The sequence below is a fragment of the Martes martes genome (assembly GCF_963455335.1).
Source record: "Martes martes genome assembly, chromosome: 14".
NCBI classification, from domain to species: domain Eukaryota; kingdom Metazoa; phylum Chordata; class Mammalia; order Carnivora; family Mustelidae; genus Martes; species Martes martes.
Window position 1 is genome coordinate 36861006 of NC_137902.1, and position 144179 is coordinate 37005184.

Sequence of the window (144179 nt, forward strand, 5' to 3'; positions counted from 1 at the left end):
TCTATTACAATATGTAGATGATATCCTGTTGGCAGCAGAGGACCAGGAAACACGCCTACAAGGCACCAAGGATTTGCACCAACTGATAGCAACTCCGGGATACCGGGCTTCAGCTAAGAAGGCCCAGATCTGCAGAACAGAGGTGAGCTACCTGGGGTACGAATTAAAAGATGGACAAAGATGGTTAATGGATGCACGGAAGGAGACCATCATGAGAATCCCACAGCCTCGAAACGTCTGCCAGGTACGTGAATTCCTAGGGTTGGCTGGGTTCTGCCAATTGTGGATCCCTGGTTTCGCTGACATGGCTAGGCCCCTCTACGAGGCCACAAAACAAAAACAGGACCTTGTATGGACTGGGGCCACGAACAAAGCCTTCAATGACCTTAAGCAAGCCTCGCTTTCGGCCCCGGCACTCAGGCTGCCTGATCTGACTAAGCCCTTCCACCTTTACGTGGATGAAAAGGAAGGGGGTGGCGAAGGGAGTCCTAATTCAATACATAGGCCGCTGGAAGAGACCGGTGGCATACCTCTCAAAGAAATTAGATGCTGTGGCCACTGGATGGCCTCCATGCTTAAAAATTATTGCTGCAGTGGCCACCATGGTCAAGGATGCAGCTAAGCTGGCTATGGGGCAGGAACAATATGTCACTACCCCGCATGCCATTGAAGGGGTGCTCAAACAACCCCCAGACCGAGGGGTCAGCAATGCCTGCTTGACCCATCACCAGGGCTTGCTTTTGTACCCTACCAGAATTTTGTTCCAGGCACCAACAATCCTAAACCCAGTGACACTGCTCCCTAACCCTGACTGGGAACTCCCCCTACATGACTGTCAAGAAATCCTGGCTCAGGTGCATGGAGTCAGAGCCGATCTCCAGGACCGACCACTGCCGAACGCGGATGACACCTGGTATACAGATGGCAGCAGCTTTGTCCAGGAAGGAATGAGGTATGCCGGGGCAGCTGTGACCACAGAGACAGAGACTGTCTGGGCGGAACCATTAGCGGCTGGGACATCTGCCCAACGTGCAGAACTGATTGCGCTAACCAAGGCACTGACAGTGGGAGCAGGCAAGTGGATAAACATCTATACTGATAGCAGGTACGCCTTCGCCACAGCCCACATCCACGGAGCCATTTATAGAGAAAGGGGGCTCTTAACAGCAGAAGGAAAGACTACTAAAAATAAGGCAGAGGGGCGCCTGGGTGGCTCAGTGGGTTAAAGCCTCTGCCTTTGGCTCAGGTCATGATCCCGTGGTCCTGGAATCGAGCCCTGCATCAGGGGCTCTGCTCAGCAGGGAGCCTGCTTCCTCCTCTCTCTCTGCCTGCCTCTCTGCCTGCTTGTGATCTCTGTCTGCCAAATAAATAAATAAAATCTTTAAAACAAAAAACAAAAAACAAGGCAGAAATCCTTGAGCTCCTAAGGGCCCTCTGGCTGCCTAAGGCACTGGCCATTATCCATTGTCTGGGACACCAGAAAGCAGACACGCCAGTGGCCAGGGGAAACCGGCTGGCCGACTTAAAGGCAAAAGAGGCAGCTCTTTCGGTGAACCATGTCTCAGTGACCACACTGCCTGATCCAGGAGCACCGAGCTTGCCAGACAACCCCAACTACACTGATGCAGACTTACAATGGATTAGTCATCTGCCCATGACACAATGCTTACCTGGCTGGTGGAGAGCTGCAGATTCCAGCATAATCCTACCAGAGGAATTGGGATGGTGAGTCCTATCCAAAATGCATAAGAGTACCCACATGGGAACAAAAAAATTGGAAGACTTGGTGCGACATGCAAGGATCACCATCAAAGACTCCCGATCAAAGATCGAACAGATTGTGGCAAGCTGTCACGCATGTCAATTAACTAATGCCACTGTCCATGGATCTAACCCGGGCACCTGGCTCCGGGCGGGACCACCCAGGAGCCTACTGGGAAGTGGACTTCACTGAGATAAAACCTGGAAAATACGGATACAAGTATTTGCTAGTGTTTGTAGATACTTTTTCAGGATGGACAGAGACATTTCCCACCAAACATGAAACAGCACAGACCGTGACCAAGAAGCTGCTGGAAGACATCTTACCGAGGTATGGTTTTCCTGTTAAGTTTGGACCAGACAACGGACCAGGATTCATCTCTAAGGTAACACAGGGAGTAGCACTAGTACTTGGGGCAGATTGGAAATTACATTGTGCATATAGGTCCCAGAGCTCAGGACGGGTAGAGAGGATGAACAGAACATTAAGAGACCTTAACTAAATTAGCCCTGGAGACTGGCGGGGACTGGGTGACTCTCCTCCCTTTCACCCTATATAGGGTATGAAACTCCCCATATAAAATGGGACTTACTCCCTATGAGATCATGTTCGGTATTCCTCCACCTATCATTCCCAATTTAAAACCTGAGGTGCTTGCTGAGTTTGATGATCACCAACTCCTTTTCTCCCTCCAAATGTTGCAACGAACCCGTGAACAGGTGTGGCCTAAGCTGAGGGCCCTCTACGAGACTGGGCCACCCCTGGACCCCCATTGATATTGGCCGGGTGATTGGGTATACGTCCGGAGACACCAACATCAGACACTTCAACCCCGCTGGAAGGGACCCTACATCGTGCTCCTGACCACTCCCATCACTCTCAAGGTCGACGGGATTACTCCCTGGGTCCACTACACCCACGTCCGGCCAGCTGACCCACACGCTGTTCTCAAGGACTTTGTCCCAGAATGGAAAAGTCAACCAAACAAGGACAATTCCCTGAAGCTAAAACTGCTGCGGTGGTAATAATACTCTTAACCTTGTTTACCCAATGCCTTTCCAACCCCCATTCGCCACAAAATCTGACATGGGTAGTTTACAACGCAGCCACTGGAGACACTTTGAGTACCACCACTGGCTCGCACCCACCCGGGACATGGTTTCCCTCTTTAACTTTTGACTTGGCTAAACTCCTTCACCTAACCTGGGATGAAACCTTCATTAGTAAACATCATTTCTATGTCTGCCCAGGGCACACCAAAGAAAAGGCACAACAGTGTGGAGGCGCCAGCAGTTATTACTGCTCTTCATGGAGCTGCGTCTCCACTGGCCACATCTGGTGGAACCCTCCTGTAAAAAAGGACCTTATATCTGTTAGCCGAACTGGTACTACGGGCCAGTGCTCTAAATCTACTAAATCTATAGAGGGCACTTGCAATCCAGTAAGCATTACTTTTACTCCTGAAGGATGGGCAGAGACGAGATGGAGTACTGGACTCTGGTGGGGAGTAAGACTTTATGAAAAAAAAATCAGAGTTTTCCCCAGAGACCCAGGTGCTGTATTCGGAATCAAACTCCTCCAGCAACCCTTAACTAACCCAGTTGCCTTAGGCCCAAGCCCTGTGCTAGCACCTCCTCTGCCCAAACCTCAGACAACTCCTACCTACCCCCTGCCCTCCTCTGTACCTACCACGCCGTCTGCGTCCAATAACACCCCTGATGCAGACACAGTCACTCCCGCCCCAACCTAAACCAGCCTGGACCCATGATTGTGTCCTTCCTTAGGTACCTCTGAGAAGGGGGAATGTGGAGGCCAAGAAAATTAAGGACACCCCACCTCAAGTTTAATCTTAGCAAGAGTATAGCCATCTTAGCTTCAGCAGCCATCTCAGGCCCCAGTGACCGGGGGCTGAACTTTAGTTCCAGGAAAAACCGCTGAGCTTTAGTAACAGGAAAAACCGCTATACCCAACCCTGCAACACCCTGGCAACAGCTAATCAGCTTACTGCTTGAGAGTCTGAAATTCCCCTCTTCCACCTCCAAGCCTCTTGTAATGACACATAAATACCCCTGCCTTAACTAGGACTCGGGGTCCAAGTCCCTACTCCCCTGTGTCGGGTATACTTGGGCCCAAGCTTAAGCTTGTCAGATAAACCCTTGTGTGATTGCATCGGTGTTGGCTCCTTGGTGGTATCTCGGACACGAAAACTTGGGCATTACACTTGGTTGCCTTGTTAGTATAGAAGAAGCAATGTTTATCTCTTTCTTGGGTATAGGAAAAATCCTTCTTTAGTTAACTCTTGAGCTTTTAGCTGAAGCATTTGGCAGAATCATAGTCATGCTGGCTCTCCACCCAGAGAATATTCCCAAGAACATATGCTCTGACCAGGCCTGGCTCTGCTAAGGGAAGTTTTGAAGCTACTCATGAAATGTACAATGATGCTGGCTGCACATGCTAAGGTTCCAGAAGGCTCTGGCCTGGGATGACCAGACCAGATCTATGTCAAGTCACAGTAATCCTGCAAAAGCAGATGAGAGGGAATATGTGTCTGTGAAAATGCCAGCTGACCACCAGTCTGATATTCTAGAAGTGGGAAGTTTTATTTGGTATATGTCCTTAGTGTCCACTCAAGTATGAGTTTGCTTCAGGTGTTTTGGTAGTTGTACCTTCTGAAGGTAATCAGTTGTTCAATGGCCTGTAGGTGAGATCTAGTCCCTGACTTTTCCAAAGCGAGGCAAATACCATCTGGAGACAGACTAGACTCAGAGAGCCAGAGGTGCAGAGATAGATCATACCCATTTCCTCTCAGGGGGTTGGCAGATCGGGTACCCTATTTGGTGCCAAAACTGGAAGCAAAACTGGATGTTCTTCTGATGAAGAATTCTTTACATTCTACCTGGGCCCATCACATTCATCACTTCAGCATGTGAAGGGGTATATAAATGGTGGTACGTCCACTCAATGGAGTATTAGTCAACAGTTGAAACAAATGAGCTACCAGCCCATAAGGACATGAAGGAACATTAAATGCATATTGCTACATGAAAGACATACTTAAAAAGACTACATATTATATAATTCCAAGTATATGACATTCTGGAGAAGGCCAAATTATAGAAATAATAAACAGATCATTCCTTGGCAATGGTTTAGGGTAAATGGTACAGGTGGAACTCAAAATACTTTTAGGACAGTGAGACTCTTCTTATGATGCAATAATGGTAGCTACCTAATATTATGTATAATACAAAGAATGAACTATACTGTAAACTCTGGGCTTTAATTAGGAATAACATATCAATACTGGTTCATCAGTTGTGACTAATATACCATACAAATGCAAGATGTTAGTGTAACAGCATAGCAGCTGGCCTTAAAGGTTGACTTGCTTCAAGTTAACACTCCTTACTTGCTGACCTAAGTCCCTTGATCTGCAGCAGACTAATTTACTTTCTTTGAGGTTTACAGACCACTGACCTTGAGGAGTGAAGGACCAGAACTTTCCCAGGCCACAGAAGCCAGCAAGTCTGTTTGAAACAGTCTTGGCTCTCTGATTAGCCCAGCAATTTTTTTAGCAAAATGTTTTTCTTTTTCTTTTTTTTTTTTTTTGGTCACACAAGTGATTTTACCGACTTCCCTTTGTATATCTGTAGGTGTTGCCTTCCTTTGCAGAAAGAACAGAATACTCCTGCACATCGCGGAACAAGAACCAGACCACACCCCCCACACACACACACAAAATTCCCCAGCACTAAGATAACTTTTGTAGCTGGTATTGTGAAATCTGCACATAACCAAGAATCCTTGCACACCACTGCACTCCCTTTGCTGATTAACTACCCTACACTGTACCCTACACCCCTTAAGAAACCCCTAAGCCAGGCAGAATCCTTGGAGTTGTCTTTTGAACACGAGTCCGCCTTCTCAGGTTGCCAGCCTCCTGACTAAAGCTCACATTCCTTTCCAGTCAAACACTTGTCTCTTGAGTAATGGCCTTTTGAGGGACTGGTAACCGAACTTGGATTCAGTAATCTTAGTAACAGGGAAACTGTAGGAGGGGTGAGGGTGTAAAGGAGGCAAGTATAGTAGAACTTTGGACTTTATGTGCATTTTTTCTATAAGCCTACAAGTGCTCTAAAAATAAAGTTTATTGAGTGAAAAAGGAAAAAAAAAAAAAACTCTTGCAGTAAGGGAGCTAACTACTGCAATGGGGGAGGGCGACTATAGCCACAGGGAAACAGCTCCCATCTTAAGATCTGCAAATGTCTGAAAGAGTAGTCACAGAAGTGCATGTGTGTGTGTGTGTGTGTGTGTTTACAAATAGGAAAGAGCTCACAGAGTAGGCAGTTAGACAGGAGCCAGTGATAAATAGGTGACACGCTAGAAGCCTGAGGGTACAACATCCTGACTCCAGTGGCTTTAACAAGCTGCCCTTAGGGCTTCCAACACTCCAGGGCTGACAGACCCAGAGCCACAGGTGCAGAACATGCCTCTTCTCTTTAATCTCTGCCCCAGGGTAACCTATAGCTTCATTACAGTATATTTACACTGTGGTTTCAAGGACCCTCCCACCCTATAGGGGAAGGTGGCCAGGAAAGTTGCATCAAGAACCTTGTAGGGCCAAAACTCCCCCTCCCAAGTGGTAGGAGGAGTCCCTTGTGTAATTAGAAACAGTCTCTGTTAGAGAGGGTCCTAAACAATGTGTTTTGGGAATATAGTGATGTCCGGTGGGGTGAGGTCCAGAGCTAACAACCAAGAAAGAATTCTTGACACGCCTTTGGTGCAAAATGGTGGTTCATTAAAGCACAGAGACAGGACCCTTGGGCGGGCAGAAAGAGCTGCTGCACTGGGGTTGTGAGGGGTGGCTGATTTTACACTTGGGAGTTGGAGGAGGTAAGGACAAGGGAGGTTCTGGAAAGAACTTTATATGCTAAAGAGGATCTACAAGATACTGGAGGCCTGCCACTGTCAAGCTAAGGTTGTTTTTCCCTCTAACATTAACATTAAGATAGTTGGGAGCTTCCTGGAAGAATGTCACACAAATCCCACCGAGGAGTCGAGGGTGGGGGGAGTGGGTTGTAGGGTGTCCGCTTGTTCTTTGTCCTCAGCTAGACCTTTGTTCCCTCATCACTAACTATGACCCATAACCTCTGCAAACATAAAAAGTAAATACACCTTCAACCCCTGTGCAGTGGCCACTTTCCAGCCTGCCCACTCTCCCTTCTCCAAAGTGTACTGTCCTTAATGAACTGCTTTGGGCTTGCTACTTTCTTTCCGGCTGTATTTATTGGAGCGTGGATCCTCAGGTAAATCTTTTGTGGGTAATCCAAGAATCAATACCTCCATTCACACGATGTAGACTCTCCCACTGGTAACACAACAATGGAAACTAAAGAGAGAAACTCATTCTTTTAATGGAGCTGTAACAAGGCAAGAAAGAACTGGGTGTCAGGAGCAGGGGATTGGGTGGCAAGATCAAGGGGAGGTGAACCATGAGAGACTATGGACTCTGAAAAACAACCTGAGGGTTTTGAAGGGGCAGGGGGGTGGGAGGTCGGGGGAGCCAGGTGGTGGGTATTGGGGAGGGCACATATTGCATGGAGCACTGGGTGTGGTGCAAAAACAATGAATTCTGTTATGCTGAAAAGAAATTAAAAAAAAAAAAAGAAATATCTTTCTTGTCAGCCAAGTTTTGGGAGGGACTGTCTGGCATTCCTATACTTGATTAAGCTTAGGGGTAAGTCAAATTTCAGGGTCGTGTGGGGGAGAAAAAAAGCTTGGTCAAGTTAAGTTTACAGGTATTTTATTCTGATTGGTCACGGGGGCAAATGGTTTGGCTGATTATTTATGAGACATAGAATGGGAATTTGGTGGGTTTGTGTCTGGTTTTGTCATAGGTAAACAAGGGGCCTGTGGCGAGTCTTATCTAAGTAACATGGAAAAAGGTAGTTCTTTGCGGTTTAACAAAAGACCACAAAAGAAATTGAAATAGACAAGTTTATTATTCGAGGCCTTGGAGACACGTGGGTAGGTCAAGGAAGGCTGCAGGCAGAGAGAGGGAGGCATCACTTGGGGCACAAGCCTTATTGTATTCTTTGAATAAAATGCTCTGGGGCTCCCGGAGTAAGGCTGGATCTGTCGATTCAAACCAAAAAGAGCTGGGTTGGGGGGAGAGGGAGGTGGTTTTTAAATACCCCAAAGATATGGGAGCAAAGACTTATGGGAAATGTAGTTTTCACTCTGGTGTTGGACTTCCCGGCTGCTTTTGCGCGCTCTCCCTTTCACTCGGCGTCTGTAAACTGTCTTTCCCCAGGGTACACCTTTGCGTGGGTGGCGCTTTCGGGGTCACGGAGTCTTTGCACTCCCTAGGGACCAGTGCGACAGAATAGGGGAGTAGCGGGTGAGTCCCGGAGTCCAGGAGGGTCCGTGCGTCTCAGGGGCGGCGGGGGTGAAGGGGTGGGCAGTAGAAGGGACCGCGCAGCGGGACCTCTGGCACTTGGGAGGGTGGGGGCGGCCTTAGCCTAAAGGAGGAAGGGGCGGGCGTCCAGCGTGGGGACGCGGGGGCGCAGGTCCCGGGAAGTGGCAGAGTCCCTGCGCAGTTTCGCGGCTGCCGGGACGGGGCCCGCACTGGGCCGGAGCTCGGTTCAAGTTACTGAGCAATTCTGGGAATGACATTCAGTTTTGGGTTGTGCAGAATGAGAATATTTTAATACCTGACCTGCGGTTGTTGGTTTAATACCAACCTCTGGTGGTTCTGCGCTGTTAACGTATATGTTATATGCATTTAGGTTTTTGTCATCACGAGATCTTATTTCCATACTTGAGATAAGTTAGCTGTTTCCGTGTTAAGAAAATGGGAAAACTGAGGCTCAAAGGTGAAGTGATTTACCCAGGATCACACAGCCAGCAGCAGAGGGAATCTAGTTTTCCACCTGTTTTTCGGCCCATCTCATGTTCTTTCTAATAAACCGCCCTGCCTAAAACCCATCATTGTTATTCATAGCATTGAGCACTGATACTGCCTTTACGGGTTCCAGGAAAATAATTGATGCAGGAAGTATATGGGGACTGAATAATTTCTTGGCCCTTGTGTTTATGGGATTTTTATTTTTCTTCTCAGCCCTTGAGTCGGGCAGCACAGTTTCTGGGCCAGGTCTGCCCTATCTAGCCTTTGTCTTTGGAGGCCTTCATTTGAATTTGTAGATGGCCGAGCCCCTGATTTTGGGGGAAAGTATGCCCTGCAAGTCAGATTGGGAGCCCTGTTTGAAAGTTCCAATCGTGTTTAATTTGTCCCCATGGCTCAGGTGCCAGCTCTTTTAGAGCAAAACAGCTCTTGAGGTAAGAAAGAGTAGTCCCCAGGAACCTTATCTGGAAGATCAACCCTTGACCTGAGTGAGACCTCTCACCAGAGTGTCACACAAAGAGAAAAGAGGCCCAGGAAAGACTATATCCTAAAACTGCCAGGACAGAAGTAATTCTTGGTCCTCTGACAGAATGAGCAATGCTTGGGTGATGTCACCTTAACCAGAAATCACTGTAGGCTGTCCACTGATCAGCTTTAAGAACTGAAAAAAGGCTGCCAGCATGAGCAAAGCATAGGCAGCACAGCTGAGGGTACCTCACAGGAGACATGGTGAGGACACAGTTCAGGAAAAGGAATCACCAGCCACAGAAGGAGAAATTGCCCTCCTTGTTCACTCCCATCAGCCACACTCCCTTCACTCTGTGCTCGCTCTACCACCTAGAGCCATGCATCACTGCTCCTTCTAGTCTGACAGTAAAAAAAAAATCAAATAACTAATGTGTAAAGACTTCAAAGATTTCAAAATTTTGCCTTTATTTAAGAGGTGCAAAAGAAAGTGGACCAAAAGGTAAATGACTTGTTTAGAGTCACATGATTTATTGTGGCATGCCTAGAGAACTCCTTGCTGTGCCCCCTTAACAATGACATCACCTTCTTTAAACAACAACAACAACAAAAAACAAATAAACAAAAAACAATGACATCACCTGAAATTTTCTATTAAAAGATCTTTTTGAGAAACCATAACCAAGTTAGAATGAACAGAGTACCCCATCCCTTTGCAGGGGATGCTGATGAGGATTTTCTAACTCAAAGACCAAACAGTGTTACTAGGCATGCAGAGAAATAAAAGCAATGTCTTCCCTATATTCTTTGTTTAATTAGTTCTCAGTGATTTTTACCTTGGTTTTTTGTATTATTTTGTTTTTTACTTTTTTTGGTCATTAGAGGGGAAAACAAATTCTTCTTAATAGGAATTTAGTCAGGAATGTTTACATTCATTTAACTAAAAATCGCATTCTAAGTTCTCTATGACCAGAGTCAGCATAGACACTGGGTGCTCCTCCACAGGCTCTGTCCTGTCCCTAGGGTTGGAGGGCCTGGCCCACAAGGGCTTTGTGCGTAGCTTCCCTAGTGTGAAGCTCACTAGGCAGATAATTCCAAGAGCTGCACCTGGTTGCGCAGGACCTCATTTTCTTTCCTTCTTTTCCAGCTGTACATTTACAGTTCTCTTCAGTTTTCCAAGAGCAACAGGAAATGAACAAATCACAGGTGAGTTTATTCCTGCCCTGTTTTACAGTGGATTTTGTGAGGTTTGAAAGGGAACTGAAATTAAAATAGAAAATTAGAAATGGATGAAAAATCAAAATCAGAGACACTATAGACTGTCAGGTCAAGAGCTGAGCAAAGGCAGCGTATAGATAAATGCTGGTCAAAATCCCAGAGTTAACAAAGTTGAACTGCAAGTTTGCCTCTGATCTTTCTAACAGCAAAGGAGAACCAGAGAAAAGAGTCTTTTAGGGCATTAAAACACTGGCACTGCTGTAACACATTGTCAGAGACTGATAGCTTAAACAACAAACACTTATTTCTTATAGTTCTGGAGTCTGGGAACTCCAAGATCAAAATGCCAACATATTTGGTTCTTCGTGAGGACCCTCATCCAGTTTGCACCTGGATCTCTTCTCATTGACATGATGGGGAGAGAGAGTAGGCAGCAAGCTCTCTTGTGTCTTTTCTTCTCAGGGTACTAATCTCAGGGCTCTATACTAATGACCCAATTACCTCCCAAAGTTCCCATTGTCAAATACCATCACACTAGGGATTAGGGCTTCAACATAGGAATTTTGGTGTGGGGACCCTAGTGTTGGTTCATAACAGAGTTCGAGGACGTAGTTTTCTAATGGTCTTGCATGGTTCAGCGGTATAGAATATCTGGAAGAAGACCGAATGGCCCACTTGTCCTTTAAATGGCTCTGCATAAATATTTTCCTCACCTACACTGTGGCATTATATGTGTGACTGTTACTTAACCCTGCTTACTTGTCAGCACTTGATATTGTCAGACTTTAGACTTTAGACTAACTTCTGAGAAAAACTCATCATTTTAATTTGCATTGCTGAGATAACTAATGAGCTTATACATCATATATTTATGGGGTTTTCATTGCTTTTGTGAATGACTTCATTTTTAATCTTTCTATATTAATTTTTAAGAATACTTCATATATTTTGGACAGTAATTCTCTTTTATATTTGTTGTGAACATTTTCTCCAAGTCTGTCCTTTGACCTTTACCTCTACAGTGTCTTTGGCCTTATTAGAGTTTTATATTTTTATGTAGACCAATCTTTGGATCTTTTCTTTCTCTCTCTCTCTCTTTTTTTTTTTTTTAAACATTTATTTATTTGACAGACAGAGATCACAAGTAGGCAGAGAGGTAGGCAGGGGTGGGGGTGGGGGGAAGCAGGCTCCCCGCCAAGCAGAGAGTCCAATGTGGAGCTTGATCCCAGGACTCTGGGATCAGGACCCAAGCCGAAGACAGAGGCTTTAACCCACTGAGCCACCCAGGAGCCCCATGGATCTTTTCCATTTTCTTTTTCAATTTTAAAATTCTTCCCTAACTTAAGATAATTTGATATTTAAAATTTTTGTTTAATTAATATTAATACTATTAAAAATATTTAAGCCTTGAATCAATATGGAAATCGTTATTGTAGATAATATGAGGAGGGAATCTAGTTTTACCTTTTAACACATAAAAAAACAATTCTTTACTAATGTTTTTCTCAATGAATTATAATAATACAACTATCAGTATATTACCATTTCTGCACACATCTGTTCCTGGGCATTCTAATTCATTCCATTAGTTCTTAATTCATTTCTCTTTAGGTTCGTCTTGTCCTTTCTCACCTTTTTTCCAGTCTTATTGCACGAAACCAGGCATCCTTACCTTGTGCCTGATTTTCAGAGGTTACTCAGGAAGTGTTAGCAAACACTGGGATAGTCTCTGTGGGTTTTGGTACACACCAATTACCCCATTAAGTAAGTTTCTTCCTACACCTTAAGTTGTAAAGGTTCATTACACCTAATGGTTTTTCTATATCCTTAAGGATAGATTTGATTACTAATTTGATTTCTTAGATGGTATATGTTTTTTTTCAGGTTTTCTGAACTTCTTGGTTCAATTAGGGACACATTTATTTAAAAAATTCTACATTTTTTTAAGTTTTCCAATTTCTTTGCATAAGTATGTTTAAAAGACTTGACTTAAAATCTTTAGTGAGGGGTGCCTGGATGGCTCAGTTGTTGAGTGTCTGTCTTCGGCTCAGGTCATGACCCTAGGGTCTTGGGATTGAGTCCCACATCGGGCTCCCTGCTCAGCAGGAATCCTGCTTCTCCCCTCTCCCACTCCCCCTGCTTGTGTTCCCTCTCTCACTCTCTCTCTCTCTATCAAATAAACAAATAAAATATTTTAAAAAATCTTTAGTGAATGCAAATTTTTTATTTCAATTTTTGTCAGTTATTAAATTGCACTTTAATGTAGAAGATGCTGATTAGAAATGGAAAAACTATGGTCTGGCTAGTCATATATCTAAAAGCCTAAAACTATAGCATGTGGATATATGATTGATATTTTCAGATGGTGATAGCATTCTCGAAATGCTTTGCAGGAGATGACACATAGAGTTGCCATAGTGATGCCAACCATTAATGTATACCAACTATCATGGTTTTATTTATTTTTTTTATCTGTGTGTATGTACTGGGTAATGTATTCACATTGGAAAAATCAGTATAATATGAACATATAAATAGAAGTGAATTCTAACTTCCATGTCTGTCGTTCACTGCAACCTCCTCTTGTAATTATAGGGAACAAATTTTGTGTATGTGTATTTTCTCCTTATTTTAATGCAGAGACAGATAAATATGGATTTTATAGCTATCTATCTGGGTAGATAGATGTAAGCATGTATATAAACTATATACACATAAATATGCATTTCTACCTTTTTCTTACATGTATCTATATGTATATATGTGTGAATATATACACATGTGTATTCATGCTTATATATGTATGTGTGTGTATATGTATGTACTTATTTTTAATCCTTTTTTCCCCAAAAGATAAAAGCATACTATGTAGTAACCTGTTCTTCACCTTAATTTTTGCATTTAAGAATATATACTGGAGATATTTTGAAACCGGTACATAGTAAAATTTATGTAGTTTATTTTTTTAAAAGATTTTTATTTATTCATTTGACAGAGATCACAAATAGGCAGAGAGGCAGGCGGAGAGAGAGGGGGAAGCAGGCTCCCCGCCGAGCAGAGAGCCCGACGTGGGACTCAATCCCAGGACCCCGAAATCATGACCCAAGCCGAAGGCAGAAGCTCAACCCACTGAGCCACTTGGGCGTCCCTATGTAGTTTATTTTAAAACTTTTTTTTATAGAGATAGAATTCACATATCATAAAATTCACCTTTTTAAAGTGTTCTGTTCAGTGATGCCTGGCTGGCTCAGTCTGTAGAATATGGAGCATGCAGCTCTTGATCTCAGGATTATGAGTTTGAGCCCCACAGTGGGTGTAGAGATTACCTGAAAATAAAACTTAAAGAAAGAGAGAGGAAGAAAGAAGAAAGAGAGAGAAAGGAAGAAAAGAAAGAGAAAAAGGAAAGAAAAGGGGAAAGAAAGGGAAGGAAGAAGAAAAGAAAGGAAAGGAAAGGAAGGAAAGAAGGAAGAGAAAGAAAGGGAGAAAGAGAGGGAGGAAGGGAGGGAGGAAGGAAAATCAAGAGTTCAATTCAGTGTTTTTCAGTATTTTTGCATAGTGGTGCAACCATCACCAGTATCTATTTTCAAAACATTTTCATTTTTTTAAAAAGATTTTATTTATTCATTTGACAGACAGAGATCACAAGTAGGCAGAGAGGCAGGCAAGAGAGAGGAAGGGAAGCAGGCTCCCTGCTGAGCAGAGAGCCTGACGCGGGGCTCGATCCCAAGACCCTGACCGAGATCATGACCGAGATCATGACCTGAGTCGAAGGCAGAGGCTTTAACCCACTGAGCCACCCAGGTGCTCCCAAAACATTTTCATCATCCCAAAACAAAACACTGCATCCATTAGTAGTTACTCTCCTATTTTGCCTCAACTCCAGGCAACCACTGATTGACTTTTTGTCTGTAAAGATTTGCCCATCGTGGATATTTCATATAAGTGAAATCATAAAATCTGAGGTCTTTGTGTCTGGTGTTTTTGACTTAGCATAATGTTTTCAGTGTTTGCCCTTACTGTAGCTTATATTAGTACTTCTTCTTTTTTTTTAATGGCTCTGTTATGTTATACAAATACGTCACATTTGGTTTATCCATTATTATGTACAACACCTGGCTCACCCATCCCCCCTCCTCCCTCCCCTCTAAACCCCTCAGTTTGTTTCCCAGAGTCCACAGTCTCTCATGGTTTGTCTCCCCCTCTGATTTCCCCCATTTCACTTTTCCTTTCCTTCTCTTAATGTCCTCCATGTTATTCCAATGACTCTTGGAATACTGCATCAAAAACTAATGATGCATTTTACGGTGAGTAACATAACACAATTAAAAAAAAAAAAGAAAATCGCCAGACAAAAAATTGACAAGGCAATAAACAACAACCACAACAAGCACAACAACACAATCCATTATTATGGGCATCTGTGTTTTTCCCACCTTTTGTCTATTAAGAATAAAGCTGCTTTGACAAGCTTTTGCATGAACATACGATTTTACTGCTCTGGGTTTGTACTTCAGAGTGGGAGTGGAGTTGCTGAGTCATATGGTAACTTCATATTTAACTTTTGGAGGAACTACCAAACTGTCCATTAGATGGGCTGCATAATTCTGCACTCTAACCAGCAATATATAAGCGTTCCAATTTCTCTATGTCCTCAACTCACTTGTTATTGTTCATCTTCTTTATTACAGCCATTCTAGTGGGTATGGAATGGAAATATCATTGTGGTTTTGATTTGATTTTCCTGAATTATTAAAATTGTTGAACATCGTTACATGCACCTGTTGGCCATTAGTGTATCTTCTTGTGAGGAATGTCTATTCAAATTCTTTGCCCATGGTTTATTTTTTATCATTGAGTAATGAGAGTTCTTTATATAAACTGGATACAGACTGTTGTCAGATATATAATTTGTAAATATTTTTTCCCATTTCATGGATTGTCTTTTCACCTTCCTGGTAATGTTTTTGTTTTTTAAGATTTTTACTTCCCCATTTGAGAGCTCAAGAGAGAGAACACAAGCAGTGGGGAGGGACAGAGGGAGAAAGAGACTCTCTGCCAAGCAGGCAGTGTGTCATGGGGCTTGATCCCAGGAGCCTAAGATCATGACCTGAGCTGAAGGCAGACACTTAACCAATGGAGCCACCTAGGTGCCTCTTGGTAATGTTTTCTGAGGCACAAAATTATAATTTTATTATAATTTTAGTTTTCTAGTTTAATGTAAAGATAAATTTTCCAATTTATCTTTTCTTAGTTGCTCATGCTTTAAGTGTCATACCTATGAAACAATTGCCTAATCCAAAATCTTGAAGATTCAACCCTGTGTTTTCTTCAAAGTAACAATTTCTGTCTTAAAGTCTCTTTTACTTGATACTAATATAGGCCTTTCTAGCTGTTTTTGGTGACATGTCGAGCAGAACACTAGGCACAAGCTACCAATGCTGGGGAAGACTGACCATGCTGGAGGTAGCAAACACCATCACTAGATCAGCCTGCAGGAATAGAAGTTTAAATACTTTTGCCCATTGTATCTTCTTATGAATCACCAAGGAAAACACAACAGAGTCAAGCACTGGATGGAACAGTGCTTTTTATATACTTAGAGAAGAGATAGAGCAAGATTAGTTCTGATAATATGCCATTGGTCCCCCAAAGCTAGTTGGTGCCCCAGCAGCTGATGCAGGGCAGTTGGCCTATGCATTCCTCTTATGCTATAGCAGGAATCCAACCCCACTCTTGTGGAGTCCAGAATACTGAAAGCGGAGGTCCTACTGGAGGAGCATTTATTACATGCTTAATCAGAAAGAAGGAACACTTAAATAAAAGATATTTCCTTAAGGTAAATGGCTTATACAGGCTGTGTGGTCTCTCTGTCTCTTTGTATGGAAGTGTTCCAGGCCCAAGGCTCATTCTTATGTAGGTGAGTGGGGGTGAAAGACTGCATGCATGAGACTGTCTTTCTCATCAGTTTGCGTGGGTGTATCTTTGTTTATCCTTTTATTTTTTGTTTATGTCCTTGGATCTCAAGTATCTGTCAGACACTGTTTACTAGGATCACATTTTTGTTTTGCTTTTATCCAGTATGATATCCACTATCTATGCCTTTTAATTAGACTGTTTAATCAATTTATATTTAGTGTAATGGCTGATAGAGTAGGATTTACTCATTTCCTTCTTTGTGTTCTAGATCTTTTTTGTTTCTCTCTTCCTCTATTGCCTTTTCTGTTCAGTAGATATTTTTTAATGTACCATTTTATTCCCTTGTCATTTCTTTTGCTATGTTTAGTTATTTTCTTGATGGTTGCCCTGGGTCTACAATTAACATCTTAATTTTTAACAGTCAAGTTTGGAATCAACTTAATTTCAATAGCATATAAAAATTTTACTCCTATATAGTTCTATTCATTCCCTTACCCTTCCTTTGTGTTTTTATTGTCATACAGATTATATCATCATGTATTGTATGCCCTTAATACTTTTATATTTTTTCTTTACAAAGTGTCTTTCAAATCGGGTAGGAGAAAAAAAGAATTACAGGCAAAAAATACATTTATACTATCTTTTACTTAGATAAGATTACCTTTACCAGTGCTCTTTGTTTCTTTGTGTGGATTTCTGGTACTGTCTAATGTCCTTTCATTTTAGCCTGAACAACTCCCTTTAGTATTTTTTTGTGAGATGAATGTGGTAGCAATGAATTCTTTCCGTTTTTGTTCATCTGTGGATGCTTTAATTTCTCCTCCATTTTTTAAGGATAGTTTGGGCTGATAGTTTTTTCAGCACTTTAAATATGTCCTCCCTACTGCCTTCTTGCCTCTGTGGTCTCTAATGCAAACTGACTTGTTAATCTTACTGAAAATCCATTACACACAATGAGTTGCTTTGTTCTTGTTGCTTCCAAGACCCTGTCTTTAACCATTAGCAGTTTATGATGTGTGTAGTTAACTGATTTTAGGGGGGGGTTATTTGTAGTTTGTTCAGCTTTGTGGATGTGGATCTTACATCAAGTTTGGGAAGGTTTTGGCCATTGTTTCTTCAGCTGCTCCTTCCTCTTTTCTCTTTCTGGGTCTCCCATTATGCATGTGTTCATACACTCGATGTCCCACAGATCTCTAAGGCTCTGTTCAGCTCTTCATTTTTTCTTTCTGTTCTTCAGACTAGATAAATTCAGTTGACCTGTCTGTTTCCCATCAGTTGACCTGTCTGTCTGGTTATTTATTCTGCCACCTCAAATCTGTTGTTGGGCCCCTCTAATGAATTTCTAATTTCCAATTACTGTATTTTTTAAACTCTAGAGTATCTTTATGGGTTTTTAAAAAATAATTTTTATCTCTTTATTGGTATTGTCTACATAGAAGGACGTTGTTCTCATACTTTCCTGTAGTTCTTTAGATGTGGTTACCTGTAGTTGTTTGAACATTTTTAAAATAGCTGATTTAAAAGTCTTTGTCTAGTGAGTCCAGTATCTGTGTGTCCTTAGGGACAGTTTGTATCAATTGGGTTTTTACCCCCCTTTTGTATCAGACATAATTTCTTGTTTCTTCATTTGTCTTGTAATTTTTTAAAAAAATTTTATTCATTTTACTTGTCACAGAGAGAGAGAGAGAAAGAAAGCACAAACAGCAGGCAGAAGGAGAAGCAGGTTCCGCGCCGAGCAGGGAGCCTGATGTGGGACTCGATCCCAGGACTCTGGGATCATGACTTGATCAGAAGGCAGACGCTTAAATGACTGAGCCATCCAGGCATCCCTGTCTTGTAATTTTTGTTGAAAACCAGACATTTTAAATAATATTATTTGACGGCTTTCAGAGTCTCTTCTCCCTAGTGTTCATGGTTATTGCTGTCATTATTATGTTGCTTGGTGAGTTTTCTACACTGATTGTGTAAAGTCTGTATTCTTTATCATGTGCAGCCACTGAAATCTCTACTCAGTAGGTTAGTCAGCTAATGATTTATCAGATTTTCTTAAATGCCTGGGGTTAATAAGTCTCCTTGTCTATGCCCAGGGGCTCTCTGTGCATTGTTGGCACCCACCTTCAATACTCAGACATGCTGTGAACAACTCTGCCATAGTCTTTGCTTCCTACATGCACATAGCTTCAAGGTCAGCTGAGGATAAGAACTTAGAATCTTCTTAGATCTTTCCTGAGCGTGTGCACTCTCCTGGACATGCATATGGCTTTCTAGATTCCCAGGAATATGTTGAAGCTTTCAAAGCTCCTGTGGGCATCTAATTACTTGCTTTTCCCTTTTCAGCTTTTAAATTAGCCTCTTGCTTGCTCCAACTGTTATTTACCACTGCAGGCAGCTGTAAAGTTAATAATTTTTCTTTAATTCTTTTCCAAGCATGTCGTCTGAGGAAAAGGCTGTTTGTACTGTAGAAGCTCCAAGTTAGCTTCAAGACAGTAGAGTCGTCCAGGAAACCATCAGACATGTAAATAATGACATTTCTCTGGGATTGAGGCTTTGAAAGAACTCCATCCCTTGTTGCTCTTTCTGGTGGCCGCCTGGTTGCTGCTTTTCACTGAAATTACAAGCTGCTTATTTTCAAGCATCCTGTGGAGCTGGATTGTAAAGGATAGGAATGAAGCATGTAAAAATGCCACAAATCTCCCTTCAGCAGTGTTTCATGAAACTAACAGTGTTTATTGAATAAAAATGCTCCCTGGATTTCTGTAAGCATTTGATAAGTTTCAAACTTTTAAAAAAGTTGATTCTTAAAATTTTTGCTGGTTTTCCTAATCATTTTATGGAGGAATTTTTGGAAATCTTTACTTTACTTCTTATTACTTTTGTTCCTCATTGTGTATAGCTGCCTGGTTTCTGTTGTATGCATTTGTCCTTCATTATTTAACCAATCATCCCTTGAATGACACTTGTTTACAGTCTTTTCTGTTACTAACAATGTTTCATTGAATAACCTTATGTAAACCTAATTTCATATGTATCAATCTAAAGGAAAAATTTTCCAGAATTTGAATAACTGAGTCATAGGTCAAAACTAGGCCATTTCTTAATTTTCATAGGTACTACAAAACTGCCCCAAACAGTAATATATCATTTTGTGCTTTTGATGGAAATTAGTTTGTATCCCTTAGTTCTTTAACTGTTAATTGAGCATTGCTTTTTGCCAGACAGTATTTTATGTGTTCAGGATACTGTCAGTGGTATGCTGGTAAATGTTTAACAATTAGTTCTCTTAGGAGAATACTACCGTCTGATTTATAGTGTTTTCTGATTTCTGGAGTATTAATGCACCCACCATAGCCAGTTTTAGGCTACCAACCTGACAGTACTGAGCATGGAGTTGGGGAGAGATATACACATGAACCCTTTTAAGCTGGTATGAGCTAATTCCAGCAACCACTGGACCTAGCCGTGAATAATGTTGACTCAAAATAACCCTGTTCGGGGCACCTGGGTGGCTAGTCAGTTAAGCGTATGCCTTTGGCTCAGGTCATGATCCCAGGGTGCTAGGATCGAGCCTGGTATCAGGCTCTTTGCTCAGCAGGGAGTCTACTTCTCCCTCTGCCTCTCCCCACCATGCTCATGCTCTGTCTCTCTCAAATAAATAAATAAGATCTTAAAAAAAAAAGTAAAAATAACCCTGTTTTCCTAGAGGAGAGAGCAAAAGGCAATAAACATCATAAGTAAGTTAATTATATAGTATTAGTAGAAAATAAATAGTGAAAATATCAAGTAGGATAAGGTACATGGGAAGTTACAGGGTTATTAAATATGGTAGTCTGGCTGGAATTAACAAGGAGATGACATTTAAACAATAACAATAAGTTATGGTGTACAGCAGTGGTTCTCAAACTTTAGCAGGCATTGGAATTACCTGGAGGGCTTGTTAAAACACTGATTGTGGGTCCCACACTTAGATTGCCTGACTAAGTATGTATGGAGTGCGGCCCCAGAACTTCCTTGTCTTTGAAGTTCCCATGTGGTGCTGATGCTTCTAGTCTAGGGACCATCCTTGCAGAACCACTAGAGTAATGCATCCTGGAGGGTTGCTTCAGTCCCAACCTATTGATAGTGATGCTATTGGCTAGGAACACCTGAGGCACTCGCCTGGCCTGTGTTCCTTGAAGTGAGAACCCAAAGACATTTCCCTGACCAAAGCCAGCATTGTGGCTAGACCAGCCCTCTTGGTTATGATTGCAGATGCATTTTAAAAAACCATCAGGGAACTTTGAGGAATAGATTTATTACTCTCAAATCTTAGAAGGTACACTGCATACCCAGGGGTTACATAGTAGTGAGGTCACTGGTAGAGAAGAGAGTGGACCTGGGGCTCTGCCTTTATTACAGTCCAAGGGTAAAGTGTCTAAGGTCTTGTGGGTTTACTCCTTATTAGCTAATTTAAATCATAAGAGCAGAAACTAGGGCACAGGAGGGAGAAGCTGAGTCCCTAAGACTGCCAGTTGTAATATGTTACCCAGGGCTTTCTGAAAGAGGGTACTTCACAGGTGGAGGTAGCCTAATTCCTTATTTGATTGTTTTGTTAATAGCTGTGTCATACAGGTAGCAATAGGTTTATTCAAGGTGGATATTATTTTGAAATGGGTGTCTCAACAATCAAAAGCTTTGTGTCAGGCACTTATACAACACAGAGGGAACACATGGAAGTGGGAGTATTTTACAGTAATTTTGGCACAAGTGGTTAATTACACATGTATTTTGAATGTAGCACATATATGTGCATATACATACATACATTCATATATTCACATATACACATATGCATATGGATAGAGAGATACAGAAATAAATAGAGATGTCTGTGCATGCATGGGTTAGTATTCATACAGTATTTCGAAGCTCTGTCTAGAGAGGACCTAGAAGTGCTAATATCCCTATAACAGTGAACACATTTCATACTAATATCTTGGTTTGTAAATACTATTCCCTGATAAAAAGAACAAGGATTTCTTGGAGAAATGATGGGTTGCAGGACTGAGACAGAAAGGTACTAGATAATCCTAGTCCACCTTGTGGTATCAGAAGGTAAGGAAGTACTCCAAAAAAGGGTAAGTACATGTTGAAAAGGTACAGGAGGCAACCTGAAAAAACTAAAAAGAAATGGCCAAAGCTTGAATGATTTGAGCAAGAAGATAAATAACAATTGTATTTAATTATAGCCCACAGAAAAAATAAATATCCTTAAGTCCATACAGATGTTTATTATTCAATTATTTCTTTTTTTTAGTTTAAATTCAGTTGGCCAACATATAGCACATCATTAATTTTTTATATAGTATTCAGTGATTCATTAGTTTCATATAACACCCAGGGCTCATCATATCACATGCCCTCCTTAATGCCCATCACCCAATTACTCCATCTCCCCACTCATCTCCCTTTCCACGATCCTCAGTTTGTTTCCCAGAGTCAAGAATCTCTCATAGTTTGTCTCCTTCTCATTTCTTCCCATTTGGTTTTCCCTTCCTTCTGCTATGCTCTTCTGTGCTATTCCTTATTTTCCACATATGAGTGAAACCACATGGTAATTGTCTTTCTCTGCTTGTCTTATTTCACTTAACATAATACCCTCCAGTTCCATCCATGTCAGTGTAAATGGTAGGTAGTCATTCTTTCTGATGGCTGAGTAATATTCCATTGTATATATGAACCACATCTTCTTTCTCCATTCATTTGTTGAAGGACATCTTGACTCCTTCCAGAGTTTGGCTATTGTGGATATTGCTGCTATGAACATTGGGGTGCAAGTACCCCTTCTTTTCACTACATCTGTATCTTTGGGGTAAATACCTAGTAGTGCAATTTCTGGGTCATAGGGTCAGAGGGTAGCTGTATTTTTAACTTCTTGAGGAACCTCCATACTGTTTTCCAGAGTGGCTATACCAGTTTGCATTCCCACCAAAAGGTGTAGAAGGGTTCCCCTTTCTCTGCATCATTGTCAGTATTTGTTGTTCCCTGTCTTGTTAATTTTAGCCATTCTAACTGGTGTAAGATGGTATCTCATTATGGTTTTGATTTGTATTTGCCTGATGGGAAGTGATGTAGAGCATATTTTCATGTGTCTGTTGGACATTTGTATGGCTTCTGTGGAGAAGTGACTGTTCCTTTCTTCTGCCCATTTCTTGGCTGGATTATTTTTTTGGGGGGAGGTGTTGAGTGTGAGAAGTTCTTTATAGATCTTGGATACCAATCCTTTATCTGTAATGTCATTTGCAAATATCTTCTCCCATTCCATGGGTTGCCTCTTAGTTTTGTTGACTGTTTCCCTTTGCCATGCAGAAGATTTTATCTTGATGAAGTCAGAAAAGTTCATTTTTGACTTTGTTTCCCTTGCTTTTAGAGACATGTCTTGAAAGAAATTGTTGTGGCCAATGTCGAAGAGGTTACTGCTTATGCTCTTCTCTAGGATTTTAATGGATTCCTGTCTCACATCAAGGTCTTTCATCCCTTTTGAGTTTATCTTTGTGTGTGGTGTAAGAGAATGGTCCAATTTTATTCTTCTGCATATGGCTGTCCAATTTTCCCAGCACCATTTATTGAAGAGACTCCTTTTTCTATTGGATATTCTTTCCTGCTTTGTTGAAGATGAGTTGACCATAGAGTTGAGGGTCCATATCTGAGCTCTCTATTCTGTTCCATTGATCTATGTGTCTGTTTTCATGCCAGTACCATACCGTCTTGATGATCACAGCTTTCTAATGTAACTTGAAGTCCCCAGTGATACCCCAGGTTTGGTTTTCTTTTTCAACATGCCCCTGGCTATTCAGGGTCTTTTCTGGGTCCATACAATTTTAGGATTGTTTGTTTCAGCTCTGTGAATAATGTTGATGGTATTTTGATAGGAATTGCATTGAAAGTGGAGATTGTTCTGGGCAGGACAGACATTTTAACAATGTTTGTTCTTCCAATCCATGAGAATGGAATGTTTTTCCATTTCTTTGTGTCTTCCTCAATTTCTTTCATAAGTGTTCTGTAGTTTCTAGAGTATAGACCTTTTATCTCTTTGGTTAGGTTTATTCCTAGGTATCTTACAGTTTTTGGTGCAATTATAAATGGGAGCAATTCTTTAATTTCTCTTTCTTCAGTTACATTGTTAGTGTATAGAAATACAGCTGATTTCTGTGCATTGATTTTGTATCCTGCCACATTGCTGTGTTGCTGTATGAGTTTTAGTTATTTGAGGGTGGAGTCTTCTGGGTTTTCCACATAAAGTATGTCATCTGCGAAGAGAGAGAGTTTGACTACTTCTTTGCCAGTTTGAATGCCTTTTATTTCTTTTTATTATCTGATTGCTGAGACTAGCACTTCTTGTACTCTGTTGAACAATAGTGGTGAGAGTGGGCATCCCTGTTATGTTCCTGACCTTAAGGGAAAGGCTCTCAGTTTTTCCCCATTGAGAATGATATTCGCTGTGGGCTTTTCATAGATGGCTTCTATGATATTGAGGTATGTTCCCTCAAGAGTTCCCTCAACTCTTCAACTCTTTCATAGATGGCTTCTATGATATTGAGGTATGTTCCCTCAAGAGTTCCCTCAACTCTTCAAAGTTCCCTATACTTTGAAGAGTTTTAATCAAGAAAGAGTGCTGTATTTTATCAAATGCTTTTTCTGCATCAATTGAGAGGATCGCATGGTTCTTGTCTTTTATTAATGTGTTCTATCATGTTGATTGATTTCCAAATGTTGACCCACCCTTGCATCCCAGGAATAAATCCTACCTGGTTATGGTGAATAATCCTTTTAATGTACTGTTGGATCCTATTGGCTAGGATCTTGTTGAGTATTTTGGCATCCATGTTCATCAGGGATATTGGTCTGTAATTCCCCATTTTGGTGGGGTCTTTGTCTGGTTTTGGGATCAGGGTAATGCTGGCCTCATAGAACAAGTTTGGAAGTTTTCCTTCCATTTCTTTTTTGAATAGAATTTTTAATTCTAGAACTTTAAATGTTCTTTTTTATTTTATTTTTTAATCATTATTATTTTTGATGTTCTTTTTGAAATGTTTGATAGAATTCCTCTGGGAAGCCATCTGGCCCTGGACTCTTGTTTTTTTGGGAGGTTTTTGATTACCTCTTTAGTTTCCTTACTGGTTATTGGTCTGTTCAGATTGTCTATTTCTTCCTGTTTCAGTCTTGGTAGTTTATAAGTTTGCAGGAATGCATCGATTTCTTCCAGATTGCTCAATTTGTTGGATATAGTTGTTGGTGATAATTTATAATAATTGTTTCTATTTCCTGGATATTAGTCATGATCTCTCCCCTTTCATTCATGATTTTACTGATTTGGGTCCTTCCCCTTTTCTTTTGAGTAAGTCTAGCCGGAGGTTTATCGATCTTATTAATTATTTCAAAGAACCAGCTTCTAGTTTCATTAATCCATTCTACTATTCTTCTGGTTCTGTTTCATTGATTTCTGCTCTAATCTTTATTATTTCTCTTCTCCTGCTTAGTTTAGGCTTTATTTGATGTTCTTTCTCCAGGTCCTTTAGGGATAAGATTAGCTTGTGCATTTGGGATTTTTCTAATTTTTTTGAGAGAATCTTGGATGACTGTGTCTTTCCCTCTTAAGACCATATCCCACAGGTTTTGAACCTATGTATTTTCATTCTCATTAGTTTCCATGAATTTTTTAAGTTCTTCTTTAATTTCCTGGTTGATCCAATCATTCTTTAGCAGGATGCTCTTTAAGTTCCAAGTGTTTGAGTTCCTTCCAAATTTCTTCTTGTGGTTGAGTTCCAATTTCAAAGCATTGTGGTCTGAAGATATGCAGGGAATAATCTCAATCTTTTGGTATTGATTGAGACCTGATTTGTGACCCAGTATGTGTTCTATTCTAGAGAAAGTTCCATGTACAGTCGAGAAGAATGAGTATTCTATTGTTTTAGGATGGAATGTTCTGTATATATCTACAAAGTCCATTTGGCCTAATGTGTCATTCAAAGCTCTTGTTTCTTTGGTGATCTTCTGCTTAGATGATGTGTCCATTGCTGTGAGTGGAGTACTGAGGTCTGCTACTATTAATGTATTATTATCAATGTTTCTTTATTTTGGTTATTAATTGGTTTATATAATTTTGGTTATTAATTGGTTTATATAATTGGCTGCTCCCATATAATATAATACATTAATTGGTTTATATCATTGGTTTATATATTGGGGCATAGATATTTAAAATTGTCAAATCTTCTTATTGGATAGACCCTTTGAAGTATGATATAGTGACTCTCTACATCTCTTATAGTCTTTGGTTTAAAATCTAATTTGTCTGATATGGATTGCTACCCCAGCTTTCTTTGGAGGTCCATTAGCATGGTAAATGGTTCTCCATTCCCTCACTTTCAATCTGGAGGTATCTTTATGTTCAAAATGAGTCTTGTAGACAGCATATGGATGAGTCCTGCTTTTTTCTCCAATCTGAAACCCCATGTCTTTTCATGGGAGCATTTAGCCCATTTACGTTCAGAGTAACTATTGGAAGACATGAATTTAGTGCCATTGTATTGCCTAGTCCCCGTTTCTACAGATTTCCTTTGTTTCTTTCTGGTCTATGTGACTCTTGGGGTCTTTCATCACTTACAAAATCCCCCTTAATATTTCTTGCAGGGCTGGCTTGGTGGTCACATATTCTTTCAGTTTCTGCCTGTCCTGGAAGCTCTTTATCTCTCCATCCATTCTCAATGACAGCCTTGCTGGATAAAGTATTCTTGGCTGCATGTTCTTCTCATTTAGTACCCTGAATATATCTTGCCAGCCCTTTCTGGTCTTCCAGGTTTCTATGAATAGGTCTGATGTTATTCTGATGTTCTTCCCTCCATATGTAAGGAACCTCCTCTTCCTGGCTATTCTCAGTGTAGTTTCTTTAGCTGTAAAATTTTCAAACTTCGCTATTATATGTAGGGTTGTTGATCTATTTTTATTGATTTTGGGGAGGGGTCCTTTCTGCCTCTTGGACTCTAATGCTTTTTTCCCTTCCCAGATTAGAGACATTCTGAGCTGTGATTTGCTCAAATATACTTTCTGTCTCTCTCTCTCCACCCCCTTGGGGATCCCAAGAATGTTTGCAACATTAGAATGTTTCATGGCATCATTAATCTCTCCAATCCTTTTTTCATGTGCTACTAGCAGCCTACCTCTGTTTTCTTCAACTTCCTTCCTTTCTGTCAGCTTATCTTCTAGATCACTAATTCTTTCTTCTGCCTTATTTACCCTGGCTGCTAGAGTATCCAGTTTAGACTATATCTCATTCATAGCATTTTTTAGTTCAGCCTGATTAGATTTCATTTCTGCTCTTAGAGGTTGTATATTGTCACTGTTTTTTTTTCAAGCCTAGCTATTGACTTTATGATTGCTATCCTGAATTCTAACTCTGACATATTGCTTATATCCATATCCATTAGTTCTGTGGCAGAAGACATTTTCTCTGATGCTTTTCTTTGTTGAGAGTTCCTCCTCCTTGTTCTGTTGGGGGATGGTTGAGTGAATGAGCAGCATCCAAAATATCAACCACGACCCAAGCAAGATGCACCCCAGTAAAATTCAGAGTAGTCAGAAACCACCACTGAAAAAAGAAAGCCAAATGTGACACAAGAAGAAAATTAAAAAAATTTTTAAAGGTGGTGGAGGGGAAGAGATGCTGTAATCTCTCACTGTTGACAAAGCAAGATGTTTCAGTTGTTCCTGGGTGTATTTTGGTCTATGTGTTACAGAGCACTATGTCCCAAAATTACAAGGAAAGTAAAACTTTTATATATATAAATGTAATATTGAATAGAGTGAAAAAAGGCCTAGAATAAAGTATATATCTATAAAAAATATAGGTGTGAAAAAATACAATTTATACAGTGACTATGAAAAGTAAGTTGATACAATAAACATGTAGTTGAAATGAAAAGGTAAAAAGTTAAAAACAAAACAAAACAGAAAAAGCCTATGAAAAAGAAAAAAAAAAGAATTTTTTTTGAGAAATAAACAAGTTGTGATGCCACACCTGGAGTACAATATACAGTTTTCCCCTGGCATTGGGTTTTTACAGCCTTAAGAGATCCATAGGATTGTCGTTCACCTGTTCTTCCAGCCTGTCTGGGCTACTATTGCTTTTGCAGGCCAGGTTCCAGATTTTTTCAGGCTATTCAAGAGAAAAGCGGTTATCGACCAGCCCAGCGCATTGTTTATGGTGATCCAAGCTGAGAGTCCCTTCTTGGGCTTGCTGACCATAACCTGTTTCCTGGCTCCACTGCCTGGGCACTGTGCTGGTTCAGCACCCCCAGCCCCTTCTGCTCTGCAGCTCATTGTATCCCAAGACCACAGTGCCCTACCTAGAATTCTGCCATTTCATTTCCAGAGCCCCTTTCAGGAGGAATGTCTCTCACTGGATTAGATTTCTAAGGGTTCCAATTTTGCATTCCAGTGTTATATCACTTGCCAGGAGACAGCTTGTGGAGGCTCCCTCCCCCTTCTGTTTATCTTCTGATATCTCCCCCCAGATTCACGACTCTACATGTCCTGCCTTGCAAAAAGCAGTCGTTTTTCTGCTTGTAGAGATCCAGATATATATTCTTTTTGTGTGTGTGTGATAAATTACCCTTTATTTTTTTCATTTTTTAAAAACGTTCAATTGGACAACATATAACAATACATCTTTGGTTTTTGATGTAGTGTTACTCTTTTTTTTTTAATTTTTTATTTATTTTCAGTGTAACAGTATTCATTGTTTTTTCACCACACCCAGTGCTCCATGCAATCTATGCCCTCCCTAATACCCACCACCTGGTTCCCCCAACCTCCCACCCCCCCGCCCCTTCAAAACCCTCAGGTTGTTTTTCAGAGTCCATAGTTTCTCATGGTTCTATCAGGCTGATTTCGTGGGTGTTCAAATGGTTTGATAGATATCCAGCTAAATTCATAGGACCAGTTGAACCAGGGTCCCCTACTCCTTCACCATCTTGCCTCCTCCCCTGTCTCATTCATAGCGTTTTTAACTTACCCTGATTAGATCTCATTTCCACCCTTAGAGATTCTGTGTTGTCATTTATGCTTTTTTTCAAGCCTAGCTATTAACTTGATAATTGCTATCTTTAGTTCTATCTCTGGCATCTACTTATATGCATATCGATTAGCTCTGTGGCAGAGAACATTGCCTCTGGTTCTTCCTTTTGTTGTGAATTCCTCCTAGTCATTTTTCCCAGAGAAGGATGGGTGAGCGAATGAGCGGAGTCCAAAATATCAACCACGACCCAGGCAAAATACACCCTAGAAAAATCTGAAGTGGTCAGAAGCCCCACAGAAAAGCAAACAAAACCAAAACGACACAAAACAATAAAAAAAGGGTAGGGGGAGAGAGACTATAATCTTGCAGGGTGGACAAAGCAGGGTGGTCCACTTGTTCCTGATTGGATTTTGGTCTGTGTGTTAGAAGATGCTACATCACAAAATTGCAAAGAAAGCAAAACTTATATATGTGTGTGTGTGTGTAAAATTGAATAGAGTGAAAAAAGGACTAAAATGAAGCATGTATCTATAAAATGTAGATATAAAAAATAAAAGTTAAAAAGCAACGTAAAAACATAAGTTGGTAAAATAAGAATCTAGTTGAAACAGAAAAATGTTAACAACAACAACAACAAAAGAAATGGAAAATTTTAGACTGAAAGGTAATTGAGGTGTGAGAAAACACCTGGAGCTCAGTATACTATTTTCCCCTGGCACTGGAGTTTTGGTCTTGTGGGATTCATAAAGCCATGGTCCACCTGTTCTTCCAGTCTCTCTTCTGGGAGAGGGACCTGCTGTGCTGCTTCTCAGGTGTCTTTGCCCGGTGGTGTTTCCCCACCCCTTGTCAGGGGCCTTAGCTCAGTGAAAGCAGGTTCTCTGTGTGGCTTTTGTTCCCCGGAGGCTTTCCACACCTCTTCAGAGGATCAAAGCAGAAATGGTGTGCCCTGATCTCCAGCTCAGAAGTAAAAGATCGGGGTCCCCCCCTCCCTTCAATAAGTCCCCTGTAGCTGTCTCTGAAAAGGGGAAAGGGAAAGGTGGAAGTCCTGCACTCATCTGACACTAGACACTTGGATGAGAAATTGCCTTGTGGCAGCAGTCTCCTATAAGACAGGCATGAAAAACTGTCTCATGGCAGCTCCTTGCCAGGCTTATCTCCCCTTGCTTTAAGGGAAATGTAGAATGTTCCACCAAGACTCAGGAGATGCACCAGCTCATTAGTGTGCCATGATAGAGCCATTTCTTTACAACTCTACCCCAAACTTTCATGTCAACAGCTAAGATTTTTTTGAAGCATAGGATATCCCATCATATACCTTAATTAATTGCATCCATCCTTTCTATTTGTCTTAGACAACCTTAGATGAACATGATTACCACTAAACATCCGCAGGATGCTCAGTCCCATTTGGAGGGAAGATTGTAGCCATGTTCCCCAACCAGATCTAAGCCAGGTAAATATGTTGTGGATACCATTGAGATTAACTGTGAAAAGCTGTTCTCTCTTAGGTGGGAGATTGGTTTGTTTACTTTCCATGTTTGGGAATCCAGCTGAAGCAGTCACACAGACTTTGTCTTGTCTGGCCAGCAGGAAGTCCTCGATGATGTGATATTGTTCATCACCACTCACTAGAAAGTTTATTCTTAGTTGTAGTGAGCTCTTCAGGGTCATAAGTCAGGATCCAAATCCTGTGTGTCTAAAGGTTGGATTATAATTTGAGGAATCTTAAGTACCAGGAAGGATTTGTAGGAGGGATGCTACTTTCTAATGTGTACCAGCCCAAGTGTTCAGCAGATGAGAGCCAAGGAAATTTAATAGTCCTCCCACCAGTCCTGGTCTTCTAGGTTCTAAGGTGCTTCTTCCCCAACAACTGGAGTTTTACCTTTATGACCACGTGATCAGTATAACCAATCCCTGAAGCAACTACTTTCCCTTTTTGTCCCATCCTTAATAATTTTCAACCCATGCTGTTCAACCAGATATACCATGTAACCATTTAGTAGTTTCTTCCTTGTACATTTTGTACCATCCCAGAACATATACTTTCCCTGTTATGTGGATTACACTAGGACCCACCTTGTATACTGTTATGTCATGTCTGTGAATGTACCATCAATATTCAGAGCTTCTCAGATGCAGCAAGTATAACCAGGTGGTAAGAGAAGTACCAGGTTAGAATCTTCCACCATCAGCTCTTTACCACCCATAAGTTCCTACAGTCCAGTTTCTCAGAAGTAGGTAAGAGGAAACTAAGAGTAAGAAGGGTTATTTACATGGTTTGAGTCTCATACAGCTAGTGTGCCTCTTCTTCCCCCATATTCCAACCTCATAATTAAACCTCATAATTTTATCCAGTAGGGAAGCACCCATTTGGAAAATTGCCGCAGTGAGAGCCCATACTTTCTGTTTAAGTGTATGCTTCACTGGGAGTATTAGCTGTCTACTTAGCTTTTTAGGTTCTCCTTCAATAGTACATTTTATCTTCTAATGGTAACTGCTTCCTGGGGGTGATACAGAGTGTATGTTCAGTGAATGCTGCAGAGAGTTGGCCTACTGCTAAGTATCCTTGGCAGCAGAGGTGGCATTATTCTTTGGCTGGATGTGTTTGGGAATTAAGGGGTATAAGATAGACTACTTAGGAGCTCTTGAATAGTATGGCCTGCATCTGCTGTGTGAATGAGAATTGCTGTGCCATACCTGAATAGTCAATGCCCGGAGGTATCCTCAAAAGAGAGGTAGAGGGTCTGGATCGTCTATCTGCCAGGACCTGGCAGATCTGGTGCCCCAGGCTATGTGTCTGGAGTTCCTTTGCCATTTGTATTAGATTCCTTGGGCTTCCATAACAAAGTACACAAACTATGTGGCTTACACAACAGAAATTTATTTTCTCTTTGTGGAGGTTAGAAGCCCAAAGTCAAGGTGTTGGCACAGCCTTGCACTCTGAAGCATCTAGGGAAGACTCCCTTGCTTCTTCCTAGCTTCTGGTAGTTGCTGACTGTCATTAGCATTCCTGGGCTTGTAGATGCATCACTATTCTTATAAGGATACCAGTCACTGAAATACTGAATCCAGTATGACCATCTCTTAACTTGATTACATCTGCAAAGACCGTATTTCCAAATCAGGTCACATTCACAGGTACTGTGTGTTAGCTCTTAGACATATCTTTTTGGAGGAACACAGTTCAACCCAAAAAAGTCTGCTCTCTAGCCCTCCAAAATTCATGTCCTTCCTGTGCAAAATACATTCACCAAGTCCCAACATACCCCCCAGATCTTAATTTATTCCAGCTTTAACTCTAAGTCCAAAATCTCATCTAAATATAATAACTCAAAAAAAAACCCAGTCCCAACTTCTGAATCATCTAAATCAGAAATCAGTGAGACTCCAGGTATAGGCTGTTCGGGGGCATAATTATTCTCTGCCTACAGATCTGTAAAACTTGAAAACAAAGTGTTCACAAAATACAATGATAGGGGACATATGGCTAGAGGTAAGGCCACATTTGGTGGAGAGTGAGGGAGGGTGGGCCCCACAAGATCCTCATAGATTGACTACATTGAACGTTTGATGGTTTATCAGCGATCTCTCACTGCTGTTGACATTTTCATATTTGGCTGTTCCAACCTTTGAAACTAAAACTCATGTTTTATGAAATGGACATTCCATACACCCAAGTAGCTGTAACTGATACTGCTAAACATATTGTAAAAATTGCTATTTTAAGTATGTGTGATGCTTCTCTTAATTGTAAGTAATGTTCAGACAGAGGTACTGGGACAAGTGTCCAGCCAGGCTCTCCCAGCCCAGCTGTGTAATTTCAGTAAAGCCTTACAAGATGGGGATGGATTAACATCCTGATAAAGAGCTATTTGCCAGGCTCTACAGTATGCTCTTCCACTTGGGTCAATCAGTCCTAATAAGCCTCTTGAGCTACAAATGTCAGTGACCCACCACTATGCACACTAGAGCATCAGTCAGGTATCAGTCAACCTTTCCACCCACATGAAGGTGGACATTTACCTCTGCATATGTGGCTTTCTCAGAGTTTGGAGTCTGTGCCAGTACCTTATGCTTCTTGAAGGTGTTGAAATATTGAAGTCCCTGAGGAGGCCTGGACTTCGATGATGAACAGATCAGCTAAGTTGAAGGCTGATAGTGCACTGAGCCACTATGGCTATGTATCCACAGAGAAAACTGTTACAAACCTTATATGCAAAAGAAAATTCCACCAGTGGTTTGAGTTGTAGGCTGTGGTGCTTGTCCAGTAAAACACTGCCCCAAAATACATCTTGCTACATTTTCACTGACTCATAAGCAATAGCCAACAGGATGGCAGGATGGTACTTCAGTGCCTGGTAGCAGGATCAAGTCCTAAGCCCCTGTGGGGTCACACATTGTGATAACAGATTGTGTAGGATCCCTTACTCCTGTGGACTCCAGAGGCAAAGGACCCTTTGACAATGGACATCACTGAAACCAACAGGTGTTATTTTAGGCTGATCAGACCTGAGCCATCCAGATAAGACCACAGACCTCTGGATATACCATGACACAGGATGTGGATCTATATTCCAGCACTGAGACCAAAGTCAAAGCTTAGTGATTCAATCTATGAGGCCAGGAAAGCCTGACAAATCTGCCTAAAGTGTCAATTCCACAGTTGAATGGTGTACTAGTTTCCCAGGGCTGCTTAAGAAAGCACTACAGCTTTTTGGCTTAAAATAACAGGCATGTGTTCTCTCACAGTTCAGCAGGCTAGAGGTCTGAACCAGTGTTCATCTGCCCCATATACAGCAAGCCAGTAAAGATTGACACAGATTGACACTGAGCTTCTGCAGTGAAGAAAGATAAGCTATTTATTGGTGTGGTGCCTCCCAAGAGAATGGGGAGGTAATGCTCAAAGTCTCTTACAGGTGAGGCCTTCTAAGGGCAAAATTGGGGGCAGAGGTTTCCTGAGAAGGTGGATGCTATTGATGGGAGGCCTAGGAAGTACTGTTGACATAATAATGACTTCTGGTGCCACTTCATCTGATTGCACAGAAGTCTGCTCTATCTCGAGAGACTTGGAATCTGCAAAACATCGTTATATGGATTAGAGATTTCATTAGGTACATCGGGATTATGAGTTTAGGAGAGTGCTGATCAGCTGCTTGTATCTGCTTGTGTGTGCATAAGCTAGTGGGTTGCTTTCCTTCATGTTCCTTTGAATGATACAGGCATTCCTATCTCTTGGGCCTGTATCCATGTGTTCCCTGGCTGGTGCAGCTGTGCCTGGAAACAATATGTTTCCTAGTGTTCATTATTTCATCTGAACTAACAAGATGGATGCCAGCTTCAAAATCAGCATGCCAACAGGGTTGTGTCCTAATAGAGGTTCTGAGAGGGAATCTGTTCCATGCTTCTCTTCTAACTCCTGATGGTTTTTGGCAAACTTTGACACCCCTTGGCTTGTAGCCATATCGCTCCAATCTGTCTCCATAGTCACAAGGCATTCTCCCATGCCTCTGTCTCCTGTTTTCTCATAAGGACAGTGGTCATCAGGGCCCACCCTAATCTAGTATGATCTCATTTTAACTTAACTAATGACCTCTTTGAAGACCCTATTCAAAAATAAAATCACAATCTGAGCCTCTTGGTGGACAGGAATTTGGAGGGAAGGAGATACTGTTCTTCTCAGTACAATGGCCAAAACGAACCATTTTATATTGTAACTGTATAGTTCATGATTTCCTAGCGGTCCCTGACATGTCCTTTGCAGCTCACTATCTTAAACTAATTCCTTCAACAACCTCTCTTCGGATTGCATCCTTTTGCAGTGCCCTGCTGGCCAGAAAGAACGAGGTCCAGCAAGCCCATGGGAGAGGCCCCGAGAACGACCTCGGCCCTCCAGTGGAAACTTAAGTCGGGGCGTGTTGCCAGGGCTTATGGGAAACGTAGTCCTACGTTGCCTTGCCTTGCACGGCGCAGGTTCGGGGAAAGGGTCTCCCATGGTCTCCGAGGCTGGCTCGTTGTGCGCATGTGTGTCTTCGGTCTCCAGGTGTTTTCCGCGGGTTTCCCCGCCGGGCGGTGAAAATCCTGGAGGGGGGGTGGAGCTGTGCGAGTGGGAGCGGCAGGTGAGCCCAGGCCGGGTGGGCGAGGCCCTGCGGGGGCGGCGGTGAGGGGGTCAGCTGAAGGCGGGTGGGGAATGCTTCGGGAGGGACCGCTGGGCTGGGTCCGTCCGTCCGGTGGGGTCCGGCGTCCAGGTGGGGCCGCGGTGTCGCCCTGGCTGCGGGAAGGGGGCTAGCGCTTTGGATCCTGGTGGAGCCAAGTGTAAGTTGATTACTGCTGGCAAGATGAGGGAGGTACGTTAAGACTAGGTTTCTTCATCTGTAAAGCAAGAATATTATGTCCCACATGGGGTTGTTCTCAGGTTTAACATTTTTTACACACGTTTTTAAAATATGTATACAGTTTTAACATTCGGAGCAGAGCTTAGTTAATATTAGCTGTTAAGGTTTTTGGAAGGTATTTTTCCTTTTCGTGGGCTAAATTTTATTTAATCCTAATAACTGCCTTTATGTAACTGTTTTCAGTCTTGGCAGACAAGAAAACTGAAACTCAGGGCGCTCAAGTAAAATACTCAGGGTCTCACAGTTCTGGTGGACAACCCATTTGAAAACCAGCATTGTATTTCTCACAACACCTTCTTTAGGACCCAAGAAAACAACCCCAAAGTGTGTGAGCACTGAATCTCACCTTGTGATCATGCATTATGAGATTTCTTGGCATGTCAGAGCCCTTGGATCAGACTGCAGAACTTACTGCAACTTATTGTCCAACTTTCAGCATCCTCAGTGGCATTAAGAGTTTAGGCAGAGAAGTTCTGTGAGTTTGGATCCCTGAATGAAACTTCTAAATAAATGGTCTTGTCTTTTAAGCCTAGGTTCCAGCTCCCTTGGAAGAAAGCAGCTTTTGTGAAAGAGGAGGGAGGAAGCTCCAGGAACAGGAATCTCACCTTGAAGGTCACTCCTCTGACCTCAGACTTCTCAACCACAGCTTTAGAGCAGAGGCAGGAAACTGCTAGAAAGGAGCAGGTCCTAGGTTTGCATAGTCTGCAGTAGCAGTTCTTTATTCTGCTCAGAATGAGCATTGCCTCACTATCACCACATCCAGAGGGCCTCACCATGATTATGAAAGGTCTGGACCAAGCTTCAGAAAAGATAGGTGAGTGGGACATTGAGTGGTGGGTGAGGGGCAGGTTGTGTGGAAAATATTAATTCATTAGAGGGTTCGTGTCTGCATGGTCTGCAGGGAGAGATCTGTAGGCACAATGGAAGGAATTCTATCTCCTGTCTTTAGTAAACATGCCCTGCCTTCAACCTCCACCCACTTTTTCTAGATTTTGAGCTGCTCTTCTTTGTCTCTCTAGAGGTACACTACTGCTCCATCTGCCCTGACTTTCTAGAGGCATAGAATAGGGTCATCTGTGTCTGCTTAATTTCAGAGCTGAGAAGTCTTGACTCTGAGTGTGTAAGTAGCCTACTCAGAGTCACCCAGTTTGTTAGCAGCAGTGCCAGGACCAGAAAACTGTCAACGATGTAAGTCATCCACCACGTTCTATCACAACTTAGTGAAAAAGTTTTTAAAGTAGGCCTGTCAGTAAAGCAACCTCATCTTTTTCTGCAGAGTGATTTTCTAACTCTAAGGTAAGCAGCTCAGTAGGAATGTAAGTAAACAATAACTTGAGTATTTTTCCAACAACATTGATAATGAAAAATAACTATTTGTCTTTTGATCTCTTTGTTAAATTAGTACTGGATTGGTTTTAAAAGAAAAATGAAAATTTTAAATCATTAGGAAATTAACCCAGTGAAAAATTGTTCAGCCAAGCTCTACAGTTCCTGTCAGAGTCACACATGTAATTCACCCTGCATATGATTCTTGCTGACTCTCAGGGGCCAAAGAACATTTTCCTACAGAGTAATATTTAACTGTCTGGTGGGCATGGGGTTTTAGGAGCTGAATCTCAAAAGTCTGTAGCAGCCAAATCTCACATGACCTACTGTTTACTTCTCCCATAGCTGTACATTCAACCTTCTCTGTACATTCCCAAAAAGAACAGAAAAAGAATAACTCCCAGGTGAGCTCTTTTTCATTTCTCACATTGTTTTCCATTGCATAAAACAATGAAGATAAAACTAATAAACTGTCAAAGAAAAATACAGAGTCAACACAGAGTTAACAGATTGAAAGCAAGGAAAGGTCAACATGTTAATTATGTGGAGATAATTGTAATTTTTTTTCCAGTAACGTATATATATTACACATTATATTATGTAACAGTAACTTTTATAATAAGAATTATGTGCAGATTTATCTTTGATACTCTGTCCAAAAGGATAATGCTTTGCCTTGACCATAAAAATAAAAAGTTGTTTGTGTGTGTTCTTCATGGAACACAAAAATTTCCTGGCCTGAAGTCTGAAAAAATTCTCTGTCTTCCTGAAAGTAAGGTAGTTGATAATCTCAATTAATAAGTCTGAGATGAATGCTGCCCATCTTCACCTGATTGTTCTTTAGTGGTACAGAGAGCAGAAGGCCAAAGCATAACTTAGTTGTTTCAAGTTGATTCTTTTTTAAGGTGTATTTTTTTATTTAAGGGGGTAAGGGGCAAAGGAGAGAATCTCAAGCAGACTCCCAATGATAATGAAGCCCCACATGGGGCTCTGTCTCATGACCCTAAGGTCATGACCTGAGCCAAAATGGAGAGTTGGATACTTAACTGACTGAGCCACCCAGGTGCCCCTCAAGTTGATGATTTCTTTTGTCTGCTTTACAGTATTGTCCTTTTCCTGTTGCCTTTTAGGAAAACTTATCCTCATGTGATTATTTTTGGCCTATTATAATTCTTACCTTATTTTTCTTGACTGATTTCATATTCTGTGGATTTTTAACTATTTCAAAGGATGGACAGCCACTCAATTTGAAATTCAAACTCTGAATGTTGTGCTTGTTTAAGTGAGAGCTATTGCCTATCAGATATAGTCTTTCTGAGCAAAGCAAATTGTTGATTTTCTATATGGTTTTTGCAAAGAGTTGGTATATTCATTTCCTGTGGATGCTATAACAAGTTACCACAAATTTGGTAGCTTAAAACAACAAAAATTTATTCTTTCACAGTTCTGGACGCTAGAAGTCTGAAATCAAGGTGTTGTCAGGGATGTGGTCCTGCTTAAGCTTCTAGATGGATTCTATCCCCCATCTCTTTCATCTTCTGGTGGCTTTTGGGAGAGAGGCAGGAGATAGAATGGAGAAAAAAACTAAGATGAAGAAGAATAAATACTTTGTAAGCCCTGTATCAGTGTTCCCCAGAGAAACAACCAATCAGATGTGTGTGTGTACAGATGGCATATAATGTAGACATACATAAATACACATAGGTATACATACGTTTTATGGAATTGGCTCACGTGATTGTGAGGGCTGGCAAGTCTAAAATTTGATGAACAAACCAGCAAATTGGAAACTTAGGACTTAATGCTGCAGTCTTGAGGCAGAATTCCTTTTTGGGGGGGAAACTTTAGTTATTGCTCATAAAGGCCTTCAACTGTTTGGATGAGGTCGACCCACATTATTGAGGGTATTCTACTTAAAGTCAACCCACTGTAGATATCAACCACATTTATAAAATACCTTCATGGCAACACTTAATAAGTGTTTTATGAAATAACTGGATACTGTAGCCTACCACGTTGACACATAAAGCTAACCATCACAGGTCCTATAAGAAGATACAACAGCGATCTGTTGCGTTGTATGTGTAAATACATACATATGTGTTAATATATATGTGGTGTGTATATAAAGAAATACATGTATAAATACATACATACTTTATGATCATGTGACTAGTGAACAGTACTTGGCTGGATTATTTATATACATGACATAAGATATTCCTTTTATATTGGGTATTTAACTCATTCACATTTATTGTGGTCACTGATGATGTTTAGTTTTAGTTTCTCCATCTTTATTTGTATTTTTATTTATCCCATTTTCTTTCCTTTCCGTAATTTTTTTCTGTTCATTATATTTCTCTCTTCCAGTGGTTTGAATATTCACTATTCTGTTTTTTTCCATTGGTTCTCCTGGAAACAGTTAACATAGGTTTATATTTGTATTTTTTCCATCAACATCAAGAATTTTTATTTTCTACACCTGACCTGATCTTTTGCAGGTTTTACTGTCCCTTCCTCCCACATCTCATGTTTTATAGACGTGATCAGAATCGTTTTTTAATCTTTTAAATTTATTTTTGTAAAGATTTTTATTTATTTACTTGAGAGTGAGAGCAAGAAGCAGACTTGCTGCTGAGCAGGGAACCTGATGCAGGACTCAGTCCCAGGACCCTGGGATCATGACCTGAGCCAAAGGTGGATGCTTAACCAACTGAGCCACCCAGACGCCCCGGAATTATTTTTAAATATAAATTTTTTGAAAATCCTTTATAAACAGGTGCAGTATTTAGACATGACTAAGTTATCTGGTTATTCTCTGTAATTTCCAAGGTAGTTGGATTGAAATGTCTAGAGACAAGAGGAGTTCAGTGAGCTAACACCTTGATCTTGGACTTCCAGCTTCCAGAACTGTGAGAAAACAAATTTCTTTTGTTTAAACCATCTAGTGTGTGGTAGTTTGTTATGGGAGCCTTAGCAAACTAATAACATATGGTAGTTATATTTTTAATTCTTTGAGGACATACCATACTGTTTTCCATAGCGGCTGTATCATTTTACATTCCTGCCAATGTACCCAAGCGTTCCAGTTTTCCACAGCCTCACCCATGCTTTTATTCTGTTTGCCAATGGATGTGAGGTGAAGTAATGTTCTTTTGAGTAGTTTTAATCTCCAGTGTCTTTAAAAACAGTAGTTTCCTATTCTTGGAATCATAATAATTATATAGTTTTGTTTTCTTACTCAGCTTTTCACTTCATCTGGTGAATGTCTTTTTTATGTTACTGGTTCTTAAATTTCTAGTGAAACTTCATTGTCTGTTTTTATATGTGAAGACTTGGTTTGATTCATGTAGGTAGCTATTGTGAGTTATTCAGAAATATAGAATGCTATTTCTTTATCTGTTTTCTCTCCTTAGTGAAAGAACTGGCTTCAAGGATTTATAAAGGAAATGGTTGAAAGATATAACCTGGTGAATTTCCTTTTAGATTATCAGCAGGGAGTATATAGGCAACCTTAAGGGACTATTGATTTTTCAAGTGGAGATTTCCCATACTATGGATTTAGATCATCATGATCTCTCATCAAATACCTGCCTTAAAACAAATTTGGTATCCATTTTCTTTCTGGCTGACTTGGCATTGCTAGAGCCCCTGAAGCATTTCCCTAAAACACTTTTTAAAATCTAGTTTATCCTTCAGCCATCAGCTGTGCTTATAAAGAGTGGCAAATGCCCAGAGTGGTCTGACATTCCTTCAGTTAATTCCTCAGCCCGTCAATCAGAGCACTATCTACTTGGAGCTTAGATTAATTTGGTGGTTGTATATACCATGTACTGAATGTATGCAGACACATGCATGCAACCCATGGGCAGTTCTCTTTGTACTGTCGTGCGGGGCTATAAAAATGGGCACATACACCGAAATCATGCAAAGCGATCTTAATCATGGGGGAAGGTGGTAGTTCTGTGATCTTTAAAAATACTTGTCAAAACATTAAAAAACGTATAAAAATGAAAAAATACTATAATATTTAGTACTAAGGACCTCTTCATTAAGATCTTTTGGTTGTAGATCTAGAGTGTCTCAAATGGAGGCAGTATCAACTTTCCCAGTCAGTTATTTCTTCTAAAACTCCATTTATATTTGATTTGCATTTCACTTCTACTGTAATTACATCTCATTTCTTTGAGGCTCTTTCATCTTTGTTGGCCAATTCCCTTTTGCAAACCATTTAACTGTTTTTGCAAGATGCCATATTGCCAGGAGACAAGGAAGGAACATGTGTTTTGTTTGTGTGTGGACTGAGTAACAGATGTGCAGTGATCAGTCACTGGTGGACTTTGAAAAAAAAAATGACATGATTGATAATTGTTCGTGATGTTGGTTATTTATGTAGTGATTTGCGGATTGAAGAGCAAGCAGCAAAATTTGTACTTTATGTGATGATTCACAGTTACCATTGTAACTGAAATCTGTGGTGTTGGGGGACTCTTGTTACTTAACTAAATAAATTGTGGTAACTGAAATTCATGCATGTTAGTACCATGCAAAGTATGGACTACCTGTAGAGACAGTCAGACATATTTATGTATTGCCACAGATTTGTGCCAATTTGATGCTTGAAAGTTTTCCTCTCTTAAAAGGGTGAGTTATCAAATACTTTGAAGAACTCTTGTCTAAATGAGCAATGCCAAAATTACCACAGGTTAGGGCATTTTATATCTTTAAAGCTCCAAATTCAGTTCTCTCTTGATCTTCTGCTATTATTTAATTCAGTTTGCATCCATACGAGATTGTAAGCTTCCTGAAAGTTGGAACTGTGTTTTACGTATTTTAATATCCACAGAAACCAGGACACTTTAATGTATATAACATATTTTGGGCTTGTATGTGGTTGTGTGGGTTTTTTTTTTTTTTTGACAATTTTATTTATTTGTCAGAGAAAGAGAGAGCGCACAAGCAGGGGGAGCAACAGGCAGAGGGAAAAGCAGGCTCCCCACCGAGCAGGGAGCCCGAAGTGGGACTTGATCCCAGAACTCTGGGATCATGACCTGAGCCAAAGGCAGACACTGAACCAACTGAGCCACCCAGGCATCCCTGTATGTATTTTTATTATTATTATTATTATTATTATTATTACTATATTTCTCTTTCTCCCTCCACATATAAAACAAAACAGGGACTATTGTAAGTCTCCTGTATAAACTTTTTCTAATAAACTCAATAGTAAACATGGTGAAGGATTGTTCCTAAATATATTTACTCTGTCATATAGTTTTGAGCACTTCTGGTTGATTAGGTATGTGTGTTACAGGGATCAATTTCATTTGAGGATGTGACTGTGAACTTTACGCAGGAGGAATGGGGTCAACTGGACCCCGATCAGAGGACCTTGTACAGGGATGTGATGCTGGAGAACTATAACATCTTCCTCTCGCTAGGTAAGCAACTTCTGAGTAACATCAGCATGTCCTTTTGTTGCTACCAAAGCATGTGGATCTTTTTTAGAGTTTAATGATACTTAGGTTTGGACACCAGGGATATTATTTTTTCTCACTTCCCCACTGAAAGATTCCATTGGGTCCCTTCACTGTGCAGCTCCTGAAGCTGGACTTTGGTTTTTCTTCTGAGTTCCTAAAATCAGGCAGTTTTCCTGTGTCCTGTATCATTTTTCGTTATCAGGACATTGCATTACCAAACCAGAGGAGATCTTGGAGTTAGAGCAAGAAGCACCATGGGTGTTAGAGAAAGAATCTGCAACCCAGTGTTACCTAGATGACTAATCCAGGGGAAATTAGATCCCAGGTGGTTGTTTCAAGTATATGCATCTTTGGAGTGTTTTTAACAATCTCTTTTAAGAAGCTCTGCTTGGAAATGACTAAGGATTCTTAGCCTGCTTGCCTAAATTCCCCACAGATATACTGTGACACATGTATGTTCTCTTTTTTGGTTGGGTTTTTAGGAGTTTACTCCCTTTTACTTGTACCTTGAAATTCATTCCCATGTCATATTAATATTTTATGTTGGTTAGTCTCCTTCTAGCAGTCTTAGCTTCATAGTCCCTTCATCTTCAAGGACTTCTTTTGTTTTCAGGAATTAATAAATTAGTTTAACCAGTATTAATTGAGCACTGCTCCATGCCAGTCATGTTTTAAATGAAAGAGATAGAGCAATGGTAAAATTCCTTGGTGGTGAGATTCCTTGATCTCATGGAATTTGTATTAGCAGGAGGGAGATGCAGGAAGCTGACTGCCATGAGAGCTGAGAGTAGAAACAAAGAGACCAGTTAGGAAAAACCATACCCCATAGACTAGGTTTGAGGTAATAGAGTGTGCAAAGTCATGGAATTCTGGCTATATCTCAAAGGTAGGGTTAACAAAATCAGCACCTAGATTCTAATTCATTCTCTCCAAACACTTTCATTCCTCTCGTAGTTTTTTGGATAAACAATCTTGTCGTCATGTTTTCCATATCACATTTATTATATAATTTTTTTATTGAGCGTATCTTACTGTGAATCCTGCTCATTGTGATTCATCCACTCTTACTGAATCCTTTATTTTCATTTTTTAATGTTTATTTTACTCCTATCCATTTTGAAATGAATATTCGTGAAGGACCAAATAAATATGTGTGTGTTTGTTGCCAATTTTATTTCCCCCTCTTCCACCACAATATCTTTGATTGGTTGGTTTGTTGTCATCTCTTTCCCCAGCTACTCAGAAAAGTAGAGGGAATGGAAAATATTGATTTAGCTTTACTTTTATCCCAAAAGACCAGCTGTAAAACCAGAGGGCTGGGTGTATAAAGGAATGTATTTGTGTATTAGCCCAATTTTATTAGTAGTCATTTCAGATTCATAAGGTATGTTTTTCTTGTTTCTAGAAGAATTGAAAATTGATGGCATAATAGAGAGCAAAGAAAACCAAGACAAACATCTATGGCAACATGCATTTATCAATAACAAAAAAGTGACTACAGAGAAAGAGAATGTGTTAAGGAAAACATTTAATCTGTGCATAGACTCTATTCCTTCCAGAAAAATGCCACGTAAATATAATCTGGATGGAATTGGTTCAGAAAATATGTCAGAGTTAACCATTAATAAAAGCTATTCAGGAAAGAAATCTGATGATGGCAACGGTTACAAGAAATTGCTTCCTGATATTAATCATGAAAAAACTCATACTAGAGAGAAGTTTAATGAATTTGATAAAAATGAGAGCATCTTCTATCATAATGAGAATTTTATTCAGCAACAAAAGCTTGACACTGTGGAGCAACTGCCTGAATATAATGAATGCATTAAAACCTCCCACAGTAATGCTCTCTTCATTACACATAAGAAAATTCACACAGGAGAGAAATTATGTGATTATAATAAACGTCAGAAAACTTTCAGGAGTGAGTCAAACCACATGCTACATCAGATAACTTACTCAAGGAAGAGTCACTATAAATTCAGTGAATGTGGGGAAAGCTGTGAAAAGTCAGTCCTTTGGAAGAAACATCCTAAAATTCACATGGGTGAAGAATGTGAGAAATACCACGAGTGTGATGTATGTGGGAAAACCTTCCTCCGGAAGTCAAACCTCACAATACATCACAGAATACACACAGGAGAAAAACCATATAAATGTAATGAGTGTGGGAAATCCTTTTACCAGAAGTCAACCCTCACTGTACATCAAAGAACTCATACAGGAGAGAGACCCTATGAATGTGTTAAATGTGGGAAAAAATTCTACCAGAACTCAGCCCTCCATCAGCATCAAAGAACACACACAGGGGAGAAGCCTTACAAATGTAGTGAATGTGGAAAATCTTTCTCCCAAAAGTCAGACCTGACTGTGCATCAGAGCTCTCACACAGGAGAAAAACCTTATAAATGTAATAAATGTGACAAGTCCTTTAGTATAAAGTCAAAACTCACTGTACACCAGAGAATACACTCAGGGGAGAAGCCCTATGAATGTAGCAACTGTGGGAAAATGTATCATATGAAGTCAACCCTCATTAAACATCAAAGACTTCACACAGGGCAGAAGATATATGAATGCAGTGAATGTAGGAAGACCTTCTGTGGGAAGTCAATCCTCCTTAAACATCAGAGAATTCATACAGGGGAGAAACCTTACGAATGTGTAGAATGTAGGAAGACCTTTTCTGAGAAGTCAACCCTCAGTAAACATCAGAGGATTCATACTGGAGAGAAACCCTTTGAATGTAACAAATGTGGGAAGTCTTTCTGCCAAAAGTCACAGCTCATTGAACATCAGAGAATTCATACAGGGGAGAAGCCCTTTGAATGTAAAGAATGTAGGAGAACATTTTGCCAGAGGGCATCCCTCAATGTACATCAGAGAACACACACAGGAGAGAGGCCCTATGAATGTAACGAATGTGGAAAATCTTTTTATGATAGTTCGACCCTCACTAAACATAAGAGGATTCATTCAGGGGAGAAACCCTATGAATGTAATGAATGTGGGAAGACCTTCAGCCACAAAGCAACTCTCACCACACATCAGAGAATACACAAAAGAAAAACACTGTAAAGATGGATGGTGAAACCGTCTTGCTATAACTCAGAACTGTTGGCCTGACAGAAAGTATATCCAGGGAGGTAACCCTATGGTTGTAATGAATGTTGGAAGTCCTACCAGAAGTCAGCCTTCAGTTTACATCATAGACCTCATACAGGGGAGATACCTGGCGGTGTTTTTACCAAACTGGGCAGAGAGCAAGTCTTTTTTTCTCTGCTGCTCTTGCATCCAGGTGGGATGATGTGCATGAGATCTGGCCAGTGGGCTCTGAGAGTAATGATGTAATTCACTTCTGGTCTGACACTTCATGGTCTCCATGGCAATTCTTTGTATTCTCTGCTCTCTGTTGAGAGGTCAGCACTCACTGTGTGTTGGTGAACTCACACAAGAGTAGAAATCTCTGTCAACATCTTGGTGTTTAGAAACCTAATCCACAAATGAAACTTACTGTAACTGGAGAAATCAGAGTTAAGAAATCTTGAGATTGCAACAAATTTTAAAAAGCCTTTACCAAAAGGTATTATCTCATTGAACCTCAGGTAAACTAACAGACTGAAACCATGTAAGCACATGGTTTTCTGAAAGCTTTCAGCAAAACATATTTTATTGTATTTCAGAGAATTATTATTGAGGGAAACTGGATTTAGAAAATACAGAAAAGATTCTTTAGAAAAGATTTCTTTAGAAATCTTTAGAAAAGATTTTTAAGTTGTAACACAGGAGATACAGAGGCCAAGTATATGTTTTTCACGTTTAGCACTACTCTAAGTTTAAGAAAGCTGCTGTGAACAGTAAGCTCATTGTACTTACCACCATAAAATGTGTTCATTAACAAAGCAACCCCATCCCTGAAATGTTTACTTGGGGAACCGAAGTAGGTTTGAGTGTGCCAAACCCAACTTAGATGTAACCTGGGAACTATGTGTATAGCAACGTGCCATATATTGTTCTTTGCCTTTACTTCCTAGTAAAGTATGTGTTGGCAACCATGATAAGGTGCAAGGATGGGCAAACATTTTCTGTAGAAGGCCATATAGTAAATACCTTAACGTTAAGGCTACATGTGCTTTCTGTCACTTTTTTTTTTTTTTACAACCTGTTAAAAATGTAAAAAATTATTCTTAGCTCATAGGCCATTGAAAAAAAGACTTGGCCAGATTTAGCTTATGGACTGGAGTTTGTGGACCCCTGATACAGTGGTTAAAAGCGTGGACTCTGAAAGTGTGCTTGCTAGGCTCAGGTCCCAGTTCTATTGCACATTAGCTGTGTGGCCTGGGACAAATCCCTTAACATTTGTTCCTCATTTCTTTTTTGCAAAATGATGACACTGCCATTACACTACCACATGGAGCTCTAGTAAGGACGAGGGAAGTTAATAAATACAAAGTACTAAACCACTGCATACAGTGCTGCAAGTGTTAGCTATTATATGACTTGAATTTGTTGGAGCTTTGATTTGTTGGAGCTTTGCAGACTTTCGATTACCTACTCAGTTGTTCTTCACTCCATGCCAGTAGAAGATTCAGGAAATGAATGATGACTGGTCTGACCTAATTTTTATCCAGCTTATTGAGGCAGAATTGACAGACAAAATTGTAAAATATTTAAAATGTATAATGTGATGATTTAAGTATACACTGTAAAAGGATTCCCCCATCAAGTTAATTAATGCAACTATCACCTCACAAATTTATCAGCCACATCCCGCCTTTTTGGTGAGAATGTTTATGTTCCACTCTCAGCAAATTTCAGTTATATAATACGCTGTTATTAACTCTAGTTAACCAGTAATACGTTAGATCCTCATGGTCTCACCTAATTTTGAAAAACATATCCTGATTAATGATTAATTTGCAATAAGCATCTGACCCAGCTCTGGCCAGTGAGAAGAAACTCTGAAGAATATTCAGTGAAGTATGGGAAAATAGGATTCCCCAGAGGCTAACAAATATTCAATTTTTTTTTTAAAAAGCCCTTTGATTTTGCTGGATATTTTTATGTTGGATGTGATATCTGATAGTAGTTTTTGATCCTAAGGTAGTATCTGAGGATGGCAGAACACAAAGCTGGAAAGAGGTTGGGTCAGCAGTGTCTTTTGAGTAGGTGACTCAACCAACCCTAGAGCTTCTTTATATGAGAAAATTTTTTTCTAATTAAACTAGTTGAGTTGGGATTTTCTGTTTCTTAGAGCTGAAAATGGTTTAACAAAGTTACAGGTATACCTTTTTGAAGAGTTATTAATTCAGAAATACTAACATTCATTAGCCTCCAGAGACGACATGTTGTGAGAAACTGATTCAAGGGTGGCTGTTTTTCAGTAAATCTCCATATAGTGAGCCTAACCACTAGAAAAACCTATTTGTTATTACATTATATGAAATGAGTGTCTAATTCATTGAGCTTTCTTTGCATCTATATGAGAAAAGCACTTAGTATAAAATCATTATCTCATGTATACCTTACATTTAAAATATGTGAAATAAACATGAACTTAAATTGAATTATCCATTGATCTGTCTCTCTGTTACTGTTTGATTAGATAAGGTGTGAGATAAGGATCTAATGTTTTCCCAAAGTAATAATTCGGTCTCAACACCATGTGATTGAAGTTTGAAGTACCATCTTTACTAAAATTATCAAATTACAAATTTACAAATTATCATTTGTAGAGGGTACTTTTGTTCAGGACTCCTTCCCTTTATTTTCTTTAGTAACCAGCTTACCCTCATGACATAGGAGCTAGTAGATCTCCCGAAGATTCCATATCCCTTGACTTCACATTTATTCCTGGGAAGCACATTTGATCCAAGTGGGCCAATAAGAGCCCGACGTGGGATTTTGTAAAAGGAGAACATCATGTTCTGTGGTTGGTGACCTGGGACTTTTAGCAGCCATGAGAAAGTGTCTGCATGCAGAAAAATAGGCATGTAGAAACATTTAAGAGAGACAGAATCTTGATGTTGCACAGGACCAGTCAGTGCTTGACCCCCTTGTTCTACATATTCCAAAGATACATACTGTCATGTTCTTTTGGTTTCATTATTAAGCCAGCAGATGTTAACATCCTCTGTACCATGATCAGTTGCTGATTTTTGTTTCACTAAACTCTTTGTTTATGCTTATGCCAAAAGTAATGTTTTAATTAGTATGGCTTTTTAATGCTTTTTATTGTAGAGCAAGTCCTTTCACCCATAATTATACAATTAATCTTCAGCAAAGGAGGGAAGAATGTGCAATGGGAAAAAGACAGTCTTTGTTGAAAAAAAGAGTTGGGTATAATTTTACATAAAATCAAATTCACCATTTTATAAGTGTATTCTTTGAGTTTTGACAAATATATGCAATTGTGTAACTACCATCATGCTTAAGACAGATCTGGCAGCCACTGATCTGTTTCTGCCCCTACAGTTTTACTTGTTCTAAAAAGTCGTGTAAACGGAATCATGGGTTATATAATCTTTTATGTCTGTATAAGTGCTTTTGAGGTCATCCATGTTATTGCATGCATCAGTAGTTTGCTACTTTTTATTGCTGAGTAATAATCCATTGTATGGATGTGCCACAACCTATTTATGCATTCACCTGTTGAAGGTCATTTGACTTATTTTCAACTTTTATTATGAATAAGCCTCTTGGGAACATTTCCATTGAAGTCTTTTTGTGGACACAAATTTTCACTCAAGTAAATACTTATGAGTAGTGGCATTGGATCAGATGATAAATGTATGTTCAGTATTTCTTTATTATTTCGTTCCAGTTTCAGGTAAAAAAAAAAAGTTATGGAAGCACTGTGAACTGGTTAAGATTAATTAAAAAGATCACACATGAATATATCCTAGTAAAAATTTAGTCATGTTAGCTTCTAAACAAAATCAATCACTTAGAAGGAATAATGAATCATCATGGTGTTTGATTTTTCAAAATCTGTAGGAGTACTACAAGATTTAAAAATATTTGACAGAAATGGACTATATGTGAATGACTCAGTATCTGTTCAGAAGTGCCTATGGGAAGGGAAAAGAAAAGACTTGGAAAGTATACTTAAAAAGTGTAAATTTCAGAGGGAATTTCTGAATAAACTTAGCCCAATTAAGTTATATCAAAAACAGTATGGGGGAAATTGCAAGAGAAAATGAGTCTAATAAAAATTAAAAATTTCATAGGATGATACTAATGAATGCATTATATTTGTAATGTAAGTGTTAAGTGCTTTACGAAATAGGATTTACTCTAAGGAATATGTTTTAGGCAGGATTTTTGTTGTGTGAGGCTCCTTTGAATAGAGTAAGAGCTTAGTTTACAGATAAGGGAAATTGGAATAAATACTGTGGTGTTGCACTGTTACCAATGTGAATTTATGGTTTCTAATATTAATAGATAAAAGTAAATATACGAAAGTGCACATATGGAAGTAAACAAACACATTTCTTAGCTCTGTCCACTAGAGATGGCACAGCAGCAGCAAAAAAAACTAGTAGAAATAGACATAGCTAGTTCCTGCATTTTGGTTTCTAAATGCATTTTCTGCATTCTTCACTAAAAGGAACCAGAGTTCTTAGAGAAATAGCTGATTCCAGGAGTCGTTCAGGAACATTACATGATGAGCCTGGAACATTTTTTGTGTGAGAAAGAAATGCCAAAAAATAATGGGACCATGTCAAAAGGACATGGCTTAAAAACAAAGGGACTTACACTGGCAGATTCTGTGACAATATAAGAACTAAAATAATTGTACAACATTGAGCAAAATAAGAATCCAGTAGTCTATACTAATATAAATGGATAAATGGGGGAAAATAATATGTTTTTCCTTACAGAATAATATCAATAAATGTAGAAGGATCGCTTCTCGGCCTTTTGGCTAAGATCAAGTGTAATAAATGTAGAAGGAAATAGTAGAACTGAGGAATTACTGGGGCACGTGGGTGGCTCAGTGGGTTAAAGCCTCTGCCTTCGGCTCGGGTTGTGGTCCTGGGATCAAGCCCCGCATCGGGCTCTCTGCTGAGCAGGGAGCCTGCTTCCTCCTCTCTCTCTCTCTGCCTGCCTCTCTGCCGACTTGTGATCTCTGCCAAATAAATAAATAAATAAATAAATATCTTAAAAAAAAAAAAAAGGAACTGAGGAATTACCATGTGGTTAACACAGTAATGGTGACTTTGGCTAAATATCAGTGGATACTAGAAAAAACTAATGGATGAAAATGGATGAAGAATCATATGGTCTCAAAGTATCTCCCTACAAAATATTTAATTATAAAAGGTGAAAAAAATAACTCAGAGAAAAACGTGGTAGACACCCTCTTAATCAAGTAATCAAAGTTAACCCTATCAGTAATGGTTTAATCAACAGCATGGGCCACCTGTAAGCAACGTCGTGTCCACCTGAGTGGATGCAATGGATGTCAATATTTCAGTGACAATCCAGCCAATGGATAATCTGGGTCTAGTCCCGAGAAAATACCAGGAAAATACCAGGAAAAGCAAAATTGAAGTACATTCTATAAAGTAGATGATAATCCTCAAAATCCCAAGGTAATCGAAGTCCAGGAAATCGAACTGTTTCAAATTGAGGGAGACTAGAAAGATTGGACGTGTGAGTAAACTACATAACCCTTGAAGGATCCTTCTTAAAAGGGCATTATTAGAACAACTGGTGAAATTGTTAGAACAATTGGTGAAACTTGAATTTGGTCTTTTAAGTAAAATACATACATGTACTTTCCTAAAGATTAAAAGTTTTTTTTTTGTAATTCAAAGGAAAAAATACAGGGGAGTGAACCTTAACATCATGGCAGCCTAAGACATCCCTTGTTATCGCCCTTTCAACATCTAAAATTCACCATCTAGCCATGACCAAAAGTACCTTTGTGGGAGCTATGAGATTGAGCACAAGTGTCCAAGGGACCAAGGAGGAGTCTTCCCCACCTGTGTATCGTGCAATAAGCAGATCCCCATGTGGTCTCTGGAACTGACAGGAACCTGTGAAATGATTCTAATGCCTCTTGGCTGCAGTCCAGGAGCACCCGGAAAACACTGAGTTGGGAAGACACCCACTGAGGCGCGAGCCTTGGTAGAAGGCTGGGTTTCCAGAGAAGAAATCCCAGCATTCCCTTGCACCAAAACCAAAACAAAACAAATGAATTTGGACACATTCGTAAGAGGAAACTTCTTGCCTCACCCCTTTCTGCAAGGCAGCACAACTTAGAGAAAGAGGAGGCTGGCGATCCCTCCCACAGGAGAAAAGGGAGAGGAGCAAGTGAGTACCCAGCTTCCCCAGCTGTGTGGGCTGGGGCTAAAGAAACCCATTTCTCCAGTATCACTCAGAGTAGAGCTCCAAGGCAGGGAGTGGGGAGATCTGGAAAGATGGAGATAACAATATCAAAGGGCATTAAGGGGATGCAGTTTCTACTGACAGCATTCTAGACTTCAGCAGGAAGCCCACTCACGAATCACTGGGAAAGTGTCACCTGAGATGCCCTCAACTGGTGTGTGGGCACCACTAATGTCCCAAGTGCCAAACCCACACCTTCTCCCACTTTGCAGCCAGCTTCTTGTGTGGACTTCAAGGGCAGTAGCAAGAGCAAGATGAGCAAGAAGATGAGCAAGAAGAGCAAGATGGGGGTATGTGCAGAAAACAAGCCAGCGTCCGCGGGTACGGGAGAAACCACAAACTGAAGCTCTTTTGCCACATTTGGGAAAACAAAAGACGTTACTGTCAGCTGAATTTGGTAAGTTGTGAGATCAAAAGGAGATATACAGACTTAAGAATTCTGCTACAAGAGGAAGCAAGATGTGTGGAGCAGATGTGTTCATACAAGAGCAGGGAAAGCACCAGAATAAAAACAGGACAAACAAAAAGTATCTTCCATCTAAAGGCAGCTAGTAGATATTGGAGATGACTCCTGCTTCAAATGCAAACACAGCAAAGCAAAACCCCAAAGAATATGAAGAATCAAGGAAACAACATCACCAAAAGATCATAATAATTCTCCAATACTAAATACAAAGACAAGGAGATATGCAATCCACTAGATAAAGAATTCAAAATAGCTGTTTTGAGGAAACTCCTTGAACTAGAAGAAAACACAGAAAGACAATTCAAAATCAGGAATCAATACATGAGCAAAATGAGAAATTTAACAAAAATAACAAGAAGGACCAAACAAATTCTGAAGCAGCAGAATTCAATGAATGAAATAAAGTAATAAAGAACATCGACAGCAGAATTGGTCAGGTGGAAGCTGGAGGGCAGACACTGAAATAACCCAATCACGGGAGAACAAAGGATGAAAAAGGGCAAAGAAAACCTATGTGACCTCTTGGAAACCATGAAAAGAACCAATAACAGAATTGGAATTCAGAAGGAGAAGAGAGGGAGAAGGGGACAATAAGCTTATTTAAAGAGAATAATGGCTGAGAACTTCCCAAACCTGGGGAAAGACTTGGATATCCAGGTTCATAAAGCTAATCCATTAATCTATTATTTCAATTCCAAATGATCTTCTCCAAGACACATTAAACTGTCAAAATTCAAAGAGAGAGACCCGACAAGCAGCTAGAGAAAAAAAAGGTTAGGCTATCAGCAGATATATTCAAAGTGTTGAAAAAACAGTTACAGGTGGTGGGTATAATAGAGGGCATGTATTGCATGGAGCACTGGGTGTGGTGCATAAACAATGAATTCTGTTACGCTGAAAAGAAATTTAAAAAATAAATAATTAAAAAAAAAAAAGAAAGAACAGTTACCAGTTAAGAATATTCTGTTGGGCAAAGATATCTTTCAAAAATTAAGGAGAAGCAAAGAATTTCCTAGACAAAAGCTGAGGGAGTTCATCACTACTGGACTTGCTTTTTAAGAAATGGTGAAAGGAGATCTTCAAACTAAAATGAAAAGACACTAAGTAACATGAAAACATGAACATATACAACACACTGGTAAGGTGTTGTAAGTGAGATTCAGAAAACTCTTAATTCTGTAATAGGATGTTGTGTTACAGCTTAACTAATATAAAGGTGAAAGGAAAAGAGTATTAAAATAACTTTAGCTACTATAATTTGTTAATACACAACATAAAAAGGTAAATTGTGACATCAAAAACAAAAGAGAATAAAAGAGTAGAAATTTTTTTTAAAGAAAAAAATTTATTTATTCACTCATTTGACACACACACAGAGGGAGAGAGCACAAGCAGGGGGATAGCAGAGGGATAGGGAGAAGCAGGCTCTCCGCTGAGCAGGAAGCCCTATGTGGGGCTCAATCCCAGGACCCCACCGAGCCACCCAGGCATTCCAATAGCACAAATAGTTTTTTGCTTTTTTTGTTTAATTTTATTTATTTATTTATTTGACAGAGAGAGAGAGATCACAAGTAGGCAGAGAGGCAGGCAGAGAGAGAGGGGGAAGCAGGCTCCCCGCTGAGCAGAGAGCCCAATGCAGGGCTCCATCCCAGGACCCCGAGATCACGAGCTGAAGGTAGAGGCCCAACCCACTGAGCCACCCAGGCGTCCCCAGCACAAATAGTTTTAAACGAGATAGTTTGGTTTGGAATCATGGTAAACCAAGACACACATCTGGGGGAATCACCTTGGTTTGTAATTTAAACTACCAAATATTCCATTTTTGGGTCTATTTTAGAATGTTCGAAGAGTTCCAAAATAGGTTTCTTTAGCACATTAATGAAAGGATATAAAGATCAACAAAAAGTTAAATAAATAATAGGTTATTAGAAAGATGGATAATCCTTGATAAATAAACTTGTAAATACAGTAAAATGTACAAAATATCACTAAGGGATAGGATGCCAGCATTAGGTTTTGTTTCGTTTGGAGATTTTTTTTTTTTAGGAGTTTATTTGGAGTACTAAACCCCACTGTTTCATTTCAACACAGTTAATAGTCCTTGGTTTATGGAGACAATTATGTGAAGATGAAGGTGATTTAGCATCTTTATTGGATGAATTAGCTGAGCTATCTATACTAGGTAAAAGAAAGAAAGAGGTGGTTACACAGCAGCCGGTTATTGAGATCTCTGTGTAGGGTTGTTTAATGCAGAAAAACTTCAATCTTGGCCACTGTTGTAATAGGCTAAATATGTAAAAAGACTTATAAAAACTAGAATTTTAAATTCTTTTTTAAAAAAGATTTTATTTATTTATTTATTTGACAGAGATCACAAGCAGGCAGAGGCAGGCAGAGAGAGGGGGAAGCAGGTTCTCTGTTGAGCAGAGAGCCCGATGCGGGCTTGATCCCAGGACCCTGAGATCATGACCTGAGCTGAAGGCAGAGGCTTAACCCACTGAGCCACCCAGGCGCCCCCCAAAACTAGAATTTCATTCAAACATTTTCTGCAACTAATGCTAAAATACTTTAAGTTAAATATATATACATATATATATACATATATATATTTTTTTTTTTTAGATTTTATTTATTTGACAGATGGAGATCACAAGTAGGCAGAGAGGCAGGCAGAGAGAGAGGAGGAAGCAGGCTCCCCACCAAGCAGAGAGCCCGATGCAGGGCTTGATCCCAGGACCCTGGGATCATGACCTGAGCCGAAGGCAGAGGCTTAACCCACTGAGCCACCCAGGCACCCCTTAAGTTAAATTTTTAAGCAAAATAAGTTTATTTACTTCTTTAAAGATTTTTCTTATTTGACAGAGACACAGTGACAGAGGGAACAACAAGCAGGAGGAGTGGGAGAGGGAGAAGAAGGCTTTTCGATAAGCAGGGAGCCAGATGTGGGGCCTGATCCCAGGACCCTGGGATCATGACTGGAGCCAAAGGCAGATGCTTAAAACTGAGCCACCCAGGCACCCAGCAAAATGAGTTTAAAAGGAAATTTGTGGCATTCCTCTGATAAAGAGAAGATCACTAAGAGTTGGAAAAAAGCTGCTCTTAGAGCTCACCTGCCCTCAACAAGAGCACTACATTCCTAACCCTAAGGCAGCACATAGAGTCCAAATAAAAGTCTTTGTAAGATCAGACTCCACATTGGCTTAAGACATCTAAAAATCAAACATATGCAGTACAGGCCGCAAATACCGGAGTCTTTGTCCCACAAAGTATAGTAATTACATTAAATGAACAAGCCAGATGTTAAGATGTGACTTCCACTGATTTATGCCTGCCCCAAACAGTTTTCACCATGCAGATTTCATGTGGTTTTAATAGCGGTGACCTCTCAATGGCAGTGATGCAGACCCTCTTTCTGTCCAAGCAAATCTGTTGTTATAATGCAAGTTTTTGTTGATTCACACAAATACTTTGGCAAGGGTATCAGCCCCAGTCCTGGTAATACATGCTTTTGATGGAGAGCAAACAACATATGTTGATTTATCTAATTTCTTCCTATGTACTGTCTAAATTCCACAATCTAATGAAACAGCCATGGCTCTAGACATCAAATAGATTCTGTTAGGGTCTACTGCTAGACTTGTAACAGCATCCAAATGAAAAATCATAGAATGGGCCATTTTACCTATTTTATTGTCAAAAATTTGATGTGTCTATCTTCATTAGCAGTTTTTTTGTAACAGGAAGTGTGGGATGATTTACTACTCTGTTAATGTGTTTATTGGATTGTAAACCAGAATCTATTTGTGATGAAATCATCACCAGTGACTGATATTTCTAAATCATAAGTTAACTGTACTTTCAGTGTTGAAAGAGGTCATCGTATGAACTGGATCCCAGCTACTGGGTGAACTGATGTAGGTATTATACACACCTTGTCTCAAAGTGAAAATACATGGCAGTTTCTCCCAGATTCCATAACCTAACAGTGCCATCTGCTGAACTAAACAGTAACTGATTTTTTTTTTTTTTGAAGGATAGAAAAAGTAAGGAATATAACAGCTCAGTGTAAATTAAGAGAGAACAGGAAATTGAGAGATAGTATTGTAAAATGCAAGAGAACAAGGAATTATTCTTCATAAAAATTTGTCAAAGGTTATTCTTATAGCACAAATGAGAGAAATTGATTATAGGGGTATTTAGGAAGTATTTAAATATATTCTATCATAACATAAAATGTGATGGTTTCTCTTCTAACTTAGCAGTGCATATCTCAATGACCTGGGGAATATATAATCTAAATAATTAAGCCTGAGGTGTCCCTTAGGTTATTTTAATGAGAATTTCAGATAAAAGGATAAGACAGAGAGACACATGGATTGTCAAAAGAAATTAAAACTAAAAAATTAATTAAAATTAAATCAGATAATTTTGATGACTTCCTCCTTAAGTACTATTATCCTAAAAATAGTCACTATAATTTAAAAAATAAAATATCAAGAGTCAAGATCAACCTAGCAACAAGAAAGCATAAAGAAGTAGAACACATAAAATGGGTCAGATAATATGTAAAATGTAATATAGTACTAACAGAACATATACATTAATATTTTATTGATTTTTGATAAATTATATATACATATGTAAGATATATTTGGGAATCCAGTCTTCTGTGCTCATGTCTCCAAGGACTGTGATGCCCAAGCTCTCCTCAACTGGTGAAATCTCGCATTGAAGAGTAAGCTGGTGGGCCTTCTCTGCATACAAGCTGTGTCCTTTCAGGGTGCCTGGGTGGCTCAGTGGGTTAAGCCTCTGCCTTTGGCTCAGGTCATGATCCAGGGTCCTGGGATCAAGCCCTGCACCAGGCTCTCTGCTCAGCAGGGAGCCTGCTTCTCCCCCCGCCCCCCCACCCCGGCCTGCCTCTCTGCCTGCTCGTGATCTCTGTCAAATAAATAAATAAAAATCTTAAAAAAAAAAAAAAAAAAGCTGTGTCTTTTCTCAAACCTACATGTACCTGATCAGATGCTGGGAGACCTAGCCTGCTTCTCTGAGGACCAGAGTGCATTTGGACCTGATGGTGCTCCAGTGGGTAATGGTTGACGATTCAACAACAGAAGTGGCTCATTGCCCAACCTCAGATCTTTCAGTTTAAAAATGTGCAAGGTGTGGAGTTCCAGAACCATCCTACTGCCGCCCCCAACATGTCCCATATGCCAAAGAACAACATATATGTAGGTTTTCCTCTTTCACTGTTGCAGGAGGCAGGGTGCATGATCAGTTCAAAGTGGACTTTGAATCCATCAGAGATTTGTTTGTTGATTTGCTTTGGTATCATGAAGCATAGTGTTTCTCTTGTGTACACATTTGGAGCTTGCGGGGCTCAGATGGACTGCTGTGTACAGGGCACCCCAAAACCCTCAGAGAACACCTGTGCAGAGCATTGCTGGGCAACAGCTCCCATTCCATAATGTCTACTAATACAAAACAAGGAGACTGATTGCTTTTGTTCTTCTGTTATTTAAGGAGATGAGCACAGTAGATGCAGTCTCAGGCTTCAGGTGCCCGGGTTTGAATTCAGCTTGACCATCTACGTCTGCTGTGATGTGGAGCACGTTACCACTTAGCCAAGCCTCGGTCCCTTGGCTGTAAGATGCAGGTAAAATTTCCAAGAAATGGTGGGTGAAAGAATTAAAGAAGATGCTAAATGGAAAGCTGTTAGCACATTGCCTATGCAAGGTATGCTGTCAAAATAAAATTAACTAAAAATGTTCTCCTTTACAAACATCCTATGACCCTATGAGAGGTGACCTGGCAAAACCAAAACCAACATAGCCACCTCCATGTAAGCCTGTCTGTACTCCCTAATCCTCCCAAGGGATCAGAGAGGGGTAAGAGCTCCTGCCCAGGATGAAGTTGGGCCCTCCACTTTGCTTTTGAAAGGAATACAGTTGAACAAAGTTAGCCACGTAGAAAAAACTATTATTGCTTATTATTGGCAAATCACTAATGGAATGGCCTGGTTTATTTGCCATTCCAACCTTTTGCAAGGAGAGCTCTTCGAGGGGGGATCTTAGACTTCATCTAATCCACATTTTCCTTTTATAAAAAAGAGAACAAGTCCAGAAAGGTCAAAAAACTATCTCAAGTTCATCCACTCGTATTTCCCTGCTTTCCTTGTAATGGAAGAATATATGGGACTAGGAAGCTCAAATGCTCATGGTTGCTTTTCACCCAGGATTTCCTACAGGCCAGGACTCCAAGACCCTACGACCCCTTCCCCGGGTAGGACAATAATGGGCTTTCGGAGGGAAGGGGTTGAGCAGCGGGAGGGGTGGGGAAACTCAGCACAGTAAACCCTGACCAGAGAATATGGCTTCCTAGCAGAGCAACACAGGCTTTTGTCTTCTCCCCAGTCTGCTGGTTCAGCACTGGGAAAGGCTGTAGCTAGCGACTGGTAGCACTCATGGTGTTCTTGGTAGTATTTGAGGGCAGGCCCAGCCTATGGAGCACATTAGTGGACTCCTTCCTGCAGGTGTCCATTCCGTGCTGTGGCCCCGCCCAGGCTGCTGGAATGTGCTCCGGGTGCTGTGGGGGTGTCCCTCCTATATGTCTATGATCTTTACCAGAGCTCCATCCCCCAGAATGGAAATGAGAGCCTAATAGCAAAAACACTGCTAACCTGCCTATTAAAAAGCTGAGTTATCGGGCGCCTGGGTGGCTCAGTGGGTTAGGCTGCTGCCTTTGGCTCGGGTCATGGTCTCAGGGTCCTGGGATCGAGTCCCGAGTCGGGCTTTCTGCTCAGCGGGGAGCCTGCTTCCCCCCCCCTCTCTCTCTGCCTGCCTCTCTGCCTACCTGTGGTCTCTCTCTGTTGGATAAATGAATAAAATCTTGGAAAAAAAAAAAAAAGCTGAGTTATCTGTAAGAAAATCCTGCTCTACAACCGTTAGCTCCCTGACCCCAGGAGGTCAGCTCCTATTGCCCGCAGCTGCCAACTTGGTGGCCGCAGATGCTGAAGGCAGAGCCCAACCTGTGCGGAGCATGTGGTGTTTGCACTTGGCAACGTTTTTTTCTTTAGTTGGCACTTTTGACTATCACTTTCTGCTGTATTTGTCCCAGGTCGAGGATTGGGTTCCTTCTCACTCCTTCGGGTTAGATCATGGGGAATGAGATCTGAACTGCAGATCTGCGGGGTCCTTTGGGGGTGCTCTGTGATGGCTCTGCCCACATGGACAGGGGAACACACAGAGCAAAGTGGAGGCACAATGAGTCACCAGATTCTGGGATGCAAAGGCAAACTTCACCCAAGCAGCTCTTCTGCCAACAAGGCATTAGACTGAAACTTGACTGCCCTTGCCTCAGCTGCTAATTTGTCCAGCCTTCCCTGCTGTTAGGACCCAAAGCCTCACCCCCAGCAAGGCCACTCCACCGTGGTCTTGTCTCCCTGGCACAGACAGCACCTCTGCCACTCACCCCAGCTCCCTCACTGATTCAGCCCAGCATATCGGCACTGCCTAAGTCTCACTGGCTGTCCTGGGTATAAATAGAAACATTAAATCAAGGTGACAGATTTTTTTTTTTTAAAGATTTTATTTATTTATTTGACAGACAGAGACCACAAGTAGGCAGAGAGGCAGGCAGAGAGAGAGAGGAGGAAGCAGGCTCCCTGCTGAGCAGAGAGCCCGATGCGGGGCTCGATCCCAGGACCCTGAGATCACGACCCGAGCTGAAGGCAGAGGCCCAACCCACTGAGCCACCCAGGCGCCCCAAGGTGACAGATTATTAAGTTTCCTTGGACTTGGACCTTTTATCACAGAAAGATCGTTTTTTAATTAGATTTTCTGGGGCCCTCATTATAGCCACCAGCACAATGAGATCAACATAAGGTTGGCTCAAATTTCCATCAACTGTGGAAATGAAAGCACACCCTGAGATTTTTGTGAATTCTTGGGGGGCTAATGTGCTCATGGTCACGTGTGAGAAATGTTCCTCTGGCAAGCTCCCTGCACATGTGAGGCTGGAAGGCCACTGGCTCCCACTGCCCCTGCACTTGGTGGAGTCCAGCCTCTGCATGGTCAAAACCCACTGTGTGGCCCAGAGGGAGTGCTGTGACCTGGGCAGGCCCTGGGCAGAGACACCAGCCTGGACTTGAGAATATCCAAATCCCCCCATGTAGGATAACTTCGGAAGGTATAGTCATATTCTGAGGTAGTAGGGATTAGGACTTCCATATATGAATTTTAGAGGGACACAATTCAGCCCATATCAGGGCTATAGGCCCCAGCTTTGGAACAAGCTTATTAACGGTTTCTAAGGATCTAAGTACAAAGTTGGAGATAAATAAAGATCCCCAAGTGGAAAGCAGACAGGCATGAACACTTTAAAATTCTGTACATAGGGATGCCTGGTGCCTGGGTGGGTTTAGCCTCTGCCCTGGGCTCAGGTCATGATCTCAGGGTCCTGGGACTGAGCCCCGCATCGGGCTCTCTGCTCAGCAGGAAGCCTGCCTCCCCCTCCCCCTCTGCCTGCCTCTCTGCCTACTTATGATCTCTGTCTCTGTCAAATAAAGAAATAAAATCTTTAAAATTCTGTACATAACCTTCAGGCTGTCTGCCTGGGTTAGGGAGGGCTGGAAATGGCTGACACAGAGAATACTTAAAAAGTAAAATCAAGAACATCATCAAGGCCTGGGTACTATTCACACATGAAAGGCCCTTGAGGTGATGGGTGCATATGTGGCCAGTAGGGGGCATTGTCCCCTGCTCCCCCTAGACCAGAAAGTATATAGGTGTAGTGGGCCCGACAACAGCAGAGGCTCTCCCAAAGTGACCTGCTGGTAAGTCAATGGCTGAACTCTAAGGCACATTTCAAGGCCAGAGTGGTGATGGACGCTTCCTGGGGGCTGCTGCTGGGGGCCAGGTGCTCTCCCCTTCAGGGGTCAAACAGGGACCCCTGGGCAGAAGCTCCCACACAGGTCTGTCTGGGCAGTCCCTAGATGCTGTGGAACAAGAATGGCACTGTGGTCACAGTTCTGCCTGGCCCTCTCTGAAGTCTGCCGTTGCCAACAGTGGTGGCATTACCTGCCCCTGGAGCTCCCACCCAAGGGGAGAAGAGACCCAGGACTCTGAGGGAAATGGCTCTACAACTTAAGGACATCAGAGTTGAATGGCCCTAGGCCATAGCCATTTTATCCTCTTGTGCTCTAAACAAGAAAAGTGAGGCCTAGAGAGGGAAAAAGATGTGCACAGACCCCGTGAATCAGGCTTTCCGGACTGCTCCAGCCCTGGTGCAGAGACCATGCTGGGGGCTGAAGAAAGGCCTCCTTGCTGATGAAGTGGGTTTGGATGGACACACAGGATGTGGTAAGGGATGAGATCAGAGAATGAGCCATGGTGGCTTGAGAGGTAAGAGATCTGATTAGTGAGGGGATGCTCTTTCCAGAACTCTCTAGGTCAACCACAAATGTTTGCACAAGTCAGGGATCACCTTGGGCTCTTCTCTTTTATTGACATTACATCTAATGATTTCAGGAGACATGTCTTGAAAAGAGAAAGAATTAGATTTCCAAAGTGAGTCATAATTATTGCATACATAATGTGTTACGTATAATGGAGTGTATCTAAGATCTAATATGCTCAGAAGCTGACGTTGTGCCAGGTGGTACAATTCTGACTTTCCAGCTGGTCCAGCCCACCTCTCCATCTTCTTGTTGCTCTTCAAGAGAAAGCTCCTCCATCAGTATGCACAAACCTCTAGGGCCAGCGAGACTCGGATTCTGTTTCCACAGAATGCCAGGTCTTCTTCTAAATATGGAAAATAACAATAGGAATGCCATATTCTTATACATTTTTGGTCTATATAATTTTAAAACCAATGTTATAAGGTTGAAGGTAAAAGAAGGTAAAGAAGGGGGGTGGCGCTTAGGTGGCTTAGTGGGTTAAAGCCTCTGCCTTCAGCTCAGGTCATGGTCTCAGGGTCCTGGGATCAAGCCCGGCATCGGGCTCTCTGCTCAGCGGGGAGCCTGCTTCCCCCTCTCTCTGCCTGCTTCTCTGCCTACTTGTGATCTCTTTGTCAAATAAATGGATAAAATCTTAAAATAAAAAAAAGAAGGTAAAGAAGGGAAGTTGGGAAGCAGCCATTGTGTCTGGAAGGACAGACTAAGGTGCTACATGACTATAACTCTGCATACTTATGTACCCACAATGGTTGCCTGCTCCTAAAACACCTAGTTTGTGAGAGTATCGTGTCTACAGGATGGCAAAGAGCACTGGCTTTGGGTTCTGATGCTCACAAGTCCTGTTACTGGCACATTTGAGATGTCTATTATACATCCAAATGGATATGTCAGTTCAGTTTCAAAGGTCCCACCATATATCACATTATATACAAACTTTTGAATAGGAGGAGAATAAAATAACTGGCAGAAAAGATTTTAGAAAGTTTTTAAAATTCTTATTTTTATTCTAATTTAAATTGGATAATATATTCACATAGTTCGAAATTCAAGAGATTTATAAATGCATGTGTGAAGAGTCCCCATACTTTTGTCCCCAAGCTATTTGGTTCCATTACCAGGATATAACTGATTTATTGTGTATCTTTAAGTGATGTGTAAAATTTTCTTTTTTGGCATTAATAATTGGGAGTTTCTATCTTGAACAAAACAAAACAAATGGGTATGTTAGGGAGGAAGCTAGAGTTCAAGAAAGAGATCTGAATCATTGATATAAATTTGGAAGTTGCTGGCAAATGATGGTGTGTTGTTAAGGGTCCAATCAGGAGAGAGAAACTCACTGTAATTTGAACAGAGATAGTTTACATTAAGCATTATTAACTACAACAGGGAATTGGAGCAACGGGTATGGGCTTGTAAGAAGAGAACTCTAAAGAATGTTAAGAATAGCAGACCTGAGGCGCAGCCACTGCCCTAGGACGGGGATAGAAGACACAGGAAGAGTCCCCCTCCTCAACTCCCAACCCTATCAGCTGAGATCTAGATCTCATTGAAGGGGAATGGCCACAGCCATACCCCTGGTGACCCCACTGGCGTCAGGGTGGTCGCTGCAGTGCTGTACCACTGGAACTTGTTGGCAATCCCTCTCTGGGAGCTGGACAAAAGGTAGGTGTCTCAGGAGAGTCCCTCCATGACAAAAGTGCTAGGAAATGGGCATAGGGGGACCCTGGAAAAATGACCCACCTGCAGGAGCCTGGCCAAGAAGCAGAGCAGAACCAGGCAGAAGGACTGCTTGCTCCTGCAAAGTCTCTCCATTGCCCTCTACTGACAAAACTTGACACATATGCCATGGTCAAAGGAAGCATTTTTAGAGCAGGCAACTAAGAATGAATTTGTAGCAGAGATACAATAAATTGTTAACTGATACAGATGATATATAAAACTACAAGACAGAATGAGATCATCCAGGGAAGAAGTAGAGACATAGAAGAGAAGAAGATCAAAGGCCAAATCCTGTGGACTAACTTCAACAGTCAGGTTCGAGTGGAAGAACCTTTAGCAAAGACTACTGAGAAGGTGCCTGGGTGGCTGTTGTTAAGCGTCTGGTTCAGCTCAGGTCATAATGCCAGTGTCCTGGTATTGAGCCCCGCATCAGGCTCCCTGCTCTGCGAGAAGCCTGCTTCTCCCTCTCCCATTCCTCCTGCCTGTGTTCCCTCTCTCGCTGTGTCTCTCTGTCAAATAAATGAATAAAATCTTTAAAAAAAAAAAAAAGAAAGAAAGAAAGAAAGAAAGAAAGAAAGAAAGAAAGAAAGAAAGGAGAAGTCAAGACTGTGAGTGGTGTGCTGGGAGCAAAGAGAATCTAAAAGAGAATAGAAGAGGAACTGGAGATTATTCCTTTGCGAAATTTTGCTACAAAGGGGCACGGAGAAAAGGTGTAGTATCTGTTATAGGAAATGGGCCAAGAGGAGTTTGTTATGAAGATGGGAGAAATAACTACACATTGTACAGTGATGGGAATAGTCCAGTAAAAACTGATGATGTTTGGGGGGGGGCGCCTGGGTGGCTCAGTGGGTTAAAGCCTCTGCCTTCGGCTCGGGTAATGATCCCAGGGTCCTGGGATCGAGCCCCACATCAGGCTCTCTGCTTCACAGGGAGCCTGCTTCCTCCTCTCTCTCTGCCTGCCTCTCTGCCTACTTGTGATCTCTGTCTGTCAAAACAAACAAACAAACTGATGATGTTGGGGGAGAGAATAGACTGGGGGGAGTGACACCCTGGAGATGATGGGATCTTGCACTCAAGAACAGGATTCCTGGGGCGCCTGGGTGGCTCAGTGGGTTAAAGCCTCTGCCTTCGGCTCAGGTCATGATCTCAGGGTCCTGGGATCAAGCCCCACATGGGGCTCTCTGCTCCGTGGAAAGCCTGCTTCCCCCTCTCTCTCTGCCTGCCTCTCTGCCTGCTTGTGATTTCTGTCTGTCAAATAAATAAATAAAAATCTTAAAAAAAAAAAAAAGATCAGGATTCCTTTAGGTGGACATAGCAGTAGTTCACCTACAGTAACAGGCAGGCAGCAGAGTGGGGCATGAGTGGATGTGGTGGTGAAAGTCTGACATGGTAGGAGTCTCCACTTCCATTTTTTTGGTGAAATCAGAAGCAAGGAAGGGAGAGGTGGTGGGAAGTATTGAAGAGAGAAGAGGAGATGCAAAATACTCACTTGGAAGAATGGCACAGAAGAGGTAAGAGTTAGCATTACTGAGCTGAGGGTGGTCAGCATGGTCCTGGGTTTCCCGCCTCCAGCCATTCATTGTAGTGTGCAGTAGACGCAGAATTGGGTTTACCCAGGGCTCTTATTTTACCAAACAGATATGATGAGGTGACAGAGAGGTGAGGCAGTATACAAGAGACTGACAATGATTGCCCATGGAGTTTAAGTTAATTTACTAGGGAAGGAAAAGTCATCAAGGGAGGAAGGTAGTAAGATCTGGGTCGGAGATACTGGCTGGATTACAGTTGGTTTCAGGGCATTAGAGGGAGTAACCTGGTAAGACAGGAGGCGGCAGTCAGTGTGGGATGCTGTGGGGATTGCGATGCTTGGACTTAGCAAGGTCTAGGGTCTGATCACAGGCAGAGTGAGGGGCTGATGTAAGACAGGACAAGAGTGTGACTCATGGAGCCAAGAGAATGTTGGGATTATCTATCAGTATATTGAAAGCTCCAAGAAGTGAGAGGGATACTGTTGGAGGGAGTTAAATAATTATACACTCTTGACAGATGAGAGAAGTGTGTGCCCTGTAGAGTAGCCCTCCCTAGCACCGCAGAGTAAATACCTGTGGGATATTGAGGGACAGAATGAGCTCACGGTGAAAACCATGAAGCATAGAGGAGAGTGAGCCTAGGTTTGTGGGGGTAGAACTGAGTCTCAGGAGCACTGGTGAGATCATACCGAAAAGAAAACCTCCAAGACAAGAGGGAGACATACACTCTGAAAATGTACCCAGCTTTGTAGCCACGAGGACATCCCAGCTCACCTGAGATGGGGGTTCGATGAACTTCAAGGTTCGATGAACACTCAAGTGGGAATGCGCAGGGCCTTGGCAAGGCAAACCTGTGCCGGAAGAAACTGCAGGAGGCTGCGTTCTTCCAAGGAAAGCCCCATTCCAGGAACAGAGAACGTGCTGAGTCAGTTTGTCCCTGCCTTCAGTCTTGGTGCGGGCAAAAGAGGGAATTACAGCACTAAAGAGGTCCGAGAATGTCCAGCTCTTTGAGGATGAGCAGGCAGATGAGCCAGACTTCCAACCATGGGATATTCCAATAGGCCACGGTGGAACCCGATGCCGGCGGCATTCGGAGGGGACGGGTGCCATGACTCCGGTTGACCGAGACTAAATATGCTACTTCGTCTTTCGTCCTACACCAAGGAACGGGCTTTAGGCCGCACTGTTGCCACGGCCTCCGGGGGAACTGGGATGTGCTCGGCGAAACGACTCGGAGTCCCAACACAAGGTTGGCAGTGCCACCGCCGGCCCATCAGCCTGGAAAGGGCGGGGCGGCGCGCGGCCCTCAGGTTGGATCGCTTCGCGCAGTCGGCGCCTGCGCCCGTCCTCAACCAATCAGGAGCCTCCTTCTGGCTTTCCCGCGAGTCGTCCTTTGGCCGGTCTCTTTTTTTCTGCCTCCTTGTTTCCTACGGGCCTGTGGAGTCCGCGCATAGGGTGCACTTCCGTTTCCGGCGCTGTCCATGCGGGCCTGAGAGGTAGCAGTTGTGAACCCGGTAACGGCCACGGTAGGGGAGGCGGTGGCGGGGGTCGGGGGGTGGTCCCGGGGACTGGGCCTCTAAGAGTTTTGCGAATCGTGCTTGGCAAGGTCGGCCAGGACAGTCTTTGCCCCTGAAGAGCGCCTCAGGCGCTGGCCCAGTCGCACACAGTACCTGCCGGAGTCTTGCTCCGAGGTTGTTGGGAGCGGCTGAATGCATTAGTGCAGAGAGCCCGAACGGGGTGGGGAGGTGGCAGGGAGAAGAGAGAGGTCGTGTCTTGGCGGGATTATCCCAGCAGGTGACTCAGACCTGGGCCACATCTGTTGATTCCAAGTTGTGCTTTTCCCATCCCTCTCCCCGCCCCCAAAGAGGGAGAAAAGTGTCAGTACGAGTTTGGAATCAAAATGTAGTAGGGAAGAAAAATAACGTCCCGAAATCACATAGCTATTTAGTTTCAAAGCGTTTCCCAGAACTCGGCTCTCCGAACTCCTGGCTGCTGTTTCATGACATTATGCTGGTATTATGTGGGCTTCCTATTTGCGCTGGTGTGTCTCTGACCGATCTAAGTGCAGCCTTCTCCCGTGGTCCCTTTACTGCATGGCATGAAAGATACTGTTTGGATTTCCTTCGCTGCCAGATCACAGCTGTTGTCCTTTCTTGGCAAAATGCCTAGTACATCATAGGCAGACACAGATATTTAAATAACTGAAATTAATTTAGTACCCTGAGTGAAGTGACCTTTTTCCCCCCCTCTTTTCTTAGTTTCTTTCTTTCTTTCTTTTTTTATTAGCCAAGTATTCAGATTGTATGCAGCCTGGTTTTCTAAGAAAGCTCGCTAATTCAGTGGTTCTCAATGTATGGGCATGACCTCCTGGGACACTCAGAAATCTTTGTTAGGGTTTCTCCAGATCCATGTGATCTCCAGGCATTGTTCACAACCAACCATATCTCACACATCTAGAAGTTACTGTTTTTTAAAATGCATGTAAGTGGTTATTATAATTTAAAAGTTTTATAGAATCAACAGGTACTAAAAGTAACACATGCCATCATGTGGGAGGATTATTAAAATGCTTTAATCTGTTAAAATGTCTTAAAGATGGTTTAAGTTTGGAAACCACTTCATTAGTCTAATTGATATTTTGGGCTGAGCAGTCCAGTATGGTAACTACTTGTCACATATGCCTATTTAAATTTAGAATGGAATTAATTAAAATTATATTCAATTTCAGTTTCTCAGTTTCACTGAGTACATTTTAAGTTCTCAGAAGCCACATGTGGTAAGTGGGCACTGTGTTGAAAAGTATAGGTATAGAGTATTTTCATTATTACAGAAATAGTGCTGATATAAACACCTAAGATGAATAAACAGTAACTTAAGCAGAATTAACTAACAAATTAATTTATAACATAACAGAAATGAAATTGGGAATAGTATTAAGCAGCTTCTATCCTTGTTGGAGGAATACCTTATCTCTTCGTAAAGAAATAAATGAAATTCAATCTTTTTCCTTGGGTGTTTTCTGGATTGTAAAATGCTTCCCACGTCCCTGCCTCACCAATGTAGGTTAGAGTTACTTGTGAATTGGTAAAAAGCCACTATGGAGACTAAGGACCAGAAGAAACACAGAAAGAAAAACAGTGGGCCCAAAGCTGAGAAGAAAAAGAAACGACATCTGCAGGATCTCCAGCTTGGAGACGAGGAAGATGCCCGGAAAAGAAATCCCAAAGCTTTTGCAGTCCAGTCTGCTGTGCGGATGGCTCGATCCTTTCACAGGTATGTTTGGCTGGAGTCTAGTTGTTCATTCCATTTATTCTTTTTAAACAGTGGGAACCTCACTAGATGATGTTTGGATTCATGAGTCTTTAGCAGCTTTGAAGGACATGCTGTATTCCTTTTACTAAAATGTGAGCAGGGCGCTTAGGTGACTCAGTTGACTAAGGATCCAACTCTTGATCTCTGCTCAGGTCTTGATCTCAGGGTCGTGAGTTCAAGCTCTGCATTGACCCGTGCTAGGCATGGACCCTACATTAAAAAAATTAAAAAAAAAGATAAAATGTGAGCAAGTAGTCTTTCTGTGGAAGCTGCCTTGCCTCCATTATCTGCCCACTGATTGGCTTTTTTTGTCCAAGAGAAAAAAGCTTGAGAGTTTTTCTTTATAGAATTTCTCTGTGGGACCGGTAGGTGGCTCTGTCGGTTAAGCATCTGACTCTTGATGTGAATTCAAGCCTGGCATAGGACCCCACATTGCGCATGGAGCCTACTAGAAAGAAAGAAAGAATTTGTAAAATTTCAACAGTTTCTATGGTAATAGGTGTGCTTGTGTTTTTTTCTGGATATGTTTCATGTAATACGTAGTAATAGCTTTATTTAATGAGTTCTTATTATATGTCAGGCAGTGTACTTTAAACATTATTGAATTAAATTCTATTAAGAGAGCCAAATTTAACTCCAGAGCTCCTGCTGTTATTCATTATGATACACTGCCTGCACGTTTATCTTTTTTTTAAACTATTACAGCCAGCTAATAAAGCAATCAGATTTAAGCTGTGTAGAGTTTTTAATACTCTGTATTGTTGAAGTCAGTCTGTTACATGTTTACTAAAGGGGTTATTTGGATTGGGTCTAGAAGTTAGCAAGTTAATTGTATCCATATTGTCTGTTCTGCTCTCTTTAAAATCTTTCCTTATAAGAATGATGCCTTTTATATTTTGAAAATGGATTTAGTTTTTCTTTCTTTTTACAAATAGGACTCAGGATTTGAAGACAAAAAAACATCACATTCCAGTGGTTGATCGAACTCCATTAGAGCCCCCACCAATAGTGGTAGTGGTGATGGGGCCTCCAAAAGTTGGAAAGAGCACTTTGATCCAGTGCCTCATTCGGAACTTCACCAGGCAGAAGCTGACAGAGATCAGAGGCCCTGTAACGATCGTGTCAGGTAGGAGTGTGCTACCCCAGGCTGATAGGGCATATGTCATCTGAGGGACAGGCATGTCTTTGCTGAACATTTTCTTGACTGGTAAATATTAAAGTAATGTTCTCGCTTCGTATTACCTCTCTTATAATACTAAATTGGCTATAGCTTCAAAAAAGGATAGATTCCCCAATGTAATAATGATGTAGATGTATACCTTATTCTGACTGCTATCTGGATTTGCCAAGTGTGTTCCTCTGAAGTTTGGCAGGCCTGGGCCTGGGTTGTTCATGGTGACCACCTTCATTTAATAGGTAGTGAGTATCTGCTGTGTGTCAGGCATGCCTTCTTGCCGTCATGAAGCCACATTGTTAGGGAAGTGAGGGAGCTTTCCTCTCTTTTTCTGTGAGAAATTGTCTGGTCTGAGAGTTGGTGACCTTTCTGTTTGAGGGAAGATGAAACAAATTCCCAAAATGGCAATGGAAGAATCTGAAATTTCTTTCCTTTTTTAAAAAGATTTTATTTTTAAGTAATCTCTCCACCCAACATGGGGCTTAAACTCACAACCCCAAGATCAAGAGTTGCATGCTCTCTTGACTGAGCCCCTAAAATTTCTTTCTTTTTTTTAAATTAATATAGAATATATTATTTGTTTCAAGGGTATAGGTCTGTGAATCATCAGTCTTACACAGTTCATAGCACTCACCATAGCACATACCATCCCCAATGTCCATAACCCAGTGAAATTTCTGATTATAGCCATAATATAGTTGGATGGAGGCTTTTCTTTTCTTTTCTTTTTTTAAGATTTATTTACTTATTTTAGAGAGAGAGCATGCAAGCGCAAGTGGGGGCAGGGGTAGAGGGAGAGAATCAGCTAGATTCCCTACTGAGTGTGGAGCCTGGAGCCCAATGCAAGGCTCGATCCCAAGACCCCGAGATCATGACCTGAGCCAAAATCAGGAGTGAGATGCTTAACCAACTGAGCCACCCAGGTGCTCCAAGCCTTTTTTTTTTTTTTTTTTAATCTTAAAGGCATTCCTGTCATTTTGACAGATTTCTTTTTAATTTTTTTTTTTTAATAGACTCTTACCCCATTGACTCTTACCCCATTCTCCTGACTTGGAGATCAAAAGTCACATGCTCCACTGACTGAGATAGTCAGGCACCCCTTTGTTTGTTTGTTTATTTATTTATAGTAAACTCCACCCCTAATGTGGGGCTTGAACTTGCAACTCTAAGATCAAGAGTCTCAGACTGATTCCTTGTACCTTAAGTTAGAAATAATGATTGTTCCATGAAAATTCTCTTACATTAAGTTAGAGGATGTTTTTAGCTTAGTGGAAACTTGGGAAAATTTCATAAAGATAGAAGTGTTGGCCTGCTGCTGAATGGCAGGATCATGGTCATAATAAATGTGCTTATGTGCCCTTTCCAGTCAGAATTTTACCTGTTTAAGCACTTTATTCGTGTGTATAGACTTTCAATATTATTTTAAAATTAGGGAACACAGCAAGAAAACTTTACTGGATAGAATTTAAAATGATAGTTAGAATAAATGGATACATTATTTCAGGATTTTTTAAAAGTAAAATTTGGCGGGGGGGGTTCCTGGGTGGCACAGTCAGTTAAGCATCCCAGCTCTTGATTTAGACTCTGGTCATGATCTCAGGGTTGTGAGATCAGGCCCCATGTGGCGCTCTGCTTGAGATTCCCTCTCTTTCCCTCTCCCTCTGCTCCTCCCCCTACTAGCATGCTCGCTCTCTAAAATAAATAAATAAAATCTTTAAAAGAAAAATAAAATTTTTGTCTTTTCACTTCCAGGTAAAAAGCGCAGACTCACCATTATTGAATGTGGGTGTGACATTAATATGATGATTGATCTGGCTAAAGTGGCAGATTTGGTAAGTCAGTGGGGGCAGTGTGAATTTCTCATGAGGACTTAACAGCAGTGTGGTCGATTATTTATCTCATGCTGAAGGAAAGAAAGGCTTATTATTAAAGGAATGGGGAATATAATCAGGGATACCATCGATGTGTTTGAACTGATGATAATATGGTTATAATATATAATTACATAATGTTATAACTGTTGTATAATATATAATAAAAATGGAGTATGCACAATGAAATGTAGTCTCAAATCTAAAAGCAAATTACAGGAAAAAACCTTTAACAAACATAGTTAATTAAGATATACATACAGATATACAAACATGTAAATATATAAGTAGTAAGACTATTTCTTGAACCCTTACTAGCAATGTGCTAACAACTTTCTAGAAATTTAGTTCATCAAATCCCCCAGTATGCCTTGGAGGTAGTAGGTATTATCTTCAGTTTACAAAGGATGAAACTGAGGCCCTAGAAGTTAAGTAGTTTGTCTGAGGATGGGAACTCGGCTCTTGGTGGTGTCAGAAACTCCAGTTCTTAATGATTATGACAAAATAAGTACATGAATTGCTTTTGAGAAATTGTCAGAGTTTATAATAGAAAATCTAGACAGTGTATAGTATATGAAAATTGTGCAACTTTGATTGCATTTAATGGTAATGTTCATTAATTACATTTTATTTTATTTTTTTTACTTACTACATTTTAAATTAACAAAAATCTAAGAAAAAAATAAAGCCATATTGTTTAGGAAGAGTGGGGTAACAGAGGCCGTTTTTTGGTTTGTTTTTTGGTTCAACAATTTCTGGAAAGCTGTTTGGTGACATGAGCTACAGATTTTATCCTTTGACCCAAGAAGTATCCTAAAATATAAAATAAAAAGTAATTTAATGTAGATATTATGGCTGTGCCATTCTAATGTCAGAAAGCTCAATGCCATTCAAATTTTGAACATGTAATGCTACTATTAATACAAATGTGTCATTGTCGGGGTGCCTGGGTGGCTCAATGGGTTGAGCCTCTGCATTCAGCTCGGGTCATGATCTTGGGGTCCTGGGATCGAGCCCCGCATCGGGCTCTCTGCTCGGTGGGAAGCCTGCTTCCCCCTCTCTCTCTGCCTCCCTCTCTGCCTACTTGTGATCTCTGTCAAATAAATAAATAAAATCTTAAAAAAACAAAAATGTGTCATTGTCAACATAAACTAGTATAAACTAATGCTTTTGAAATGATTTAAATAATTTAGCATATGAGTAATTGGTTTCTTTTTTATGTAAAATATACCAAGTTCCTAATTTTAAAGATTTTATCCAAGTTCCTAATTTTAAAAGCATAGATATATTAAGAAAGATGTCTTTTTTTTTTAAGATTTTATTTATTTCTTGACAGAGAGAGAGATATCAAGAGAAGGAACATAAGTAGGGGGAGTGGGAAAAGGAGAAGCAGGTCTCCCACTGAGCAGGGAGCCTAACTCGGGGCTCGATCCCAGGACCCTGGGCTCGTGACTTGAGCCGAAGGCAGACGCTCAACGACCGAGCCACCCAGGTGCCCCAAGAAAGATGTCTTTCATATACATCTTTTTAAGACTTAAAAAGGAACCCATGCGGGGCACCTGGGTGGCTCAGTCATTGAGCGTCTGCCTTTGGCTCGGTTCTTGAGCCCAGGGTCCTAGGATCGAGCCCCACATGAGCTCCCTGCTCAGCAGGAAACCTGCTGCTCCTTCTCCCACTCCCCCTGCTTGTGTTTCTCTCTCGCTGTCTCTCTGTCAAATAAATAAATAAAATCTTAAAAAAAAAAAGGAACCCATGCATTTGGTAAAATAATAAAACTGTATTACAGAGTACAGTGCATGTTTTCTCTTCTCTGCTCTGACCCCATCTCTCAATTTCCCTCAAAGCAATATCCTAGATATGTATATAAATACACGTGCTACCCTTTTAAAGCATATGCTATTTATTATACATGTTCTGTACTTCACTTTCTTTTTCACTCAGTATGTCTTAAAAATATATAAGTACTGTAGCTCAACCTCATTCTTTTTTTTTTTTTTTAATATTTTTTATTTATTTGACAGACAGAGATCACAAGTAGGCAGAGAGGCAGGCAGAGAGAGAGGGGGAAGCAGGCTCTCTGCTGAGCAGAGAGCCCGAAGTGGGGCTCGATCCCAGGACCCTGAGACCATGACCTGAGCGGAAGGCTTAACCCACTGAGCCACCCAGGCGCCCCTCAACCGCATTCTTTTAAAGCATTGTGTTGCATGTACATTAATTTTTAAACTTTCTTTAAAACGTTGATTGCTCTGCCTTGGGTTGTTGTGAAGCCTAAGTCACAGCAGAGGCATGTACATACATGGATTTGTGTCTTTGTGTACGTGTGTGCTTTGAAGGAATAATACAGTCTTCATTTATCTTTAGTTGACAATATTGTCAGCTAAGGGGCTGTTGCTACCTATTCCTCTCTTCCTACAACAAATTGCTTGCCCCTTGGCACTTTGTGGTGTCAAATGGGATATTGGGCTATTCTACTGCCAGCCCGCTCACCTTCAGCCTGTTCAGTGGTGTAGAAGAACTCTGTGTACCAGCTTGGCCTGTGGTCTGCAGTGGCAGCTGTGCTTTCTTGGAATGCTCAGTGGCCCACTTTCATGTATTTTTGTGGTTTAGGATTATGAATATTCCTTAATTTAACCAAAGATAAGTGTTTCTGGTTCTGTGTGTGTGTGTGTGTGTGTGTGTGTGTTAATTAGCTACAGAAAGATGGGAACAGAGATGTCTTTAATATCTTAAAACTAGACATATCCCGGAATCAATTCTGAAATTATTTTGCATGTTTAAAGAGTCAAATCTTAAAAATTGGTCTTATATGCTTATATTTTCTTAGATTAGCATTCGTAACTTTACTATTTTTTGGCTCAATTCTAAAGTGATAGTTTTTTTATTTTTTTAAAGATGTTATTTATTTGTTTGACAGATGGAGATCACAAGTAGGCAGAGAGGCAGGCAGAGAGAGAGAGAGGAGGAAGCAGGCTCCCTGCTGAGCAGAGAGCCGGATTCGGGGCTCGATCCCAGGACCCTGAGATCATGACCCTAGCCGAAGTTAGAGGCTTTAACCCACTGAGCCACCCAGGTGCCCCTTAAAGTGGTAGTTTTTAAATATTTTAAGTTTCTGAGCAATTGTATGTTAAAAATTAACAAATAAGATAGCGCTTACTAGGGGCACCTGGGTGGCTCAGTGGGTTGAGCCTCTGCCTTCAGCTCGGGTCATGATCTCAGGGTCCTGGGATCGAGCCCCGAATCCGGCTCTCTGCTTAGCAGGAAGCCTGCTTCCACCTCTCTCTCTGCCTGGCTCTCTCTCTGTCAAATAAATAAATAAAATCTTTAAAAAAAAAACCAAAACGATAGAGCTTACTATATACCTCCCAGCAAAAAATGTTTTTTCCTTGTGAGATGACTGAAGCAAAAATATTTGGTTTTCTTACATTTTTGGTACTTTTCATTGATTACCACTTCATCCCATTTTTTGGATGTCAGAGATCTGTTACTTCGTTTCTTGTTAGAGACCTGTTATTTGGCCTAAAAATACCTTATAAAAATTTTTATTTCTTGAAGTGAGGACCTTCCAGGTGAGGGCCAAATTAGACCCAGCTTTTTCTGAGTTATTTCTAAACATCCAATTTCTTGAAGTGGAAACTTATATTGTGGTGGATTTTGTCTCATGGCCTTTTAGAGAAAGTGAAAGGTGGTATTTTTTCTCTCATGATGATCCCTAAGTAATCATTTGATTTAGTCCAGAATAGGAGTTGGCAAACTTTTTCGGTAAAGGCCCAGATGGTAAATTATCTTAAGCTTTGTGGGTCATAGTTTCTCTTGCAACTGCTTAACTTTGTCGTTATAGTGCAAACACAGGTGTATGCCATTCATATATAAATTAATATGGCTGTGTTCTAGTAAAACTTCAGTTATAAAACAGGTCATGGGTCAGATTTGGCTCAAGGATCATAGTTTGCTTATGGTCTATTTTGAGTAGTTTCTTTGGATAATTGTGTTTTTTGTTTTAGGTTCTGATGCTTATTGATGCCAGCTTTGGGTTTGAAATGGAAACATTTGAGTTTCTAAACATCTGTCAAGTACATGGCTTTCCCAAAATTATGGGTGTTCTCACTCACTTAGATTCCTTCAAGTATAATAAGCAACTGAAAAAGACAAAGAAGCGATTAAAACACAGGTTCTGGACAGAAGTCTACCCGGTAGGAAGAGAATTAATTATTGAATACTAACACTATAATTAAAAAAAAAAAAAAGGTTGAGTAGGAGAGATTAATAAGTATTCCTTCAGGATTCACCTTTGGAGTTTCTTTTATATATCTGTTCATTGTCCCTGGAATATTTCCTTAAAATAGTCTATACTTCAGAACTCTCGGTGTGTCTCATTTGTCTATGTAGCCCCCCAGCACCAGGCAGTACCTGGCTCTAAGTGTTTTAGATTTGGGATTATTTAATAGGGTTTGCCCGAAGTTTCTGCTAGTTACAGGACCAAGGACTGTAGTGCACACATACTGGCACTCCACCGTCCCCTGCATACTGCTGTGGCCCACTGGTTATAGAGTTTTTCCCTCTGCGCAGGAGCCTCGCTGTCCTCTCTGTGCAGTACTCTAGACAGATGCCACTACTTGACTGGAGAGCAGTCCTGAAGCTAAATGTATTTGCGCTTCTGCCTGTACTAAGCCCTGCTAAGATGAGTACTGAAAGAAGGCAGAGAAGTTTGGGAAGCACTGATAAGTGGTTTGTTAGAAGTCCCCCTTAGGATTGCTTCTTATTTAGAGGTCTTAATTTTGATGTAGTATTGACAAAAATTTAATTGAAATTTAATTTTTTTTCTTTTTTAATGTTTAGGGTGCCAAGCTGTTCTACCTTTCTGGAATGGTACATGGAGAATATCAAAACCAAGAAATTCACAATCTGGGCCGTTTTATTACAGTTATGAAGTTTAGGCCTCTTACATGGCAAACCTCTCATCCTTATATCCTAGCAGACAGGTAAAAAGTACATGTAAAGTTTTTCTTTCTGGCATGTATATTTTAAAGCTACAAAGGTCATAAAAAGAACATTAATAGAGCTTATTTTGTGCTTATTTTTGAATAATGAGGGAGAAATATAGTTAGTGGAGAATACCTACTTTTTTGTATCATTACCCAAAGATGCTGTGGCTTCTGAAGTAAAGTATGAAATGTCTAGAAAAATTTGAGGCTTTTGAAGCATTTAAGGCTATATAATATGGTCCTATCCTGCTTTTTCAATCTTAATCTACAGTGATAACTGCTTTGGACCATGGTGCTCTAGTCACCCAGATGTGCCCTTATGCATTCTTTCCTGTATGTTTTTTCCATATTTTTCTCTCAGCCTGGAATCCCTTTCTCTACTTGCCAGAATCCAGGACACACCAGAAAACCTAGGTCAAAGCTTACTCCTCTTCCATAAAGGATTTTTCTGCATATGTTTTCATCTCTTCCCTAACCCCAGGTGTACATTATTTCCCACTTCTGGTATCTTACAAACAGAAGGTATATTATGTAGAGCCTAAGAGCAGTGTAATCATGTGTTTGCTTCTTTTCCTCTGGTAGATGATGAAATGCACTTCCTTATTTCTATATTTTTTATCATTTTCTCAACAACGTGTTTAGTGAGCTAGTGAATTTGATCAGTCTTTGACACTTGAAGGGAGGTACAAAAACATTGACATTTATTTCTGCCATATGATTGGGTTTTATTTTTCTAGGATGGAAGATTTGACAAACCCAGAAGATATTCGAACAAATATCAAGTGTGACCGAAAGGTGTCTCTTTATGGTTATTTAAGAGGAGCACACTTGAAGAATAAAAGCCAAATTCACATGCCAGGTATCCTTTTCTTATAAAATGTACCAAACTTGTGGAACTCTTGGGATGAGTTACTTCATTTCTCAGGAAAACTGAAAAATGGCCAAACAAGATAGAGCCACATTGCCAGAAATTTTAAGACTAACTCAGCTCTGCCTCAGCTAGCAAAGGTGTTGAGTTGACCAAATCCCCTCTGCCCTGATGATGGTGGTTAGCTAGAGAGGCAGAGTGCCAGTGACAAATGATATCCTTGGGGCTGAAGCCTTTCACCTGTGGGCTGTTTTTGTCGACAGCTGATACACTTACAGCTCAAGCCATCTTCCTCTATCTGTCTTCCAGGTGTAGGAGATTTTGCTGTGAGTGATGTCAGTTTCCTCCCGGATCCCTGTGCACTTCCTGAACAACAAAAGAAGCGCTGCTTAAATGAGAAGGAGAAGTTGGTTTATGCACCGCTCTCTGGAGTTGGTGGTGTCCTATATGACAAAGATGCTGTATATGTCGATCTTGGTGGCAGCCATGGCTTCCAGGAATCGGTAAGAGGAAAGTTACAGGAAGTAATGTAGTCAGCTTTTATATACTGAAACTTTTTAATCTTTATTTGTATTTATTGTAAAAGCTACAATATATATTTTAAATACACAGAATACTTAATTGCACCAAGAGAAAGTAAAAGTCATGTTCTTCATTCTGTTGCTAAGACATGCAGGGGATCCTAGGTCTTTTAGCCTGAACGGTACAAGCGGTTTGGTGCTTGTACTTCCTGTCTGTCTTTATATAAGCATACTTCATTTTATTGTGCTTTGCTTTATTGCATTTCATCAGTATTGCCTTTTTTACAAATTGAAGGTTTGTGGCAACCCTATTTTGAACAAGTCTATCAGTGCCTTTTTTCCAACAGCATTTGCTCACTTTGTGTCTCTGCGTCACATTATGTTAATTCTCACAGTATTTCAAATGTTTTCATTATTATTATATTTGTTATAGTATCTATCATAAGTGATTATCACTAATGATTAGGATTTTTAGCATAAAGTATTTTTTAATTAAGGTATGTACATTTTTTTAAACATAATGCTAATGCACACTTCATATGCACACTTCATAGTTACAGTATAGTATAAACATAACTTTTATATGTACCAGGAAACAAAAAAATTCATTTGACTTGTTTTATTGTGGTCATTTAGAACCAAACCCACAGTATCTCTGAGGTATGCCCATATAATATCAGTGTGTTTTCTAGCTCTCTTTGGTCTTTTTGTTTTCCTCCCTAAATATATACCTATTTATTTAGATTATATTATGTATATTTAGAATATTATACTTGTATTTAGATTATTATATGTATATTTAGATTATTAGGTGTTATATGTAAATACCATGTATTTGTACACATATAGACAGTCTTCGTGTGTGTGTGAGAGAGAAGTAATTTTTATTTTTTTAAAAGAATTTATGTATGTATTTTTTTTTAAAGAATTTATGTATGTATTTGAAAGAGAGGGAGAGGGCTAGAGAGACAGCACGAGAGAGAGCATAAGCAGTGGGGAGGGGCAGAGGGAGAAGCAGGCTCCCCTCGAAGCCTGCTCAAGCTGAGGGTCCCAGGATTGTGATCTGAGCCGAAGGCAAACAGTGGACCGACCGAGCCACACAGGTGCACCCCATACTTTATTTTTTTATTTTTTTAAGTGGGCTCTATACCCAGTGCGGAGCTTGAACTCACAACTCTGAGGTCAGGACCTGTACTGAGATCAAGAGTTGGACGCTTAACTGGCTGAGCCACCCAGGCTTCCCATAATATTTCTTATATGGGCTCCAACTTTAAATGCTCATGCAATTTTTGGAGGGCACCTAAGAATATGTGATCCCATTGTTCCCTGTTAGTATTTGTAGAGCTGCTACAGTCTTCTTTATAGCTGTGTGGTATTTCATTGTCTGAATAAATCTTATTTATTGAACCAACCCTTGGAAACCTTGGAAATCTGTGGGGAGGTTACCGCCAGCTTCCCCTGGTTTGAACATTGCTGCAGTTAGCACCCTCAAGCATGCAGTTTTGGTCACTGGGAGGGATCTTTCAATGCAGTAAATTCCTTGAAGTAAAGAGTTTGAATCAAAAGCAGCAGAACTTTTTTAAATGAACCCCAGATTTTCATTTCTTTATTCTGCAGTGGAATTTTATTGGGCAGACTACATGTTTTGTGTAGCATTGGCACTTAAGGTTTTTCTAGCTAAGTAGGTTACCAGGTTGTATACTCCATGAACTTTGAAAAAGTTTAATGAAGAAAGAGGTCAATTTTAGACTTTAAGATTTTTTCTTTTTTTTTGAGGCAGTAAGAAATATTTTATGGAACTATATTTAGGATAAATTTGAGAAACTGATTGAAACCAGTATGTCTCTCTTCAGAATTCTTGTGTGTTCCTCACTTTCATTTTCTTGGTGGCCTTAACAGGATGAGGTGAGGCCAACCCATGAACTGGTACAAAGTCTCATTTCCACCCATTCCACTATTGATGCCAAGATGGCTTCAAGTAGAGTGACACTTTTTTCTGATTCCAAACCACTGGGGTCAGAGGATATAGATAATCAAGGGTAAGTTTACCATTTTTTTGTTTTTCATAAAAAATATGTTACAGATGATTATTTCACCTATCATTCTGCCATCAACACACATTTTGGTGGGATTCATTCCAGGTTTTGGGGGTTTTTTTTTGCTTTACTTGATATATACATATGTTTCTGAGGGCTTTTCAGTTATGTGACCTTACATGGAGGTATTCTTGAAATATTATACAGGATCCAGTTTTTAGCAAACCCAGAATATTCCTCAGATATCACAAAATTTTTTCTATAGGTTCCTTTTGGTTTCTATAGGTTGCTGAGGCCACTTGGCTTTCTTTTAGTGGCCAAATTCCTAGTACAAGCAGAGTAAGGAAGCTTGTTCAGGTGGCTGTTGAGAAGCTACGGATCTTGTCTCTTAACATTTTCCTTAGATTATATTATAGTATGTTCTGGGTCATTAACCACTAATGTGTAGCTTATTTGAATTATTTTTAGTTTGGGTTGGGAACTGGTATATCTTATACATAGTGAGTGTTTTGGTTTTATTTAGTGATTTATATGACTCCCAGTAAAAATAAGTCTGAAAATGATTGAAATAACCTAGTTTATAACTTATTATAAATATATACAAAGGAACATTTTTTGGAAAAGTTTATTTGCTGCCTTCTAATTAGCAGATGGTATAGATGATAGTTTAGTACAGTATTCTTATATTAGCTGGCATTCTTTAACAGGAAGCTCTCACTTCCACCCCTTTATTTTAATATCACTGTTAACTACTTGACGTTTTAAAAAATTCCATTTGTTATTATCCCGTTACTATCATTCTTTCTGATGCCTTGGTTGTCTCTTCAGTCTCTCTCCTGTGTCCTTTTGGCCCTTCCCCTTTAGCCTTGGAGCACTTCCTGTCTCCTGACACAACAGGATGTTCCAGGCTTACCTTTGTATTTTCCTTGCTTTGGATCTGGAATCAGTTATTTAAGGATCATCTATTTCAAGCTTGGAAATGATCACTTTTCTAAAAGATTGATCAAGCACTCACTTTCCTTTAGATAAATTTTTTCCCTAATGTTAGACTTACTGTTTTTTAAAGGTTACCTCTTTATTCTCTATAAGTTCTTTTGAAGAAAGGTGTTGGGGAACTGTGCATGAGTTTCCTTAGTATCTATTCCAGTATTTATCAAATCGTTCCTTTCTATGCTATGTTATTTAAAATCATTCCTTGATTATTATCTTCTGTTTGCATAAGTATTGGCTTGCTATGTCTAGGGTAGCCAGTTACTGTATGAATTGAGTTATTTTGCCTTTACTTGGTAATACAGGCAGTGGATGCCAAAAGAGGAAAAGCAGATGGATTTGAAAACGGGTCGAGTGCGTCGGAAAGCCATTTTTGGAGATGAAGAGGATGAGTCTGGGGACAGTGATGAAGAAGATGATGAAGAAATGTCTGAAGGCGACAGGTTGGCGGATAGCTCTAGTGATGACGAAACAGAAGAGGAGGCAGATGCCGATATGACAGATACGGTGTATGCAACGGGCAAAGGTGTCAAACGGCAGAGACTTGAGGAGATGGAAGAAGACCTTGAGGTGGATTTGCCAGCATTTGCTGACAGCGATGATGACCTTGAGAGGAGCTCAGGGGAGGAAGGGGAAGCAGAGGAAGCTGATGAAAGCAGTGAAGAAGAGGATTCCCCTGCAGGAGGGAGGGGTCTTTCAGAATCTCAAGTTGGAGACAGTAGTAAAGCAGGACTTTTACAAACTAAGGGTTTGAGTAACAGTTTGAATCTGGAGAAAGCAACCCTCACCACTTCAGATTCAGGCCACTGCACAGCTGAAGAGGCATTTGCATCTGAAGATGAAACTGAAGAAAGCTCCTCTCTCAGTACAGAGGAAGAGGGTTCGGAAAATGAAGAGGTTGTTAGAAAAAAGTTTCCAAAGTCTTCTCCAGTGGCTGGTGGTCAGAGACTGGGGTCAGAGAACTTTATTGATGAGACAAGTGATGTGGAAGACTTACTCAAAGAGGAAGAAGATTACAAGGAAGAAAACAACTATTCCACAGAAACTTCAGGTATGCTTAAATTCAGTGTAACTGTTGTTATAAACTTGGCACTGGAAATGTTCTACAAATAGAATGTCTACATTTGGGAGTCTGCTGTTTTGGAGATTTTGTTAACTTTTCAAATATTGCACTCAGAAGGATTTAGGGATGAATGAGCAGTGAGCTTGAGGCAGAAAGGACAGATAAACACACTTAACCGATGTCGGCGTTGGTCCTTTCAGGTGCCCTCAAGTGGAAGGAAGATCTTTCCAGGAAGGCAGCTGAGGCCTTTCTGAGGCAGCAACAAGTAACTCCAAACCTTCGAAAGCTTGTTTATGGCACAGGTAAGAGAGCCCTGGTTCAGATCTAGAAATGTTTTGTTTCTTAGACCGTTTTCTGGAAAGGAAATGAGGAAATTGATTGGAGGATTTTGTGGTGCTTTTGAAATCCCTGTGATAGCCTCGGCTGTCGTAGTTTATATGTAGCAGATGTTTTTAATCACCAGCTCATGGGTTTGCCATAAAACTTTTGATGAGAATACTCTCCATTTTGTCATTTTATATCTTCTATACAAAGTGCTTCAAGATATTTTTTTGGATAGAATTTCGTGCCAGAAAAGAACAAAGTGGTGCATTTTATTTTGTATTGTGGTCCTCAGTTACTGTGTGATTAGAACAAGGCCAAAGAAGTATATGGGAGCTAGGAGCATTGAATTGAAGGGTTGGTGTGTACTGATCTCTGTTCAGGTTTGCCTAAGTACTCTTAGTGATTAGAGACTCAGCAATCTTCAAGAGAAACTCTTTATGCTAATTAGAAGCTCTGTCTTTAAATGCCCCTTTCTTTCCCTAACCCCCAACATTCTGTCTCCTCATTGAATTCTTTGCTCCTTCCTTATAGGAGGGCCTAAGTTCCCCAGACACATTGAGCAGTAGTTCACTGGCCTTTTCTCTGTCTGTAGCTGATGTGCTCAGGGATACCGCCATACCTGCCACAAACAGGGACCTGTAGTCCCAGGTCCTTTAGGGTGAAGATTTGTTCTCACTTTTTCATCATGGTGGTCTCTTTAGTGACAGAGGATAATGAAGAAGAAGATGGTGATACTAGGGAAGAACTTGGAGGGTTGTTCCATGTCAGCCAGCCTTCAAGAGAATGTAAGCACAAGCTTGACTCTTTGGACTGCTCCAGATTTCATGTGGAGGCTCCCCATGATTGGGATTTAGAGGAGGTAAGGCTGAATATGAATTGTGTGTTTGACTTCTGAGACAATTAGGGAACTGTTCTAAAAGATTATGTTATTTCAGTATTTCCTGCCTGTTATTAGCTTTTCATTTTTGTGAGATAATAGGACATCCTCCCAGATATTGGACTGGATCCTAAGCAATAATGTGTTTTGAGTTTAGGGTGACTGTGTGCGTGTGTTATGGAGAAATGGAAACTGTGCATAGTCGTGTTAATCTTTATTTTGAAGGATTGCACATAAATTTTCATATATTTGAAATATTTTGTGTTTTATAACTAGGATATAACTCACGTCCCTGAGTGAGAATTTATAATTGCTACTATCTGTAAGCAAAAAAATCCATGACACTGGTAAATTTTCTTCCCCTGCTCACCACTGTTTAGTCACACAGGAATTCATTGAGTTCTCAAAGTTGCCAGGCTTAATCCTATCTTAGACCTCTTGTCCCTCAGGCTTCTGTTCTGGAATGTTCTGACATTCTTAAGGCTGGCCTCTTCCGATCATTCAGTTTTGGTTAAATATCACTCCTCAGGCCTGATCACTATCATATTTCTTAATTTAATTCACTGAGTGCACTTATGCACTTTATGAGATTTTATGTAACTTTTTTGTTTGCAGTATAACTTCATACAGATTATAGAAAACCACATAAAAACAACTATTTAAGTTAATGGCTTACTAGGTGAGGACCCATGTAACCACTGTGTGTCCGTCACAGTCATAGTCCTGTCCTCCCTGCAGAAGGAACTATGACTCTTATGGTAATCATTTCCTACTTTTCTTCATAATTTCGTCCTCCAAGTTTGTACTATAGGTTAGTTTTATCAGATTGTGGGGGTTTGTTTTTTCACTATGCCTTTTCAGTCTCTTAATCTATAGTCCCTTCTACCTGTCTCTTTTTTTCCCCCTTATATTTTATTTGTTTAAGAAACTTAAGTGTTTGATGTGTAGAGTTTCCCATAGTCTGGTTTTTGTGGATTGCATTGCATCTTATGTGCAGTTTATCAGGCTTCTTTCTTCTGTAGTTCCTGTAAAATGGTGCAGAGCAATACCAAGAGAACTGTGTGTGATGATGGAAATGATCTGTAGATCATTGAGCTGTCCATTGTGGCTACTTGTGTCTGTTGAGTACTTTAAGTATAGCTAGTGAGACAGAAGAATTAAATTTTTAAATTTATTTTAGTTTTATTTTATATTAATTCTTTAGAATTTAAATAACCATGTAGTTTCAGCTACCCTATGGACAGCACATCTAGAAATTTGATTAGATTTAGGTTTTTTTATTTTTGGAAAGACTGCTTCCTAGATGGTGGTGTTTGTTCATTAGGAGGCACATAAAATCGTCTTATGATAAAATCTGTTGATCCTCAATGTTTAGATCCATTAACTTAATAAGGATGTAAAATGGTGAGATTCTGTTCAGTTTGCTCTTTATTTATTACCTGGAATACCTCTATAAAGAGAAACCTCCCCTCATCTACTGTTTGGTTACTCAGTTCCATACAAGCAGGATAAATACTTGATTCTTTTTATTAGTTTTCAGAATGATTTTTTTTAAAGTATCATTTTGAACTCCATAGAATTTAATATTGAATGTTTCTTTCCACTGAACTTGTTATCCTTGTGGATACTCATGTTGTCCCATTTCTGGCCAGTTGGAATCTCTTTAAGTTGGTTCCTAAATTCTTTTGACTTGATCCTGATAGTCTTTAATTGCTTCTTTGCCATCTGATATGATGAGGTATTCCAGGATCATCTTCTATATTTCTGATGCCAGACTTGGAAGCAGCCATAAGAAGTCTTGATTTCTTTTAGTACAAAATGGTATTTCAGCATCACAATCTAGACATAGGAATACACACTGCTATGGACTGGTCATTGTTTCTAGGTCTTTCAGTGACCAGAGCTAGAATTCATAGTTCTTTCCAATTCAGATTCAGAACTGCAGAGTTCTTATTTAACCTCTTTTATTTTACATTTGCATCTCTGTTTTTCCACTGGGAAATTAATTCCGTTTGACTCTGAAGATGATGAAATTAGAGAAGTGTATAATCACTCATTTGCTTTACCCCATTACATACAAAATAATGTCAGAATAGCATTACACATGTTACTATTAATATGATTACTGAAAACAGAGGTTTTTTTCCCTCATATATTCCCCTATTTCTCTTTTCAAAAGTGGCTACAGGTTTACATTCCTACCAGCAGTGTATGAGGCTCCTGATTTCTCTATATCCTCACCAACACTTGTTATTAGCTGTTTTTATTATTATTATTATAGCCATTTTGTTGGTGTGAAGTAGTATCTCATCTTAGTTTTGATTTGCCTTTCTCTGATAGCTAATGATATTAGGCATCTTTTCATGTGCTTACTGGCCATTTGAAGAAATGTCTATTCATATGGTTTGCCCATTTTAAAAAATTGTGGGGTTTTTTGGTCATTGTTTATAAGAGTTGATTAAATATTCAGTTTGTCACATACATGATTTACAGATATTTTCTCCCATTCTGTGGGTTGTCTTTTCTTTAATCTTTTTTTTTTTTTTTAAAAGATTTTATTTATTTATTTGACAGACAGAGATCACAAGCAGGCAAGAGAGGCAGGCAGGGAGAGAGGGGGAAGCAGACTCCCCGCTGAGCAGAGAGCCCAATGTGGACCTCGATCCCAGGACCCTGGGATCATGACCTGAGCTGAAGACAGAGGCTTTAACCCACTGAGCCACCCAGGCGCCCATTCTTTAACCTTTAAAGTGAAAAATTAAACATTTTTTAAAAGATTTTATTTATTTATTTATTTTATTATTAAAATTTTTTTTTTAAAGATTTTATTTATTTATTTGACAGAGAGAGAGATCACAAGTAGGCAGAGAGGCAGGCAGAGACAGAGAGGGAAGCAGGCTCCATGCTTAGCAGAGAGCCTAATGCTGGGCTCGATCCCAGGATCCTGAGATCGTGACCCAAGCCGAAGGCAGAGGCTTAACCCACTGAGCCACCCAGGTGCTCCTAAGATTTTTATTTATTTATCAGAGAGTGCATGAGAGCATGAGCGGGGTTAAGGGGCTGGAGGGCAGAGGAAGAGGGATAAGCAGGCTTCCCGTTGGGCAGGGAGCCTGATATGGGGCTTGATCCCAGGACCCTGGCACGATGACCTGAGCCAAAGGCAGACGTTTAACTGACTGAGCCACCCACATGCCCCAATAAAGTTCTAAATTTTAATGAGGTTTAACTTACTTATATTGCTGTTGTTTCTGTGTTTGGTATCATATCTAAGAAACCATTGCTAAATCTGAGATCGTGAAACTTCACTCCTATGTTTTCATCTAATAGTTTTATAGTTTAGTTTTTATATTTAGGTCATTAATCCATGTTAAGTTAATTTTAGTATTTGTAATGAGATAAGTTCAACTTCCTTCTTTTGCCTATAGATAGCCAGTTGTCCTAGCACCATTTGTTGAAAAGACTATTCTTTCCCCATTGCTTTGTCTTGGCACAATGAATGAAAATCACTTGACCATAGATAAATGGATTTATTTATGGACTTTCAGTAATATTTCACTGACTTTTATCTTCTTTATGCTAATACCTTACTCTTTGATTACTATTGCTTTGTAGTAAGTTTTGAAATTGGAAAATGTGAGTCTTCTAGGTTTGTTCTTCTTTTTTAAGATTGGTTTACCTGTATGGATCCCTTGGGTTTTCTGTGTTATAGGATCAGCATTTTCATTTCTACAAAGAAGCCAGTTGGGATTTTAATAGGGATTGTGTTGAATCTGTAGATCACTTTGGATGGTATTGATATCTTAACAATATTAAGTCTTTTGTTCCATTAAAATGGGATGCCTTTCCTTATATTTAGCTCTTTAATTTCTTTCAAGAACATCTTACAGTTATCAGAGTATAAGCTTTGCACTTCTTTATTGAATTTATTCCTAGTATTTTTGTGTTTTCAGTGCCATTGTAAAAGGAACTTTTTTTTCAATTTCATATTTGGATTTTCATTGTTAGTGTATAGAAATAAAATTTATTGTTGTATATTGATCTAGTATTTTGCAACCTCGCTAAACTCATTTATTCTGAAAGTATTTCAGTGGATCCCTAGGATTTTCCATAAACAAGACCATATCATTTATGAGTTGAGTAGAGGTAGTTTTCCTTCCTTCCTTTCTTTCTTTTTTTTTTTTTTTTTTAAAGATTTTATTTATTTATTTGACAGACAGAGATCACAAGTAGGCAGAGAGGCAGGCAGAGAGAGAGGAAGGGAAGCAGACTCCTTGCCGAGCAGAGAGCCTGATGCGGGGCTCGATCCCAGGACCATGACCTGAGCCGAAGGCAGAGGCTTAACCCACTGAGCCACCCAGGTGCCCCTGTCGTTTTTCTTTCTAAACTAGATGCCTTTATTTCAATTTCTTGCCTAATTGTCCTGGCTAGAACGTCTAGTAGTGTTGAATAGAAGTGGTGAGAGGAGACAGTCTTGCCTTATTCCTGAACTTTGGGGGAAAGTTCTCAATTTTAACCATTTAGTATGACACAGCTGTGGGTTTTTTATGGATGCTGCTTATCAGATTGAGAAAGTTCCCTTCTCCTCTTGGTTTGTTTAGTGTTTTTATCGTGGAGGAGCTATTCTTTAATTTTTTTGGTCTTTGGTTCCCCTAAGTCAATTGTTAATCCTCAGAAATTAAGGATTTTCTTCTAACAGTTTGCCATCCTTCAGTGCCTACGAAGCTTCTTGGCATAGAGCAGATGTTCAGTAAATATTTAGTGAGTGATTATAGCATGAAGAAATGAGTAAATGAACAGATTTGCTTTTGCATCCATTGTAATCATGCTAGCCTCAAAACTGCTCTTTGAGAGTGAGGTTGTATATGAAAAACATGATTCATGACCAAAATGTGATTGAGGTGAAAGCCAGGACCTATCTGAAGATTTTTTCTATAAGTGTGCTTTTAAAGCCTTGGCAGTGAATGACATTTGTTGTCTTAGGTCAGTTTCCCCTGGAAAGAGATTCTGAAACAGTTGTGTACAAGGTTTTACTTTATATTTAAGAGGGGATCCCAGCATCTGCTACATGTATATACTACATGATTTATCGGGTCTGAGACTGGGAACCTCATCAGTACTTTCTGCCCTGTTGTGCTTATCGAGGACATTTAGCCTTTGTCAGAATATTATCTTTGGTCAAGTAATTAAATTTTCAAATAGCCACAATAAGTCAGGGTTACCAAATAGTAAAACCAACTTTCTAAATGCTGGCTACTGCATTGCCTTAGGAATACTAATAACGTTTGAAAATCAGTTGCTCTAGTAAATACCTGTTTACTTATAAGGTCAGTGAGCTAATAGTACCTCCCCATCCACTGCTTAAGTAATGATATTTAAGCTTTTCTCTATGGTTATACTGTCTATATCAAAGATTAACATAACTCATATGTCTACTTGGAATGAGAATTTCCCCCAAAAAATGTGTCTTAAGAAAGTATTTAAAGGTTAGTTGTCACCTACCACTGTTTCTTAATTTCAGTTGTTTTGTTTGAATGATTGGAGCATGTCAACTAAATGCTGACTTTTCTGTGTAAGGTTATGAACAGTATCAGAGATTGCTTTGTGACTGGGAAGTGGGAAGAGGATAAAGATGCAGCCAAGATTTTAGCAGAAGATGGTAAGTAAAGGGCCATATTTTTCAGAGAAGACTGTCTTCTCTATATTTTATTCCATATCTTTGAAAGTTGGAAATAATAGACAAATGTAAAATGCTTTGGGGAACACTGATAGGAGTTTATGGGTAATATTCTGGTTCCTCTTTTTATGATGATCTTATTTTCTTCCCCTGGTTAACTGACTTATTAGATATGGTCATGGCGCCTGGGTGGCTTAGTGGGTTAAGCCTCTGCCTTCAGCTCAGGTCATGGTCTCAAGGTCCTAGGATCAAGCCCTGCATCTGGCTCTCTGCTCAGCGGGGAGCCTGCTTCCCCCTCTCTCTCTGCCTGCCTCTCTGATTCCTTGTGATTTCTCTCTCTTTCTCTGTCAAATAAATAAATAATTTTTTAAAAATCTTAAAAAAAAAAAAAAAAGATATGGCCCTCAAAGAAAAGTGGGAGGCTTTCCATAAATTTTGTCATGTGCTTGTTCAAAATGGATTTTTGTGTGTGGGAAAAATAAATAACATATTTTTCTTTTTGAATGAAGGTAGTATACATTATAGAACATCTAAAATAAAACGTCATATGAAGGGTGCCTGGGTGGCTTAGTGGTTTAAGCATCTGCCTTTGGCTCAGGTCATGATCCCAGGGTCCTGGGATCGAGCCCCACATTAGGCTCCTGCTCAGCGGGGAGTCTGCTTCTCCCTCTCCCTCTGCCCCTCCACCCTACTTGCGCACTCTCTCTCTGTCAAATGAATAAATAAAATCTTAAAAAAAAAAAAATGTCATGCCATAATCTCTGCCATGTGTTAAAAAACTTTTGTTAATTTTTTGAGGTTATTTACTTCCAGTCATTTTACAGATTTTTAAAATTTCTAATTGAATTTTGAAATTTGAAATTGAAATTTAAAATTTCTAATTATATAAATTGCATCATTAAATTTTTTCAGAGGTTTCGTGTTTACAGTTTAATTCTATCATATCCTAATTCAATTCATAGTTTCTCATTTAAGCAATTTACCTTGTTCATATTATAAATAACTTTGCACTGGAGCAACTTGAAATAACTCTTGGATCACATTTTTTATTTTCATAAGTTAGGTTCATAAAATTTAGAATTGTTGAGTCATTTTTTTGAACTGCCAAAAGGTTTTTCAGAAATGTTATTTTTGGCAATTTGATAAATGAAAATTGTTTCTTATAACTGGCATTCTTTCGATTTCTAGTAAGTGAGAATATTTAAGGTATGTTGGCTGTTGCATTTCTTTGCTGAATTCTTTGTTCTTTACTCATTTTTCTAATGGGATATTAATGTGTTTTTCTACTGAGTTGTAAAATTATTCTTTAAAGGATATTTACTCTGCTTCATTGGTTGCAAATATTTTTCTGCTTTTAGCCACTCATCTGCTTTATATATAAAATATAGTAGTTTGTACCCTCTAGAATTTTACATAAGTGGAATCATACAGTATGTATTCTTTTCTTTCTTTTTTTTTTTTTTTAAGATTTTATTTATTTGACAGACAGAGATCACAAGTAGGCAGAGAGGCAGGCAAAGAGAGAGGGAAGCAGGCTCCCTGCTGAGCAGAGAGCCCGATGCAGGGCTCGATCCCAGGACCCTGGTACCGTGACCTGAGCTGAAAGCAGAGGCTTTAACCCACTGAGCCACCCAGGCGCCCCCATACAGTATGTATGCTTTTCTGACTTCTGCTCAGCATAATTATTTTGAGATATTCCATCCTGTGGCATCTCTGTCCCTTTTTATTACTGAATAGTTGATTTCTTTTATTAGTGAGTAGTATTCCATTGTATGATGCACTGCAGTTTATCTCTTCATCTGTTGGTGACATTTAGGTTATTTCTGGGTTATGGCTGTTGCAAATAAAGCTACGGTGAACATTCTTGTACAAGTTTTTGTATGAACAACTGCTTTCATTTCTGTTAGGCCCATTACCTCAGAGTGGGCTAAACAGATCATGTGGTAGATGTGTGTTTAATTTTTTAAGAAATAGCCAAATTGTTTTCCTGAGTAGTTGTACCGTTTTGTATTGCCATTAGCACTTTATGAGATTTTCAATTATTTCTGTATCTTTGTCAATACTTGATATGGTCAGTCTTTTTAGTTTTAGACAGTCTTTAGGTATAGAATGATATAGCATGGTTTTAATATGTATTTTCCTAATGACTAATGATGTTGAGCATTTTTATGTGCTTATTTTCCATCTGTTTCTTCTTTGGTGAAGTATCTGTCAGATCTCTTGCCCAATATTTGAATCTATTTAATTTACTTAAGTCCTTTATCACTTGTGATTTTAATTATTTTTGCCCAGTATGTGGTTTGTCTTTTCATATTTTTAACAGAAACACAATTGATTTTTTGTATATTGATCTTCTATTGTACAACCTTGCCAAATCACTCATTAGTTATACATAGCTTTTTTTGTATATTTCATAGAATTTTCTTCAAAGACATCATGTGTGATCTGTGATTAAAGACAGTTTTACTAAAAAAAGAAAAAAAGAAAAAAGACAGTTTTGCTTCTTTCTTTCCTATCTGGTGACTTACTATTTTTCTTGCTTTGATACAGGCTTTAACTTCCAGTGTAGCATTGGTCAGAAGTCAAATAGGCATCCTTGCTTTGTCCTGATCTTGCTTATTTTTCCCTGTGAACTTCAGAATCATCTTTTCTATTTCCAAAAGAAAAATTGGTAGTGTTTTTTCTCTAATAAATTTCCTGTTTTGAGATAATTGTAGACTGAATTAAATTGACATGCATGTGTAAGAACTAATACAGAGAGATCTCTTGTATATTGTACTGTGTCCTATATAGTACAAGACCACAGCCTTTATATTAATGTTGATACCATCTTATATAGATCTTATATAGATTTCCCCAGTTTTACTTGTGCTCATGTTTTATCTGTGTGTGTGTGTTTAGTTCTACTATTTTTTCACATGTTCTGGTTTATATACTTACAAACAGTTACAATACAGAACATTTCCATCACTATAGGATACTTTGTATTACTCTTTTTAAAACACATTGAGCTCCTTGCTGTCACCCATCTTCAAGTTCCTACCTGGCAACCACTTCCTTTTATCATTTCTGTAATGTTATAATTTTTAAGAATGTTAAACAAACAGGATCATGCAGTATGTAATCTTTTATGATTGATTTTTTTTTTTTCTATTCATCATAATTCCCTAGAGGGGTCCATCCAAGTTGTTGCATGTGACTGTGGTTTGTTCCTTTTTATGGAAGAGTAGTATTCCCTGATACGGATGTAGCAGTTTGTTTAACCATTCACCCACCGAAGTATATCTAGGTTGTTTCCAGTTTTAGGCTTATTGAGAACTGAACTTCTATGAACATTTATGTTCCATTGATTTATGTGTCAGTCCTTCCACCGGTACTGTACTATCTTGGTTACTGTGGTTACATAATAAGCATTAATACTAGGTAGAGTGATTCCTCTCACTTTATTCTTCTTTTTCAAGATTGGTTTATCCTAGGGCCTGTGGCTGCATATAAATGTTAGAATAAGCTTGTCTGGATCTACAAAAAAACTCCTGGGATTTTGATAGGAGTTGCATTAAACCTATAGGTTTTTATTATTTTGAGTATTCTAATCCAGGAGCATTTTTCATCTTAATTTCCTTCACCAGTATTTTGTAATTTTTGGCATCCTAATGGTAAATATATTTTGATAAGTTTATACTAAAGTATTTCATTTTGATTGATTTTTTTTTTAAAGATTTTATTTATTTATTTGTCAGAGAGAGTGAGCACAGGCAGACAGAGAGGCAGGCAGAGGCAGAGGGAGAAGCAGGCTCCCTGCTGAGCAAGGAGCCCGATGTGGGACTCGATCCCAGGACGCTGGGATCATGACCTGAGCCGAAGGCAGCCGCTTAACCAACTGAGCCACCCAGGCGTCCCCATTTTGATTGATTTTTATGCATTTATCTTTTATCTTGCTAAACTCAATTATTAGTTGGGAGGGGTGTTTGTTGTAGATTACTTGGGATTTTTTTACATAGTTGTGTTATCTGCAAATAGGAACAGTGTTATGTTTCTTTTCAAACTTTGTGCCTTTTATTTTTGTTTACCTATTTATAATCATTTTATTTATTTTTTCATCATGTTAAGTGTGCTCTTTAATCCCCATCTCGCCACCTGCCTCCTCTCTGGTAATCATTAGTTTGTTCTCTATAGCTAAGAGTCTGTTTCTTGCTTGTCTCTCTTTTTTTCCTTTGCTCATATGTTTTGTTCCTTAAATTCCACATATGAGTGAGATCATATGGTATTTATCTTTCTCTGACTGACTGACTTCACTTAGCGTAATACTGTTTAGATCCATCCATGTCATTGCAAATGGCAAAAATTTCATTCTTTTTGATGGCCGAATAATATTCCATGTGTGTGTGTGTGTGTGTGTGTGTGTGTGTGTGTGTGTGTGTACACATACATACACACCCCACATCATCTTTATCCATTTATCTATCAGTGGACACTTGGGCTGCTTCTATAGTTTGGCTATTGAAAATAATGCTGCCATAAACATGGGTGCATGCATCCTTTTGAGTTAATGTTTTTGTATTTCTGGGATAAATACCCAGCGGTGCAATTATTATTATATTTATATATACATTGAATATATTTATATTTAAATTTTTTCTTATATAATGACTAGGATTAGAAAAAGGAATCTTGCCTTGTTCTCAGTATTTTTCACTGTTACGTATGATGTTAGTTTGATTTCTCTGTGGATGCTCTTTATGTGCTCCATTCCTCTGTATTCCTGGTATACTGAGAGGTGTTCTTTCTTTCTTTCTTTCTTTGTTTAATGATGAATGGGTGGTGAATTTTGTCAAATGCCTTTCAGTGTCAGTTGATATGATCCTACGGATTTTTTATTCTTTATCCTTTTGATATAGTGGATTACATTGTTTAATTTTTGAATTTTGAATCAGCTTTGCATACCTGGAATAAATTCTACTTGGTCATGATATACAATTCTTTTTATATGTTATTGAACTTTATTTGATGGTATTTTGTTAAGGAATTTTGCATCTAAGTTTATGAGTGAAACTGGTCTATAGCATTGTTGATTTTTTGTTTTTTGGGGATTTTTTTGGGTACTGTCTTCATTTAGTTTTGGTTTCAGTAATACTGGTTTCATAAAATGATTCCAAAGTATTCCCAATTTTTCTGTTTTCTGGAAGAGATTGTGTAGAATTGGAATGTTAATTTTTTTTTTTTAAAGATCCTATTTATTTATTTGACAGAGAGAGAGAGAGAGAGCAAGAGAGGGAATACAAGCAGGGGGAGTGGGAGAGGGAGAAGCAGACTCCCTGCTGAGCAGGGAGCCCGATAGAGGGCTCGAACCCAGGACCCTGGGATCATGACCTGAGCCGAAAGCAGCCACTTAACAACTGATCCACCCAGGCACCTCTGGAACGTTAATTTTTAAAATGTTTGGTATATTCTCCAGTGAAATGGTGAGGGCCTGGAGATTTCTTTTTTGAGGAGCTTATAATAATGACAAGTTTTTTTTCTTTAATGGTTATAGGATAATTTAAATAATTTAGGTTCTTTATTCTGTCTTAGCTGAATTTTACTTTCTTATGGTTTTCAAGGAATTTCAAAGGCTTTTGGCAAAGTGTAAGTTTTACAAAGTGCCTTCTCCAAGAAGGTAGCTTAGGTATTCGGAGTATAAGACTCATAGTATTTGTTTAATAACTTTCCAATGACTGGGGGATCTGTTGTGCTAATCCCATTTCATTCTTGATAATTGGTGATTTGTGTCCTCCTCCTTTTTCTCTTCGTCAGTAAGGTTTATTCATTTTGTTGATTTTTTTTTTTTTTTTCAAATAATCAGCTTTTGGTCTCATTGATTTCTGTGTTCTAGTTTTCAATTTTTTTTTTTTTTTTGCTCTTTATTATTTCTGTTCTTTGCTTGTTTTAGGTTATTTTGTACTTTTCAGTTTTCTTAGATTATTGGTTTGAGACCTTTTCTTATTTCTAATGTGAGCCTTTGGTGCTCACTAAATTGCTTTCTCTGCACTGCCTCCCCCCATATTTTCATATGTTGTATTTTCATTTTCATTCAGTTCTATGCATTTTTATATTTCCTGTGAGACTTCTTATTGGTCCATGCATTATTTAGTGTTTTTTACCTGCAAACAAACTACAAAATGTTTAGGAATTTTCTTGTCTTTCTGTTACTTATTTTCAGTTTAATTGCATTATATTCTAAGAACATGCTCATGGTGTTATGTTTTATATTTGTTTAGTTTTGCTTTATTACCCAGACTGTGCCCTGTCTTGACAGACATTCTGTGGATGCTTTAAAAATTGTTTATTCTTGGGATGCCTGGGTGGCTCAGTTGGTTGAGCCGCTGCCTTCGGCTCAGGTCATGATCCCGGGGTCCTGGGATTGAGTCCCGTGTCCGGCTCCTTGCTCGGCGGGGAGCCTGCTTCTCTCGCTGCCTCTGCCTGCCTCTCTGCCTGCTTGTGTGTACTCTTGCTCTCTCTGGCAAATAAATAAAATCTTAAAAAAAAATTGTTTATTCTGATGTTGTTAGGTATCATGTTCTATATATGTCAGTTAGATTCTGTTGGGTTGGCTGTATTGTTCAAATCTTCTATATCTTTGCTAATTTTCTGACTAATTTAATCAGTTCCCGAGAAGAGGATATTGAAGTCACCATGTATTATCTTGGACTTATCTATCCCTTTCAGCTCTATCAATTTTTGCTTCTTATATTTGAGGCTCTGTTTGGTGCACATATGCTTAGGATTGTTATGTCTTTCTGGTGGATTTATCCTTTTGTTGTTGTGTATTATGGTCACCTCCCATTCACCCAATTGGTGAAGGAAAGATTCCAGCTCTACGGTTATAGGGATGGCCTAACACACATCTGACACTGGGCAGATGCTGTTGATAGCAGTTTATTAGTCACATACACTCACAGCCTGAGGGAAGAGAACACTGCATGCTATGCAGAGACTGAACAATCAGGGGCTTTGGGAGAAAGAGCTTTGTACCTAAATGAGCATAGGATGACCATTGGTTCCCGTGACAGGATGTGATTAATGTGTTTGAATAAATTCATGGGCTGGCCTAGGTGGTTCAGTGGGTTAAAGCCTCTGCCTTCGGCTCAGGTCATGATCCTGGGGTCCTGGGATCAAGCCCCACATCGGGCTCTCTGCTCAGTGGGGAGCCTGCTTCTCCCTTTCTCTCTGCCTGCCTCTCTACCTATTTGTGATCTCTGTCTGTCAAATAAATAAATAAAATCTTAAAAAAAAAAAATCATGGGCTGGCAGAGAGGTAAAGTCAAACCTATTAGGTTGAGGGATAGGTGGGGTGCGGGCGGTCCAACTGAAAAAAGAACTATCAAGATGGAGATCCTTGGGGCACCTGGGTGGCTCAGTGGGTTAAAGCCTCTGCCTTCAGCTCAGGTCTTGATCCCAGGGTCCTGGGATTGAGCCCTGCATCGGGCTCCCTGCTCAGCACGGAGCCTGCTTCCCTTCCCCTCTCTCTCTGCCTGCCTCTCTGCCTACTTGTGATCTCTGTCTGTCAAATAAGTAAATAAAATCTTAAAAAAAAAAAAAAAAAGATGGAGATCCTTTCCCATAGGGTGAGGCCATATCTGGCAGGCCTGCTCACTGCTAGACCTTTGGGACCCTGTGAGGCTCAAGGATGTCAAGGTAGCCCATGAAATTTTAGCTCTTACAGTTCAGTTAAGTCCTTCTCTGGCTCTGATAATTTTCTTTGCTCTAAGGTTTATTTTATGAGATAATAATTTAGCCATTCTTGCTTTTTTAAAAGATGAGTTGCACAGTATATCTTTCCCCTTCTTTTACTTTTGCTTACTTGGGTTGTTAAATCTAAAGGGAGTTTCTTGTTATGTGCCTCTATCTTCTCTGTCAATCTGTATTTGAATTGGTATATTATGCCATTTACATTTAACGTACTTATTGATAGGGAATTGTGTAAGTCTGATATTTTACTATTTTGTTGTTTGTTTACTCTGATTCTAATTCTTCTGTCTTTCCTCTGTTTTCATTTTCTTTCTTCTGTCTTGATATGTTTACAGTATTTCTGAGTGTCTCTTTTTGTAGTTTTTGTAGTCACCGCTTATTATAATATAATAGCCTACTGGTGCCAATATTTTATCATTTTGAATAACATGTGGAAACTTTTCTCCCACTTTGGTCCCTTTGTCTTTCCCCCTTTTAAGTATTACTGGTTTGTGTATTAGATAGTGCTGTAATTTTTTTCAGTCTCCAAATATGATTTTAAAAACTCCTAAGAAAAAGGTTCTTTTATTATATGTATCTATATTTCTGATATTTTGTTTGTTTTTTCTTTTTTTCCCAGTGGTCCCAGATTTCTTTTTTTATAATTTACTCACTGCTTAAGAACTTTCTTGAGCCTTTTTTTTTTTTTTTAAGATTTTATTTATTTGAGAGAGAGAGCCAAGTGAGTGAGCACAGATGTGGAGCAGAGGGAGAGAGAGAAGCAGACCTCCCTGCTGAGCAGGGAGACCAATGTGGGACTTGATCCCAGAACCAACCCTGAGATCATGATCTGAGCTGAAGTCAGACGCTTAACCAACTGAGCCACCCAGGTGCCCCACTTCAGCCATGTTTTAAGAATGGGTATGCTAGGGACGGATTCCTGTAGTTGTTTTCCATCTGAGATTGTCTTTATTTCCACTTCTTCATTTCTGAAGGATAGTTTCACTGGATATAGAATTCATAGCTCACAGTTCTTTCCTGCAGCACATGAAAAATGTACCACTTCCTTCTGGCCTCTGATTTCAGAGAAGAAATTGACTGTCATTTTGAATTGGTGTGAATTTGTCATTTCTTTCTGGCTGCTCTCAAGATTATTTGTTTTTCAGTTTTCAGGAGTTTGATTGGTGAAGATTTCATTGGGTTTACTCTGTTTGAAATTTGCTCACCTTCTTGAATCTGTTAAGTTTATGTCTTTTACCAAATTTGGAAAACTTCAGTCATTATTTCTTTCAAATCAGGTATCCTTGTGAGATCTATAACTGGTGGATCTTTTTCCTGCCCCACAGGTCTATGAGGCTCTGCTCAGTTGTTTTTTTTTTCTGTTTTCCTCTGTGTTGTTCAGCCTGGATGAATTCTGTTGATCTGACCTCAAGTTCTCTGATTCTATCCTCTGTCATCTCTACTCTTACTATTGAGCCCATCTAGCAAGCTTTTAAAATTTCTTCCTGTATTTTTCAGTTCTGTAATTTCTGTTTGGTTCTTCAGGGTTTTTTGCTGAGTTTTTCAATTTTTTGGTTGTTGCCAAAGGATTACCAGTCAGGTAGTTTCAACATCTGATTCATTTTATTGTTCGTGTCAGTTGTCTTTTCACTTTTCAGTTAAGATTTTCCTGGATTGGGGTATGACAGGTGATTTTCTCTTGTATCCTATACATTTTGGGTTTTATGTTAGGAGACACTGGGTCCTGTGTAATCTTTTTATTTTAGTCATGCAGTCCTCTTGTTCAGGTTTAGTGTGCAGGTCCTGATCTGCTTTATGGGCTGTGGTTCCAATGACAATTTAACTTTAGAACCTTTGTGGTGCTATTTTGATCTGCTTAGTACCGGTCTCTGCAGGTGCCACCTGAGGAGACAGAGGGGCTTCCCTAGGCTGGGCCCCCCGTGTTGCGGCTAGGTGGGGGAAGGTTGTCTTGGCCTGTAGGGCTAGTTTTCTTGCTATAGGGATATCTTTGTTGGTCCTGCCAGGGCACACATTGTTTTTAGAAGATGGTGGAGAGCCTCATGCCTGGCACAGCATCTCCCTTTGCCAATAATCCTTGGCCACCTGGTTTATCTTGGTGGAGAAAAGGAGATTCAGGCTCTTCCGGGAAGGCAAACAGTTCTCTCATCACTTACTGCCATGGGGGCTTTCAAAGCACCCACTTAACCAGTGCTGCCTGGTTAACCTAGTGTTCCTGCTAAGATCTGAGTTTGATCTGAGGGAACATTGAGTCTATCTGGTCTACCTTCTGTTGCTAGTTTTGGGGTTGGGAAGCAGTGGTTCTGAATTGCCTTTCTGTGAGTTGTGGTCTAGTGAGCCACTGGCCGTTATGTCATTCCTCTGGTCCTGGGGACCCTCACCAGCCTTTTTTTTCTTTATACCTTTCAGAGTTCTTTCATTTTCCTTGGGGTCTTGTGTTTTTTTTGGAGTTGGTTATACTTAGTTGGGAGGAACAGAAGAAATAAGTCTACACTATCTTTTACAGACCAGAAATCTTTGTTGGTATTTTTTTAAAATTTTAATTCCAATATGGTTAACTTACAGTGTTACATTAGTTTCAGATGTACAATATAGTGATTTAACAGTTACATGTATTATTCAGTGCTCATCATGACAAATGTACTCTTAATCTACCCTTGTTTCACTAATCCCCCCAATCTCCTCCCCTCTGGTAACCATCTGTTTGTTCTTTATAGTTAAGAGAGTTTTTTGGTTTGTCTCTTTTTTTTCCCTTGCTCATTTGTTTTGTTTCTTATATTCCACATATGAGTGAAATCACATGTTATTTGTCTTTCTCTGACTAACTTATTTTGCTTAGTATTGTACTCTGTAGCTACATTCATGTTGTAGCAAATGGCAAGATTTCATTCTTTTTGATGGCTGAATAATATTCCATTTTGTGTATGTACACACACACACACACACACACACACACACACACACACTTCTTTATCCATTCATCTATCGATGCTTAGGCTACTTCCATAATTTGGCTCTTGTAAATAATGCTAAATAGCAAACATAGGGAGGCATATACCCTTTCAAATTAGTATTTTCATATTCTTTGGGTAAATACCCAGTAGTGGAATTACTGGATTATATGATAGTTCCATTTTTAATTTTTTGAGAAGCCTCCAAACCATCTTCCTGCATCCTCCAAACCATCTTCCTGCATCAGTTTGCATTCCCAGCAACAGTGCACAAAGGTTCCTTTTTTCCCACATCCTCACCAACATTTGTTTGTTGTGTTTTTTGTTTTAGCCATTCTGACAGGTGTGAGTTGGATCTCATTGTGGTTTTGATTTGCATTTTCCTGACAATGAGTGATGTTGAGCATTTTTTCATGTGTCTGTTAGTCAGTGGAGAAATGTTTGTTATGTCTTCTGCCCATTTTTAATTGAATTATTTAGGTTTTTTTGGTACTGAGTTATATATATTTTTTGGATACTAACCCTTTATGGGGTGTGTCATTTGCAAATATCTTCACCCATTCAGTAGGTTTTTTGGGTCTTTTCTTGGGTCGTGTTTTTTATTATAACTATGATAAGAGGAGAATTGACATCTTTCTGATATTGAGTCTTCTTTTTCAAATACATGGTTATCTTTATTTGTTTAGTAGATAACATTAATCATACCTACTTCATTAGGTCATGTTGAAGAATGTGGTTAAGGCACATAAGATACTTAGAGCAGTGCCTTGTCTGTAAAGCCCTTGGAAGTGTCAGCTAATGTCTATTCCATGTGTTCTTTGGTAGCATATTAAAGTTCTTTAAGTTTTTAAAATTAAGTTTTTTGACACATTTCTTGTAAGGTTTATTCCTAAGTATTTTGTCCTTTTTTGTTTTTCTTACAGATGGAATCTTCCCAACTATTGTATCTTCTTTAGCTCTTTGGTTCTTTGACTCTTTCTTATATGAAAATGTTTTATCTAAATATTTCTTCTAAATATTGCTTCCCAAAGTAGTTTTAGCATCTTTTTCTTTTAAGGATAGGGCCCAGTGCTAAACTTAGAGCTCTAAAAACTTAGAGCTCTAAAATGGATGAGCGAATTAATGAGCTCTTCATGTGGTTCAGCATTATTTTGGGTACCACTGTTACTCTAAGTCCTGTATTTTATGTAATCCAAGATTTTTCTTAGATATGCCATACATTGTGTTTTGTTGCTCTTACTACTGAGACTCTGTCCTATGTGCTGTTAATCAAATCACAGTTTTTTCATGTCACTGTTGGTCTTGGGGACTCACCTGCAAAGCCATGCATATATCCCTCTGTGCATCCCTGCTGCTAAGTGTTTGCCACCTGCATTGGAAAAATAGCTCTTGGCTAAGTGGGGTATTGAAGTAAAGTAAGGAAATATGGGTTGGGTCCATGTGCTTCATCTGAACAGGTGATGAAATACTGACATTTTAACAAGGAAAAGAAGGTTATGTAAGTACAAAATCTCCTGGAGTGTGTAGCAATAAGAAGGGTAAAAATGAAATTTAGGTTTTAGAGTACACAGTGCACTGGGTGGTGCTATAGTGTCATATGCAAGCCCTATTCATGGAGGACATTTGGTTGTTCTTTTCCCAGAAGAGCTCTATGGTGACTTTGAAGACCTGGAAACAGGGGACGTGCACAAGGGAAAACCAGGCACAGATACTCAGGTATGATTTTTATCATGGCTGGCTGTCAGTCACTGATCCTTGATCTGTGGTCAATATGTAATGAGAGAAGCCCATATTAAGCAATGTGAATCTTACTTATTATCTCTGTAGATTACAGAGTAAATGGATTCCTTCCTAAAAATATGGAGGTTAGGAACAGATCAAGGTTGTTGGTTTGTTATTTTTGATCTTTTGGGTTTACTACCTATTCTTGTCTTTATGATTCTTCAGTCGTTTAAAGTGTAGGTCCTGAGTCACCATCTTTCTTTCCACTCTTCCTTTTGACATCATTCTCCTCTTCTTAAATTTAAGTACCATTTTAAAAAAGTAAATCCCTATTCTCCCTAATAATTCTTTAGAACAGTATCTGGGGAGAATCTGGATGGGGACACTTGCTTTTACTTTTATTTATATTTGACATTCCCAGCCAGATAAAGGAGTGACAGTGTATCATAATGTAGATGTCTAAATGTCTCGTGTTATTTAGAGCCAAAGGCTGTGTTTTGGTTTGGTTTGTTTTTTGTTTTGTTTTCATGATGATCATAACCAAGATTTTTGCAGCCCAGATAGAACTTTAAAAAACTTTAAAATCTTTAATGTTTAAAGAAAAGATCTCCACAAACTTTTACAAAATTTTCTCTTCTGGAAATTTAAGATTGAAGACGCAGAAGAAATTAAGGAAGAAATTGACCCCAGTGCAGAGGAAAGTGCCAAGAAAAAGCATTTGGATAAGAAGAGAAAATTGAAGGAGATATTTGATGCAGAATATGATGAAGGAGAAAGCACATATTTTGATGATCTGAAAGGAGAAATGCATAAACAGGCACAGGTGAGAAAACTGGGTTCCTATCAGCTTTATTTCAAGGCTATAATACAGTGTTGTGAATACATAATTTTGCTTAGGTCTCTGCTTCCTGACCTGCTTCTGTGCCTTAGGTTTGGACTCCTAGGTCAAGATGCAGATAAGTGTGTTTATTCATGCAGTCATCTGATTGTTTTTTCAGTCAGAAATTGACCAGAAAGATATCAGTATCTATTGTATATGAAGCATTGAGGAAGCAAAAATGGCTGAGACAGGCAGCAACTGCTGAGGATCTGTCAGTGGAGTGATTTTTTTTTTTTAAGATTTTATTTATTTATTTATTTATTTGACAGAGAGAGAGAGAGAGAGAGATCACAAGGAGGCAGAGAGGCAGGCAGAGAGAGGAAAGGAAGCAAGCTCCCTGCCGAGCACAGAGCCTGATGTGGGGCTAGATCCCAGGACCCCAGGATCATGACCTGAGCTGAAGGCAGAGGCCCTAACCCACTGAGCCACCGAGGCGCCCCTGATTTTTTTTTTTTTAAGATTTTATTTATTTATTTGACAGAGAGAGAGATCACAAGTAGACAGAGAGGCAGGCAGAGAGAGAGGGAAGCAGGCTCCCTGCTGAGCAGAGAGCCCGATGCAGAACTCGATCCCAGGACCCTGAGATCATGACCTGAGCCGAAGACAGCGGCTTAACCGACTGAGCCACCCAGGTGCCCCAGTGGAGTGATTTTTAAATGCAGGCATTGCCTTAGCATTCTGATTACTGCTCCCTGGAACCATAATTAAATAATTTGAATGGGTAGATGATTCTTACATATACTGGTGCTTATGCACACACCAGTGCTCTCCAGGGAATCTTTTCTAAAAATTCACCTTGGTCAGAGTTCAGAGGGTATTTCAGGTGTTGGGTCAGATGTGGAGATAAAGGGAACATGTGGAATGCTAAAAAGAAGATGGTCTGGCCCCCCTGCCTGAGATGCTGAACAGACTGAGTTGATGAACTCACTCTTAAGGAGACACAAAGATATGTATGCAGTCAATGGTGAGTGTTTTGAGTTGTGCTTTGACAAGGGGGGGCACCAATAATTCCTGTAAGCTAGAATATACTTTAATACATCTTATGCAAGTTAAGCATGTGATTTCTGAAAATGAAGTCGGTGGACTTTGCCCAACCTAGGCTTTCATCTGTTTAAAGAAAGTATTTCCTCGTTAGTCATTAACATAGTGGTTCTAAGTCTGTACTGACTTTGATAGAAGTAACTAAGACATGTAAAGCTAGTTCTGAAGTCTTTGCTCCACTCCATTTATAACTTAAAATCACCTAGCATCTTGTGTCCTGTTTTAAAGGACTTTGAATTTTTTACTCTGAGTGAAATGGGGACCCATAGGGGGTTTTGAACAGAGGAGAGACATGTATGACCTGCTTTCCTTTGAAAGGATTGCTGTGGCAAGAGTTCAGTAAAATTAAGTTGACTCACTGTGGTGGGTGGGGAGGTGTTGGAGGTGAAAGAGAAAGAGTCAAATTCTGGATATACTTTTGAAAGGTAGATCAAAAGTAGTTTAACTGTGGGGTGTGTGAGAGGAAATAAGGATGACTTCTGGAAGGATGGAGTTGTCAGTAAGATAGGAAAGCCTCTTGTTGGTGCAGGTTTGTCTAAAAAGATAAAGTTTAGAGCTTGGGTTTGAGATCTCTTTCAGACAAGTGGAACTTCAAGTAGTCAGCGAGGAGCCCTGGAGAGAGGTTGGGGCCAGGGACTTAGATGTACAGTCTTCAGCATCTAGATGCTACCTAAAGCCATGAAGTGGATGGGATGCCCTGGGAAGTGAGCATGGTGTCAGGAGAGGAGAGGACTAGGACTGACGGTGGGTACTCCATTGTAGGAGGCTGGGTGGAGAGGATGAAGCAGCAGTGGGGATTGAGCAGTCATTGCTCCAGAAAGAGAAGAAATTGAAGAGAACACGAGGAAGCCACTATAGAAGGAGGGATAAATTATTTTAAATCCTGCTGATGTATTAACTACAATGAATACAGAATTGACAACTGGATTGGAATGTGGAGGCCCTGCATGATTTTGGCAAGCATTTTTATGGAATGTGGCTTAAAGTCCAAGTTGGGATTTAAGAGAATATGAGCAGAGGAACTAGAGACTCTGAGTATAGAAAACTTACAAGCCATTTTACTTCAGAGAGAAGCAGAGAAATGGGGCAATAGTTGGAAATAGAATCAAAAGAAGATGTTAAGATGTGAGAAAATAACAGGCAAGACCTCTTGGAATAAAGTTCAGTAAGAGTGAATGATATCTAGCATGCAAGTGAAGTTTGGCATAAAATAAATCTATAGCAGCTGCCCAGTAGTACTTTCCTCAATAATGGAAATGTCTGTCTATGCTGTCTTTTTTGTAGCCATTAGCCATGTATTGATACTGATCACTTGAAATGTGACTACTGTGACGAGGGGACTGAATTTAAAATTTTTGTTTAATTTTAATTAATTTCAATAATAAGTAATAAATATAATAATAAAAGGCTGGATGTGAATGTAAACCCTGGAAGGAGAGATGGCTGCGGAAGTTCTTGTAGACTGCTTAGTTTTTGAGTGAATTAAGAAACAGTCAACTGCTGAGAGTGAGGATGAGGGAGGAGGAGATACTGAGTATCAGATATTGGAGAGTAAGAAAAGAAAGTGGACTGGGAAGCTGAGAGTATTGGCTGACCAGCATTAAGGGTTGCTTTCAAAGTTGTTTGCATTTGCTGTACCTTGGAGCAACAAAGGAGAAAAGAGTTGGGACATATCCTAAACAAACTGTACAGATAAGAGTATATGTTATTTTTAAATAGGATAAAGCGTGATCACGTCTGTGTTCCTTTATGAGAAAGTGTTCATTTTTTAAAATGTTAATCTTACATTTATTAAAGACAATAGCATTGTGAGTTTTTTATTGTTTTTTTTTCCCCCCTCTCTCGTATATAGCTTAACCGAGCAGAATTTGAAGATCAAGATGATGAAGCCAGAGTTCAGTATGAGGGTTTTCGACCTGGGATGTATGTTCGAATTGAAATAGAAAATGTCCCCTGTGAATTTGTGCGTAACTTTGACCCCCATTACCCAATCATTTTGGGTGGTTTGGGCAATAGTGAAGGCAATGTTGGATATGTACAGGTAGGTACCCTTTGCTGCATGCTTTGACAGTTGGGGTTCTAGGGACATACTTGCACCACTAATCTTACTGAAATCTCTTCTTCCCTCAGATGCGTCTGAAGAAACATCGTTGGTATAAGAAAATCCTCAAGTCCAGAGATCCAATCATTTTTTCTGTAGGGTGGAGGAGGTTTCAGACTATCCCACTCTATTATATTGAAGACCACAATGGGAGACAGAGACTTCTAAAATATACCCCACAGCACATGCATTGTGGAGCAACCTTTTGGGGTAATACATGATTGGAACAACTTGCTTATAGGTTAATTTAAGCCATTATAGTTTTGCTTTTCTCCATGAAGTCCCAATTCATAAGATTTTTTTCTCTTTTTTTTTTTTGGATTGAAGTACATATGTAAAACAGAATTTAAAATTTGTGATTCAGGGACGCCTGGGTGGCTCAGTGGGTTAAAGCCTCTGCCTTCGGCTCAGGTCATCATTCTAGGGTCCTGGGATCGAACCCCGCATCGGGCTGTCTGCTCAGCGGGGAGCCTGCTTCCTCCTCTCTCTCTGCCTGCCTCTGCCTACTTGTGATCTCTGTCTGTCAAATAAATAAATAAAATCTTTAAAAAAAATAAATAAATAAATAAAAAATAAAAAATAAAATTTGTGATTCACTGTATTTACTTTCTTTTTCTTTTTTCCTATTCTCTTTAAGGTCCGATTACTCCACAGGGAACTGGATTCTTGGCAGTACAGTCTGTCAGTGGCATAATGGTAAGTATCTTGAATGTTTTATTTTCCAGATTGTGTTTGAGAAGTATGTCTTGAATATGGAATATGTACATGAAACTTGAAGTTGAAAATGACTCATTTCTAGTATTTGTAGCAAACTTCTCTTTGCTTTTAATTTTCCTACATCTTTTTAAGTAGGATTTGGGAATGAAGAGAGAGGTAGAATTATTACGATACTGATGACATTTTATATTTTTATGCATTTTTTGGACTTTTTTCTTTCTTTTTTATTTAAAGATTTACTTTAGAGAGACTGTGTATGCATGCATGGAGTGGGGAGGGCAGAGGAAAAGAGAAAGAGACAGAAAATCTTCAAGCAGACTCCCTCCTGAGCTTGGAGCCCAATATGGGGCTCGATCCCACAACCCTGAGATCATGGCCCAAGCTGAAATCAAGAGTTGGTTGCTTAACCTACTGAGAAACCCAGGCACCCCTTATTTTTCTAAAAATAAGTAGTGTTCACCATGTGCTAAGCACTGTACTAGGTTCTAAGGATACTTTGGACACTAGCTAGACATAAGACTACCCCCTAGTAATGCCGGTTGAGCAAAGTATGTTCACATAGTCTTCATTTGGTCAATCAGAGCAGGTTTTATTGGCCCTATTTGACAGAAAACAGAATAATGAGCAGATGAAATCTGCCCTGGGGGTCCACAATTTAATTCCTTAACATTGTAACCAAATTTTCATATTCCTTTCCATTCCAAATTGGTCATTGTTTTGAAATTATGTTATTGCAGAATCACCCTCCAGAGAATACTCAAGACATCATCATTAGTTTGGCTTACATGTACTATAGCTTTAGATTGCTTTTGTTAAAATACTGCTTTGCAAGTTCAGATATTCTTTCTTAGCTGGTTGTAAGTGGAAATGCACTTTGGTGATTTATTGTATCATAGAGAAAATTACAGTTTTTCTCTTGCTGATATTAGTCCTGTATTCAAATTTTGGGGGTTCTTCCCAGCCTGATTTCCGGATAGCTGCTACGGGAGTTGTCCTTGATCTGGATAAATCCATAAAGATTGTGAAGAAATTAAAGCTAACTGGTTTTCCTTATAAAATTTTCAAGAATACGTCATTCATTAAGGTCTGTATATCTTTATACTCACATATTTTACGTGTATATTTTATTGAAGGAGGAATGAAATACTTCTAAAATACAGTCTGATGTTTTCAAAAGAGTGTTTGAAATTTTTCATAAACTTGGTCTTTGCTATTTTTGGTTTCTTTGTATTTGTCTCTATGTCACTTAAATGTGCTCAGAAAATTTTAAGGTGACATTAATAGAGATACATACTAATGGAGGCCATTCCTTACGCTGTGTGAGACTGCGACAGAGCTAATATTAAAAATAACATAATCTCATTCACTCTTTTTTTTCCTGCTTTTTTGGATTTTGTTAAGAAAGGGGGAAAATCATAGGTTTGTTAAACAGCGCAGTAGAAAAATGGACAGAATTTTTTAAAAAATGGAAAATAGACAAAGTATTTTGTAAAATACTTGTTGACAGGGGTATGGAGAAATGGATGCTCTTTATGCAGTATAATGTGGGAGGGTAGTTTGAGTGACATTTATTGAAAATCTTATTAGTGGGTATTTCCATAAAAGTACAGAGTTTAGATGATCATAAAATATTCTTGTAATATCAGATAATAATGTCACCGGCATTTATCCAGCTCTCTTTATTTTCTGAGCATGTACACCTAAGTCATAGGATATGAGCTGTAGCCCAGCCCTGGTTGATGATGGCAAAGGCTCTGTAGGCCAGTTCAGTCCGATAAATATCTTTTTAATCTTTTCTTCTACAAAGATATCAGTGATGAACATGCTAATGAGTCTATAGTAGAATCTTGATTAATGTTTTTTTGGGGAAGATGAAATAGAATTGTATTCCATTTGACCTAGTAATTCCACTGTTAGTGGGGAAAAACATTTTGATTATTTTATCACTATTAAAGAAGTTTTTTTCTTTTTTTAACCAAGAACTCATTTATGAACTAAGAAGTAAAATACCTGATTTTGTGTGTATTTCTTTTCATATACCTATAGGGAATGTTTAATTCTGCCTTGGAAGTGGCCAAATTTGAAGGCGCTGTGATTCGAACTGTCAGTGGCATAAGGGGACAGATCAAGAAAGCACTCCGGGCTCCAGAAGGAGCTTTCCGGGCCAGCTTTGAGGATAAGTTGCTGATGAGTGGTAAATATAACTTCGTAACAGCATGTTACCATTCACTATTGATTTCCATTCACTATTGCTGATGAGTGGTAAATATAACTTCGTAACAGCATGTTACCATTCACTATTGATTTCTAGCCAGTGTGGAGTAGAGGTTGTAGTTCAGGTTTTAGAAAATTGGAATTGAGTCCAGCTTTCCCCTGTTGGAGCATCTTAGCAGTGTGCCGAGTTATGCTGTGTGTGGAGCCGTGTGATTCACAACCAGTAAAAGTTTTGTGATATTCAAGAGTAGTTTACTTGGTGAAGTCTTGTTTCAAAAACCATGCCGCTAACTAGAGAAGTTAGGGGTGATTGTTTTGTTCTTTTGTTGGACAAGATGGTTATAAATCTTCTTAGTAAACTGTGTCTTTTTCCAGATATTGTCTTCATGAGAACCTGGTATCCTGTCTCCATTCCAGCATTCTATAACCCAGTAACATCTTTGTTGAAACCAGTTGGTGAGAAAGACACCTGGTCAGGAATGAGGACCACAGGTCAACTCCGGCTTGCCCATGGTGTCAAGCTAAAGCCCAACAAGGATTCTTTGTATAAGGTACAGTCACTTACACATGAGCTCCATAGATGGGGGTCATCCAGATGCTTTGTACATAATGTTTTCTGTGTTAAGAATTTTCAAGTAGGGGGGCGCCTGGGTGGCTCAGTGGGGTAAAGCCTCTGCCTTTAGCTCAGGTCATGATCCCAGGTTCCTGGGATTGAGCCCCGCATCAGGCTTTCTGCTCAGCAGGGAGCCTGCTTCCTCCTTTCTCTCTCTCTCTGCCTGCCTCTGCCTACTTGTGATCTCTGTCTGTCAAATAAACAAATAAAATCTTAAAAAAAAAAAAAAGAATTTTCAAGTAGGAAATCTACCATTAAATTTGAATGAACACGTATACTCATAGAATATTTTGGAAAGAATTCCAGAAAGTGGTAGTAGGGGTTTTTATGGGTTGGAAAGGAGACAAACTTTTCATTATATACTCTTTTAAACTATTTTTTCCCCATCAGATACACGTATTACTTTAAGAAAATTTATGTGCTAATTTTTATTAAAGCAATGTGTGGGTTTTTGGGGAAAATTTTAATAAACTTTGTAGTGAAGTGGTAACATAAATACAGAAAAATACACAGATCATAAGCATACAGCTCATGAATTTAACACACCCAAATTGCCATCACCTGGATCAAGCAATAGAGTTACCAGCACAGCAAAAGCTCGCTTGTGACTTCTAGTCACTACCCCACCTCCACCTCAAAGATAGGCATTCTCTGGACTCCTGACATGTAAATTAGTTCTGCCTGTCTTATAAAATACAGCATATACTGTTTGCCTGGTTTCTTTTCCTTCAGTTTTATGAGATTCATTCATGTGTTTGTAGGCATTCAAATGTTGTTACTGTCAAGTAGAAATTTATTATGTTATACTGTCAGTTTATTCATTGATGTACATTATTTCCAATTTTTGGCCATTATAAATGCTGCCCCGAACACTTACATGTGACTTATTTGGTGTGCATGTGCACACATTTCTTTTGCGTTGCTCCCCCCAGGTTGGGATTGCCAGGTGCAGGGTATGCGTGTGTTTGACTTTCACTGTATGATGCCTATAGTATTCTGGTATAATAGATCAGGTTGGACTCCCACCAATAATAGTTGCCAGTAGTTGGCATTGTCAGTCTTTTTTTAATTTTAAGTTCTCAGTATCTTTCAAAATCCCATTTCATTTGGAATTTGGTCTTTGAGAACTTTCATTATTTTCTTCACAAGTCAGCAATGCATTTGAAAAGATTTGTTTTAATGCAGGATAAATATAAATTGTTTTATAATAAGAGGGGGTTCAGGATATCCGTCTGCCATTCTGCCAGAAACAAATTTTCAGACATTGCTTTTTTAATAAAGTAATTAGAAATTTTAAATCATGTTACATGAATTTCTAATAAAATATAGGACATGGTACCTACAAGTACCACCTCTAAGCTTGTGGTCCTTACCCTTTTTTTCAGAATGTGATTTCTTCGAGTTCCTTCATTCTAAGCATTTTAGGTTGCTCCTAAACAGAGAATATTGCATATTATCGTGGATGATGTCTTTGATAATAAATTTAAAGACATACCAGAAATATTCTTTATATAGTTGGTGTTGACCTTGAGGGTAAAGATCTAGGGCAAGACTTTCCACTTACTATTTTTGAGGCGGTTAAGAATTTTGGTCATCTCAATTTAAGCACAGAAATTAGATTACCTTAAAAACTGAATGTAGAGAGTGTTTGGCCTTTATATGTCATTTAAATCTCATTTTTCTCAGCTGACCTTTCATCAGAAACAATAAAGTTAAACTTTTTAATGAGAGTCAGGGATGGGAACACTTGAGCTGCTGCTGATTAGAGGAAGTGAATCCACAGACGTTGATAGTGAAGATGAACACCTAGATTATTATTACTAGCCCAAAAGAAACTACCTCAGTGCCCCCAAAATAAGTTGTGGGTTTTTCATTAAAAGAAACTTTGGATATATTCTTCTGCTCTGTTGAGATCCCTATAGTTCATACTGTAGACATGGATACAGTTGATTTTTTGGGAGGATTGCAAGTATATTCTGTGTATTTCTCTGTTTTGCCTAGAGCAGTGTACATCCATTGAGGCAATCACGTTTGATGGGTGATTGAATCCTCATTTCCGATGGTCAGCAGACTCATGTTACTGATCATGTGGAGAAGTCAATCTATTGAGAAGATTTTAGGCAAGTTTTAGTAGCATATAGAGCATAATTTAAATACATCACTGTTTTTATTTTTCCTTTCAGCCAATTGTGAGGCAAAAGAAACATTTTAATTCAGTGCATATTCCAAAAGCCTTGCAGAAGGCCCTGCCATTTAAGAACAAGCCCAAGACCCAAGCAAAGGCAGGCAAGACGCCGAAGGACAGGCTGAGACCAGCCGTCATACGGGAACCTCATGAGAGGAAGGTACTGTCAACAAATGGCTTCCTGCATGTTGCATTTCGATGTGAAAATAATGCTTTCCGTAGCACAGTTGATATTTCTGTTGCGTTCTTATTTTTCTTCAGGAAAGGATAAGAGCCAGACTTATTTGAGGTGCTAGAACCAGAAGTTAGAGGAATGGCCAGAGTCCATTTCCCTTCTGTTGTTTAGTCATGCTGTGTCTTATGCATTTTAATGGGGATTAATATGCACCCAGCTGGCAAATTACTCTTAGTTGTATGTAGTATCCACAGTGATTAACAAAGGTAGTTTTGTGATGAAGGCCATTATTTAAGTATTTTACTCAGTAAATATGCTCCTACTTATGCTTCCATGCAATTATGATTTTCTAGTTCAGGATAAATTTTCCATGAGTTAATACTCATTTGGATCATTTGTCCTTGTCAGATCCTTGCACTGCTGGATGCTCTGAGTACAGTGCACAGTCAGAAGATGAAGAAGGCCAAGGAGCAACGACATTTGCACAATAAAGAACACTTCAAAGTGAAGCAGAAGGAGGAAGAAGAGAAACTGAAACGACAGAAGGACCTCAGGAAGAAGCTCTTCCGAATTCAGGGTCAGAAAGAAAGGAGAAATCAGAAAGCCAGCCTGAAGGGGCCTGAGGAGTCATCAAAATGAGCTTCAGACAGACACTGTCATTTGGATCTGCAGAGATGGATGGTTTCAAATATTCCAGTACTTGTAAATGACCGCAGGGCATTGGAGCCCAAAAAGACCTCTTTTTTGGATTTGTCGCCCAGACTGTGCCTTTGAGAAGAGAAATGGAAACTCTGTTGATAGGACACCAGTTCATTCTCAGCATCTAGGTTATGTCAGGATTTAAAGGAGTATTATTTATGGTTTTGTAGATTCCTTCATATTCCTCTTACCTGTCTCAGTTTAATTATTTGTGCTACAAAAATATCATTAAAATACTTTCCTGTTAATTTTGGCTTAATAGTTTTCATTAGGGATGAATGCTTGATGATAGTGGATAATTGCTTGTTCTGTCACCTTTATAATGAGTCTTCCTGGTTGTGGGGGGTGGATATTGACTTGAAAATTCAACTTTAAAATTTAGAAAAGAGTGTATGGTTCAGGGCACAGCTGAGTTTCCCAGAGGCTCTGTGATGTGCGGTAGTGCAGTAGCCTGACTACAGATGAGAGAATCCAGCTGCTTCTATTAATTTATGTTAGTCATGTAATGGGCTAGTTTGTGTTCTTTTAAAACAAATTAATAAAAATACTTTAAAACTTTCATTTTTTACATAGTAAAAATTGATAGATACAACCCACTTGAAAAAAAACTTTGAAGTCCTTGGTCATTTTTAAGAGTCTGGCTCTATAGCGTAGGAGGTCTGGGAAGGCTTCCTTAAAGGAAGAAAGTGACCTTTGGTGCATGATCTGAAGAAGCAGATTAACTTGGCAAAAGGTAGGAGTGAGAAGAAGAAGTATGTGCAAAGGCCCTGTGGCACAAGGCAGCACGATAACCTGTAAGCCAGTGTGTTTGGAGCCAGGATGAGCAGAGGGTTGTAGGAAGCTACAGAGGAAGATAGAGAAGGAAATGGAGAGGCAGGTGATGAGGTTGCATTAAGATACTGTCTTTATCTCAAGATACTGGAAAGCCCTTTGGAGGATGTTTAGCTGGGAAAACATGGTCAGATTTGTATTTTTGAAAATTCCCTTTACTGGTGAGTAGAGAATAATGTGGAGGAAATCCAGAGGTAAATACTGGAAGGAGGTTGACACAGGAGTGCTAGAAGATGGTACAGAGAGGGAGCTTTAGGAGGTAACATTGGAGGTATGTTGGATCTGAGAGCTGTGAGAACAAGGAGTTTTCAGGAAAGATCCCTGGTACTCCTAGGTGTCTGGCTTGCACTGAGGATTTTGGTGGCTGCTCTGCTGGGTAGTGAGGAACTCGCTTTTAGGGCGTGGTACCTGTGGGACAGTCACATGGAGACATCTGAAGAGGTCATTAGGAATGCTGTCTGAAGCTCAGGTTGACCTAGTATCTGGGCTTAAATGCATTCCTAAGAGACATCAGCACCTTCCTGGAAGTGGATTGAGTTATCTAGGGAAAGGTCAAAATTGAACACAGGTGGGTCTTAGTCTAGCATGCTTCCCATTGGTTCAGTATTTTCAGATACCTCAAAATCACCAAGTCCAACCCATATAAGCAGAGCAGTGCTGCCCAAGAGGCCCAGTGATTGTGTTGCAATTCACTTGACTAGAGCTGAGCAGGTCCAGCTCAGCAAGGCTGTGCACAGAAGCCAGACATGTAAGTGACATCAACAAAAAGGACAGCCTCTCTTTCCCAGCCTCTTACACTACTGCTGGCAGACTTGACCATCCCAGTGTTGAGGTGTACGAAGGGTCTGGGTGGTGGACTCCAGGCTCTGCCACTCACTGTGATAGGTCACAGGTAAGTTGCTGAGTATCTCTGAGTTTCAAGTTTCTTGTCTGTAAGATGGGGTTAATAACCAATCTTGCAGTATGTAAGGATTTAATGAGATTACATGCAAAGTGACTGGTATAGAACAGAGTTTCAAATTTTTATTTCTCCGCTGGTCCCATTTTAAAGAGGTGTGTAAGTCTCTGTATTTCAGCACAATAATACAATATAAATTTTCCTAACCCTGGGTTAGAAGATTTTCTCCTGTTTTCTTCTAAAAGTTTTAAAGCTTTATGATTTTTATTTTGAGTTTTTTGTATAAGGTGTAAGATTTGGATTAAGGTTTCTGTTTTTTTGTTTTGTTTTGTTTTTAAACTTACAACCAATTTTTCTGATGTCATTTGTTGAAAGACTAACCTTTCTTCATGGAAATATCTCTGCATCCTTATCAATATTTATATTGTGATTTACAATATAGATTCATGTAACCATTACCACAATCAAGATATCAAACAATCCTCTCTCTCCCAAGCACTAACTCATGCAAAGAAGCCCTCCCAACCACCCCTCACCCCACCCTGCTAAGTACTGACATGCTATTCCACATCACAGTATTGTTTTGAGAGTGTCAGAACCCGGTAAGACTTGTAACTCGTGTCATGGCTACTTTCTCTAAGCATCGTGCCTTTGAGATTCATCCCGATTGTTCTGTGTATCACTGTGTATCACTGATGCTTTCCGTTTGATTACTAAATAGTATCCAACTGTATAGGTAGGCCACAGTTGGTTATCCATTCACTAACGGAAGAACTGATTTTTTCCAGTTTAGAGCAATTATGAATAAAACTGCTATAAACATTTGTGTGGAGGTTTTTATGTAACCGTAAGTTTTCATTACTCCAGGGTAAATAGCTAGTCATAGGAGTTGGTCATATGAGCTAATAGGACTGTCAGACCTCAAGAATGGCTGTACCATTTTTGCTTTCCTACCACCAATGAGAGGGGGAAAGTTCAGTTACTCTTCCTCTTCATCATCACTTGGTACTGCCAGTACTTTTCGTTTTAGCCATTCTAGTGGGTATGTAGTATCATGTGGTTTTAATTCACATTTCCTTAATGACCAATAATAATGAGTATCTTTTAATATGCTTATTGCCTTTCATATACAGTGACCTCTTTGGTAAAGTTTAGTTTCAAGCCTTTGCCTTCTTTTTATTTGGATTGTTTATTTTTTTAATGTTGATTTAGAGAGTTCTTTATATATTTTGGGATAAGTCCTTTGTCATATATGTGATTTGCAAACATTTTCTCCTGGTCTACAGCTGTCTTTTTGTTAGCAGTGTCTTTTGCAAAGTTTTTAACATTTGTCAAGTCTAATTTATTATTTTTTTTTCTTTTATGGATTGTGTATTTAGTGTCAAGACTAAGAATTCTTTTCCTAACCCTGGGTTAAGAAGATTTTCTCCTGTTTTCTTCTGAAAGTTTTAAAGCTTTATGATTTTTTTAAGTGGTTTTTTTTTTTTAAGAGTTTATTTATTTATTTGACAGAGATCACAAGTAGGCAGAGAAGCAGGCAGAGAGTGAGAGGGAAGCAGGCTCCCTGCTGAGCAGAGAGCCAATCTGGCTGGTGTACTCAATCCTGGGACCCTGAGATCATGACCTGAGCCGAAGGCAGAGGCTTTAACCCACTGAGCCACCCAGGTGCCCCAAAGCTTTATGATTTTTATTTTGAGTTTTTTGTGTAAGCTGTAAGGTTTGGATTAAGGGTTTTTTTTTTTGTATTTTTTTGTTTTTTTTTTTTTTAAGTTACAACCAATTTTTCTGATGTCATTTGTTGAAAGACTAACCTTTCTTCATGGAAATATCTTTGCATCCTTATCAAAAATCAGTTGGGCATATTTGTGAGGGTATATTTCTGGGTTTTCTATTCTGTTCCACTGATAGATGTGTCTAACTCTTGGCCATACAATTGATTATGGTAGCTTTTTTTTTTTAAGATTTTTAAATTTTATTTATTTGACAGAGATCACAAGTAGGCAGAGAGGCAGGCAGAGAGAGAGGAAGGGAAGCAGGCTCCCTGCTGAGCAGAGAGCCCGATGCCAGCTCGATGCGGGGCTCGATGCGGGGCTCGATGCGGGGCTTGATTCCAGGACCCTGAGATCATGACCTGACCTGAAGGCAGAGGCTTTAACCCACTGAGCCACCCAGGCGCCCCTGATTATGGTAGCTTTATATTGTCTCAAAAGGGGTGGTGGGATTTCTTTAAATTTATTCCTCTTTTTCAAAATTGTTGGGGCTCATCTAGGACCCTTCCCTTTTGGTATAAGCTTTAATAAGCATGCCTACATTTATTAAAAATCCTGTGGTAATTTTGATTGCATTAAGTCTGAATCAATTTGCAGAGAGTTGACAACTTTGCTTTGTTGAGTCTTCCAGTCTATGAACTTGCCATATCTCTCCATTTACTTAGGTCTTCTTTGGTTTCTTTCATTACCATTTTATAGTTTTCAGCCTACAGATCCTGTGCGTGTTTTATTAGATTTATGTCTAGATTTTTAATAATTTAATAATTTGGAGCCATTGCAAATAATACCAATTATTTAAATTTTGCTTTCAAATTGTTCACTGCTAGTTTTTAGAGAAATGTTTGATTTTGATGTGTTGTATTTATATCCTGCAACTTTACTAGACCCATTTATTAGTTCTAGGCTTTTGTTACTGTTGTTTTTGGATGATTTCTTGGGATTTTATACATAGACCATTATGTTGTCTGCAAATAGGGAGGTTTTTTTTTCTTCCCAGCTATATGCCTTTTTTTCTTGATATATTGGACTATTAGGACTTATCATATAATGTGGAATTGGAGTGATGAGTGTGGGCATCATTGTTTTATTCCCAACTTTTTCGTAGATGCTCTTCCCAGTTTGAGGAAATTCCTTTGCATTCTAGTTAGCTGGGAATTCTTTTTAAATCATGAATGGGTATTGAATTTTGCCAAGTGCCTTTTCTGCACCAATTTATATAATCATGTGGTTTTCATCTTTAGATTGTTAATATAGTGGATCACATGGATTTCTTTTTCAAATAGTGAACCAACATTGCATTCTTGGGATAAACCCCATTGGGTTATGGCATAGTATTCTTTTACTATTTTGTTATATATGATGCACTGATGTTTTGTTGAGCATTTTTGTATATGTGTTTGTAAGAGATACGGATCTACAGAGTTTTTGTGTCTTTGTCTGATTATGGTATCAGACGAAGGCTGGCCCCTTATAAAATGAGTTAGGAAGTGTTCTCTCCCTTTGTATTTTCTGGAAGTGATTAAATGGAATTGGTGGTATTTCTTTAAATGTTGGATAGAATTTGGCTGGACTCTGAGAAACAAATTGAGGGTTTTTTGGAGGGGGATGGGGTAAGCTTGGTGGTGGGTATTATGGAGGGCACATATTGCATAGAGCACTGGGTGTGGTGCATAAACAATGAATTTGGAACGCTGAAAAAAAAAAAGCAAAAAAAAAAAAAAAAGAATTTGGCAGTGAAGCATGTAGGCCTATAGATTTTAAAAAAATGTTTTCGGGGGCGCCTGGGTGGCTCAGACCTGAACCGAAGCATCTGCCTTCGGTTCAGGTCATGATCCCAGGGTCCTGGGATCGAGCCCCACATCAGGCTCCCTGCTTGGCAGGAAGCCTGCTTCTCCCTCTCCCTCTGCTGCTCCCCTGCTTGTGTTCCCTTTCACTGTGTCTCTCTCTGTCAAATAAATAAATAAATAAATAAATAAATAAATAAATAAAATGTATTCGGTATCTTTAATAGTTATAAGGCTAGTCAGATTATCTATTTCATCTTGAGTGAATTTTTTGATAGATTATGAAATGGAATTAGTTTATTTCATCTAAGTTACCAAATTTATGGGCATAGAGTTATTTGTAGGATTCCCTTCCCATCGTTTTGTTATCTTTTGAGGTCTGTAGTGATAGTATCTCCTTTATTCCTGATATTAGTAATTTGTATCTTCTCTACTTTTGTTCTTTGTCAGTCTTCATAGGGATTTATTAATTTTATCGGGTTTTTTTTTTTAAAGAATGAGCTTCTGGTTTTGATTTTTTCTATTACTCTTCATTTTCATTGGTTTTTGTTCTTTGTTATTTCTTTTCTTGAGCTTGCCTTGATTTTATTCTGCTCTTCTTCTCCAATATCTTAAGGTTGAAACTTAGATTAATGATTTGAGACCCTTTCTTCTTTTCTAATCATTCCAAGCATTTAATGCTATGCATGTTCCTGTAAGTGCTGTTTAGCTGCAAGTCCTAACAAGCCTTCTGTGAGTTCTGACACTTGTTAGTTCCATTTACAAAGCTCTGGTGGTGTTCTTTCGGTCAGTTTCATGTGTGCATTATGCAGTAGCCTATATGGGATCTGGACATTGATCTATCTCTTCAGTGATACACTGTTTAGGGTCAGATCTATACATTGACAGCTCAGGAGGGAGCTCAGGAGTTTGTAAACACTGTTCTGAACTTCTCCTACTCCATGATTTCCCTGATACTTTCCTGTTGCCTGGGGCTCTCCAATTCCCTAAAGGCTAATGATGTTGACCATCCTTTCATGTCCTTATTTGCTGTCTATATATTCTCTTTGGTCAAGTATCTGTTCATTTATTTTTACAGTTTCAATTTTATTTGTTTAATGTTAAGAGTTCTTTATATGTTCTAGACCGAAATTCTTAGGTATATGATCTTCAAATATTTCATCCTAGTCTGTATTTTGTCTTTTCATCATCTTAACAGGATCTTTTGCAGAGCAATAAAAAATTTAATTCTAATGCCGTCCAATTTTGCAATTTTTTCTTTTATGGATTGTACTTTTGGTATCAAGGAGTAATTTTGCCTTATCCTTTCTCTACCTTCTCTCCTCCTCTTCCCTCCCCTTCCTTTACTTCCCTCACCTTCTACCAGTGCCTTCATCGTAAACTTCTCAGCCTCCAGAACTGTGAGAAAGAAACTTCTGTTGTTCAACTCACCTAGTTAGTTTATGGTATTTTTGTTATAGCAACCCAAATGGACTAAATGGGAGATAAAAAGAAACTCAGGAACTTACGCCTAAAGTCATTCCTCAAGTCCTGTGCCTCCTGGCCAGTCTGCTTTCCTAGTCCACCTCATAGCATCCTTTTATGATCGCCTGTCAGATTATTTCTAGTGTATTTAGTGATATTAGAGGGAAGGAGCAGACAGGCAAGTCTACACCATCTTATAATGGAACGTCCAGTCTATTTTGAGTCATTTGAATATGTTGCCACAATATCTGGCCCTTGAAGAGTGTGATACTTCATACTCCCACCAGCAATGTCTTCATACATCCATTTTCTTTACCCATGAAAACATCTGATGATATGACTTTTGTTTGTAAATTTGCTTCTGGTTCCTAATAATAATTAATAATAATAATCAATATGGACTGCTAGCTATCCTATGAACCCAAACCTTAGAGATGTCACAAAAGGGATAATTAATTGGTAGAGCCCAGGATCTAAGATAAAAAGCCATGAGAAATCCGGAGGGAGATAGAGGATGGGAAGAGTAAATCCGGAGAGGGAAAGACCACAAACTGAACACCAGAGGGAGCAGATAAATAGACAAGACAGGAAAAGCATTTACATGTGCATAATAAATATCCTCAAGAGGATATTGGAAATAGGCTAGAGGCAGTTATGAAGAAGAACCAGCTGGGGATATTGTGTATGAACAATATAAGTACTGAAATGATAAACTTGATGAGAAGTTTAAAGAGGAGAAGGAAAAAATGAATGAGCGGGGATCAGGTTGGGGCTCTTCTAGGAGAGATGAGGAAAGGCCATTAGAGACATTCATTAGAGATATTCCTCTAATACAACTGCCAGAAGGAGAAGAAAAGATCAATAGATAAGAGGAATTACCTGAAAAATAATTGAGAATTTTCCCAATTCCTGCCAGTGGTAAATGTGCTCGATACTTTTAATTTTTGCCAGTCTGTCAGACACAAGAAATATTTCATTATTGTTTAAATTTGCATTTTTATTAGATAACCAGAAGGCTCCAGCATGTTTTCCAGTGTTCATTTGCCATTCTCATAATCTTCTGTGATTTGTGCATATCCTTTGCTCATTTTTTTGTTGGGTTGTTTTGCCATATTAATTTTGTAAAACCTCCTTATATATTTTGGATATAAATCTTATATTTTTTCCCTAATATGACACATATTAGTCTTTCGACTAGTCCGTGATCCTTTTCTTTATACAGAGGTTTTAAATGCCTGTACAATCAAATCTAGTATTTTCCTTTATGACTTTGAGAGTTTGTGTCCTGCTTGAGTGATTCATTCCTACCTCTTTAATTTAAAAAATGATCTTTAACTTTAAATATCCTCCTATTATAAAAGATCTTTCCACATGTTTTCTAAATTTTTAATTTTTATTCTTTAGCCTAAAAATAGTTAGTAATTGTTAAACTATTAGTTTTCTTGTGACACTTGGCTGGCTCAGACCACGGAGTGTGCAACTCTTGATTTTGGAGTTGTGATTTCAAGTCCCACGTTGGATGTAGAGATTACATTAAAAAAAAAAAATCTTTAAAGACACTATTACTTCTCTCTTCAAGTTACTATTACAAGTTATTCGTTATTGGTTTTATTTACTTTTATTCATTGATTTACACTTAGTTTAATTATTTTGAAAAAAAAGTAATTATTTTGAAGTAATATATGAATATATTCAGTTTGTAAACATTGCAACAATATAGGAAGAGTGTAAACAGAACCAGGTCCCTCTGTAATTCTCTCCGGAACTCTCATCTCATTATCTTCCCCACAGCTGACCATGCTGATCTGATATGTATCTTCTGGATCTCTTTTAGACCCTTACATTTTCCTCTGTGGAGTGTCTAAAAAAACAAACACATAGAAATGTTTTGTTTGGAAACTTCCTCTTTTTGCTAGTTTATGTGTCTTGGGGGACCTTTCTACATCATTGTAATGTGTCCCTGTGTGTGTGTATGTGCACAAGCGTATGTGTGCTCACATGTATGCTTGTATGCAGGCGTGTGTGTGTATGTGTGGTCCTGTAGAAAGTGTGTTAATCTTGTAGAGGGAACTGGGAGCTTCCCATTTTCTCCTGTGCTTTTGCAACTCCATAATGACAATCCCATGTCCCTGAAGGCTCAAGGAGCCCCTGTAATGCCTTCATTACCTGTTTTGTTCATTCTATGTTTGTTGTTCTTTTCAGATTTTCTGCTTCCTGGTAAGCCAATTTTGGTGATTTATGCATTCCAAGAAAATCTTCTACTTCCTTCAGAGAAAACAAAATCAACCACAATGAAGCTGTATCTACTTTTCATGGTTTAAAATATCTCCTTCATATCCGTAGTCATGTCACTTTTTAACCTAATGTTTTCATAGTTATATCTTTTCCTTTTTTCTTTCGCTTGACTTCCCAGAGGTTTGCTTATTTTAATGATCTTTTCAAGGAACCAGTTTTGGATTTTATCAAGTCTACTTTTATTATGGTTGTTTTTAAGTCAAATGACTTTGTATCTTGTTTCTTCCTTTTTAAAGAAATCTTCTTGTATTATTTGTTTAATTATACCTTTCTTATACTACTTAGGTACATGTATATATACTTAAGACTATTCATGCATATATACTTAAGACTATTCTGAATACTTCTTTGGACATATCCAACAGGTCATACTTTTATAGCAGTCTGGTTTGTTTGTTTTTTTTAAGATTTTATTTATTTATTTGACAGACAGAGATCACAAGTAGGCAGAGAGAGAGGAGGAAGCAGGCTCCCTGCTGGCAGAGAGCCTGATGCAGATCTCGATCCCAGGACTCTGTGATCATGACCAGAACCGAAGGCAGAGACTTTAACCTACTGAGCCACCCAGGCGCCCCTATAGCAGTCTGTTTCTAAAGTGTTTTTCACTTTAGGTTCTTTTTTCACCCATCAGCTTTTTGCCTTCAGCTTTCTCTTCTGTCTCTTTCCACCATGTTCATTACAAATTCATTTAATGATATAAATTTCTCTCTAAATACCAATTTTGTGGAAGTCTATAATTTTTATATGAATACCTTATTGTCATAGAGTTCCAGATGTTTTTATAATTTCCATTGTGGAAATCAATTTTGTTTCCAAAATGTATTTTTTTTTATTTTTTGTTTATTTATTTGACAGAGAGGTCACAAGTAGGCAGAGAGGCAGGCAGAGGGGGAAGCAGGCTCCCCGCCGAGCAGAGAGCCTGATGTGGGGCTCGATCCCAGGACCCTAAGATCATGACCTGAGCCGAAAGCAGAGGCTTAACCCACTGAGCCACCCAGGCGCCCCTCCAAAATGTATTTTTAACCATGTCTTCTTATTGTTTCTCATTTTATTGAACCTGGAAAGAGACTGTGGATTGTGGAAGGTGTGGTCTCTTTGCTCCCCCAGCACAGGGCCGGTGTTTCCAAATGCTCTACACGAGCTTGAGAACACATCTTCTCTGTTGGGTAGGAGTTCACATGTTTCTGTAACTCGAGTTAGAGATATTCTGATTTCTAACAGCCTCATCTGTTTAGTTGGCCCACATCTTTGGAGCTAGTGAATCTTTTAACATATCCATGATGTTTCTCTGTTTGCTTAGGCTGAAGGGAGTGGAGAGAGGCCAGAGATCTGTTTGTCCAGGCCTGGAACATTTTCATCTGCTGTTATTGTGCCTTGCCAGGTAAGTGCTCCCTTGTTTCAGAGAGCACAGTGAGTACAGCTGGCAGTTAGCTGCATAGCGAGGTGCATTTGTCCTGGGTGGGAGGGGGTCATGCCTCTGTTTGTCATTACTGCTAAGACGCTGTCCACTTCCCTGATAGATTTTGCTGGTCAGCTGCCTTCCCCCTGGCCTGGGCTCCTGGCTAGTCCACTGTGCGAAGATGAGCCTAGCAGGAACGAAGAGGAACACAGGCTTCTGTAAGCTGCCAAGACCCACCCCCCACCTTTGGGGCTGCTGCCACTCTGACACGGAGGGTGTCTCTGGGAGGTAGCCCCCACACTGCTTCTTTAGCAGGCATTCCTCCCCCTGTGGTGTCTCTCAGGGCACCTCCTTGGCCTGCAGCTCTTTCTCTCTCACATCAGATCTTGTCTGGCTCTCTCACCTCATTTCCTGCCCTTCCATACTGATGCCCATTTACCCTGGGGTTTATGTGAGGTGATTCTGCACGGTGCTAAGAGTGTGCATTTTTTGAAAGCAAGGATATTTGGGGGCGCCTGGGTGGCTCAGTCGGTTAAGCATCTGACTCTTGATTTTGGCTTAGGTCATGATTAAGGGTCATGAGATTGAGCCCCACACTGGGCTCCATGCTCAGCAGGGAGTCTGCTTGAGATTCTCTCCCTCTCCCTCTGCCCTACTCCTGCTCTTACGCTCTCTCTCTAAAATAAATAATCTTTTTTTTAAAAAAAAAAGGATATTTACACACCCATGTCCATAGCTAAAAAGTGGACACAACCTAAGTGTCTGTCAGTGGGTGAATGGATGAACAAAATGTGGTGTATCTAGGCAATGGGATATTACTCAGCCTTAAAAGAAGGAAGGAAAATCTGACACATACTACATCCTGGATGAACCTTGAAGATATGCTTAGTAAAATAAGCCAGACTGAAAAGGACAAATACTACATGAGTCCACCTGCACAAGGTACCTAGAATAGGAAAATTCATGGAGACAGAAAGTAAAACAGTGGCTGCCAGGGGCCACAGGGAGGGAGAAAGGGAAGCTCTTGTTTAATGGCTTTGGAGTTTCAGTTTAGGAAGATGAAGTTCTGGAGATAGATGGTGATGATTACTGCAGAACAGTGTGGATGCACTAATAATACCACTGAACTGTACATTTAAAAATGCCTAAAATCACAAGTTTTATGTGTATTTTACCATAAAAGGGGGTAGGTTTTGGAACCGGTCTGCCTGATTCAAATCCTGCCCTCACCATTAAGTTGTACAGCCTTAAACAGGTGACTAAGCCTCCTTGTGCTCCAGTCCTCATGTGTAAAATGGGAATCCTTGGGGGTTCACAGTGGCAGAGGTGTGGGAATGCTCCTGGCCCTGTGTCAGGTGGTGGCAGCTGCTGCCTTCCCTGGGTGCCTGTGTGGGAACTGGGGGAGAAATAGGGAGACTTTACAGGGGACTTTGCCCTGCCGCTCCTCCACCCAAGCCTCAGCACTGTCCTCCCTGCCCACCGCATCCTGCTTGTTTCTTGATCTCCAGTAACATCTTGTTTTTCATGCTCAGCCCCGGAGTCCCTTCCATCATCCCCTGACTGCTGGGTCCTTGTTCCTGTGGGCTCTGCAAAGGTGTCCATCCTTTCTCTCATGATTCTTTGTTGTGTCTGTTTTGTTGAGACACTGCTTCTCCCAGTGGATGCTAAGGTCCTGGACAATGTCCTTACTGGTCCCCGGGTGCTATTTCCTGAACTGGAAACTGACCACAAATGGCATATTCCTTGCTACCCTAACACCTGGCCCTGGTGCACAGTCAGCAAATGCCGTGTCCTCTTTTGGGGCCTCAGTTTCCCCATCTACACAGTCAACAAATGAAGTCATCACAGCTCTGATACTGTGTGCCTTTCTGATAGTAATTGGTGCCAAGCCAGGTACAAGTCTAGGGGGCCCTCCCATGTGAGAGGAAGAGCACAAGAGTGTGTGCACATACTGTGGCTGGGCGTGAGTGTGTGCCTATGTGTGTTCAGGCGGGAGACAACCTCAGCTCCCAGCAGTGCAGAAGACTTGCTTTCTCTCATGATCCTGGAGTAAAGGTGGAGGACCATCCCACCTGTCTGAGTCCAGTGTCCTGGGGTAAGAGGGCTGCTGTGCTTGGGCTCCCCTCCTAGCCCTCATCACTGTGAGTTACACATAGCGGCCAGGAGGGGGCACCAAAGACAGTCAAATGCCAAAGGACGGCGGCCCCACCTGCCTCCTGCCTGACAGGGATGGACTGGGCTGCCCATCCGTGTCTCTGGTCCCGGCCTGTGGCTGACAATGACCATAGCAATCATTATTCCCCACAGTTATTGTTTATGTAGCACCTAAACTCTCAGGCACTGGGATGATTGCTTCATGTGGATTCTCTCATTTTATTTCCCTGTTACGGAACCCTGTATTTTTGTAAATCTGTGATTAAAGAATACCCAGAGTGGAGCTGAAAGCACTAGAAATCTGGGTCCTGCCACTCAGCAGTTGTGTGACTTGGGACACATCTCTGAGCCTGAGGTTCTTCTACATAAAATAGATGTTTTATCACAACTGTATGTGTTCATACATGTGTGTGGGACTATGTGCATGAATGCATCCACATGTGCATGCCTGTGTGAGTGTGTGCATTCACACATGTTCATTAAAGCCCCAGCGGATGGCGCTGAGGAGTGAAGGGGAGAGCCTCACCAGGCAGTCCGGTACCCAGGAGAGAAGCTGAGATCCAGATACATCTTGGGGGTTGTGTTTTAGGAGAGAGCACCTTTACAGTTCAGAGGGGAGCACGGAGGGCAGGCCTAGGGCAGCCCCATGCCTCAGGAATGGTGGAGCATAGCTGAGAAAATGGAGAGGGAGCTTAGAGAAGGAAGGGAGGACGGGAGGCATCAGGAAACGCACAGGCTGAAAAGAAGGCATCTTGGTGCCTGGGTGGAGACTGTCCACAGGGTGGAGCTCAAGGGATGGACCAGGGCCTTACCAGGAGTACCATGGGGTATGGACCGGTGGGCAGATCACAGTGGTGGTGCCACTTCAAGGCACTACTGAGATGGGAGAGAGATGAGTTATTCAACAGGTGTGCTTGGGAAAACTAGTGAGTCCACTGAAAAAACGTCAAGTCACCTCTCATACTATAAAATCAATTCCAGCTGATTAAAACGTTAATTATAAGAAAAAGAGAGAGGAAAAAATAGGTGGATCAAGTGTTTCTGAGTGATCCCAGGAAGCAAGGGTGAGGGAGTGGACACAAGGAGGGGAGGATAAGCCGCTGACCTTGGTGCCTCTGACCGAGGACCACACAGATCATACTGATGGCTGGGGCGGCGGCTTCTCCTGTTGCTGCCCCCAGGAATTCCTCCGAGGCATGTATGCCTTGCACATCCAGGCTCCCTGAGTAAAGAGAGAGAGGAGCACAGGTGACACAGAACATTTGAAATCACAGGGGCCACTGAGACTGTCCTGGACACAAGCAGCACAGACAGGTTTGAGGAAGAGAGAAAAGTCCCCACTCCCAGTCCCCGGGTCTAAGGACCTCCATGGACTTGCTTAGACCTTCCGTGCTTTTTTTCAGGCCTGCACATTTGTCCTTAGTTGCAGTTATGGAAAGGTGTGCTTCTAAGTGATCTTAACGTACCCACTTAATTTTCTTTTTTTTTAAATTTTTAAATTTTTTATTAACATATAATATATTATTAGCCCCAGGGGTATAGTCTATGAATTGTCAGGCTTATACACTTCACAGCACTCACCATAGCACATACCCTCCCCAATGTCCACAACTCAACCACCCTCTCCCTACCCCCCAACCCCCAGCAACCCTCAGTTTGTTTTGTGAGATTAAGAGTTTCTTATAGTTTGTCTCCCTCCCGATCCCATCTTGTTTCATTTTCTCCTTCCCTACCCTCCAAGCCCCCCACATTGCCTCTCAAATTCCTCATATCAGGAAGATCATATGATAATTGTCTTTCTCTGATTGACTTATCTCGCTCAGCATAATACCTTTTAGTTCCATTCACTTCATCGCAAATGGCAAGACTTCATTTCTTTTGATGGCTGCATAATATTCCATTGTATGTATGTATGTGTGTGTATATATATATATACACACACACACACATACACACCACCTATTCTATAGCCATTCATCTGTTGATGGACATCTAGGTTCTTTCCATAGTTTGGCTATTGTGGACATTGCTGCTATAAACATTCGGGTGCATGTGCCCCTTTGGATCACTACATTTGTATCTTTAGGGTGAATACCCAGTAGTGCAATTGCTGGGTCATAGGGTAGCTCTATTTTCAACTTTTTGAGGAACCTCCATGCTGTTTTCCAAAATGGCTGCACCAGCTTGCATTCCCACCAACAGTGTAGGAGGGTTCCAACACTGTTCCTACAATTTCTTTCTGGCCAGCATCTATCTTTTCCCGACTTGTATTTTAGCCATTCTGACTGGTGTGAGGTGGTATCTCATTGGTTTTGATTTGTATTTCCCTGATACCAAGTGATGTGGAGCACGTTTTCATGTGTCTGTTGGCCATCTGGATGTCTTCTTTGCAGAAATGTCTGTTCCTGTCCTCTACCCATTTCTTGGTTGGATTATTTGTTCTTTGGGTGTTGAGTTTGATAAGTTCTTTACAGATTTTGGATACTAGCCCTTTATCTGATGTGTCGTTTGCAAATATCTCCTCCCATTCTATCAGTTGTCTTTTGGTTTTGTTGACTGTTTCCTTTACTGTGCAAAAGCTTTTGATCTTGATGAAATCCCAATAGCTCATTTTTGCCCTTGCTTCCCTTGCCTGTGGTGATGTTTCTAGGAAGAAGTTGCTGCCTGTATTCTCCTCAAGGATTCTGATGGATTCCTGTCTCACATTGAGGTCTTTCATCCATTTGGAGTCTATTTTTGTGTGTGGTGTAAGGAAATGGTCCAGTTTCATTTTTCTGCATATGGCTGTCCAATTTTCCCAACACCATTTGTTGAAGAGACTGTCTTCTTTCCATTGGGAATTCTTTCCTGCTTTGTCAAAGATGAGTTGACCATAGAGTTGAGGGTCTATTTCTGGGCTCTCTATTCTGTTCCATTAATCTATGTGTCTGTTTTTGTGCCAATACCATACTGTCTTGATGATGACAGCTTTGTAATAGAGCTTGAAGTCTGGAATTGTGATGCCACCAACTTTGGCTTCCTTTTTCAACATTCCTCTGGCTATTTGAGGTCTTTTCTGGTTCCATATAAATTTTAGGATTATTTGTTCCATTTCTTTGAAAAAAATGGATGGGATTTTGATAGGGATTGCATTAAACATGTAGATTGCTTTAGGTAGCATAGACATTTTCACAATATTTGTTTTTCCAAACCATGAGCTGAGCATGGAACATTTTTCCATTTCTCTGTGTCTTCCTCAATTTCTCTCATGAGTACTTTATAGTTTTCTGAGTACAGATTCTTTGCCTCTTTGGTTAGGTTTATTCCTAGGTATCTTATGGTTTTGGGTGCAATTGTAATTGGGATTGACTCCTTAATTTCTCTTTCTTCTGTCTTGTTGTTGGTGTATAGAAATGCAACTGATTTCTGTGCATTGATTTTATATCCTGACACTTTACTGAATTCCTGTACAAGTTCTAGCAGTTTTGGAGTGGAGTCTTTTGGGTTTTCCACATAAAGTATCACATCATCAGCAAAGAGTGATATTTTGACTTCTTCTTTGCCTATTTGTTTGCCTTTAATTTCTTTCTGTTGTCTGATTGTTGAGGCTAGGACTTCTAGTACCATGTTGAATAGCAGTGGTGATAATGGACATCCCTGCCGTGTTCCTGACCTTAGCGGGAAAGCTCTCAGTTTTTCTCCATTGAGAATGATATTCGCTGTGGGTTTTTCATAGATGGCTTTGATGACATTGAGGTATATACCCTCTATCCTTACACTTTGAAGAGTTTTGATCAAGAAAGGATGCTGTACTTTGTCAAATGCTTTTTCAGCATCTATTGAGAGTATCATATGCTTCTTGTTCTTTCTTTTATTAATGTATTGTATCACATTGATTGATCTGCGGATGTTGAACCAACCTTGCAGCCCTGGAATAAATCCCACTTGGTTGTGGTGAATAATCCTTTTAATGTACTGTTGGATCCTACTGGCTAGTATTTTGGTAAGAATTTTCGCATCTGTGTTCATCAAGGATATTGGTCTGTAATTCTCTTTTTTGATGGGGTCTTTGTCTGGTCTTGGGATCAAGGTGATGCTAGCCTCATGAAATGAGTTTGGAAGTTTACCTTCCATTTCTATTGTTTGGAACATTTTCAGGAGAATAGCAATTAATTCTTCTTTAAATGCTTGGTATAATTCCCCTGGAAAGCCGTTTGGTCCTGGGCTCTTGTTTGTTGGGAGATTTTTGTTGACTGCTTCAGTCTCCTTACTGGTTATGGATCTGTTCAGGTTTTCTATTTCTTCCTGGTTCCATTGTGGCATTAACTTACCCAATTAATTTTCATAGTTGGATCTTTTTTTAATGATCTCACATGGTCCTGATCCTGCCGTTGCTGGAGTCCCTAGTAGCCAGACATTCCACTGTCATCAGCATTCTGTTCTTCATGTTGTGAGACCCCTACCACCTCTTTGGGTGGCTGGCAAAGACTTTCCTGGTGACTCTTGCTGTGTGCTATGCTGCCATCTCCATCCCAACCTTCTTCACCCTCCTCACCATCACTGCTGGCCTGGATGGGGAACTTTCCATGCACTGAGCCCAGCTGCAGGTGTTTTACAGGCATATCCTCTCAGCCCTCTTACCAGAAAGGGAGGCATGGTGTCACCCCATTTGCCGATGAGGCCCTGCAGCTTATAGAGGCTAAGTAGCAAGACCAATGGCTCACCATTTCTCTCCTCTCCTCTCCCATTTGCCCCCAGCCCCACCCTTCTCCCTATGCCCACTTCCCTCTCGATCTTAACAGAAACACCACTGGGGTGCGTCCAGGGGGCTCAGGATGCTCCATCGGACCCTCAGCTGCCGGGCTTCCCTGAGGTACTGGAGCTGAATGGGCTCTCCCAGCTCTGAGGAGGTGACTGCCACATGTCTTGTCTTTGGGGTTTCCACAGGGCCTGGCCCAAAGTCTGATCCCAATAAGGGAGCCAAAATGGCTGTCAAAGAGACACCTGTCCCACTGGCTTTAGGCTTGAGGTGAAGTCCTGGAGAGTTCTTGTTCTGTGAGCCTCGCAGTGTCCTTAGCCCCTGCCCTGGCACACACAGGCAGGCACACATACCCCACAGCCTCTTGGCTCTGCACATTGAACTACAACCCCCTGCCTGCTTGCCCATCCTTCAAAATCTTCATCCTTCAAAATCATCCTTCAGAATCTCTGGTCCTCTTTCCTTCTCCTCCTCTTAGAAGAAGTGATGCTCTCCTCAGTCAGTAAGGATTCACTGGGCCCTCCTGTGTCAGGTACAGCTGCTAGTCACCTTCTGAGTGCCAAGCCCAGACTCCTCTGTGAATCCGGGACAAATGGAGAAATTGAGGCACAGAGAGGCCATCCAGCAGAGCTGGGTTCACACTCAAACTCCAGAGCTGAGCCTTCTCCCAGAAATCAGGTGGGGAAGGTTTGGACATACATCAGGGAGGTGTGAGGCTCAGAGGTGTGGGAGCAGACAGCAGGAGGCTGTGGGTGTCCACAAAGGATTCCTGGAGGCCCAGTATGTGTTCATACATGTGTGTGGGACTTGTAGGAGGAGGGAAGAGAAGAGGTATGAAGGAGGTTGGAGGTGGAGCAGGGCAGGATATGACTGGCCCAGGTGACAGAGGCTCTGCTGGACAGGACAGGGAAGCTAGGAGTCCTGCCAGGTATGGAGGCCCACAGTGGGTTGCCCCCATGTGCATCAGCAGGTCAGCTCAGCTGCTCTGCGTCATGGTCTTTAGGTGCGTTCTTTCGTCCCTGCATTTGTACATTTGTTCAACAAACCTATGTTGAGAAACTCTCATATATACTTTCTCTCCATGGCCCAGGGCATAGGGATAGAGTTAGTTGCCCTGGGAGTTATCATAAAATACTCTTAGAAAAGAAAGCAGGGTGTAGGATGTTGGCACTGGGTGTATCCCTTAGTCCTCTGTGGTTGAGTTAGAAGGAGTTATGCCCTGAAAGTACTGAAACTGCAAAGTGAAGGAACAGACTTTGAGATCACCACACATGCCCCAGCCACTCACTCTGCTGAGAATGGGCCTGTCTTCTCTTTCTAGTAGCAATAAATTTGGCAATAGCTGCTGTCATCTACTGGGTACTTTCTCTAGGCCAGTCTCTGCATTCTGTGCTTTATATATATTCTGTTATTTTGAAACTTAGAACAACCCTATGATTATTCCCGTCCCATGGGCAAGGAAACTGAGCGCCAGGGAGGTCAAATAGATTCCCCAGGGTCTTTTAGCCAGAAGATGGTAGTGTCAAGGTTGGCCCAGTCCAAGGAACTCTGACACTTATAGCCACAGTCCCAAATCCTACAATCTCTGTGCCACAGTTTTCTGTGTTCCACACAGGAATTTTGATAAGCAGATGTGATTGGTCCTGCCCCACTGAGGCACAGACAGGCCAGAGCTGGGAGCGGGGAGTGGAATTAAAGTTGGCTTTCTCCTTCCCCAGAGCCAGAGCTCATTTCCCCGAGCTGTGTGCCCATGCCCTGGTATGAGAGGGCACCTGTCCCCACCTCCAGCACGCAGCTTTTCTAGGCACCCTCCTTACCTGCCAGACTAGGAGGGCCTATGACATGGGGCTTCTGCAGGGGGGAGCTGAGCCTTCATCTGCCAGGTGCCCGCCCATGTTGGCTGGGAAGTTCTGCCTCCCGGTGAGCACTATTCATGGGCTGTGTGCTGCCCACAGGGAATGAGGAGGTGGCCCTCTACCCTTCTGCCCTGCATCCCAGCATGGGACTTCTCTCATCTGCTCTGTCTGGCCCCGGTTGCCCTAATTCTGCCATGTGTGAGCTGCAGCCCTTCTGGAAGCCACGTTCTCCAGGGAGATTTGATTATGTCCTGGTGGTGCCACCTCGTTAATGCAATCAGGAAGTTTCCTCAAGACTTCAGCTGCTTTGCTGGCAGCCGGGCCTGGCTCCCGGGACCTCCATGCTGCTCTTCGGCTTGCAGCTTCTCTCAGAAACCCTCTGCTGGCCACACCAGGGCCCCGGGGGAAGGGCTGGCTGCCTCCCTGGAGTGGCCACTGTTGTCCTCCTCCCTTCTCGGAGAGAGGCCCTTGGCTTGGATTTTATTCAGAACCATTGAGAATCTTCATCTGTTTAAAAAAAGTACTCAGCAATGAGGAATCAGCGCTTTGGAGAACATTCCAGAAAATGGCCATTTTCCATTAAGGTTAGGCTCTTAATTGAAGATTTTAAGAGGAGAGGAAATTTGAGGACAGTCCAGAAATTCTTTCCATTATGGTAATAAGCTGTAATCAGAACCGAAGAGTTGTGTTAATTCTCGTGGGTTCTCTCCCCAGGATTGCCTAGAGTGTGTCATCATGAGACACTGGGAGTTGGGGTGAGGGAATTAATGAAGTCAAATATTCCAGGAAACAGATACAGGGAGGGTAGGGAGCACATCTTGCTCCTTCATTTTCCTACATCCCCACCTTTTCACCCCAGGCTGTTCCTGGAACTGACCTCAGAGGCAACTCAGTGTCACGCAGTTTGAAAACATGGGGTCAGGTCCTTCCAGGCAGAGGGCAAGCATGAGTTGTGGCCAGGTGACCGGGGGCACTGGGGACAGTGCAGGGTGGGCAGCAGTCAGGGTCTGGGACTGAGTTGAAGATCTAGGTTCTCCAAATAAGGCAGGGAATAGATGTTGAAGGTGACCACAGGAAAGGGATCACTGAGGGGAGGCAGGTGGTGGCCAGAAGAAGAACTTCTCCAAGTGCATCTGAATGGCTGGTGTGGCTCTTGGGGGCACATGGTGTCTCGCCTACTCCTGTCTGTCCCTTTCATGTGGGGTCAAGTGGAGTTCCCTCTAAACTAGCCTGTCCTCTTCGCCCTTGCACCTTCTGGCTGTCGCCCTGTGGTTTCTGTGAATGGAGTTGTCAGGATGGCAATGCCCAGCCACGTCAGTTGTCCCCAAGGGGCTTCTTAGAGCCTAGACCCTGGGACTGGATCTGGCCCATGGGCTGAGGGTCCCCAGCCAGGTCTCATTAGCTTCAGCAGAATTCCCCACAAAGTCAGCCCATGGGGCCACTGCCAGACTCCCCAGAGTAGCTATTGGTTGGATGCAGAATTGTGGGTGATGAAGACATAGCCACATGGTCATTAATTTCCTCCTCTTCAAGGCCCACCTGTGACTTTCCTCCCTTTCCTATTTATTACTCCTGAGAGCTCCCCACCTGCAATGAGCAGTTGCTTTCTCTGTTGGGTCAAGGTGATCTAGGAAATTAGAAAAAAATACCATTAACACGTGTCGAGGGCCTACTGTGCACCAGGAGCTTTACCTCCCAACAGATCCCTAAAACAGTCTTGCAGGTTATCTGCAATTGGCCCCTGGTGACACAGAAGGAAACGGGGCTCCAGGATGCCCAGTGACTGGCCACAGGTGACTTGTCCCAGATGACACAGCCTACTTGAAATGAGGCTGGGACTGGAGCCAGGTCTTTCTGGGCCCCTACCCTCCCTCCATGGAGCTGAGCCGGGAAATATGTCTGTAGAAGCCAGGGCTGACTCTCTTAGGACAGCCGTGTCCTCGTGTCCTGTCAGCCCCTCTCCTTCCTGCTGCCTACCTGAGTCCTCTGGGCAACTTCAGGCCACATGGTGGCAAGGACTTTTGTGACTCAGGAGGGACCAGGATCCCTGAAAGGTAGACATCCCCCCACCTTCTGGCCCAGGAACCTGGGGGCTCTTTGCTGCTTTTATCATTTCATTCCTCCCTTACCTTCATGCTTATCATGGAACAAAAAAATAAAGCTGTGGTCAGGAAACCAGGGGTGGTAGACAAGATTGCCATCCATTCCTGACAATATTCACTTTTGGAATAATTCAGAAAGTGACCTATCTTGATTACCTTACAGAGTTTGCACGGAAATGGTCAGAGAACCAGAACTTGACAGAGCATTTTGATGAGGCTGGGGTGAAATCAGGTCACACAAAGAATGTTCCTGGATTAGCTGGGAAATCATTGGAAACCCTGAAATGTTTTCAAGACCTTTAGGTGAGCAAACATACAGTAACAGGTCTCCTGGAATAGGGTTAGGAAAACACTGGTCTTTCCCAGCATATGATTATGGCTTTCTGTTCTGGATAACGAGGGTTATATAATACCCTGTTTTCCTTTTTACCTTGGCTTCTAGGAGGCTCAGTTTTGTGTTTACCTCCAGACCTACTTTCCCTGGGCTGGTTCTCTGGTACAGACCCTGGTCCCTCTCCTCTCCTTATCACATGAGCCTGTTTGACTTTTGTACGTTTTTCCCATTAGGGCTGATGGTGGAACACCCTTTCTGGAGAGAGGTGCACCATCAAGAGTGGGTAAGCTCTATGTGTGCTTGGGTCTTACGCTACCTCTTGTTGGGACCCATTTAGATTATCACTGTTTTTTTCTCCCTGATGAAGATAGTGCTGCAATGAGCCTGTTCATGCATGCTGCTTTTTCCTTCTCTTAAATCCCCCAAATTTAAGGATCCCCAAATGTGGACCCACTGCACCAGAGTGTGAGCGTTTGAAGGGAGTGTGGGGGGCTGACCCGGAGGATCTGGCCAGCACCCAGGCCACCAGCCCTACATCGTTTTTTCCTGTGCCCCAAACTTGTCACTGTTGGGTTTGCCATGAAGACATTAGCTTGCTACAAAACCATGCCTTATCACTCAATCTGAATTTCTTTGACTGCTAGGTGGTTGAACAGTTTGCTGTACTTTTTGTTGTCTTTTTTGTGTTTGCCTTTTGTGTTTCATTCTCATGAACTCTCTGTTCATGCCCATCATACCTTTATCGGTCAAGGATGTGAGGAAGTCATTAACATTCAAGGGAATTTTAAAATGCAATAGTAGCTATAGTTTTGTCATGTATAATACAAATATCTTTCTGGCCTGTGTTCCTTCTTATTTTTTTTTTTCTCTTAGAAGTTCAGATTGTTTCCTAGTCAAATAGTGGCTCTGATTTTGCTGGTGAAAGGAAACTGGCTGGTTGTTGTTCCTCACCTTGAGTTTGCACCACTCCGAGAGGCTGCCACACCTGGCTGGGAGTGGGCTTTGGGGGCATAGCTTGTGCACATGAAGTCTGTACCCGGACACCACACTGTGATTCATTACCACTTGGGCCCCAGAGGCCGGGAGCTGGGGCAAGTCCAACACCCGGACAAGGGTTTCTGGCAAGGCAGCAACCTTGTGTTTGAAGGACCAGAGTAGGTGAGCTTCCAACTCAGCCCTGGAGGGTGGCCAGAACCAATCCTGTCCTGGGCCTCAGGGCTCTCCAAGACCCGCTCGTACCTGAGAAAGGAGGTCCCAAGGACATGTTCCTTCATGGCCATATGCCGCCCTCTATGCTAGTAAGTGCTTGGTGAGCCCCTGGGGGACCTGGTTGTGGCTGCTCTGGGGATGTGATGAGAGCACTCTCTTCCCCTCTGCAGAGGGTTTTGTGCAGGTAGAGATAGGGAGGGGCTATGACTTACGTGCTCATCAAGACCCCTTCTAGATTTTCCCATTCTACAGATCCTCACCTCCAGCATCATCTCAGCCTCCTGCCCACCATGCTGTCCCCCTGGGGTGCCTTGGTCACTTGTCAGTCCCACAGACCATGCACCGTCCCCTCCTCCAGGAGCCTTCCCTTGCTGCCTACTGCAATCAATTCCCAGGCCTCTGCACAACACTTCCTTGAGGGCATCCTGAGGACTTCCCGGGAGAGGTGTCCCCACAGACACAAGCTGGCTGTTACCTGGCCTACAGAAAGGCGCAGTGGATAATTGTCAGACTGAATGTGTTGTTGGCTGATTGGACCCCAGGCTCTGGCAGACAAATGAGGCATCTGGGAACCCCTGGCCTCCTTCAGATGGGAGTGTGGAATCTCAGGATGCTTTGGGGGGTGGGGGGAAGCTGGGAGATTCTCCCTTCCTGCCTCATGGCAGAGCCTGGGCAAATCTCGGGAAGGCAGCCAGTCGTCCCCTGTCTCCGGCCTCCTTTGTGTGTGAGTCACCATCTGGAAGTCGCCCTCATTTGTTTTAATTTAGCGGGAGTCGGCTCTTCTTGGGAGTACTGCCACCGGCTTGTCCTTCCTTCCACTGTGGCTTCATGCTCCTCGAGGAAAGGGGGTGGGGTGCAGAGTGCTTTGCAATAAAGCACTTTCTCCTCATCATCTTAAAAAATTTTTTTCTTAGCAGAAGCAATGGGAGAAATTTACTGGCCTGTCAGAAAAGCCATTTCTCATCAGACTGGAGAAAGGAAAAGCAGAGGTCATCAATTCATGGGCAATGTCTCAGGAAGGGATTAAATCATTTAGCAACATGTCCTTAAGAAATCATTGAAGCCTCATACTGTCATTCTCTCTCCCTGGGCCTTCCCATCAAATACATTTTCCAAATGCAAAGCGAGTCAGATGCTGATGGTTATCTTCCCAGAGGTTCCGAAGGCTGTGCCTGCACCATTTCTGCCAGGAGACCTGGCACCTGTGTGCGCGGGGGCGTGGGGATGACACACACACACAAACAAAGAGGTGTTTGTGTGAGATGGTTACATAAACATACACACAAAACTGTTGCTTAGTGTGATGATGTTCGGTTTTCTTACGTTTATGTTATGTTGGGAATTGCCACCCATTCATTCAGATAGATCGAGGTAGAAGTATATTCAAGGCCCTGGCTGCAGGATTCCAGAAGACTCATGAGTGTTTCCTGGTATGTGTCATCTGGGCCATGCACAGGGCTCTGCAGGACCTGGTGCAGTGTCCTCAGGTGACTGGAGGGACCTGTGAGTGGCCCCAGGCTGCTGTGCCCTTTGGGAGTCCATGGACTAGCGGTTGGGAGCTTTGAAGCTGGCTGGACCTGTGTTCACAGGACAATTCCCCACCACCAAGTGGTGTGGCTTCTCCTCTCAGAGCCGTCCTCTAGGGCCATGCAAGCCTAGAATGTGCGGTGCGTTTAGATGGATAGATGAAGGGTCCTTTCGGTTGTCCGTATGCCTGAAATTCCGCAGCCTGTCTCACCAGGACACTCGACATGACGCATGACGTGTGGATAACTAAGACATCATGGTGGTTGATTTTATATGGCAATTTGCCTGGGCCGCAGGGGACCCAACTTACACATGATTTCTGGGTGCGCCTGTGAGGGTGCTTCCAGGAGAGATTAGCATTTGAGTTGGTAGACCAAGTAAAGCAGATTGCCTTTCTCGCTGTGGGTGGGCCTTACACCATCAGTCAAAGGCCTGGATAGAACAAACAGAACAAGGAGGGGAGGATTATTTGTTCCATTTCTGCCTGCCTGCTGAGCTGTGACTTGTTTTCTCCTGCCCCTGGGCTGACAATTCTCAGGTTTCTGGACTCCAAAGGGAACGACCCCACCGACCCCACCGGCTCTCCTTACGGCCGATTGTGGAGCTCCGCCTCTGTAATTGCCCAAGTCGCTTCCTCATAATAAACCTCTTCTTGTGCTGTAGAGAACCCTGACTAATACAGCCATGAAGGTGGTCCATACAGCCTGGCCAGTCATGAAAACAGGCAACACAACAGAGGAAACATCCTTGTTGGAACTCAACAGGAAGACTTTCTAGGCACTAATCATCCCCTTTTACTCATCTCACAAACACCTGAGCAACAGGCGCCCTGTGTTGGGCCTGGGCCAGGGATGCAGGGGCGGACCAGCCACCTCTCTGGCCTCATGGGCCTCGGGTACCTGTGGGAGATGGCTGCCACTGGTGGGTGAGCAGGAAAGCAGGGTTGGGCGGGGGGGACGCTGTGCTGGCAACAGCAGGGCTACAGCCGTGGGGGCTGAGGGCGGATACTCCCCTGCACAGGGCATGGAGGCCAGAGCACCGTGGGCACTGCCCACCTCTCAGGGAGGGGATGCCCAGTGGGCAGGTGGGAGAAGCTCAGCAGGTCAGTGGAACAGTGGGGAGTGGAGAGCTGCCATCCCCCACTGAGACCACCCCCACCCCTCACTGGGCCAGGCTGGCAGGCTGCAACTTCAGAGTCTTACTTCCATCTTACAGAAGACACTGAGGGCTGAGACAGCCCAAGGCAGGGCAGGTGTGCCCTGAGGCCCCACTAGGGCCTGGCACTCTGGACCCTGGACTCCAAGGGCCTGGAGCTCAGGCTTGCTCTCCCTGGAGTGCCTTCCATTTTCCTCTCCATGGGACAATATCCCACGCCACCGCCACCGACCTTGAGGGCCCCAGCGTACGGTGGGCTGTGCTTCCAGACCTGGCTCCCCCACAGTGTTCCCTGCAGTCTGCCTGGGTGTTGGGGGGTGTGGGCCACACCGAGGGCCTAGTGAGAGACCTATGGCCCCGGCCAATGGGAAACTGAGAGACGGCTAGGGCTGCTGTAGTACTTGGAGATGAGCCTGATGGCCCCCCTCTGCTGGTATCACCTGGGGACTGGCCTAGCCCCTGGTCCATGATCAGCCTGGGAGGTTCATCAGGCAGCTCCTGTCCGCCCTCCCCCCGCCCTCCCCCTGCCTCTATCAACTAGTTAAGTGATGAAAGCTGCAAGTGGCCCTCGGACAGCTGGAAATGGTGGTGGGCAGCCCTATGGCAGGAACTGGAGGTCAGGGTCCTCTGGGATGGCAGGAGCATTCTCATGTCAGAGGACAGTGGGGTTGGTCTGGAGCTGTGGGGCTGTGCTTACTCTCTGCAGGAACAAGGGGCCCTCTGTGCTGCCCACAGGCTCCATTCAGTCCTGTCCTTGGCTGTGGCCAGGGCAAGAGGGAGAGGATGAGGCCCATTAGGTACACGCCCTTTGTCTTGTCCCCCTGTTTCCCCCAGACCTTCTTCCTGGAGCTCTGAGTCACCGAGTGCTACTGCTCGCTGGAGAGGCAGGTGGCTCTGTCCTCGTGTGTCTGCCTCGAAGACACAGGGACTCAGCAACCCTAAGATACTGGGGCTCCACCCTCAGGCTTCACACCTCCCCATGCTTTCAGGGGCTGCTGTCATCCTTCAGATCCCAGGCTAAGAGCCTCCTCCAGGGGCATCGCCATTGTCCCTTTCCCCACCTCGCCCACACTCTGTAGGTGGATGTAAGTCGTGTGAACCCGGCACTGATCTTTACCACATTCTCTGGGGTTCTGCTTCCTTCAAGAGAGGCTGAGGGCAGAGGTCAGAGGTCAGAGAGAAACACACCAGATCTTTGTGCTGCCCCCCCCTTTTTTTTTAAGATTTTATTTATTTATTTGAGACAGAGAAGGAGAAAGTGAGCATGAGCTGGGGGGGGAGGGGCGGGGGGAGAGGGAAAAGCAGGCTCCCCACAGAGCAGAGAGCCCAATACTGAGCTGAAATCAAGAAATCCAGAGTCGGACTCTTAACCGACTGAGCTACCCAGCTGCCCTAACTTTGTGCGTCTTAAACAAGCTGTAAGTGAGTATCCCCCGGCACCTGCAGGCCAACTAGATGGGGAATGAAATTAATAGCTGTGGTCCCTTTCCGCAGGAGCTAAAGCCTATGGAGGCACGCACGAAGTGTTCAGGGATGCGGGAGCACACAGGGGCCTTGCCCCTGGGCAGAGTGGGTACCAGGCCTTAGAGCAGCAAGAGTAGGCCTCGAGGGAAGGGGGGCAACAGCTAGCACAAGACCAGGGGCAGGGAACAGGGTGGGTGTAGTAAAACTAGCTTGTCTCTCTGGCCAGGACTTCCCCAGCGTCAGCACCAAAGGTCCCACGGGCCAGGAAAGCGCTCCATCCTGGCCCAGCTGGGACTGTTGGTCCTACTGCCAGGAAGGGGGTATGGGTGTAAGAGGAAAGGCCAGAAAAGCAGGCCAGGCTCAGAGCATGACAAACATGCCCAGGAGCTTAGACTTGGCCCTTTGGGTGGTGCTGGAGCCACAGAAGGGTTTGGTCCAGCCGCCCACAGGGTCAGATTGCGCTTCTGAAAGTTCTGGAAGCTGCACTCAAAGACATGGGCAGGGGAAGCCGGGGTGAGTCAGGAGGCTTCTGGTGACAGAGGCCAGGGTTTGAAGACTTTTAAACCGGGCTTCATTGGGGGGAGGGGAGGCATGGAGGAGGCATGATCAGGAACTCAGGACCCAGTAGGCATTGGGTGAGGCAAGGGCCCTGCCCAGGATCATGGCCTGGGCCTGAGTGTCCAAGGGTTGGTAGGTGGGATCCATTTCCCCAGGGGAGCTGAGCAGTTCTGTTTTGGACCCATGGAACAGGAGAACCGTAGAGGGGACAACAGATGAAAGGTGTCCTTTAGCTTTGCACGTTTGCTGCTTTACAAGGGGACGAGTATGAACCAGTGGAGACCGTGGGTGTGGACGTTGGTTTCCCCCATGGATTCCTCAGGTCAGAAGGGCACTATGTGGGACATGGCAGTGAGATCAGTTAAGTTTGGAAATACTGAATTTATCTTGCTAAACAAGCCTCTTCGCTGGCTGACCACCCAGAGCCGGACCTTGGCACCACCATGGGCTCCACAAGAGTTGGAGAGTTAGTGTAATCAAGGCACGGGTGGAAAGTGCTGGCACACACTCTGCCAGAAGTCAGCCGCTATAGGATGAGGAAGTGGGAGTCAGAGAAAAATGGGGGACTGAGCAAGGGCCAAAGACAGAGGAGTGGTCGAAAGGGGCACTGAGGCCCCTGCTCCCTTGAGGCCCAGTACAGTCCAAGAGGTGGGGAGACAGGCCTGATGACGGGAGCCACACCTGCTCCGGGGCCTCACAGAGCTCTCCCTTCTCCTGATCTACCCTCTTCAGCTTCCAATTTCATCCCTGGTTTAGTCGGTGCATCTTTTCCTAACATCCGGTATAGAAGGCAGAGCTCATTAATTTTCATTCTATCTTTTCCTTAACATAGCACCTAAGGTTATGAATTTCCCTCCAGTGCCATTTTACCTGTATCCCAGGAGAGTCATATCTGCTGCTTCCATTATTGCTTTGTTTATGTTCTTTGTATTTTTCATTATCATTTCTCCTTTGGCTGATGAATTATTTTGTTTTCCAGATGTATCTGGGTTTGGGGCTTGACCTGTGATTGACTTCCAGTATCACTGTGTCTTGATTAGAAAGTCTGTTCCGTGTATCATCTTTGGTATTTGTTGAAACTTTCTTTGTGGCCAACCACACAATGTTACAAACATTCCATTCCTGCTGAGAAAATGTGAATGTCCAACGCATTGTTTGCAGAGTTCTGTATCTGCCCAATAGGTCAAACGTAACAATTGTGCATTTCAGATCTCCTTATTTTCATGATTTTTATTCTGCCCGATGTATCACCTTTCCGAGAGTGGTGTGTTAAATCTCCCCACCATGCTGGTAAGCAGGTTAATTTCTCCCAAGTGTGTCATTGTCACTCTGAGTTTCCATTATTGTTTGGTGCTATTATGCCTCCTGGTGTGTTATCTGTGTCATTGCCACTTTGCCAATTACTGTGTCACTGGAGCGCTCTTACTCCCTGCTTTTATTTTTGGGGGTAGCATTGGCTGGGTCCCTTTTCCTATCACCTCACTTTTAACTTTGATAGGTCATTAAATTTCATATATGACATAGACTTGCTTTAAAAAAAATCCAGCCAGGGGCGCCTGGGTGGCTCAGAGAAAGCCTCTGCCTTCAGCTTGGGTCATGATCCCAGGGTCCTGGGATTGAGCCCCGAATTGGGCTCTCTGCTCAGCAGGGAGCCTGCTTCCCTTCCCCTCTCTCTGCCTGCCTCTCTGCCTATTTGTGATCTCTCTTTGTCAAATAAATAAATAAAAATCTTAAAAAAAAATCTAGCCAGAGAATCTGTTTTTAAATTTTATATTTAATTATTTATTAAATTATTTAATGAACAATTATATATATTTTTAAAAATTAAAATAATTAAAAATTAAATAATTTAATTAATAATTAATCATATAGATTTAAAGATTTATTTATTTGACAGAGAGAGCACATGTGTAAACACCCATGAGTGGGGGGAGGGGCAGAGGGAGAGAATCTTCAGCAGGCTCCATGCCCAGCGTGGAGCCTGATGTGGGGCTCCATCATGACCCTGAGATCATGACCTAAGCTGAAACCAAGAATCTGGTGCTTCACCAACTGAGCCACCCAGGCATTCGTTTTTTTAATGATATATTTGAATTATTTTTACTCTCTTATTTTCTATCTACCCTACTTTTTAGCACTTTTTTTCCCTCTGTCCCTAGTAGATTCCGTTTTCTTATTCTCTTTCCGTCTGCAGCTGGTCTAGAACTTGTAAAAACTATTTCTGTTTTATGCACTTTATTTTTTTGTGTTTAGTGGCTTTCAGGTGTACAGACTCGAGCACTCCGTGGTTCGTGGAGTGCATCCCTTTCTCTCCTCCCTCTCCCCTCCTCCCCTCTGCTCCTTCTCCCTCCTCACTATCATCAGCCCACCCTGGGCCCGCTTCAGTACTGGATATTGTTGGTGTTTGTTCCCCTTTGACTCATCATCTCCAAGCCCACTCCTCAGATATCCCAGACACTCTCATGCATTTTGAGTGCCTTTCCAGTCCCCTTGCCACATATTTATTTCTATAGATTGGTAGATAAGAAAAATACAAAGTATCATATCATATGTGTGGGCCTCTGTGGTGCACTTTCATGGTGTCGGACTGTAGGTTTCATCCATTCTCAGGGCACTCCTGTGTCCAACACCCTCCTGCTTGCTGCACCATCTTGGCGTCATGTCACTCACCACAGGCCTGACGCTGGACTGGGCCTCTCGTGTGGCCTTGAGAGGTCTTAGGGCACTCTTGTTTCTCTGTAACTGCATTTTCCTCCTGAATTCTAACTCTGCTGCTGTTGGTTTGTTTGACACTTGACAAACACTTTCATGTAAAGTCTTATGTCTTTCTGTAATTCTTGGAACTTCTCTGTCAGCATTCCTTTAAATATTTTCTTCCTATTTACTCTTCTTTCTCTTTCCAGGATCTAGGGACAGGGACACTTCTTTTTCTATCTTCCACACCTCTCAATTTGCCTCCTGTGCTTTCCCCCTTATCCCTCCTCATCCATTCTGGAAGAGTCCCTCAGTGAAATCTTCCAGTCCATTTCAACATCAGTCCATTTTTCACACCCAACATCTCCAGCTGGTTCACCTTCATAATTACCTTTGAGCTTGTGTTCCCAATATGCTCCCTTATGATTGCAAGCACTTCAGTTGCTTATCTCAAGTTCCTGTTCTGTCTATCCCATCAGTTTGTCTCCTTTGACATAGGTGGCTCCCTTTGCGTTCCTTCTGTCATAGGGCCTCACATGTGTGCATGCGTGTTTTAGGTCAGGCAGTGGGGGGTAAAAGAAAGTGGGACTAGACAGACCGGAGTTCCACCTATTAGCTAGGTAAGCTTTGGGCCTTTGCACAGGATACTCTTTCCACCTGAGAGATGCCCCCACTTCTCCTGGCTTGGCTAATTCTTATCCATGAAGTTTTGAAGCCTTCTTTCACACCCACTCCCACCTCTGGTGGGACAGGTGCCCCTTCTCTGATGCCATGCATCCTGGCCTTTCTTCAGTTGTCACACTGGTCATGCTATACTGTGATAACCCTCACACACACACACACACACACACACACACACACACACACACCCTTTTTTATATAACAACGTGTGAAATATACATATGGAAGAATCCATGCAATACAAATGTACTGTTCACATTATAATAGCACAGTGAATACCTCTGTACTTGTATCCAGTTTAAGAATGGATTATTTTCAGGCTCCTGGGTGGCTCAGTCATTAAGCAGCTGCCTTCGGCTCAGGTCATGATTGCAAGGTCCTGGGATCGAGCCCCACATCGGGCTCCCTGCTCAGTGGGAAGCTTGCTTCTCCCCCTTCCATTCCCCCTGCTTGTATTCTCTCTCTCTCTCTCTCTCTGTGTCAACTAACTAAATAAAAATCTTAAAAATTAAAAAAAAAAAGAATGGATTATTTCCAATCGCATGGAATATGCCCTCCTCCTCCCAGAGGGAATCTCTGTCTTGCCTGCCGTGATAAACATCTTTGCTCTTCTGTTAGTGTATATAATGAACTTTATAATATTGCAATTTAATTACATATATTCTGTGATGCTCACTCTCTATGAAGCTTATGGAATTTATCTCTGCTAATGCATGTAGCTGTCTATAATTCATTCCTTTCACTGTTGTGAAATTATATCCTATCCTATCTATATACTACAAGGTATTTATTTATTCTATTGCTGAAGAGCATATGGATTGCTTTCCCTTTTTTTTTTTTTCCTATTGCTGATAGTGCTCCCACGAACCCTATAGGACACATGGGCGAGAATTCCTCTAGGGTGTGTGTTTATATATATTTGCAAGAAGTGTATCTATTTGTACAGTGCATTTAGAGGAGAGAGTGTGTTGGGTTCATCTCTTCTAGGTAATGCCACCCTGTGTCTCAGAGTGGTGTTTGCCAACTTTGCTCTACCAGCAGCCAGGGAGAGATTGCCAACACTGTATTTCCAAACTTAAAACTTCTGTACGTTCAGAGCATGTGAAAGGGTATCTTAGTATGGTTTTCATTTGTGTTGCTTTTATCGGTAACATGGTTAAGTATCTTCTCATATTTATTATTCATGCAGGTTTTCTCTTATGACTTTATAACAGTCTTCTCAAGCCTTTTGCACATTTTCCCATTGGGTGGTTCTTCTTTTCTTACTGGATTTTGTGATGAAGCTGCTTATACCAGACTCATGAGAACCAACTGTGGCCATCTCTTCCCATCTCTACACTTTGTGACCTCACATTGGTGGCTTGAAATTGGTCACACGGGAGTATTTACATCATGAAGATCAGCATATGCTACAAATCAGGACTTTCTTGGGTCTGGAGAAGCTGTTATTCAACCTTTTCCAGCAGACCCCTGCTTAGAAGAGTTCTCTTTGTATCTAGGTACTAGATACATCTGTTAATTATATGTGCTATACATATTTTACCCCACATTGTGGCTTTTAAAAACATTTCCTTTGAGTAAATTTTGATTAACAGAAGTTCTTAATTTTAATGTGGTTTCATCTTTAAATTTTTTCCTATGTGCGTAGTATGTTTTGTATCTTATTTAAGAAATCTTTCTGGGGCACCTGGGTGGCTCAGTGGGTTAAAGCCTCTACCTTCAGCTCAGGTCATGATCCCAGGGTCCTGGGATCGATCCCCGCATCGGGCTCTCTGCTCAGTGGGGAGCCTGCTTCCTCCTCTCTCTCTGCCTGCCTCTCTGCCTACTTGTGATCTCTGTCTGTCAAATAAATAAATAAAATCTTAAAAAAAAAAAAGAAATCTTTCCTATCCTGAGGATATTAAGAGATCCTCTCATGTATTCTTCTGGAAGTTTTGGAATTTTGCCTTTTACATTGGTGTCTTTAATATACCTGAATTTGTGCGGGTTGTGGGATTGGGGGCCCAATTTATTTATTTATTTGTTTTGTAAGCTGAGACCACATATTTCTTCACAGACAAGAAGGGTACACTTTATTGATAGCTGTGCTGAATTGGGTGAGATAAGGCAAATATCCAACAACTAGGTTAGAATCAACTGTAGTGAGAAGACATCCATATATTTCGTGGTTTTATGTGTGTCATTTGGATGAATTGTCCCAAGACACATATCTATATGGTGCTCGGTTGTGGTAGATTAATTGCAGAAACAGGCCCTGATTCTCATGCTTGCCTATGGCCATTCCCTTAGGAAGGGCCCTCCCAAACTGATGCTGGGCATGGTGCCGTGTTTTGCTTTGGCCCACAGGGCAGTAGCAGAGGCTTAGAAAAGCAAACGTACATTTTCATTCTTTTTTTTTGTACTTCTGCCACCACCTTGAGAACAAACTTGGCTTAGCCTGCTGGAAGGATGCAAGTGACATGTGGAAGAGAGC

General features: G+C 41.0%; 2 protein-coding genes across 6 annotated transcripts; both read left to right on the forward strand.

Annotated features, from left to right (window-relative positions):
- Positions 1-7032: 7032 nt before the first annotated feature.
- On the forward strand, positions 7033-47077 carry LOC308354762 (uncharacterized protein). Of its 3 annotated transcripts, XM_080822433.1 has the most exons (9): positions 8041-8162; positions 10279-10337; positions 29670-29770; positions 33067-33233; positions 35238-35523; positions 36381-36439; positions 40979-41137; positions 41353-41479; positions 42924-47077. In XM_080822433.1, exons 5-9 carry the CDS (start codon positions 35442-35444, stop codon positions 44594-44596), a joined length of 2100 nt encoding a protein of 699 aa, XP_080678559.1. In that variant the 5' UTR covers positions 8041-8162; positions 10279-10337; positions 29670-29770; positions 33067-33233; positions 35238-35441; the 3' UTR covers positions 44597-47077. The 3 variants fall into 3 exon arrangements, with proteins under 3 accessions (XP_080678560.1, XP_080678558.1, XP_080678559.1); XM_080822432.1 differs by lacking the exon at positions 33067-33233 and having other exon boundaries at positions 8030-8162; XM_080822434.1 differs by lacking the exons at positions 8041-8162; positions 29670-29770; positions 33067-33233 and adding an exon at positions 7033-7068.
- An 18470-nt stretch (positions 47078-65547) lies between these two features.
- BMS1 (BMS1 ribosome biogenesis factor) lies at positions 65548-111041 on the forward strand. Of its 3 annotated transcripts, none has more exons than XM_080822791.1 (23): positions 65548-65593; positions 67143-67352; positions 68327-68517; positions 70318-70397; positions 74438-74626; positions 75273-75415; positions 76156-76277; positions 76596-76789; positions 78707-78846; positions 80139-80884; positions 81097-81198; positions 81922-82079; positions 87672-87753; positions 100090-100163; positions 100819-100992; positions 103943-104131; positions 104221-104401; positions 104829-104887; positions 105870-105992; positions 106955-107102; positions 107498-107673; positions 109919-110080; positions 110504-111041. In XM_080822791.1, exons 2-23 carry the CDS (start codon positions 67177-67179, stop codon positions 110732-110734), a joined length of 3840 nt encoding a protein of 1279 aa, XP_080678917.1. In that variant the 5' UTR covers positions 65548-65593; positions 67143-67176; the 3' UTR covers positions 110735-111041. The 3 variants fall into 3 exon arrangements, with proteins under 3 accessions (XP_080678917.1, XP_080678916.1, XP_080678918.1); XM_080822790.1 differs by having other exon boundaries at positions 65554-65605; XM_080822792.1 differs by having other exon boundaries at positions 65554-65605; positions 100093-100163; positions 110504-111040.
- The last annotated feature ends 33138 nt before the right edge of the window (positions 111042-144179 follow it).

What these genes read in the sequence shown, in the direction of transcription:
- LOC308354762 (XM_080822434.1), top strand. Translation starts at nt 35,442, where the DNA reads ATGAGCATTGCCTCACTATCACCACATCCAGAGGGCCTCACCATGATT. An exon ending in AGAAAAAGAATAACTCCCAG is followed by an intron (nt 36,440 to 40,978) that starts GTGAGCTCTTTT and finishes TTTATTTGTCAG; the next exon opens with AGAAAGAGAGAGCGCACAAG. An exon ending in TAACATCTTCCTCTCGCTAG is followed by an intron (nt 41,480 to 42,923) that starts GTAAGCAACTTC and finishes TCTTGTTTCTAG; the next exon opens with AAGAATTGAAAATTGATGGC.
- BMS1 (XM_080822791.1), top strand. Translation starts at nt 67,177, where the DNA reads ATGGAGACTAAGGACCAGAAGAAACACAGAAAGAAAAACAGTGGGCCC. An exon ending in AAATGCATAAACAGGCACAG is followed by an intron (nt 100,993 to 103,942) that starts GTGAGAAAACTG and finishes TCTCGTATATAG; the next exon opens with CTTAACCGAGCAGAATTTGA. An exon ending in AGAATACGTCATTCATTAAG is followed by an intron (nt 105,993 to 106,954) that starts GTCTGTATATCT and finishes ATATACCTATAG; the next exon opens with GGAATGTTTAATTCTGCCTT.